We start from the raw sequence: 104,911 nt of genomic DNA on the forward strand, positions 1-104,911 counted from the left end.
CTTAATTATTTTTGAATACGAAGCCCTCGCTTTCATTTTGCATTAGACCAGTAAATGACGCAGTTGGTCCCGGTTAGTACGTATCTCAAAGGGCTCCTGTGAGTATTGACATTTAAGGAGCACTGTTGTTTGGCTCATCCTCCTCGGACTACATTTGCTTTGATTCCAGCTCCCGCAGTAGTGCTGAATTACCCAAGTGGCTGTGATTACTTGTGATTTTTAAAATTCCATCATAGGAGGAAGAGTTCAGGGGGAAATTATCTTGGTGGAAAGGTTGCTCTTCATGCCCCAGATTGATTTTTACAAGAGTTTCCTTGTCTCTGAAGTGCGTGCTTTCTTCCCATCTTCCTGTCCTTAGAGTTTATACGGTGCCCCAGGGTTGAGGTGTTTGTACGATATTTACAGAGAGGGAATGGGCATAGGCAGTAACTGGTTTCCATTTGGTTCGAGGCATAAAGGGACTTGGAAGTGTGGGGTCCAGAGAGGAAGATAAATGGAATTCTTTGATTTTCTTGCAAGATTCCAAAATTCTTCTTTCTAAAGTTTATTTATCTATTTTGAGAAGGGGGAGGGAAAGAGAGAGAGAGAGGGAGAGACAGCATCCCAAGCAGGCTCCACGGTGTCAGCACAGAGCCCGATGGAGGGCTCGAACCCACAAACTGTGAGGTCATGACCTGAGCTAAAATAAAGAGTTGGATACTTAACTGACGGAGCCACCCAGGCATCCAAGCTTCCAAAATCCTTAAAGAGATCAGATTAGGACTACAGTCTGGCTTAACAGCAAGCAGCTTAAGGGCAAAGCCAAGGGCAGCTGGAGTTTCTCTTCAGGGTCCCTCGTCCCGTGTCCCACAGCCGCCTGGTCATCCAGCACTATCCACCCCCTCCCAATGCCTTTCCAGTTTGGCCACTTGCCCCTTCTCTCTGCGCCCGAGAAGCCCCAGCCCAAAGCACAGCCATAGCCTCCTGGCGACACTTCCCCCTGGCCATCCCTCTCGGACCAACTCTGATGTTCTTGTTAGATTTGAAAACAACAACAACAACAGCCTTACGGAGATATAATTCACACACCATACAACTCACCCATTTAAAGCACACAGTTTTGATGGTTTTTGGAATACATTGTTAATTTTTTGAAGTTGGAAAAACCTATAGAATTTGCCATTTGAAGTGTACCATTCAGTGGCGTTAATTACATTCACAACGTTGTGCAACCATCACCACTATGTATTTCCAGAGCTCTTTTATCACGACAAACAACACCTCTGTACCCATGAAGCACTAACTCTCCATTCTGCCTTCTCCCAGTTCCTAGGAACCTCTACTTTGTCTCTGTGAATCTGCGTTTTCTAGATATTTCACGTAAGTGGAATCATACAATGTCTATCATCTTGCGTCTGGCTTAGTTCACCTGGCATAATGTTTTCAATGTTCATCCATGTTGTAGCAGGTGCCAGAGGTCATTCCACTTTATGGTTGAATACTATTCCACATTTTCTTTATCCATGCATCTGATGATGGACACCAGGGTTGCCTCCGCCTCTGGGCTATTGTGAATAATGCTGCAGTGAATGGTGGCTTACAAGTACCTGTCTGAGTCCCTGTTTTCACTTCTTTGGGGTATAAAAATCCACAGACCCACTTTTGACTCCTCCAGTCCAGGGGCACTCAGCAGCCAGCCCAATGTTTTCCCAACGCACACCTGGTCACCTCCCTCACCGGCTAACAACCTTTTGGTGGCTTACGATACCGATGGCAATGCTCACAAGGGCTTGGGGTAAAAATGGAAGTGCTCACCAAAGTCTCTGGATCCCTGAGCTCTGGCTGCCAACAACCTGTCCGCCTCACCGTGTCCGCCCTCTCATCTCTGCCCGGTTCCCTCTAAACTTTTCTCCATTCTTTTTTTTTTTTTTTTTTTTTTTAATTTTTTTTTTTTCAATGTTTATTTATTTTTGGGACAGAGAGAGACAGAGCATGAACGGGGGAGGGGCAGAGAGAGAGGGAGACACAGAATCGGAAACAGGCTCCAGGCTCTGAGCCATCAGCCCGGAGCCCGACGCGGGGCTCGAACTCACGGACTGCGAGATCGTGACCTGGCTGAAGTCGGACGCTTAACCGACTGCGCCACCCAGGCGCCCCAACTTTTCTCCATTCTTCTACGGAGCCATGCTCCTTTTGGATTTCACACATGCTGGCCCCTTTTTTTCTAAAATGTTCGCCCTCCCAGACACCCAGCTTTGGCTAGCTGTGGCTTGGCCAACTCTTCTCATGTTACTCACCTTACCTTAAAAACAAAACAAAGGAACAAAGAAAACACACTCATAAATACAGGGAACAGATCAGTGGTTGCCGGAAGGGAGAGGGCTGGGGGTATGAGTGAAGTAGGTAAAGCTCATTAAAGGGTACAAACTCCCAGTTATAACATAAATCAGTCATGGAGATGAAAAGTACAGCACCGGGAATATAGTCGATAACGCTGTAGCAACACAGGGGGACAGATGGTGACTATAGTTATGGCGGTGAGTGTTTTGTAACACACGTATTGTCAAATCACTATGTTGTGCACCTGAAACTAACAAAACATGCTATGTCAACTATACTTCAATAAAACATTTTTTTTTTTAATTTAAAAAGCCCCTAACACCTCTCTCCCTCCCACTCGGCTCCGCCTCTTTTGTTCCCTGGCCTCTTTTAGTTCCTGATTGTCCAATCACTGTCTTCCTGTCTGCAATAATGACTAATATGGCCTGAGCATTTACTGCTTCCAGGCCCTGTCTTACCCATGTCACCTGTACCAACTAATTAAAGCATCACAAGTCTGAGACTTTACAGAGAAGGAAACCTGGGGGTGCACAGTTAGTAAGAGAGCCCACACTGGCATCTGGAAAGCCAGTTTATGCCTACAAGACAGTGGGGGCAGCCCCCCAGCTCCGTGGGAGCCAGGTTCTCTTCCTGTGCCAGCTTCCCCAGCACACACCAGCTCATACCCAACCAGATGGGTGAACAGATGGGATGGAAACTACATGAGGGACCTGGGTATTGAGCAAACGTTACTTACAGGGTGGCTGCTAAGTGCTATGCATCCCTACCTACCTTCCCACCTCAGTTTCCCCAACCTAGAACGTGCACACTAATAGTTACGGCCAAAAGTTATTGAGAAGGTTGAGTCCTTTTTTGAAAATATTAAAAAAAAAAAAATTTTAAGTAGTCGCCACACCCATGGTGGGGCTCAAACTCACAACCGAGAGACCAGGAGTTACATGCTCTACCGACTGAGCCAGGCAGGCACCCCAAGAAGGCTGAGTATTTTAATACAGAATTTGAAACTCATCGTGCCTAGTAGAGTGGGTCCCCCAGAACGTATATGGAGGTTTAGCATTTGCCACCCCACCTCCGGGCAGGCAGGAAGGGGAGGGAAATACCAAGTCCTCTGACCTTGCTCCTGCTGGAGCACTGTGGGACTCCAGTCACCCAGCCCCGCCCCCGGATCCTTTCGCGTATCTCTACGAGGGTCCCACGGGTAGATCAGCGCGTCTTGGTTTTCTCTCTCCAGGCCTCCCCGCCGCCGTACCGTGCGGCCCTCACAGCGCATCTGGGAGCCCGCTGGGGCGGTGCGCCTGGTCCCGCCCTTGGGCCTCATTATCTACGTTTCCGCGTCAGGCCCGCCGAGAACTTGGCAGGGCCTCCCCGCGGTGTTCGGGAACACTTTGTGCCGAGCGCCCGCCCGCCCAGCCCTCCTCCCTGCCTCCCGCGTCTACTGGCCTGTCCGAGGGGGTTTGGGTCGCTGGAGCCCCAGGTACCCGTACCCCGCGCGAAGCCACGAGTCCACATGCCTTCCCACGCACTTGTCCTCTATGTACCCGAGTCCCGGCCACACAACCCGTTCCTCGCCCACGGGCTGGGCCTGGGTCACACTGCGCGTAATCGAGAGGTTCAGAAAGATGCGGTGGCCCATTTTAAAACAAAGCCCAATTATTAGCGCTCGGTGGCTATTTATGCCCGGCCAGTGTCAGATCCTCTGAGCGCTGCGGACAACCAGTACCCAAAGGAAGCGCACAGTCCCAACCAGAAGAAAGAAACCGGCTCTGGAGTCTTCTGACCCATTTTGAACCCCCCTCCCCCAACCCCGCGCTCGCCCACTCGTTCGCGTCCTGGCTGCGTTAGCTCCGGCGAAGCGCGGAGTCTCAGTCTCCTCTTCCAAGAAATGGGGAGAACTGTGCGTGCTTGGTGATTCTACTGCGAGGCGCGCAGCAGGTCGCAGGGACGTCGGTGCTGTAGTCACACACCTCCAAGACCCCACCTTCTCGCGGCTCCTGCCTCGGCCCCGCCCCGGGGGCTCCTGGGCTCAACCCGCGGCGCTGGCTCCGAAGTGCGTCACGGGCACCGGCCGCGCTCCTCCGGCAGCCAGGGCGAGGCTGGCACCGGGCCAGCGCGGGCCGGGCCAGGGGTGCCGGGCCGTCTCCGGGGCGGGGACCCAGGCGTGGAAGGCGCTCTAGTTGCGCGGCCCTCGGCGCGCTGTTGGGGGCGCCCTCCGCGGCGGGCAGCTCGCCAGGGACCGGCCTCCGCAGCCCGCCGGGCGCGCTAAGGCTGCACTTTCCCTTCGCCAACACCCCCCCACCCCCACCCACCCCCACCGGTTTCCTCCCGCGGGGCGGCAGCGGAGATTTCCTCTCGGGGAAACTACGCGGATCCTTCCCGGGGCTCCTCGCCCCGCCCCACTTCTCCGCCCCCTCCCCTTTGCTGGGGAGCCGGTACCGGCCTGCGCCGGGAAGAGGCTCTGGCAGCCTGAGCGGGAGGTGGCGGGGGGCCACGGAGCCGCTGGCCACTGACTCGCTTCGCCATGTGACGCTGCCCTCCGCCCAGGGACCCCCATCGAGCCCCCGGCCCGCGCCCGCGCTGGATCGCGCCGGGCACCATGCTTCTGCCGGGCCATGCGCGCCCGCCGCCCGCGCCGCAGCCCGCGCAGCATCCTGGACTCCGCAGGCAGGTAGAGCCTCCCGGGCAGCTCCTGCGCCTCTTCTACTGCACTGTCCTGGTCTGTTCCAAAGAGATCTCAGCGCTCACGGACTTCTCTGGTAAGAAGCGCCCTCCCTCGTCCTGCGCCCCCCGGCGCCGCGCTGCGGTGCGCTCAGGTGATACCTCGGCTGGGGGCAGCCTCCCGAGGGAGCACAGACGGGTTGGATTGAAGTTGAGGCACGCTCATAGCCAGATTTCTTGCCTGGTGTGAGCCCTTGGCAGAGGTGGCTCCGTGTGGAGCGATGGCAGAGGAGTCCCTCCCCTCCCCAAGGAAGGATGGGTAACATTTGGAGTTTCTCGCCCCGGTGTTTATCTCGTCAAATTCCCTGCATCGGGTCCCAGCATCAGGTTCCCGCCTCTGAAGGACGTGTGTCCCCTGGAGGCCCCTTAAGCTGTGCCCTGTGCCTCACCCAGCGCTGTAGAATACACGTGTTGTGATCGGAGGAGTTTCACTTGGTTTGCCGCTCACAAACCCGGGTAGCCCGGGTGCGCCCCAGCCAGCCTCCAGGGTGCCCATGTAAGGACACTAGTCCTGGGGACATCTGACGTGAAGTCTGCGCCGGCAGGCAGGGATGGGAAGCCAGCCGGGCGGGAGGTCTGTGTGCCGGACGAGGAGAAATGTACAGAACGGAGACTCTGGGTCTTTACTGCCAGATGGTACCTGCCCTCCACCCTCCAGTCCCAGGCTTCTTAACAAAAATGCTTTTCTCCTCCCAGTAAACGGTGAGGCTTTTCTTCGGGGAGACTCAGACCAAAGCTCCCACAGCTTATCTCAGTTCTGGGGCTGTAGGTGTGGCACCACAAAGTGAGAGAAGTTTCTGTGTTGATGATGGTTGTAGGAGCCACATTCTTATGTTACCGCTGCACTTGCTTAGAGTAACAAAGTCCTTACAGTTGTAACAGACCTGGGTCTCCCTCTGGTGAGGCTGGATGCCTTCACCCTTTCCCAGCCCCTGCCCACCCCAGGAGGCAGCTCTGAACCCCACTCCCCACCCCCACCCCCTTCTCCAGGGATCTTCTGCCAAGTTTAGGCTTTTGCCTGCAGGGACTTTTGCAATCCAATCGTGGTAAGCGGAGTCACTGCTCACCCTGTCCTGCAGTAGACTAATACACAGCAGAGAACACTGGCAAACCAGAAGCTGAGTTGGGTTTCTAGTTTACTTACAGAGAATGTCATTGTTAGCTGAGAGCCCTTGGGTCAGAGGTTCTTTGCTTTGAATATTTAATATCAAGGCAGTGTTTCTACCTAGCGAAGGAAGCCAAGATATGCCTATTTGGCAAGCAAACCGTGGTCCTTAAAATCGAGCACCACAGGGTCAGAATGCTGTGGTAAATGTGCGAGGGAAATGCTTTTCAAGTGCTATTGACTTTTTTTTTTTTTTTTTGGTGGTAATAGAACTTTCTTGGCTGCTAGAAAAGTTTTATATTTGCTGATTTCAGCTCTGGAGAGCAATTCTGATTCAGCCACCCTGTAGCTCTGACTAGTAAGGAAAGAATTGAAAGCTGACAAGCCCTTTTTGCGTGTGTGACATCATTGCAACTGAAAAAATAGCGCTTTAGGTAAATTGCGGTGTGACCATTATATTGTTTTCACAGATTATAGACACTCTGTCTTTAGTGAAGCAGTTGCAATACTCCCGGCAGCCTGCAGGTTATCACCCACATTAGGAATTGTCTGTATTCTGTATATTACATTGTACATTATAGTGCTTTGGCTGTCACAGAGGGACTATATCCCGAGGGAAATGGATATTTTGATACATGTTCTTCTAAATGATACAAATGATGGAAAATATTTCCTTCTGCTTTCGGTGTGAACTTGAATTCCAGGGTTGAAAACTCGTTGAGTCCGCAGTAGGTGGTGGTAATGCCAGGTCCATCCACAAGTAGCCCCCATTCTTTCCTCTAATCACCTTTGCTGAGGTGACCTGAGGACTAGGGAGACAGTGTCAAGGCGGGGGGGGGGTGGTGCCTGGGTGGCTCAGTTAGTTAAGCGTCCAACGTCAGCTCAGGTCATTCATGATCTCATGGTCCGGGAGTTCGAGCCCCACATCGGGCTCTGTGCTGACGTCTCAGAGCTTGGAGCCTGCTTCGGATTCTGTGTCTCCCTCTCTCTCTCTGCCCTTCCCCCCACTTTCTCTCAAAAGTAAATAGACATTAAAAAAATTTTTTTAAAGGGTCAAGGGAACCTTTTTGGGAGAAGAAAAGAAAAAACGCCGTCTTCTCAAAGCACAGACACATTCAGGTTTAAATCTAAACGCTGTATGTGCGGCACTGGGGAAACGTTAGAGAAGGCTCAGGGGTCTTTCAAAGTTGATCAATTTGACTTGAAACTTTTAGGGACCCCCTAACTGTGTGATACACAGCGTTGAGGACAATTCCCCAGCTCTAAAGATGGGTCTGAGGGTTCAGTTGAAGGCTTTCGTCAAAGCTGTGGAGACTGATCACTTAATTCCAAAACCCCTGGGCGGGGGGGGGGGGCAAACCGGATGCCTGCTTTCCTGGGGACAGGTGGTCTTGTTCTTTTTTGTGCACTTCGAGGGGTGTTTAGAAACCAGAGGCCTGTAAGGAGACAGTCCCCACCCCTGCCCCGTCCCCCACGGAGCCTTACAACAATAGCCCAGTGCTAGAGAGCAGCAATCCACAATGCAGATACTTGCTTGTTTTTCTAAACGAGGGGAACATCAAAAACTGAAGCTGAGGGAGGGTGGAGGGAGCTTGGGAGCCCTCCGCCCTGGGAAGAAGGGGATGGAGAAAGGATGGTGTTTCCACATGAAAGAAAGTACCAGAATATCAGGGGTCCCAGCCATTGTGTGTACAGTATAGGCCCTCCCAGGAGATTAACAGTGCAGAGTTTTGGAAAGTTACTTAAGCCTTTCTCTTCTTTGCAACTCTTCCTTCAGCCTTTTCCTGAGGCTGTCAGCTGGTGTAGTTTTCCTGGGTCATTGGGTTTTTTTTTTTGCCCTGAGGATTCCAGCATCGGATCTCACTCTTAATAAGCCAGGGGCTGTGTCCTGGCCGCCTCCTCCCCCTGCTTGCTCGTGACTTGTGCTAATCACCTCCAAGCCTGCTGGGAAACAGCCTCCCCACACAGCCCCTTCGCGCTCATCCCCGAAGATGTTGAGATGCTGCCAGTGGCCACTGGAAGGCTATCATCACTGCATTAAAAACATATCCCAGGAAGACAAGAGCAGTTCATGCAAAATTAGTGCCTGTGATCCTTAATCCCACACCTAGATGCACTCAGTTTTCCTTTTTCCTCCTTGGGATGGAGTTCTGTTTTTATTTATTTATTTATTTATTTATTTATTTATTTTGTTGGTTTGTTTGTTTTTTTCTTTGTTGTTGTGTTTTTGACTGCATTCCCAAATTGGGGGTTTAGCCTGAGAGGTCCAAACTGATCATTGATTTTTTTTTTTTTTTTCAAATAGAAGTATAATGCCAACATCATCTTTGTTCAGAGAACAAGGTAGGGGTGAGGGCTGAGAGGAGGGGGGGTGCCATTTTGGGTTCCAGCCATCAAAAGGAAAGGATCCTCTGTATATTGTCCTGCTTTAAAGAGTTCCAGAGTGTCTCTCAAACTTATTTTGCCCTCGGGTCCTGTTCATTTTTTTGGTGATTTTTCTCTCCATTCAAAGTGATTGATGGGCTTATTGAGAGGGAGGTGGAGGAAGGGGGGCAGGGAGGGAAGGGGTGGAAAATTGTTCTAGTTCCCACTTGGCGTCCTAGAAAAAGGTCGTGAGCATGTGTTCGCACATTTGGTTTTACCCCAGGGCATATAGTGATGACTGTGGGAAGCAGAAGGGGAGGAAGATGAAACCCAAGGGGAGTGGGGGCAGCCTTTAAAGACCTTCCTGGCACCAAATTGTCCCCAGGCTTCAAAGATGGAAGGGCTTCTCTGGGCAGATGTCCTGCTCCCTGCCCAAGCAAACAGGAAGTGATGCGCGTTAACCACATCATTTGCAGCTCAGCAAATAAACCCAACCCTAGCTCCTGGTTTCACTGGCCAGGAATTTCAGAATATTGAAAAATGGTCATTCGATCGATCTTGAAGTCTTGGGTCCTGATGGAGGGAACACAGGTGTCCATTTAGGGGAGGCCGAACCTTCCCGTTCTGCTCAGGTAAGCAGTGGGTCTCAACCCTGGCTGTGCATTAGAATCGCTGGACACGGAACAATGTGTGGGTGCTCAAGCAGCACTCCCCGACTTCTCGTGTAACTGGTGTGGGGAGAGCCAGGCCTGGGTCTCATTTTTGAAAGCCCCCCAGGCAATTCTAGTACAGCCAGAGTTGAGAACCACTGCTCGGGGTGATCAGAGGGCTGGACTACCTCCTGTGTGCATCAGCTCTTTCGGGGGCACACGGGCACGACTGGCTGCCCCTTCACCCCGCCCCCCACCCCCGGTCAGGGTCAGGGCTCCCCACCAGGGAGACCAGGACTGTATTTTCCCAGCTACCAGTTTGTCTCTGCATGCCAGCACACGCACACAAAGTTCTACATTTTCTATTCCCTTCTTTCCTAACGTTTATCCATTTATTTTGTGAGGGGGAGAGCACGCGAGGACGTGAGGGGCAGAGAGAGAGTGAGAATCCCAAGCGGGCTCCACGCTGTCAGCGCGGAGCCCGACCCGGGGCTCGAACTCACGAACGGTGAGCTCGTGACCTGAGCTGAGATCAAGAGTCGGAGGCCTCACCGACTGAGCCACCCGGGCGCCCCAGAGTTCTGCATTTTCTGACGCCCTAGTCACACCGCCCTTTTATTCGGGGGTTGTCTTCCCTTTCAGAAATTTTATGGGATGAAAAGCCAGCTCATAACCAAAGAAAAACAAACCAAACGTCTGCAGGATTGTGCAGCTGTCACAGAAGAGGAGAGATGAAGAGAAGCTCTGAGACTGCTAGTCTGTTTCCATGGAAAGTAACTACATTTGAAAAGTGTTCTGCTGGCTCTTTCTGCGGCAGAGAAGAGGAGTCGGGGCCAGCGAGTGACTCCATTATTAATGGCTTTGCTCTCCCAGGCACTTTATTGGAAAGGGCAGCCTAGCAGCGGTTTCGGGGAAGGGACAGAAAGACAGGGAGAAAGAGTTCATAGAGCGCTGTGTTATCTCATTTCCTCTTCCTGACAACCCTGTGAAGTAAGTACTCGTCCAGGCTCAGAGAGGTTAACTCACTTGTCCAAGACCACCCAGCTATGAGGCAGAGCGGACTCAGGCTCTGACCTGCGCAGGGCAGGGGTGGGGGCGGCTGGGGCACTTGGCCCGTGTGGGTGCTGGGGTGGGGGGGGGTGGGGGGGAGGCAAGAAGAAACGGGCCACCATCGGCCTAACCAGCTCACGGAGCCACCACCGCTATGCCGGTTGCCTGCTGAATACACCGCCCTTTCTCCGTTCCTTCCTTCAGCATCTTTCTGACCCCGGCCATCCAAACTGGGTGCGCACACAAGGCGATCCAACAGATGTAGGAGGAAAACGTTAGAACTTCTGTCTTTTCGTATCGGTTTCTTTAAGGTTTCAACCTTAAAAAGAACCTTAAAAAGAAAGGTTTCAACCTTAAAAGGTTTATTTATTTTGAGAGCGAGCGAGCGAGAGAGCAGGGGAGGGGCAGAGAGAGAGAGAGAGAGAGAGAGGGAGAGAGTGAATCCTGAGCAGGCTCTGTGCTGTCAGTGTGGAGCCCAGCGTGGGGCTCGAATTCACCAACCGCGTGACCCGAGCCGAAACCAAGAGTCGGACGCTTAACCGATGGAGCCACCCAGGTGCCCTGACGTTCGTGATTTTAAAGATTTGGAGGTCACCGGTCTCAGCCACCCGGTCAACATCTTTAAAATGCTTGCAAAGGCGCCACTTTGGGGGTGATGCATGCGGAATGAACACCTACTCCCCAGTTACCTGCCTCTGCCCCCAATCTCGCTGCCTACCTTGGCTCTGGTTAAGTGTAGAGACAGGATTTGAACCCAATAACCGTCTGGTTTCAAAAGTCCATACTCTTGTCATTCAAGCTAAGTAATGAACCGAGAACGTAGAGGTGAGGGCTCTCTGAAGTTTTATGATACTCAGTCACTATTTTAATGAGGCGCCCCAGACAGACACTCTTCTAAAAACTGTATGTTGATTTTTTAAAACTGGTCAGACACATTCTTTTTTTTTTTTTTTAGTTTATTTATATATTTTGAGGAAGAGAGAGAGAGAGCATGAGAGAGAGTGGGGGGAGGAGCAGAGAAAGAGACCCTAGCAAAATTGTCCAAAACTGATTGTGCCCCAAGATAGTTGGCAACACACACACACACACACACACACACACACACACAAATGCTCCCTACATAGAGACATCATCACAGACTCTATAAGACCCCTACTGATGAAATCCTGGTTATGAACACACAGTCCAAACTACATTATATCAGCAACAGCCAGTGGTAAAAACAACAGAGTTCTTAATAACAGGAAAACTAAAAACAGAAAAGCAAATAAAAGAGCAAAGCTAAAATGTGACTAAGGAATGAAAGGCGATAAAGATTTGAAAACGAGCAAAATATATCTGCTAACTATACTAATACTACTATACTAATGAAAAATATATTCATTGAAATTAAAGCTTAATAGATCAATCATGTACAGCCGAAGAGAATCAATGAACTGGAACATAAAGCTGGAGAAATTATCTAGAATGCAGCAAAAAAGGTAAAGGCATGGAAAATATGGAACAAAGTTTGTAAGATACGGAGGATGGAATGAAGGTTTAACATACATCGGATCTGTATTCCGAAAAGAGAGAATATGGAAAATGAGGGAGTGGTAATGCTCGAAGTGATACTATCTTGGAATCCATTTTCAAGAATTAATGAAAAATTCAGATTCATGTATCCCAAGGAAGATAAATAAAAATAAATTGATACCTATTGTATTTAAAGCATAAAATACTAAAGCCAAAGTGACGGTCTTTAAAAAAAGAGAGGAAAAAATGTCTTCTATAAAGTCTTTGCCACCACAACAGTGAAAGCCAGAAGCCAGTGAAATATTTTTCCAGGTTCTGGAAAGATGGAACAAAACAGAACAACCTGTCAGAGCAGAACTGTATACCCAGCTAAACTATCTTCTAGACAGCGTGTGAAATGAAGACATGCTCACCACCGATAAATGCTGACTGAAAGGACTACTAAAGGATATCCTTCATGGAGAAGGACACTGAGTCTAGAAGGAAGGACCGAGTTATAAAGAAAAGAAATGGTGAGCAAAGCAATGGTACAAAGAATGGCACTTCGCCTACATTTCTTGCTCTGTCCTCCTTCTTAGAGACTACCGTCTCCTTGCCTGCAGGAGGTTTCTTGAAGCTATCTTGTCCTTTTGGCAGCTGAAGTCAAGAGACAGATTTGTGACCGAATTGAGCTCTTCTACTGCCTTATGACTTCCAGCCTGAGGTACCCACGCCTGCTCCCCAGGTGGCCAGCAGTTCTACCGTGACTACACAATGGGTGTTCTGTATGAAAGAACGGGAAATGTTCAGTTCTTTCAGGTACCAGATGCTGTGTGTGGTATGATACAGAGCTGCCCTAAAGAGCCAGTCCTGTCCTGGAGAAACTTCCTTCTCAGTCGATTCATGGACACACAGACACAAAGAGACTTGAGGGGTCAGTACTCGATTGGGCAGGTCGCATTCTCCGAGTGGTACCACAGAGCGTGGAATTGAGGGTTTAGTAGCGTGCTCACAGACCTCCCAGACAACTCTGCCCGTGCAGAGATTTTACATTTTCATACCTGCATTCTGGACACCTGTGTCACTTGCTCACTCAGGCCCCTGAAATGAAATTTCTCTTGCATTAATAAGCTAGGGAATGAAGTGATGCTTGGGGTTCGTTTTGACCCGAGAGCCAAGTTTTCCACACACAGAGAACCAGGCAACATTAAAATTCGAAACTCAGGCCACTGAATCTGAAATGTATGTTTGCAAACTGTCTGATTTCATGTCTGCCTCAGATGTCTCGTGAATACAAATCGCCTCATTTGGGGTCGGAGGAACAGGGAGGAGGAAACCTAAGAATGATCTCCAAAACAAATCTTTAATTCGGATGAGTATAATAGAATGTAATCCCATTTCAAGTCTGTCAGCATTCTTTTGATGATTACAAATGAGTCCCTTTTCCCCTGCAATGTGGGGGAATAATCTGGATAAAATAACCCTTTTTGTCTGCAAGGGCCAGTGTGATGCGTACTCGTGACAGCTTTCAGAGTAGTGTTTCAGGATCTGAGAAGAGCACTGTGCTACGACGTTCTTCCTTTCTTCCTCTTGACTTAGGAGATTTTTTCACTCTTTTTATGTTCAGCAGCTTCTGAAGTTCTCAGGCTCAGAAATCATAAATCATCGTACTGTACTCTGGAACAAGAGAGACCTGGGTCACCAAGCCCTGTCTCTCTCTGCCCATTCGATGGGAGACAGGTGGAAATGAGAATACTTGACCTTATCCAGAAAAGGCCCAATTTGTACAGCTTTTGAGGGATACACTTCAAGGAATGCATACAATTTTATAGCCCCTTTTCTGCTGGAAAAAAATGTACTTGAACCCCAAATCAGACTTACACACCTGTCTGATTTTTTTTTGTCAATTTGGTTGTAAAATTAAGGGAAGGGCATTTTTTTAAATGTTTATTATTTTTGAGAGACAGAGAGCAGGGGAGGGGCAGACACACACACACACACACACACACACACACACACACAGAATCTGAAGCAGGCTCCAGGCTCAGAGCTGTCAGCACAGAGCTCGACGTGGGACTCGAACTCACAAGCCGTGAGATCATGACCTGAGCTGAAGTCTGACACTGAACTGGCTAAGCCACCCAGGTGCCCATGGATAGCCTTCTTTTTTTTAATGTTTATTTATTTTTGAGAGAGAGAGAGAGAGCACGAGCAGAGGAGGGGCAGAGAGAGAGGGAGACACAGAATCTGAAGCAGGTTCCAGGCTCTGAGCTATCAGCACAGAGCCCGATGTGGGGCTCGAACTCATGAACCTCAAGTTCATGACCTGAGCTGAAGTCGGACGCTTAATTGACTGAGCCACCCAGGTATCCAAGGAATAGCATTTTTATTTTTATTTTTTAAATTTTTTTTAACGTTTATTTTATTTTTGAGACAGAGAGAGACAGAGCATGAACGGGGGAGGGGCAGAGAGAGAGGGAGACACAGAATCAGAAGCAGGCTCCAGGCTCTGAGCCATCAGCCCAGAGCCCGACGCGGGGCTCGAACTCACGGACCGCGAGATCGTGACCTGGCTGAAGTCGGACGCTTAACCGACTGCGCCACCCAGGCGCCCCTGGATAGCATTTTTAAACTCCTTCCCCCATTCTCTGAGGCCTGAACCACTAAACGTGCCTTCCAAAATCAATGCCAAATGCTTTTTGCACAGGTTAGACAGAATGCAAAGATGGTCCCGTCCACAGCCTCAGGATGAAAAGGGATCTCGAAGACCCAGAGCTGTGGGACCCACTGTGTGGGAGTGGTCACAGCAGGCTGTGGAGAATTCCACTGAGCGGGTCTTGAGGTCTTGTCTGTTCTGCCTCTCTAATCCCTGGAGTTCAAGTGTAAAGGTTCCACTCTTCTAATTTACCTTTTGTTTTTTAAGTTAGATGCCCCAGGATTTTTTTTTTTTCTCCAGAATTCTTTTGAAATGGTGTTATGGCTCCCTAAAGCCATAAGCCAGTGCTTTGAAGCACTTTGTCTCAGACTTCTGTCCTCATCTCTGGTTGGTCCGGGCATGTTATTTGGGGTTGTCAACTTTCACCAAAAATGCCATATGGTCCTTCTACTGGATGACTTATCTTTACTGATGAAAACTTCGCTTGGCCTAATGGTTAGACTGAACCCGTGGTTCCCAATCCAGGGAGATACCATCCCCTCGCCCCCGGGGATATTTGGCAATGTCTGGAGGCAATTTTATTTGTCACAACTAGCCGCGCTCCTGGCACCTAGTGAGTGGGAGCCCGGGAAGCTGCTAAGCCACCCACAACACACAGACAGTCCCCTCTCCCCGCCCCCCGCCACAAGGAATGACCCCCAACCCTGGGCTTGAGGAACACTGGGCTAGACCAGTTGGCGTGTCCCTGTTTTATTTGCTACACGTTCAGCATCAGAGGAGGGTGGGGAAAATTTGTAATAACCAAAGGGGGGGGTCTGGAAGACCTAGACACGGCTCCTTGGCGCCCTTCTTCAAGGCCGGCTTGCCTTCTGCAGCCGCCAAGAGCAGTGTCTTTAAAGCCCAGGAAACGGAGATGCAGCCACTACCTCCCGCGTCTACACCCGCTCGTGGGCCCCGTGGCTCCCAGTCCCACCCCTTCCCTCCACGGAACTTGGCTCTGCCTCGGGCCCTTTTGCCCTCCTGATTTCAAGCGCGCACACTCGCCATCATTATCGTCAAGCTAAAATATCCCTCGGGAGACGTGTTCAGACTTGAAGTCGGTTGCTCACTCGCGCCGCGTGGATGCATTTGCAACACCTCTCAATTATTTCACAACTCGGCGAAGCAGTCCTGTGACGGGGAGGGGGGGTGCAATTTAGTTTGCATTTTAAAGAGAGAGAGTGTAAGTCACAAAAACTGTGCCTAGATCTGCTTTCCCTCGGCAGCATCTCTCCCCGCCTCCTCCTCCTTTCCTCCCGGTCCCTCTTGCACCTGCTCTCTACGACCCCCACCCCCACCCACCCCTGCACACCCGCATTCACACGGCTCCTGGCACATCATACCCACGGTTGTGTCTGTGAAGCGTTGCGTCCACCTCTCGGTGCTGCGTGTTATACACTCTGCAGAGAGACAAGTTCGAGATGTTTCTAAGAGGGCTAATTGCGGGAAGAGTGTTCTTTCAGAGCGACACTGTTCACCACGCCCGGTGCTGAATGTTACGCACTTACCAGGGCGTGCTTGAAGCCGATGTGGCCGTGGGGTTGAGCACCATTGCACGCCGCGTGGAAGGAAAACCAACAGGTCCCTCTAAGATGGTAACTTTGCCACCCCTGCTCGGAGGCCACCAGATCAAAGGACAGCCACCCACTTTCAGACCTGCCCTTCCCCAGTCACCCTCTTTCAAACAGCTTGCAAGTCCAATGAAAATATTTCTTTCCTTCGGCCAAACACAGAGAAAATAGAGTATCGTTTCCAAAGGAAGGGACGGGGCACCCGCAAGAACGGGTGCGCAGTATTTGTGAACCCTGGTGACTCAGTACATCTGAATCTCCAAGCATTTTAAGAGCTTTGTCCAAAAAAAAAAAAAAAGGTCTATTGTGTGGCTGTTGGCACTGAAGAAAATAGCAGGCCTGTCAGAACTCTGTTTCAGATTTAATTTTAAAGTGGGTGATGTAAGAATGCCGTCCAACAGGAGGGCTTTGCTCTTTTTCTCGTCCCTGCCTATTTGGTGTGCTAGAACCTGGGTTTTCAAGAATCAGTTCATATGAGAAGTCAAAGCACCTTCCCTTGATGCCCGTTTTACAAAAAGGCATCATGTTCTTAAGCAAAGACTAGTATGTTTTGGAAATGAACATGGCTTCCAGGGGCACCTGGGTGGCTCAGTAGGTTGAACGTCCAACTTCAGCTCAGGTCATGATCTCAGGGTTTGTGAGTTCGAGCCCCAGGTTGGGCTCTGTCCTGACAGAATGGAGCCTGGAACCTGCTTCAGATCCTCTGTCTCCCTCTGTCTCTTCCCCTCCCTTACTCACGCTCACTCTCTCAAAAATGTAAACAAAAAATAAAGTAAAATGAAATGGTTTCCTGCAATGAAAGTAAAAACCTATTTATGTTTATATATACATACACGTATGTATGTACATACCTATATATGCAAAAGATTTTGTGTATATATGTATTTTGTGCATATATGTATTTTTTTAGATGATCCTCTTGCAAGATCATACTTTTCTTTGTTGCAATGCAATTTTGAAAATGCAGGCCTAAAGACGTTATTGATTTTCCCAAATGCCTCATGCATTCGGTATTTACTTCTGAGTATTGATGCTATAAAAATAAGCAGGAAAAATTTATTATGAAAATTCTCTTTCCTAGTTGTTTCCTTTCCAGAACATTAAACAGTGAACAGTGATTTTTCTTTATCACGTATATGTATATGTTTATTTTAATGTATACCCATTTTGTCCTCTGTGTCTCTGCCTTCTCTTGGGCATAGAGATCAGGTACTACATGAAAGAAAGAAAGAAAGAAAGAAAGAAAGAAAGAAAGAAAGAAAGAGGAAGGAAGGAAGAAAGAAAAAGGAAGGAAGGAAGAAAAGAAAGAAAAAGAAAAAAGAGGAAGGAAGGAAGAAAGAGGAAGGAAGGAAGGAAGGAAGGAAGAGAAAGAAAGAAAGAAAGAAAGAAAGAAAGAAAGAAAGAAAGAATCGAAGCATCATATTCAACCCCTGGGTTCAACTGAACTATGAATAAGTTGTAGTAGGTGGTTGCCAAGCACTGATCCGTGTTATGGAAGTAGCTTTGTACCCAAACCAGTCACTTGGGTCCTACATCCGGAATCACCAGACCTCAGCAGAACAGCCTCTGTTTCTTTCTTGCTGGTTTCTGGAAAAGTCCCTTGAAGACCTAGACAGTCTCTGAATTTAAGTTTGTTTGTTTGTTTGTTTGTTTGTTTCCATAATGGGAAACTTAACGTGGAGACTCTACACACAGCATGGATTATACCAGGTTGGGTCCGAGATAAAATCAGACCATGGAGAAGATCAGTGTCTGGAAACAGAACACACATAAACCCGTCTCAGCTCTCTGTGGTCCCAGATCAGTTAATGTGAAGAAGGCCCGACCAGAGGGCACGTCTTAATTAATTACTCCTGTCTATGTAGCTAAAACACACACACGCACAAAAGCAAAGGGACTCTTCTCCTTAGAAGGCAGTCAGACAGTCACATGCAAACCAAACCCAAACCAAAGATTTCCGGAGAATCCTGTGGAACCTTCTGGAATGTAGACTTGAGTCTACTCTGCACCGTTTATTTGCATTACCCACGTCTTCTCTTTCTGTGGGAAGGTAAAGCATTAGGTGGCGTATGCAAGGCCCGGTATATTCATTGAAAGCTTTACTTTACGAAGGTCAGATGTGTGTGGTTCAGCAGCACAGATGGGGTTAAAATCACGGTGCTGAGGGTTAGGTTGTAAATTAACGTAATTACCGTTTTGTTATTCAAGAAAGCTGCGAGGAATGGACATTCCCTGACAGTGTCGGCCCCTCCGTGGGATGTGGGCAGGAGTGGATTTGCCGGGATCACAGAAGTCTGCGAACCACAGGGGGAAGTGGTAAGCACTTCTCACTGACGGGCTTTTAGGGGTCCAGGACTGATGCCGTTGCATACGAAACCCTTTCTCCATTGGACTGTAATACAATTCTACCAGGGCAGTATGGTGCACAGGACAATACGAACAGAGCCGTGCAGGACAAATGTGATGTAATGCCAGCTAGTCTGGTAGCCCCGTTGGCAAAAGTGAAAGCAAGAGGTGAAATGAATTTCCATAGTTAAATTTGTTTCACCCAAAGTGTCCTCATTTCGACATGAATACGTTAAAAATTACTAATGAGATGTTTAGGTTTCTTTTCGGCTCACAAAGACTTGGGAATCTGGTGTGTATTTACCACATCACATCTCAGGTCTGACCGGCCGCGTCTCAAGGGCTCGATAGCCATGCATGGCCGGGGCCACCAACCTGAGACAGTGCAGTTTTAATTTTGTTTTTTAATATTAATTTATTTTTGAGAGAGAGAGAGAAAATGTGAGAATGGGAGAGGGGTAGACAGAGAGAGAGACAGACAGAATCTGAAAACAGGCTCCAGGCTCTGAGCTGTCAGCCGAAGTCGGACACTCAACCAACTGAGCCACCCAGGCGCCCCCTGAGCAGTGCTGTTCTAGAAGGGGAGTCTAGAGCGGGGCAGAAGTGGAGTTCTGGGATCGGGACGGAGCACGTTTCTTAGCACCTTCTTCCCACAGAGCCTCTGTCAGGCCTGCCTCGTGAAAGGGCCAGTGGCAGGTGCCCAGCTGCCCCTCGGGAGCTTGGCCTCCCCAGCTTGCCCCTCTGTTGCTTGGAGAAGGACTCGTGTCCCCTTCCTCCTCCAGCACCTTTTCCAAGAACTTCCCCAGACTTCAGTCCTTGGGAAGGGAGGGGCCTCCAGGGAGTCACCCAGACTGTGACAGGACCTGCCAGCAATACCAGAAGTCGGCCAGCCCGACTCACCTGGTTCTTTTTCTGCCACCTGGATGTCACAAGGCTTTGAGGCTGTCATCGTGTGTCAACCCACCCTGGAGCCCTGGGGCCCCCAGAAGCAAGTGCTGGTGAATCATTGTGCCTTGAGGCTGCCCTCGTTTGGTCTCATCCACGGGGGAGAGAACCCAGGCTGGGCACAGGGAAGGGACCGACCAGGACGTTTCCCAGCTTAATGGTGGCGGGACCAAGACTGGACCCGGGACTCGGCACCTGGGCTGAGTCACTGTGTTGCTCCCAGGATCAGCTGTCACAAGAAGCGGAGCTGAGGGGCTCAGAAAGATCCCCAGCTCAGAGCTCCCCCCTCACCTCACAACACCCCAGGCTGTTTGTCATTCCTCTGGGTTTTATGCTAGAATCACCTCGGGGCAGAGGTGGGGGGCTGCTTTTCCAATGTAGTGATGTCTGAAGCTTCACCCCAGGCTGAGTGAATCTGTATCTCTGGGCTGGGGCCTGGGCATTGATGTTTTTAAATCCCCTGAGGTGACTCTGTGGTGCAGCCAAAGTTGGGACCCTACTGGAAAGCACTGCACGCTTGTAATCCATCTGTATGTTTATTTTTTATTTTTCTTTTCGTTTTAGCCTCATGTATTTTATTTGTGCATTAAAAACGTTGTTGTGAGAAGGGTTCGTAAACATCAACACAGTGCCAGATAGGTGTCCGTGGCCCCCAAAAGGTTTTAAAAAAAAACACTATACCATGAGGAAATGAGTTTTTCATTTCATTTCATTTCATTTCATTTCATTTCATTTCATTTCATTTCATTTATTTATTTACATCCAAATTAGTTAGCATACAGTGCAATAATGATTTCAGGAGTAGATTCCCGTGATTCATCCCTAGGTTATAACACCCAGTGCTCATCCCAGCACGTGTCTTTCTTAATGCTCCTTGCCCATTTATCCCATCCCTCCCCCACATATAACCCCCCCCCCAGCAACCCTCAGTTTGTTCTCTGCATTTAAGAGTCTCTTCTGTTTCGTTCCCCTCCTTGTTTTTATATTATTTTTGCTTCCCTTCCCTTACGTTCATCTGTTTGGTCTCTTAAAAGTCCTCATATGAGTGAAGTCATATGATATTTGTCTTTCTCTGACTGACTAATTTCACTTAGCATAATCCCCTCCAGTTCCATCCACGTAGTTGCAAATGGCAAGATTTCATCCTTTTGGATTGCCGAGTAATACTCCATTGTGTGTGTATATATATATATCACATCTTTTTTATCCATTCATCCATCCATGGACATTTGGGCACTTTCCTTGAGAGCTTGTTTGGAGGTTCTAGGAGGGGAGCGCAGCTACTCGTATACCCTTGACTGAAGAACGGTCCTCCTCTATCGGGGAAGGTCGTCCCCTTCGACCGAGCGCGCAGCTTCGGGAGGGACGCACATGGAGCGGTGAGGGAGGAAGGGGACACCCGCCTAGCCAGCCAGATCAGCCGAATCAACCCTGGCGATCAATGGGGTGACAGATGTCGCAGCCAGATCGTTGGGTGCTTTCCATACTTTGGCTATTGTCGATAGTGCTGCTATAAACACGGGGGTACATGTGTCCCTTCGAAACAGCACACTGGTATCCCATGGATAAATGCCTAGTGGTGCAATTGCTGGGTCGTAGGGTAGTTCTATTTTTAGTTTTTTGAGGAACCTCCCTACTGGTTTCCAGAGTGGCTGCACCAGCTTGCATTGCCACAAAGAGTGCAAAAGAGATCCTCTTTCTCTGCATCCTCGCCAACATGTGTTGTTGCCCGAGTTGTTCATGTAAGCCATTCTGACAGGCATGAGGTGGTATCTCAGTGTGGTTTTGATTTGTATTTCCCTGATGATGAGTGATGTTGAGCATTTTTTCATGTGTCTGTTAGCCAGCTGGATGTCTTCTTTGGAGAAGTGTCTATTCATGTCTTTTGCCCATTTCTTCACTGGATTATTTGTTTTTTGGGTGTTGACTTTGGTAAGTTCTTTATAGATTTTGGATACTAACCTTTTATCTGACATGTCATTTGCAAATATCTTCTCTCATTCCATCGGTTGCCTTTTAGTTTTGCTGATTGTTTCCTTTGCTGTGCAGAAGCTTTTTATTTTTTTTAATTTTATTAAAAAAAATTTTTTAACATTTATTTATTACTGAGAGACAGAGAGACACAGAGTGTGAGCAGGGGAGGGGCAGAGCGAGAGGGAGACACAGAATCTGAAGCAGGCTCCAGGCTCTGAGCTGTCAGCACAGAGCCTGACGCGGGGCTCAAACTTACAAACTGCGATATCATAACCTGAGCCGAAGTCGGTCGCTTAACCAACTGAGCCACCCAGGTGCCCCCAGAAGCTTTTTATTTTGATGAGGTCCCAATTGTTCATTTTTGCTTTTGCTTTCCTTGCCTCTGGAGACATGTTGAGTAAGAAGTTGCTGAGGCCAAGGTCCAAGAAGCTCTTGCCTGCTTTCTCCTTGAGGATTTTGATGGCTTCCTGTCTTACATTTAGGTCTTTCATCCATTTTGTGTTTATTTTTGTGTATGGGGTAGGCAAGTGGTCCAGGTTCATTCTTCTGCATGTCGCTATCCAGTTTTCCCAGCACCATTTGCTGAAGAGACTGTCTTTATTCCATTGGATATTCTTTCCTGCTTTGTCAAAGATTAGTTGGCCGTACGTTTGTGGGTCCATTTCTGGGTTCTCTACTCTGTTCCATTGATCCGAGTGTCTGTTTTTGTGCCATTCATCTGTATGTTTATTAAATGTTAAAAAATTACTATTATTTTTCCAGACTCAGAAAATTTGCAAGAGTAATACAGAGACTTCCTTTATACCTTTTGCTCAGATTTCCCAAGTGTTACCATTGTATCACATTTGCTTCATTCTTTTCCAAGTCACAGGCAAGATGTCTTTACTCCTAAATGCTTCTGCGTGTTCTCAAGAACGGGGACTCACAGAACCAAGAACAATGATCAGAATTAACCTGCCGTGGTACTGTTTTCTAATCTACAGCCCTCATTCAGATTTCACTAGTTGTCCCCATAATCTACTTTAGAGCAAAAGAAAACCCCTACTCACTGGGATTTTTCAGGTTTCACGTCTCTTTAGTGTCCTTGTGGCCTGGGACAGTCCCCCAGCCTTTATCTTTCATGACGCTGGCGTTTGTGAAGATTACAGGATGGTTATGTTAGAGGATGTCCCTGAGTTTGGATCTGTCTCGTGTGTCGTGATTATATCCCCATGCATTTGGGCAGGACCATCACAGCAGCGACCTTGCGTTCTCTGTGCGTCACATGGGGAGGAATGTGGTGTTCCGTCACTCGCGGTTCCGAAGTGAGCTTTGATGTTCGGTGAAGGTGGGTGCGGGCCTCTTAGATTGCAGGTGCCCTTGCCCACCATGCTCACATAGATGCATTGAGCCTTTTAGTTGGTAATGTGTCTAGCAAAGCTGTGAGGGTCTTCTACTCAGGATAAGCAGGACTTAGAGCGGGAGAGAGTGGGGAGGAAAAGGTTCTGGGACGTGGAGCTTTGGCAAGGGGAACTGCTCCAGAGAAGACACCATCAGTGTTAGTCCTGGTGTTGGGATGAAGAGAGGAGTGCATGAGCGCGGGAGGGGCTGTGGATTAAGGAGAGAGGTGCGGATAAGACCCCATCGGAGCGCCTCTCGCTGTCTAGGCTCTGACCCACCTCCCAGCTCCGTCTGTTTTTTTCCTTGGGGGTTGATGCCTTCCAAATTAGCCCCAGAAATACTTTCAGTTAAGGCGATGCCCGGTTTGACCCTTCCGGTAACTCACCCAGTTTCCCACCTGTTGCTTATCTCCGGATCAGGTGCGATTCTCACCACTTCAAAGAACATCAGAAGTTCAGTTCGTCGAAGGCCTCCACTTTGCCTCGGGCTCAGAAGGCCTTTCTGCTCCACAGGTGAAATCTGTCATCTTCACAGATCATCCTTCTGCACGCGTGTAGGGAACAGTGTGTTGGCTGAGGTCGAGAAGGGGTTGCCGTTGATTTCTGTCCGCCTGTATCCCAGTTCCCCCGTGGGCTCCGGGGCAGCCGCGGGGAGACGGGGCAGCGAGCCGCCTTCCCTCTCTGCCTCGCTGTCGGTATTTCTGCCCGTGGTTGGCTTTGGCTTCTTATCAGAACGTGCCATTCCCTTTTCTTTGTTCCCTCTGCTTCCTCCACGTATTTACCTTCACCTGGGCAGCTGAGCGCGGCTGGAGAAGCGTCACGTTGCCATGGAGATTGTGACCACAACACGTCTGGGTTCCCCAAACTCAAGCTCTTGCTGGCCTCTTCCTCATACCTTTGAAGAAAACAAGAATAAACGGAGGGAGTCAAGGTGAAGAAGAATGTTTATATAGCAGCTTGACTCTGGGCGGAGCAGTTATGGGTTGAATCGCGTCCCGCTGCCCCCGATGCCAGAACCACAGGTTGGAGTCCTAACCCCTGCTACCTCAGAATGGGACCTCCCTCGTAGAGAGTGTCTTTACGGCAGTAATCAAGTTAAGACGAGGTTATCTGGGTGGCCCCCGGCCCAAGATGACTGGTGTCTCCGAAAAGAGGAAATTTGGGCGCAGAGGCACGCACGGGGAGATTGCCATGTGAAGGTCACGGTGACGTTGCCCCAAGCCAAGGAGCTGCCGGAAGCTGGAGAGAGGCCTGGAACAGAGCCTTCCTAGAGACTTCGGAGGGAGCGTGGTCCTGTGGGCACCTTGGTCTGTGCCTTCCGGCCTTGAGAACTGTGGAAGGCCACAGCAACCCCTTGCGGCAAACGGTGTTATCAGTACCCTCATCTTACAGATAGATGACCGTCTGAGGCACGGGGAGACTGGGCACTTGGCTCAAGGCCACTCGAGCTAACCACACCTCACTTTGGTCAACACTCTCACATCCGCCTCTGCCCGCCATCTTATTTCCCGCCTCTCCTCCACAGCCACCCCACGCCCTTCCCTTGCTCCTGTGGCCCTCCCTCTAGGCTCCCTTCTGGGACCTTCTTTGTTGCCCCATCTCTGGACCGTCTACATCTCTGCAGACCTGCCCACAGTCCTGCCCCCAGCCACCCCCGACCTCAGCCACCACTTGCTGGTCCTCCTCCAGGGCCTCTCTTGGAGCTTCTGACCCAGGGCGCTCAGTGGGATGCCGGACTTCCCAAGTGGACGTGCCACCGGTTCAAAACCTGGAGTCATGACCGTATCTTCCCTTGTCCCTCCTGCCACGTTCTTCTCCCCGCCACCCCCCCCCCCGCCCCTGTCCCCTGTCCCTACTGATCCTGGGGACAAATCTCTGTAATTTGAGTCTGGACCAGCTGCATAATTTGCAGGGCCTGGTGCAAGGTGAAAATGGGAGCCCCTTGTTCAGAAATCAGGGGCAACGTGCTGTTAAAGGTAGTAAAATACAAAGATTTCCCTTTCCTCCTGTGGCCTCTCTCCCAACCTGGTATGGTGCTTGTATTTGCTCTCCGTGTCATTCTGAGCAAAGACGATGAGCAAATGAGCATTGTGAGTTACTAGCATGGATTTCACTGTTCCTCTTCACGTTGGGCGATGCCAGTTTTCAGTGCGACTATGAGGGCATCTAACACGTATAAGGAATTACAGAAGTGGCACAACGCCTATTTCCCGCGTGCACCACACACTCTGTCACCGCTCTCTGCCTTTGGCTTCCTGACGTGTGAGGAGGGACCAAAAGCTCCCCCTTCTTTCCTCTTCCTTCTGTGTCCTCGTTTTCCGACAAGTGGCAGCTCATCCCGAAGAGACACTGGTAAGGAAGGATGTGATGGGGCTCCTTGATCGTCCCTCTTTCTCACACTGCTATGGCCTCGCTTCTCCCCAAACCAATTCTGATTCTAACGGAAGCTGTGGCTGCCCGGGGCTCGCTGTCAGCATCTCTGTTTCCTCGGTCCTGGACAGAACCCGCCTTTCTCGTGCTCCCTTTGAGTTTTCCAGGACGCGTTGCCCTTGTGGGTCGGCCAGAATTCTATGCTCAGGGCATCTGGAATGCATCATGGGAATGGGGTGACAAGGAACAGCAGTGACTCATACTATGGGTGCCTCCTGTGCCCACGCACATGCCCCATCGTCCTGGCGGGCTTCACTTACAAAACAGGAGTTCAGGGTTTAAATTATGAGGAACTTCAAGATGGTGAGAGCAGAGCGTTAAACCAAGCGCGGGGGCCCTTCTGAGTGCGGGGCTGTGTGCAATGCTCAGGTCATACACTCGTGCTGTTGACTCTGGTCTCAGCCCCTCCTACCCCATCCCCTGCAGCCAGGCTCCCTGGCAAGATTGCAACCACCCTCATTTCATCACGGGTTTCTCCAGTCCATCCAACGCAGACCAGTAGAAGGATTTCTCTGAAATGTAAATCTGACCAGTATCGCCTGCCCCCAACAAACCTGCAGTAGCTCCCCTCTGCCTTTAGGAGGAAATCCAGACTCCTTAGCAAGGTACAGCTTACTTCAGCCTTTGCACCTGACCTCCTACCCTACATGCTGGCCAGGCTGACTGTCTCCACACACCCGCTGAGCCTTGGCACTTCTGTCCCTGATGCCCGAGGCTTATTTTCATTTGGTTGGCTCCTGCTCTTTCTTCAGGAGTTACCTCCCACTTGGAAGCCCTCCTGGCCTCTTGGGTGTGTCACATGCTTGTTTTATTGGCCTTTCCCTCCCCCCCCCCCCACCGTGTTTTGAACACTCCCTGTGCTTCCTCTACCATAGTATTCAAGGCCACCCCAATATTATATATAATATATATATAGCAATAACCTTGTAACAAAGTGTAGAAGGAGAAGTGGTGAGCAGTTCCTCCTCCATTCGGAGCCCTGGATTCAAGGTTCACGAGGAGCCCCTTGAACCTGGAGAAGAGACTCCAGACCAGAAGCCGGAGCGGGGCCTTGTCCTGTCCCCGTCACGAGCTGGCTGTGCCACCTTCCGTGCAACCCAGAGTGAAAGACTTCCTTGGCATCACTGTTAGCTGTTGTGAGCTTCATAATGAGCAGGGAGATGGCAAGGATTTTTTAAAGTATTTATTTATTTATTTGAGAGAGAGAAAGAGAGAACAAGTGGGGGAGGGACAGAGAGATTGGGCGACAGAGGATCTGAAGCCGGCTCTGTGCTGACAGTGGAGAGCCCGATGTGGGGCTCGAACTCACTAACCGTGAGATCATGACCTGAGCCGAAGTCGGACACCGAACTGCTGGACCACTCAGGCGCCCTGGCAAGGATTTTTTTTTAAAGGTTGAAGATTTTATAAAAACAGTAGGAATGAATAATTGTGTTTTTTTAAAAATCAAAGGCAAAGTTCTGCCACATTGAACCTTGTTCTGAAGGCAATCCCAGACAGCAGTTCTGACGTTTGAGTTATATAAGAAAGGTGTCCAATCGGAAGGCTAGCGATCACGTGGCTACATAAATCCTACTCTATCTCATATATAAATACACTTGATTTTTGTTATTTGAGGTACTTATAGCCTATAAGACCATTGCTTTACAACACTGAATTAGCAAATACTGAACACTCATCCGTAGGGGAATACGTGACCTCGTTTTATGCGTGTTTCTGTTTCATGACCCCTTGTCGTTAATATTGAACTCGTGGCCAACAGCAGTATAACTCATGCCTGGAGGAAACTTGTCTGGCACACGCATATTCCTCCTAAGGCCTCACCCAGCCTTCTTGCACTTAGGAATACCTGAGGGTCCTTCAGCACTGTGCTTGGACCCATTTTACACCACGAAGCCACCAACACTTCACAAGAGCGTGAAAAACACTGGCATTAAATAGACCGTGGAAAGGACGCTTGTTTTAGGTAGGAGAGCTGGATCAAGAAGGCAGAGCATCTGTCGCCCTGCTCCACCTCCTCTGGGGCCGTGCACGTTGCCGACGAGAATTTTTTGAGCTAAGCAAGCCCTGCAACTCTTGACCCGGGAGTTACGAATCAACGTTCGCGAGTAGGCGAATTTGCAAATACGGAATCTGTGAATAATGAGGGTGGGCTGTGTATACCAATGACCAGGGTCAGACTTTTCCCCAACTTAGCCATCCAGACGATGGCCGGGAGCCAGTCACTGGAAAACTCCGGGGTGGTGGAGAATAAAGTAGACCAAACAGGGCTCAAAAGTGAGAGGTGTAATCACTCAGCTGGACCTAAGCCGTTGAATGTAAAATAAGGTGATCGATCATGAAGAGTGAGGACAGTCAGAAAAAACCACTGTCCACAAAGGAAGGATACAGAAGAGTAACTAAGCAGCTTCTAGGAGAATTAAGGAAGTAGGGGCCCCCTCGGGACCTGCTCGGGAAGTTTTAAACCCAGCCCTGGGGGGAGCGTGCCAGGGACTCAATTAAGGATGAATATAAAGGGCGAGGCGGGGCCAGCCCAATTACTGTGTGGGCGCCCGTATTTCTTTACGTTTGTCCGGCTGCCCCTGTGTCTGTGAAATACAAAGGGAGAAATACTGTTACTTCCCCTAAGTCTAAGGCGAAACCAAAGAAGGGGGAAGCCAAAGGGCCTGTCTGAAATCCTCCACTGACCCAGTGAGGTGGCTGTAATAGATACAAGGGGTCACCCAGCCTGTTCCCAAACGCAGCCGTTTGGATAGGCTGTTTAGGTTGGTTTCAACTTTTAGAAACTTCCCCTGCTCTGATTTTGTTCACCGCTTGGAGGAACGAAACATGTTCCACTGAAAGTACAGCAAACCTGTCCTGCCCCTAAATCTAGTCGTTGTAACCTTCCAAATAGCCTTATGAGGTTTTAGTGCTACTCACCAAACAGCATCATTTCTAAAGTAAAAAAAAAAAAAAAAAAAAAAGTTTCATTATAACGAGCAGTGAAATCACTATATAATTTCCCAATTAACTGAATGTGTGCCCTGAAGTCTTCATTTGGACCTTGAACATATCCCACGTACCTTGATCATCCTACACATTTCGGCAGCAGGCAGACGTGAAATAAGCAATCTGAAGTTGAAAGGCTGTTTACAGGGCGGGCGGGGAAGGCGGCACCTGTCTGCCCCCACGTCCGTGCGCTGGGCTGCGTTGGGCCTTCTGGTTGGTCAGCTTCCCTGAGTATTTCTGAGAGCCTTTTGTTGTCCATGGGGATAGAGCTGCTAATTTGGCCAATTCCGAACAGAAAAAGATCAAGTGTAGATTTCATATGTGAGTTTCAAGTGCTGGTAAAAAGTTGCATTAAGTTATCAAATGCACTGCAGTCCCCCGCCTTCATCGCCAAGTGGCCCTGTAGTTTGGGGGTTACTCGGCATTCCAAAGAAAAGGAAAAGTGTTCCGTTTAGGTGCTTGAGGCAAATGGGGATTGATCCAGTTACTTTTACGCTAATCCAGTCCAGATGGTGTTCACTGAATAACTTTCTGGGTTTAGTACCTGGTTACTGAACAAGGTATTCATTTCTTTTTTTTAATTTTTTTTAACGTTTATTTATTTTTGAGAGAGAGAGAGCATGAGCAGGGGAGGAGCAGAGAGAGAGGGAGACACAGAATCTGAAACAGGTTCCAGGCTCTGAGCTGTCAGCACAGAGCCCGACACGGGGCTCGAACTCACAAACCGTGAGATCATGACCTGAGCTGAAGCCGGATGCTCAACCGACTGAGCCTCCCAGGCGCCCCGTGTTCATTTCGATAGGATTGGAAATCTTTGGTTGAAAAGCATGAAGGAGCTCCTACCAGATTTGTTCAAAATAAAACAGTGCGTGTAATCATAAGATTGTAATTCAAGGCCAACAGAGCATGCTTGGAGTAATTTTTAATCAGTTGATTGGTACCCTTCCTTCTGTGTATATTCGTATATAAATACAAGTATAATTGTATACATGTTATATATGGAAATATATATGGTATAGTATGTTATACTATAATATAGTTATAGTACAGTTATAGTATGTTACTATAAGTAGCATATTATTATAAATACATACATATATATGTAATATAGTATTTTACTGTGTTGCAAATTGGGGAGTAAGTTCTTGTAGAGTCTTTAAGGATCACTCCATCATGGCCATGGAAACTACACCTGCGGAGGCACATGAAATTAAAGATGTTATGAAACACACAGGTCCTAGAGGACAGAGGCACGGAGGCCATGCAGGGGGTCACGTGGGAGGAGTGCCCAGGGAGCAGCTGAACCAGGTGGGGAGCAGAGAGAGAGCGGACGGATAGGCAAATACGCCTTTGGGGAGGTTAGATGGAGTATACAAGCAAAGGCATGAGGGGTTTTATTGAATGTGACTAGCTCATGGTCAGGCAGGGGAACTGGTAACGGGGGCCAGCCTTATGACCCTGGTCACTGCGCACGGTTTGTGGGATGTCGAGGCACCAGAAAGATAGAAGTTTTAGTGATGGGTGACTTTGAAGCTGCACAGGGAGACGTGTAAGTACTGGGCCATGCCGGTTGCTGTAAGGGTTCATCAGAATCTGCTACTCTCTCAGGCTCCGCTGGCCTCCTCTTGCTCTGCTGGTCTCCCTCACTCTCTCACTCATTTAAAAACGCGATTCCTCGCCCTCCTGCTATATGTCAGATTCCTTCCGGGTGCTAGAGACAGAGCAATAAATGAAACAAAATCCCGACTTACGGGTTGAAAGGGGAGACACCACAACAGGTGTCTGTGCCGTGAAATAAGCAGAATCAGGGGTGATGATGGGGCAGGGGGTGTGCTGTTTTGCACAGCAGCCGGGGAAGGCCTATCTCCCAAGGTTACGTCTGAACAAAGGGCGGGATGGGCGGGGGGGCGGGGGGAGCATATGTTTGGAGGGAAGACGGTTTCAGGCAAAAAGAGCAACCAAAGCAAAATCCTGAGGTGGGAGCTTGGGTGGCGTTTTTTTTTTTTTTTTAATTTTTTTTTTCAACGTTTATTTATTTTTGGGACAGAGAGAGACAGAGCACGAACGGGCGAGGGGCAGAGAGAGAGGGAGACACAGAATCGGAAGCAGGCTCCAGGCTCTGAGCCATCAGCCCAGAGCCCGACGCGGGGCTCGAACTCACGGACCGCGAGATCGTGACCTGAGCTGAAGTCGGACGCTTAACCGACTGCGCCACCCAGGCGCCCCTTGGGTGGCGTTTTTAAGAAACAAGAGCACTGCGGCCAGAGCCTACGGGAGAACGGTAGGAGATGAGGTCACAACGGTAGAAGGGCGCCCAGTCACATAAGGACTTCAGATTTTTTTTTGTTTGGGTGAGTTGGAAAGTCATACAGTGGATTGACGTGTGTAGACAAGTGCTTAGCCAGGCCCGGGGATCTGAAATCCATACACGTGAATTTACACGTGGGCAGCCACACAGAAAAATCCACTTAAGAACATACATAATTCTATTCTAAAGGGGAAAGTGTGGGGCTTGATGAATCAGAAGGTGGGTGTGTAGGAAGAGAAAACAGGGAGGTGTTGGGAGAAAAAGTAACAAGGTAAAAGAGAACTGGGTAAGTGACTCTCAGAACCTAGCGTTGGCTACAAGGATTCAAAGTCCAGGGGCAATGGGAAAGTCTCTGTGTGACTGGAAAAGGGTGATGGGGTGCCGTGTGGCACTCTTGAAAGATACAGGATGTTCATTTCATTTTTTAGATGTTTTTATTTTATTTTTGAGAGAGGGAGAGAGAGAGAGAACATGAGTGGGGAAGGGGCAGAGAGAGAGGGAGACACAGAATCCCAAGCAGGCTCCAGGCTCTGAGCTGTCAGCACAGCGCCCAACGCCAGGCTCGAACCCACGAACCGTGAGATCGTGACCTGAGCCGAAGTCGGATGCTTAACCGGCTGAGCCACCCAGGCACCCCAGGATGTTTCTTTCTCAAGGCAGAAAAGTCACAGAGAGAGCCTGTGGTGGTGGGGCAGGGATCGGCTTGTCACTTTCCTCGAGAAAGGTCAGCAGTCAATTTCCAGGGTTGTTTACTCCATGTCTGATTAGAAATTGGAGAGTATTTTAATCAATCCACTTTGGGACTCCTTTAAATGCTCTTGGAAGCACAAGCAAACGTGGAAAGTTTGTAGGGTTTGTATGCCTTTGGAAGTAGTATTTTTACTTGGCTTTAAGAAAACCAAGCAGTTTTGTTCTCAAAGAGAATAGGTGACTCTTGAGAAAAAGTGGTCAGAAACTGGACTTCAGGAATTTGTAGGCTGAAAAGTGGCTTATCAGAGGCCAGCAAACTTACCCAAATTAGCACTTAGCTGGTTCTTTTTAGGGAACATTGTGTTCTTTCTATGAAAAATGCTTCTACAGCCCCTGAAACCTGAGGGTAAATGATTAATGGCATAATCCCCCCATCATGGAGATGAGCACCTGTTTGGGGACAAGTTCATAAAATATGAAAGCAAACATCATCTACGTTTTTACGGAAGTCTTTGTCCCACGACCAAACCAAGATTAAGCTGAGAAGATGTGGATTTGGCATGTTCTTCACCCTTACCTTCTTTGGGGCTCCCTCTTCCAGAGATTGGACTGCCAATCTAGTTTCCTTCTGGTACACTCATGCTCTCCTCAGGGAAGAAAAAATGATGTTCCAGCCACCCTATAAGGTGCCCTACTATTTCTTATCCCTTGCACATCAGCAGTATAAAGCAGGCATAGTCTTTGGTTTTACGGATGATGAAACAGAGGTCTAAAGAGGTTGTTCTCAGTATGCCCAAACACACATCTGATCTGAGAGGGCTCAGAGCATGAATTCTCCGTATTCATAGCCCATGGCCGCCACCTCTGTGCTGTGGCACTTCGGATGCAAGGGCATCGCCCAGCATGGTCATGGCCCCACGCCCTCTCTCACATCCATCTGTGTGTAGAAACAAGTACATGGCCATATCGCCTGCCTCGGGAGCATTCCATCGAAGCCCACTGGCCTCTGCTTTCCACTTTTGCTAATGCACTTTTTAAAAGTCAGTGTTAGGGGCGCCTGGGTGGCGCAGTCGGTTGAGCGTCCGACTTCAGCCAGGTCACGATCTCGCGGTCCGTGAGTTCGAGCCCCGCGTCGGGCTCTGGGCTGATGGCTCAGAGCCTGGAGCCTGTTTCCGATTCTGTGTCTCCCTCTCTCTCTGCCCCTCCCCCGTTCATGCTCTGTCTCTCTCTGTCTCAAAAATAAATAAACGTTTAAAAAAAAAAATAAAAAAAAAATAAAATAAAAGTCAGTGTTATTAGGAAGAGCAGTGACTGATTAATGAGGCTGCTAATCCCTTTGAACTCCTTAGTAATTTAACTCACTTCAACTGTAGATTTTCGGTTCCAAGGTCTTGACTCAAAGAAATGACTCCTCTGGTGAAATTGAAGGTCATGTGAAATGGTGTCAGCACCACCGTCACAAACCAACGGGGGGTGTGTTTGGCGAAAGTTTTCGGTACTACTCAAAGTCCTGCCAGCTTTCTACTTAACACAGGTACCAGTTGACAGAATGCTGGAGTACTAGACAGGGTAGGGCTAGCTGCTGAAACGCACAACTCCCAAACCCCAGGGGAATAACAGAATAAAGGATTAGTTCTTGCTCATGCTGTGGTCCAGTGTAATTAGAAAAGGGGGAGGTTGTGTTCATGCGGTCATTCAGGGACCCAGATTCCTTCCGTCTTGTGCCTCCCCCATCTTCTGGGTCCTCAGAGCTGTCCCTGTCCCTTCTGTCTTCCACACGTGACAGCAGATGGGGAGAGAGAGGGAGTGGAGGGTCGCGTGAAGTCTCAAGGGCCATATCTGCAAGTGGCCGACGTCCCTTCTGCCCTGTTTCCATTGGCCAGAGCTTTCCACTGGCCCACACAGCAGGACTGGGAAATGTGCTCCTCTCATGTGCTCAGAAGAAAATGTATGGTTGCTACCCCATGTAGACCCTCGGTTCCCCTTCTGTCCTCCCCTGGTCTGTTTTGGGACCAGGATCTGAGCTCACCGTTAGATCAGAGGGCCACCCTTGGTGGTCCCTCACCTTTGTGATTCCTCCTCAAACATCGAAGATATATACTGAAGGCCGTCGTTCTCTTCATCATAAACCTCCAGGTTCAACTTTCTCGTGCCAGACCCAGGCCTAGAGAAATCACTGAAACTGACTTTACTTTTTGATCATAATGCTCTGGGGTGTGTGGTGCCCAGTCGTGAGCCCTTTATCCGTTGTGGGGCCTTTCCTGCGCTCTTAGAAACACTGACTCATTGCCCTAAAGCCACGTGGACTGCCCCCTGCTCCTGCTTTTGCCAATTCTCCAAACACACTCACAAACACAAAAGAAAAAAAAAAAACCCTTTTCTGGAAAAGAACTTCAAACATGTAGAAACACCTTTGAGTATTTGTGAATAAAAGGGTGTAGTCGCTTATCTAAGGCATTAATGGATTGGAAGGTGCTGCTTTATTAAATAAGTGGGGAAGGGGGGGGTGTAGCAAGGGCAATATAATTGAATTCTACTCTCTTCCCAGAAGGAAGATTGGGAAATTGGCCCCTGGTGATTGGGGGACTTTAGCACACGGATGTGGGGCCAGCAACTAACATACTTATATCCTGTGCTTAGAGTGACTCAGGCAGCCATTAGCCCTTGGGAAACCTGGACTCTTGCGGAGGGCTCTGACTTCAGAAAAGAAAGGAGGAAGGATTTGCAGCTCGTTTGGCCTGTTCTAAATATTGTAATGCTGTAAACCTTAATTATTAAAAAAAAAAAAAAAAGGAAAGAGAGAGAGAGGAGAGAGAAAGAAGAAGAACAGAAGAAAGGGAGGGAGGGATGAAGGAAAGATGGAAAGGAAGGCAGGCAGGAAAGAAGGAAAATTTCCCTTTCCCTTTAAGCACAGCAGTGACATTTCTGGACCATGAGGGTGGCTACTGGGCCATGCGCTTGTCTGTGAGTTGACCGTCCTACCATCAGTGCTCAGAGCAGACGGGGCTTACGGAAGTGCGGTTTGATTTGCAAGCCGCCAAAGAGCTCTGTGTAAATTCGTGTTCTTCAAGGTTGACAATCCAATAGTGATACCCCGGACAGGTGACGTGGATTATGGCCGATAAAGATGCTATGCCCTTCACATCATCTGATCCTCACCGCAAAACACGAGGACACCGAGGCTGAGAGGTGATGGCCACAGTCACACAGCTTAATTCCGCTTTGAACCCTGCTCTCGGGCTTTTAACCCTCGGCTCCGGCTCCTCCTCCCCACCCACAGATGCCGCATGGAGGTTTCCGCAGGCGTATGGGATTCTGAACTACCTTCTGAAATCATCCAAGTTAGATGTAGCCGTCTGCACTGTGTTTTACGGAACTCTAACCGTTTCCTTAAGAGTGATGCGTTTAACAATAACCTTTAGATGCTTAATATAAAAAAAAAAAAAATGGAGGGCTGGTCAATTGTGTGCGAGGGATTCTATCTCCTCTTTCCGATGCTTGCCAGTTGCAGCGCACATGGGCCTGTCTGTGGCCCTGGGAAATGCTTCAGGGAAAGACCTGTGTTTGCCTTGTTTTAACCCGTACATCCCAGCCTCATTTTGCTATAACTTAACCTCCTTTCTCCCCCGCGTAATGTTTGTTCCTCTCACGGGACACTTTGGGGCACACCCACGATTCCTTGAAAATCGGTCATTTGCATTCTGGTCATTCTCTGGTCACTGGAGTTTTTCTGTAGAGATGGCTTTTCCTCGTAAAAGTGATGGGAATGAGAATCTTCAGGAGTGACTTCCCCTTGTCTTTCTGAAGACAGAGGAGAGCTCCTGGCACTCTTAGAGGGTTCCTTCCCTGTGAATTATCCATCTGCCTTTAAAATAAGGAACACATAAAAGCCTTTATCTAAACTACTCTAAGATTTGCCCAACCCAGCCAGGCCTTGCAAGATGATCCCTTAAGGAAAGTTCTAGCCATGGCCATGGCTGTGGAAGCTTCTGCTGGTGACACAGTGGAAAGATTCATCAGGAGAGGATCTTGGAGTTAAACGGAAGCTGTACCTTGGCCCCTGAACTATGTGAGATGAACAAGGAACAACAGAGTATTTCCAGGCCAGGCCAGGCTCCAAAGACTGATTTCCTAACAGTTTGCTCTACTGCTTTCTTTCAGGATAGTAAATAGTTGCCCACACACATAGAGCTAGACCAAGAGCTCTGGGTGAGCGTATTAAGAAATAAAGCATTTTTGATTGATCCGGAATGATGGGGCATTCAATCCAGAGAGAACTGCCAACAAAAAGTTGCGTTAGTAGTCATTCTTTTTTTGTTTTTTAATTTTTTAATTATTATTTTGGAGAGAGAGACAGAGTGTGAGCAGGGGGGGAGGCAGAGAGAGAGGGAGACACAGAATCTGAAGCAGGCTCCAGGCTCTGAGCTGTCAGCCCAGAGCCCGAAGCAGGGCTCGAACTCAGGAACTGTGAGATCATGACCTGAGCCGAAGTAGGACGCTTAACTGACTGAGCCACCCAGGTGCCCCAGTAGTCATTCTTTAAAAGGGATCTCATTTGAACCAGCCAAGAAACCAAGGTATAGAGAAGTGAAGTGCTATGGTCTGAATGTTTGTGTCTCTCCGAAACTCATATGTTGAAATCCTAACCCCCGAAGGTGATGGTATTAGGAGGTAGGGCCTTTGGAAGGTGATTAGGTCATTAGGGTAGAGTCTTTATGAATGAGATTCCCTAACCCCATTAATGTCTTATAAAAGAGATGCCGCAGAGTTCCATGGCCCCTTCCACCATGTGAAGGCACAGCAAGATGGGGCTCGCTCTGAACCAGGAAGAGGGACCTAACTAAAATGCAGTCATGCTGGTGCCTTGATTTGGGGCTTTCCAGCCTCCAGACCTGGGAGAAATGATTTTGTGTTGTTTATAAGCCACCCCATCTGTGGTGTTTTTTCATAGCAGGCCTGAATGGACCGAAACACTAAGCAATGTGTTGACTCTGCCCAACGCAATGGAAAGAGTGCACGTGCTCACTGGGGAAGCTGGACAGCACACTGGAAGGGGCATTGGACTGGGAGTGGGTCATCTGTCATCTGCCCTTTGTTTAAGAGCAACCTTGGCAGCAGGCTCTTGCTCCGTCACCAGTTCCTACTTGTATCCTGGGAGATGCCTGGTCCAGGGGGCATCCTCGTTTCTAGCAACCTTCCCCTCCACCCGCTTCTCACACCCTCTTCCACGGCCACTTCTTGGACATCGCCATGGTCTCCAAGTGCGCCGCCTCGAAATCACATGGGGCACAACCTCCTGCCTCTGCAGCCTGCTGGTGTGGTTGCACCCACCTTGAGCTTGCTGGATCTGAGCAGACCTCTATTCCCTCGGGCCTCTCCTGTGCTCATTTCCTGCCCTATATTTAGTTTGGAGCCCATGCTCCAACATTTCAAGCGCCCTCCTGCTAGGACCCACTTTCAAATGTGTTCCACCTCAACCCACAGCGAGAAATATAATTTGCACATGACCTAGGGCTCGTCTACATATGTATTTACACACACACACACACACACACACACACACACACACACACGTACGTGCAGAGGTCTCTCCCAGCTTTAACTCAATCACAGTTGTTTAAAAAATCTGTCCCCGGACATCAGTTCTTATAACTTTAGCCCTGTGTCTCTCCTCCCCTTTACCAAGTTGTTGCAAGAGTCATCCGTATAAACTGTGTTGTTCCCTATGGCTGCTATAACAAATCGTCACACACTTGGTGGCTGAAAACAGCACAGATGTATTTTCTTACAGTTCTGGAAATCGGAGGTCTAAAATCAAGGTGTGAACAGTGCTGCATTCTTCCGGAGGCTTCGGGGCACGGTCTGTTTTCTTGCCTTTTCCAGTTTCTAGAAACCACCTATATTCTTCGGCTCATGACTCCATCGCTTCAAAATCTGGTTCCATTGCCACATCTTTTATCCACTTTGGCCGTCTTATAAGGACCTTGGCGATTCTATTGGGCCTCTCAGGCCCAATGATCCTACAATGATCCTGTAGGATCACCTCCCTATCTCCAGATTTCTAAGTTAATCACAACCTCAAAGCCCCTTTTCCATTGTAAGGTAACATGTTCACAGGCTTCCAGGAGGGGGCCTGTGAACATCATTGGGAGGCCACTATGCTTCCTACCACATGAACCATCTTGGATTTCCTCAACTTTCCTCAACTTTCCACTCAGTGGCTTCTGTCCCCACTCACCATCCCAAATGCCTCTCAAGAAGGTCCGTGATGTCCTCTTTGTTGCTGAAAACACTAGATACTTGTAACTTGTCCTTCTTCCTGACCACTTCTGACACAGTGGGCCAGTCAGAAGGAGGTGTGGGATGCAAATGTGGAGGGATCCTGACCCCAGGGTTTGAGGGCCAGTGGTCTGTCCTCGGGGGCATCTCCTGCCGTCACTCTCGAGTAGCATCTGGTGTGGTTGTGGTCGGCTGTAGAACATGGTATCTCTCCACTGCCCTTGTCCTGTCGATCCTCCGGAGGCTCCATGGAGTCTAGATGTCCTTCATTTACTTAAAAGCATTGGTCAGAGAAAGGTTTTTTTAAGCAGTTTTATTTACCTACCTACAAAAAAAATGCACCTATCCCTAGTGCCTGGCTGGGTGACCTTTCACAAAGTAAAACATGTATCCACCTTTCAGATCCAGAAAAGAGCTTGGCCAGCTCACCCTCATGACCCCTCCCTGTTCCCAACCCCTCGTCTCCCAAAGGTAACACTATTCTGGGGAAGCCCAAGTGGTTTTAATTATTTTCTTTTAAGTAACTTTCTTCTTCTTTTTTAGTGTTTACTTATTTATTTTTGAGAGAGAGAAAGAGAGAGACAGACAGACAGGAGCACAAGTACAGAGGAGCAGAGATAGGGAGGGAGAGAGAGATTCTAAAGCAGACGCTGAACTGTTAGCACAGAGCCTGAAGCAGGGCTCAAACTCACGGTCCCGTGAGATCACGACCTGAGCTGATACCTAGAGTTGGATGCTTACTCTCCTGAGCTACCCAGGCGCCCCTAAATAGACATTTATTTGTAGAACAGTTTCGGGTTCAGGACAAAGTTGAGTGGAAGCTACAGAGAGTTCCCAGATACCTCTTGTGCCCACACAGACAACGCCCTGCGCGCCACCCCCCCCCCCCCCGCACTGTCCATGTTCCCCATCAGGGTGGCACATGGGTTATAATTGATGAACCCACATTGACACATCACAGTATGGACCACAGTCCATAGTTTACCTCTGGGTTCACTCTGGGTGTTGTGTGCTGTAGGTTTTGACTGTGTATAATGACAAGTGTTCTGGAGGTTTTGACAAGTGTCCATCACGCTCGTGTCCTGCAGGGTAGCTGTATCTCCCTGAAATCCTCTGAGCTCCCCCCGTTCAGCCCTCCCTCGCCCAAACCTCTGATAACCACTGATCTTTTTACCATCTCTGTAGTTGTACCTTTTCCAGAACGTCATGTCGTTGGCATCATAAAGCCTGTAGCTTCCTCAGCCTGGCTTCTCTCGCTACTCATGTGCATTTAAGTTCCCTCCGTGTCTGTTTGCAGTTTCCTCGCTCACTTCATTTTAGTGCTGAATCATGGGCGGACATAGGCATAGGTTTTTGAAGAAGGAACTGGACTGAGCATAGGGCAGATGTTACTGCTGAAGTGTCTTCTTTGTATCTCATGCTGTTAGGACTGACACATTCCTCTCCCCGCTCAAAGTGCAGAAGGGCCCGGAAGGCCTTGAGAGGCCATCCTCTGCCTTGAGCTCCTGCCTCCAGAGCACCGTCAGAATACAAATATGGCATGCGTGGGGGCTCTGGCCACCACACCCCACTCACGTCATGTTTTGATGTAAATGCTCCCACGGAGATCAAGTTCCGTTTACTGGGGACAGACTGCATGACAAATAGAAGAATGGTCCAAACAGTGGAAGTTTCTTTCCCACTCATGTAACAGTTTGTGGAGAAGCCTCCATGAATCTTCTCCATGAATCTGGGACCCAGGCCCCTTCTGGCCTGTGCCTCCAACACCCCCATGGCCCTGTTGTTTCCTTCATCTAGCTAGAGTCACACACGGACGGTTGGGACAAACCATTAAGGCGAAGTCTTGCTCCCAGGATTGATGAACATTTTAGTCAGCTGGTCACCCAGTGTGGTCCCGGGGAATGGCGTGGTGATGGGCGAGAAAGTTTTAATGATGAGTTTGAAGAGACACAAGGGAGGGCGTAACAGCCTGGGGAGCTTCGGGGTGGGTGCTAGCCTGGGGCAGCATGAGGGCGACTCTGAGTTCCCTGGTGTGGCTCATCATGGGGAGTTGAGATCCCACAAAGGGGCTGGAACTTTCCCAAGTCATGGCTTTACGACGGCCCGCCTGTGTCCCGCAGGAAGATGCCGACTTGTGGTCGTGGGACCACCGAGGGGGTCTCTGCCTCTCCTCTCTCCGTGCCTGGAGGGGAGCACAGTGAGAGTGATGACATTGTTCTAACCAGCAGGACCCTGACTCCACCCCCCCCTTCACCCCCTCCCCGTGCCTGATGTCAGTTTTGCGGCTCAAGCTAGGGTCTGCTTCTCCAAGTGGCCTTCTTGGCCTATTTATGGCCGCTTTCAAGGGTGGGAAGGAAAAAGGGGATGGCGGTGAGAGGCCTCAGGTCTGGGTTACATGTCGAACAGTCCCCCTCTTCACCTTCCGGTTGGTGAGTGTGACCATCCTGTGGCAGACGTCAGGGTCCCTTTCACTGTGACTTTCAGGGAAGGCCGGGGAGCTGGAGTGGGTGCCCTTTGCAGAGAATTGTGGCCTGAGAGGATTATGAAACTTAAACAGGAACAACTTAAGCACGGGCCATCTGCGTGGGAATTGGGGAGTTCTGAAACTGCCTTCCTCCACACCCCCTCCGCCCCCTCCGAGGCTGAGGCCTGCCAAAGCCGTCTCCCACACACCTCACCAGAAAGTCCCTGGCTTCCCTCCCAGCTGCCTCGCGACTGACCTCATGAGGTGTGAGAAGGAGGAAAGGAATCTACATTTCAGATGAAGCTTCCTTCCTCCTTTCTGAGAAGTGGTCCAGGCCGCCTGTGCCTGCCAGGTCACGCACACAGCTCCTCAGAGCCCGGGGCCCCGTGGCTCGTCCAGTCTGCTCGGAGAAGGAGCCAGGGAGGCTGGGACCCGGAGCCTGTATGAGTTTGTTGCGGCTGCTGTAACAAAGGACCGGAGGCTGAGGGGGCTGGAAATGGCAGAGATTCATTCCCTCTGGAGGCTGGAAGGCGGAGGTCAAGGTGTCATGGGGCCACTGGTGCCTCTGAAGGTTCTAAGGCAGAATCTTTTCCTTGCCTCTTCCAGCTCGTGGTGGTTGCAGGCAATCCTTGGGGGTTCCTTGATTTGTGGATGTATCACTCCAGTCTCTACAAGGCTGTCTTCCCTCTGTCTCTTCTTATAAGGACATCAGTCACACCAATCAAGGGCCAGCCTCCTCCAGTATGGCCTTATCTTAACTAATCACATCTTCGAGGAGCCTGTCTCCAATTAAGTGACATCTGAGGTTCCTGGTGAACATGAATTTGAGGTGGGACATTGTTCAACCTGCAACAGAGCCCCACCATCCCTCCCTTTCCCCTGGCCCCATAGCAGGCCCTTACCCCACATAGGCTGCCCTGCTTTCCTGTCCAGGGCCCAGGAGTGGTTACTCCGAAGTAAAATGGCATCCCCTCGCTCCAGGAAGGCCTGGCCTAGCAAGAGGGAGATCACGGAGCCCGAATCTCTCCAGGGACAGGCAACTACATGCCCAAGGGACCCCACTTGGAATTTTTTCCCGTTTTATGGAGATGCTTCAGGATTTCTTGGCCCTTGGCCAATCCCAAAGGGAAAGAGCCCTCCCAGCCTTCCCATGGGCCACTCCAGACCAAAGTTTACAACCCAGATGGGAAAACTGGCACCCGGCTCCATTAGTCTCAGCTACCAGCCTCGTTTGGGGTCTTCTCCACGGCAGCCGCTAGGGAAGCTCCACCCGGCGTCTTCCAGACCGACCAGCCCTTCCCCTGGGGAGCTGAGGTCCTCTTGCTTGGACATCTGTGAAGGAGTGGTGAGTTCCTGGGCCTCTTGTAACCCAGCTGAATATTTTCCAGGTTACCTAACCAAACTCCTGCAGAACCACACCGCCTATGCCTGCGATGGGGACCATTTGAATCTACAGTGCCCTCGGCATTCTACGATAAGTGTCCAGTCGGCCTTCTATGGGCAAGATTACCAAATGTGTAGCACCCAGCAGCCTGCCTCCCAGAGGGAAGACAGCTTAACCTGCGTGGCACCCACAACACTGCAGGTATTATCTTTCGTAGATGTTTTAGGATGATAAAATGGTCCTCTCTCTCTCTCCTTCTCTCTCTCTGTATATATGCTAGTGATTATATAGTTTGCTCAAAGGAAACCTGATCCACGAAAACCCCAACTTATACAAATCACCGGTTTCACAAGTGAGCTATTATTTGCTTCTGGAAAAGGTTCTTCACCAAACAAGACTAAATGGGATTCCTGCCTGCTGGGGAGCTCCCTTAATACGCTTGCCTTACGAATTTATTCAGAGACGTACCCCTCACTGCCGTAAAGCAAAGTACAGTCGTGCTGGCCTTCACCCTCCAGGACCACCTGTCCCGTCGATACCCCAGTAGAGAGGGAACGTGACTCCTTTAGTGGAAACCACGGGGGGCTGTGTGAGGCAGACAGTCGAGATCCTGACCAACTTCTCAGAGAATGCTCTCGAGGAAGGGAAATAGCAATCATGGTCTTTAAAAAAAAAAAAATGGTTTTCTTCTCCAGTTGTAGATAATGACATTATTCTTGTTTCGAGCTTCTTTGGGCGGCCTCTGCTGATTTGCTTTTCTGTCATATAGTACCAGGAATTTGGGGAGGGGAGCAGCTAAGACTTTCTTTTTGGGGGGGAGGGTTGGGATTAGCAAAAGATTTGGTATAGGAAGAGGTCAAGACTAGTATTTCAGTGGTGATTTTAGACTATTCATGGCTCTTCGACTATTTTTCAGCCGCAGGAAATGGGGGGAAAGATAAATTTGCTAGGAAGACTAAGGCCTGATGGAATTGGTGTTCATGCCATGTAGCTCTCTCTGAGGTCCAAAGAGGAGAAGCCAAACTCATGTGATAATATAAGGATTTTTCTATTTCTTACATCACTTACTGCTTCCATTCCAAGCGTCTTAGTATCTAGAATGGCCATGTGATGGGTAAAGATACCAGCCGAGTAGCCAAAAGGATGTGTTTGAGTGAAATCCCTGGACGTGGCTTCCACACCCCCCGAGGAGAGGCCACCTGTTGCTTCTGGAGACCAGCAGCTACTTCCTGTGGGTGCCCCACCCAGCCCCCAGTCCTGTCCCTGGGGGTGCCACTCCAGGAGCTGTATCCCAGTTGGCCTGCCCCCAGTCCTTACCCCAACTGCCCTGCCCACCCTTCCCCGCCCCCCAGGCCGGCTGCCGCTCTCCTAGGTGCATAAAAAGAACACCGGCCGGTGCCATAGGACGGGTGCCCTGCTTTGTGGAAATATGAACCCCTTGCACCTTGGAGCTGCAAAGAATGGGCACCACCCTCGCTCTCCAATATGGTGCCTGGCTCTGCCAGGCAGGCCTGAGGGAAGCGGGCGTTTCCAGAGCCAGGCAGACAAGTTAGCATTTGTGAACACGACTCCAATTGTTGTTCAGAAGGTTTGTTTGCCAGAAACATCCCCCGTGCACTGCTCTTTCATCCAGAGGGCAAGAGATCCTTTATTTTGTGTCTTTTGGGCAGCATTTGGGAACTGAGGCAAAGTGCTTCCCCCTCCGCAGAGTGAGGTCACCTAAGGCTGGAGAGAACAGGTGTTGATGTCCACCCAGGGGCACCTCAGCTGGTCTGGCCCGTGACTGAATGCCGACAGGAAATCCCCCCGCCCCACGCATCTCTCAGCTGTTAACCCCCTTTGGGAACAGCCCCGCCTAGGGTCCCACTCTGTGGTTGTATCACGTGGAGCCACACAAGGGCTGAGTCATTGCACGGTGACCCTCAGCCATGAGGATGTGTCCCGTCCTCTGGGGGGGAGGGGTCCCTCGGCGTTTTTCCAGATTTCATACCACCTCTGCCGGGCCCCTGAGGTGACAGGGGATGCCTGGTAAGGCCAGCAGCCTTCATGGAGATATTCCATAATCTACTATGAGAGCATGGAGATACGGACAGGCTCGTGAAGCTGAGGTAAATTGAGTCCAACAGTAGTGAGTAGCTTCTTGGGAAACGTATAGTGTGCTGGGTATCCTGTTAGCGGATAAGTGTAAGACCTGTGTGTTACAGGCAGCGCCTGTTGTGTTTGGAGACAGGAAGCACGGCAGTGAGGCCCCTTTGTGACCCTCCACAGGGCGATTCATGGGCTTTTGCACGGAACAGATTCATTCACAAAGGAGTGTGCACTGTCTGGGAAAAAAATGAGGGAAAGAGGATTTGAAGGAGAACTTTGGAGCCAAATGAGCAACAGAAGGCCTGAGTTTTCCAACGAGGAAAATTACCCCCTGGGGAACAAGTAGACCCTGTGCCCTCCAGGTTGGCAAGGTTGGGAAGAATCAGCTTTCTAATGTTTATTGTTTGGCCTGTTTTGGGTTGGGTCTCCCAAGGCCTCCCCCAAATGCTGAGTTCTCTGTGGTCTGTGCTCGGCCGTTTCTAAGGATGTAGAGCGACGGCCGTGATTCCTGGTCCTCACAGGGCTCTCTCAGCTCTGCAGCCAGGGGGACGCCTTCCGGAAGGGACCTCCGCGTCCCATCTGGCCCACACTCTGAGGTCCTCGGGTCTCGCTCGTGTTTCCCGAAGCCTCCATGATGCAGCACTTCGGTCAAAACCATCGGCAACACTTCCACTCAAGGAAGACTGAAGGCTGGGCTTCTGGTGGGGGCCTGGCGCCGTAGGGTCGGGTTTCTTGCTCTGGGACAGACAGGGAGACAGGGAGCCGACCTGGTCAATGCACAGGTGTGCGGTCTCAGACACAGCTCATAGCAGCTCGAAGGTTCTTTGTGTGGCCCCCAGGCCAAGCAGACAGGTGTCCTTTCCTTGTCAGAGCCCAGAGCAGCCCGGGTGTGGGGTCTCACAGACATCGTGTGTGGTTTTCAAGCCTATCCCTTTTCTACCCCCCTCATTTTAGAAGGTGCTGGATGAATGCCAGAACCAGCGTGCCTGCCATCTCCTGGTCAATAGCCGTGTTTTTGGACCTGACCTTTGTCCAGGAAGCAGTAAATACCTCCTGGTCTCCTTTAAATGCCAGCCTAGTAAGTAACTTCTGGGGCTGGGTGGGGGGGGGGACAGTGTGTTTGGGGTGTGGATTTCCTGTTTTATTCACACCCCTGATGGAAATTCTCTGCCAGTGGGTGTTTGTCCAACTCGGAAACTTGTTAATAGAGATGTCCTACCTATTCTTTTGTGGTGTGTGTGCGCACGTGTGTGTGCAGCCATAATATCCATGTGCATTCTTCAAATCCTTGAATTCAAAACATCCTTCGTAGGGGCGCCTGAGGGGCTCAGTCAGTTAAGCGTCCGACTTCAGCTCAGGTCATGATCTCGTGGTCCATGGGTTTGAGCCCCATGTGGGGCTCTGTGCTGACAGCTCAGAGCCTGGAGCCTGCTTCCGATTCTGTGTCTCCCTCTCTCTCTGCCCCTCCCCTGCTTGTGCTCTGTGCGTCTGTCTCTCAAAAATAAATAAACATTAAAAAAATTTTTTTTAAATCCTTCGTAATATGTAAAACCCAGTTGTACCCATGCTAAAGGTATCAGGGGTGGCAAGAGGCTGAAGTTGCCTTTCCCCAAAATGGGGAACTGGGTTTTCCTTACTCAAAGGAATCTCACCATCAGCCGCTGGCCTGTGGTTCTCTCGAGAGGGCCGGGGGGCACATTTGCTGCTGGAGCCCCTGGTTCTAGATCTTTCTGAACTTGCTTCTTCCGCTTTCACCTACAGCAGGGGCTCCGCACACAGTGTCTTTTCCTAAGGGGAAAGAAAGAGGAGGAGATTCTGGCTGGAGCAGCCTTTCTTATTCAGATTCTCGCACTTTTCTCAGTTGACTTGTGCCACGTGTAACGCACATCAGTTTTGTGATTAACCCGTTAAAGACCACAAGTAACTGCCTTTCAGCGAGGAGGTCACACGTACAGGTGTGGAGAGCCTGCTTGAGAGAAGCCATGGGTAACTGCAGCATTAGAGGCTTCTGGCGACCCTGAAGTAACCTGCTGAAAAGAAAGCAAAGTTATAGCAACAATATTTAACCAAACGATTATAAGAAGGCATGATCACTTTAAACATTCTGCACTGCCACCCCAACGCGTTGGTTTTATTTTCTGCACTTTGTTCTGTCTTGGTTTCTGCCTCTGGTTCCCAGCATCCCCCCCAAGACAGTGGCAGACTAGGTGCCGGAGGCGGGTGAAGCTTTAGCTCATACGTGTGTAGTAGTTTCAAGTGCACATTTGCAGAGAAAGCACTGGAACCTTCCAGCAAATACCCAGCCTTCTGTCTTAAACCTTTTCCTTGCTGGGGCCCAGATGCCTCAGAACGGCCCCTATGGCTCTTTCCCCCATGCTGTGTGTTCAAACACACATTCACACTCACATGCACACACTCATTTGCACGCATACCCACGATTGCACACTCACATTGCACATAGTCACTCATACATGCATACAATCCCCCCCCGTACGTCCTATCACACACACATGCACTGTCACACACATACTCACACGTGCACATGATCGCAAACACCCACACACAGTCCCGAACTTTGCAGACCAGCCAAACCCTCCCCAGGAATCCTCGTCACCTCCTGTCTCACTCAGGAAGATCCCGTCTACATCTCTGTGTTCTTAGTAGTGTCCTTCCCATGGCTAAATCTCAAAAGACGCTGTCCTCCTTCCATGGTGGAAAAGACAACCCTTTTTTTTTTTTAAGTTTATATATTTTGAGAGAGAGAGAGAGAGCATGAGTAGGGGAGGGGCGGAGAGAGAGGGAAATAGAGAATCCCAAGCAGGCTCTGAGCTGCCAGCATAAAGCCTGATGTAGGGCTCGATCTCACGACCCTGGGATCGTGACCTGAGCCGAAATCAAGAGTCAGACACTCAACTGACAGAGCCACCCAGGCGCCCCAAAGGCAACTCATTTTAAAGCGTGTTCGAAATGTTAACGGTTGAAGGATCTGTGCAGTGAGAATATGCCTGTCTCTTGTGATATTCTTGGAAATTTTTCATAATGCGAAGTTGCAAAAGACCAACCCGTAAAAGACGTAAAAAGGCCCCTGTGGAAGTGGCCGAACCTCGACTATGTCAGTGCCAGGCCACAGCCTTATTACTGTGGCCAGTGATGAGGTCTGATTGCTCATGTCATTTCAGCAAAACACTGCTGAACCACCTACCGGGCACAGGTGTGGGGCCAGGTGTTGGTGTATGAAGGCAACTCCTGTTTTGCAGAACTTTCTTGGATGGCGGCTCCAGCTGGGAGAGCTTCCACATTCTTTCATCCAGCGAGCATTCACCTCGCATAGCTGCTTCCTTCTTGCCTTTTAGGTTCTAGCAAATATCAGCTTTCTCCAGAAAGATCGTATCTGTCCAGAATACATCTCAGGAGAACCCTACTCTCTTGGTACTGTGCCAGGAGCTCAGGGGGAACTGAGCCCGGCAGGGGTGCAAGGAAGGCTTTCCTGGCTAGTGATGGGGCTGGGGACTGCAGACTAGGGGTCGGGCACAGAAGGAGCACTTCATATGGAAGGCTGTGGCCGGAGAGAGCAGGGGGCTCTGGGGAGCCAGCAGGAGCACCGGATGGGGAGTTGGAGCAGGATCCCCGGGACCTGGTGGGCAAGGAAGGGGGTGGACTCTTTCTGTGAGGGGCATTAAGCAGGGAGGACGCGTGGCTGGGGTTTTCACGTCCCCTCTGGTTGCCCCATGTGTAACAGACGCGGGGCACAGCCCTGTATCTTAGGCTGTTTGAGCTGCTCTAACAAAATGCCATCAACTGGGTGGCTTATAGTCAACAGGAGTTTATTTCTTGTAGTTCTGGAGGCTGGGAAGACCGAGATCAAGGGGATGGCAGCTTTGGCACCTGCCGAGGGCCCGCTGCTTCACAAATGGCTGTCTTTTTGCTGTAACCACACTTGGCAGAAGGGGCGAGGAATCTCTCTAGGGTCTCTTTCGTTCAGGGCCCTAATCCCATGCATGGGGACTCCACCCTCATGATCTAAGCCCCTCCCAAAGGCCCACCCCCTAGTACCATCAAGTTGGGCATCAGAATTTCAACTCGAATTTAACAGGGACATGATCCTTCAGACCAGAGCGCCTTGGGTAATGTAGACATTGGTGACCCGAGGCCCTGCAGGCTGGGAGGCGGTCCCTGTCACCACTGTGAGAGGAAGGCAGAAGAGAGGTCATTCCTACCCCCTCCAGCCTCTGTTTCTGCAGCCCTCTCACCCCGGCGGCTCTTCTCTGTTTCTGATGCCAGCCCAAGCATGACACTGACACTGATCCTCAGAAGGCACCCCCACTGCTGCAGCCAGGGGCCCGGGGAGCCAGCCCTCATCGTGAGAGCCGACTGTGGGCATTTCTTCCCAGCTCTGCCTGAGTGCAGTGAAATCTGCCACAACGGGAGTATTTACACCAGGGAGATGGGCAAACGCTATAAATCAGGGCTTGCCTGTGGATGGTGGGAGAGCTATTTTACCAGCAAACCTCAGTAGAAAGAGCCTTCTTTTCTCAAGCAGGCACCCCGCTTCACCTCCTTAAATCTCATCCTTGCAGAGAATCTTGGTTTCCGTGAGGCTTCGGATTTTGGCAGTTCTGGGTTCATAACCCTGTTTGCTGTGTGGCTGCTGCTTGACCTTGGATAGCATAGGGAAACTCCCAGGGTCGGCTCCGTGACCCAACGGTAGAGTGAAGACAGTGCGCCTTCCACGCTGTGGCAGAGTGTGTAAAAGTACGGTGCTGTGCACTTGTGCTCAGTAATTGGTAGCTGTTATTCCAGGAGGCAGATTAAGGTCATTCTTGCTGAAGATGTGACTGACCGAAAGGCAGTGATACCCAGATGTTGGGGGGCTGAGGGGAGTCTGCCCTGGGTGCAGGCATGAGCAGGGTATACCCTAGAGAATTTTAAAAACACAGTAAAAGTAAGTAAATATCTGTCTGCATGTCAATATCGCCCCGCGTGGCCGCTGTAACTAACATCAGTAGTAACACATTCTCATCCTGGCAGATCACCCTCTCTGCCCTTCTGTGGAAGGCCACTGCTGATATGCACATGTGTATCTGTGTTATTAAAGAGGACTCACAGAGGGGCACCTGGGCGGCTCAGTCAGTGAAGCGTCCGACTTTAGCTCAGGTCATGATCTCGCGGCTTGTGAGTTCAAGCCCTGCGTGGGGCTCTGTACTGACAGCTCAGAGCCTGGAGCCTGCTTCGGATTCTGTGTCTCCCTCTCTCTGTGCCCTTCCCCTGCTTGCAGTCTCTCTCTCTCTCAAAAATAAATAAACATTGAGGGCACACAGAGCCCCCTAGTTTGCAGAATCAGGAAGGGGACTTTGTTACTGTTGTCCTGGTTTTCCCACTTCCCCGGGCTCCTGTCACCCTCCCTGTCCAAACCCACTGGGAAGGCTGTGTATGCCTTTTCTAATCTGAGACCACTGAGCAGTCTCACCCAGCTCTAAAACAAATTCTCTCTCTCTAAGAAAAGTAGCGATTTTGTTAGTGGCCCCACTGTGTTTAGGGCCCAGAAATGTCACTCTTAGGCGACAGCAAATTAGTACATTCTTAAGGAACCAAGTGACACATCATCACACAGCAGTAACCCCACGTATGTAAGGTGACACTCACAGGCCTCTCCGTTCCAAGAGATGGTTTGCCCATAATCTGAGGACAGGATCACTGGAGGCCTTACATGGAGGTGTTGTTTTACTCTGCGTGAGTTTGGCCAGCATCGAGGCCTCCCTTAATGAATGGGCCTTAATACATCAGAGAGATGGTGGCTAATAAATGCACTTCTTGACAGGCCTTAAAAAGTCCTTTCTAATTTTTAAAAATTCTGATAAAGAAAGAAAGAAAAAGAGAGAAAGAAAGAAAAAAAGAAAGAAAGGAGAAAGAGAAAGAAAGAAAAAGAAGGAAGAAAGAAAAAAAGAGAAAGAAAAAAGAAAAGAAAGAAAAGAAAAGGAAAGAAAGAAAGAAAGAAAGGAAGGAGCCAGTCCTGTTAAAAAGAAAAGCTTCCAGTTCGCTGAGATCAGGCTTGGTTTTCATCCTTTCTGGCGAGCTCTGCCACTGGAAGGCATTCTTGACATTTTTCAGCCTTCTCCCCGTTGGAAGGGTGCTTGCTTGAGCTCTTTTTGGTGCGTCTACCCATATGCCCCCTGTTCTGCATCAAAGGCCATCGTTCATTCCGGGCCTTTGAAGTCAGGCAATATTTCGGTGTTGGTGGGATTTAGCGTTTACTCATAAAAAGCACTGAAAAACTCATACCAGTGCGGATGTGACTCACCAAAATCAAACCCTCGATGTCAGGGTCAGACTCAGTGTTCTTTTTGTTCAGAAAAAGAAAACAAAGCTTCTTGGCTTTAGGTTCAAACTTGTATTAAGATTCCAATGAGTGGGTGAAGGGCATTCTACATACTGCTTGGTCACCCCAGAACCTTCCCTCCTCTGATAGTGTCTTGTGTGTTACTAGGCCGTACGGGGATTTGGTGAGCATCTGTAACCTGGTTTCTGCTTCACGCCTTTCACTCATCTTGAGTGTTCCCCTCAGCACGGATTAAAGAACAGCATAAGGCCGGGGCGCCTGGGTGGCTCGGTCGATCAATGTCCAACTTCAGCTCAGGTCATGATCTCATGGTTTGTGGGTTCGAGCCCCACATCGGGCTCTGTGCTGACAGCTCAGAGCCTGGAACGTGTTTCTGATTCTGTCTCCCTCTCTGCCCCTCCCCGGCTCATGCTCTGTTTGTCTGTCTCTCTCTCAAAAATAAATAAACATTAAAAAAAAAAAAAAAAAAGACCAGTGTCAGGTTTAAGCAGCACCAGAGCTGACGGTATCTTGAGATCCTGAAGACGGTATCTGGTGTAGAAATTACGCCTTCCCGTAAGGCTTCAGTGGGGGCTTTCAGATTGGTTTGATTACAATGCAGGGTAAGGAAAACATTTTACATTTTGGCCCGGCATAACATACACACAACTGAAAGGATTTTTAAAAATTATAAAACAGTGTTTATCCTTTTTTGCAGTGAGGTGCTTTGATGTTTTCTAAACTCTTTGTTTTTTTTAAAATTGCTGGTCACGATTTGCTAAATTGATTTCATGAATAGAATAGGCCTTAAGTCACAGTTTGGAAAACTTTAACTTGAGATCTATGAGGGATCTGGGCATGGCCTGCACCTCCAATCCAAAAACATGACTGAGTCAGAGAAGTGAAAGTGGGAGCCGGGGGGGATGGTCATGGGGGGTGGTCATGGGGGTGGTTGTGGAAGGTGGTCATGGGGAATGGCCATGGAGGATGGTCATGGGGGGGCAATCATGGGGAATGGTTATGGGGAATGGTCACAGTGGTAGTGGTCACGGGCGGATGGCCATAGATGGTCTTGGGAGATGGTCATAGGAGGGGTGGTCATGGGGGGTCATCGTGGGGGGCTAGTTTTCCTTCTTCTCGGTATGTTCTTCCTCCCCGCCCCAAACAGCCTTCATTAGCTCCTGTAATTTAGCTCCTCTTGGCTTGTTTGGCTGAAAAATGTTCCTGTTTGCGCTGCAGTTGACGTTTCAAAGTAAAAACAAATCTAGAACGAGGGTAATAGAATGATTTTTTTCTTTAGGAAACATTGGGGAGGTGGGGAGAAGAGAACCACATGTGCAAACAAATGGCCGTAGTCCCCTTTGTGTTTTGCTTTGCTTTGCTTTTGCAAAGTTTAAGATAAGTGGCAGGCTAGGAAAAGATATTTATAACACGTAAAAGAGGAAGGTTAGCATCCAGGCTATATGAATCACTGCTACAGTGTCTAAAAATCCAAAACACAACATGCCAAGGATATGAAGAGGTGGTTCCCAGAAGGGCTATTTTGAGTATGAACTTGATTGATCCATTTAGGGACATCTGGGTGGCTCAGTCAGTTAAGCATCTAACTCTTGATCTCAGCTTAGGTCTTGATCTCATGACTGATCTCAGCTTAAGTCTTGATCTCAGGATCATTGAGTTCAAGCCCACATGGGGCTGTGCACTGGGCATGAAGCCTACTTAAAAAAAAAATTCACCGATACATTTAAAGATCTTAGAACAGGGCTTAATTCAAGGAAGTGCTCAATAAATTTGGCTATTATTATTTTTGAAATATCTTTATTGAAATATAATTTGCGTAGCATAAAGGTCACCCGTTTTAAGTGCAATTCAGTGATTTTCAGTAACTGTACTGAGTCATGTAACCGTCACCATAACCCAGCTCTAGAACATTTCCATCATCTCAAAAAATGTCCTGTGTCAGTGTATTGTCATTTCCCTTTGTCCCCAACCCTCAGCCTCAGGGAACCGCTAACCCACATTCTGTCTCTTCGCTTTGCCTTTTCTGGATATCTCAAAAAAATAGAATCATACACTATGTGGTTCTTTGTGTCTGGCGGGTTAACGGTTACTGCTTTTAAAAATCAAATCATGGGGCGCCTGGGTGGCGCAGTCGGTTAAGCGTCCGACTTCAGCCAGGTCACGATCTCGCGGTCCGTGAGTTTGAGCCCCGCGTCAGGCTCTGGGCTGATGGCTCAGAGCCTGGAGCCTGTTTCCGATTCTGTGTCTCCCTCTCTCTCTGCCCCTCCCCCGTTCATGCTCTGCCTCTCTCTGTCCCAAAAATAAATAAACGTTGAAAAAAAAAATTAAAAAAAAAAATCAAATCATTATGAAACTCTTTTTTTTTATTAATTGAATGCTTTTCCAGTACCTTCTTTTTTTTTTTAATGTGTATTCATTTTTGAGAGACAGAGACAGACAGAGCATGAGCAGGGGAGGGGCAGAGAGAGAGGGAGACACAGAATCTAAAGCAGGCTCCAGGCTCTGAGCTGTCAGCACAGACCCGGAGGCGGGGCTCGAACCCACGGACCGCGAGATCATGACCTGCGCTGAAGTCGGACGCTCAACCAACTGAGCCACCCAGGCACCCCTCCAGTACATTCTTTAAGAAAAAACAATAAACTATATTTTCATCAGCAATGCATTTACAGTGTCAACGCTGTGTGACATTGCAGAGGGAAATTTTACAGTGGCATGCGGATTAAACAAACACACAGACCTTTTCCTAAATTCTTTGGGAATTTGTGACCTGGTGCAGGGAGTCGGAAGGTAGCACGCAACCGCGGCCCGAGCCGCAGGTGCTCCTGGACCGAGATCTTCATACTGCCCTGAAGAGGGACTCTTCACATGCCCTGTTTTTTCCTGTATTCTACCCAAGGAAATAACTCGCTTTTGTATCATTTTTCTTTTTAAATATATAAATGGGGGTGTGTGCTAGAACATTAGGAGGTCCAGTGGTGAGGTGTCAGCGGGCTGTCTCCAGAGGTTTAATCCTCAATCAGGCGATCCCTGGTCTTTACCTGTGCAGCTCCAAGCCCGCATTTGAGGAAAGGCTCCCTTCAATTAAGGAATATGTGACCTCAGGTGGAGAGAGAGGGAGAGAAACATCCTTTCTGGCCAGGCCCCCATCCGTAAACCCAAGCCAGGAAGTCCTGCCTTCCCTGCCTGCCGACACTACCCCCGCCCCCCAATGTCCTCCTTGTGCACCTGTCATTCCCACTCTCTTCCTGCAGAGGGCGCTGTTTCTCAGGGTCATAGATGCCATGGGCTGGCGGGGCTGTTCCCACTGTCCTTCTCAGCGTACAGCCCCTGAGGGCTCGCGTAGGGCTCCCTGAGTCCTTCTGGGGGAAGCTGATGGTGTCGCTGATCTTTGTTTCTGCTTCAGATGAACTAAAAAACAAAACCGTGTGTGAAAACCAAGAGCTGAAGCTGCACTGTCACCCATCGAAGTTTCTCAACATCTACTCTGCGAGCTACGGCAGGAGGACCCAGGAGCCAGACATCTGCTTCTCAGAAGCAGAGCGGCTCCCCCCGTTTGGTACGTGTGTGTGGTTTTTTTAAGTTTATTTATTTATTTTGAGGTGGGGAGGGGCAGAGAGAGAGAGAGAGAGAGAATCCCAAGCAGGCTCACAGCTGCCAGCACAGAGCCCAGTGGAGGGCTCAAACCCATGAACCGTGAGATCATGACCTGAGCCCAAACCAAGAGTCTGACGCTTAACCGATGAGCCACCCAGGCACCCCTGGTATGTATTACTATGTGGCTATCGTTAGGGTGCTGAGTGGATTAGGGCCCTGACTCCCCAAGGAAGGAAGCCTGGCAGGGGCTGGTCCCTGGATTAGAGGGAAAGTCGAGGGCAGGGAGGAACCGCCCACGTGGTCCCACCTCCTTCTGACCCACATTCCCAAATCTGTCCGTTGTGTAGTTGCTTCACACCGAGTAGGTACTGAGCGCCGACTGTATGTAGGGCCCCGTTCTAGGTGTGGGGGAGTCATCGGTGACCAACACAGGGTTCACGTGGCACTGACCTTCCAGCAGTGGACCAAGAGGTAATGAGAGAACGAACGACGTGTGTTGTATTTCAGGTGCACACAAGTGCGGAGGGGAAGGGCACATTCGGCGGGCGGGGGTTGGGGGTGGACAGGGAAGGCTGGGGTGTACCACAGAGAGGCATGGTCTCACAGGGTCGTGCTGAGCAGAGACTTGAAGGAGGAGAGGGAGTGAACCTGGGGAGCCATCAGAGTCACCTGAGGTTATGATTAGTCCGTGCTCTCCAGAACTAACGGGACATATAGACCTGTATCTGGAAAGAGAGATTGATTTTAAGGAATCGGCTCGCACAGTGGTGGAATATGGTCAGTCTGACACCTGCAGGGCAGGTCGGCAGTCTGGGAACTCAGATAAGAGTTGGTGTTCAATCTTGAGTCTGAATTTTGCAGGACGGCAGGCTGGAAACGGGCAGATTTTCTATGCTGCAGCCCGGAGAAAAAGCAGGCCTTCAACTGATTGGTTGAGGCCCACCCACATGAGGAAGGGTAATCTGCTTTACACAAAATCCACTAAGTTCAATGTCAGTCCTATCTTAAAAGTGTCTTCACAGTAGTCTACCCCGGTGTTTGACCAAACAGCAGGGCACCATGGCCTAGTCAAGTTGAGACACAGAATTAACCCTCACGCATGCCAGTCTGTGGTGGGGAAGCGGCCTGATTTTTACCCGCCGTGTTACCAGAGAGAATGGGCCCCACTGGGAACTGGCGCACAGAGTTGCACTTTATTCATCAAAAGTAAAATGAGCTCTGAAATGTATTAAATCGCTACGATTTCTTCATGGATCACATGTGAAATGAAACGTTAATTTTTTTTTAATTTTTTTTTAACATTTATTTATTTTTGAGACAGAGAGAGACAGAGCATGAACAGGGGAGGGTCAGAGAGAGAGGGAGACACAGAATCCGAAACAGGCTCCAGGCTCTGAGCTGTCAGCATGGAGCCCGATGCAGGGCTCGAACTCACAGACTGTGAGATCATGACCTGAGCCGAAGTCGGCCGCTCAACCGACTGAGCCACCCAGGCGCCCCGAAATGTTAATTTTAAAAAGAAATTCATACCAAACCAATTATCTTGGATCTGAAAAGAGAGAGCGTGACGTGACTCCAGTGAGCAGGCAAGTTCTCGGACAAGACGAGAAGAGAGAGCAAAGAAGCCATTCAGGAGGGACACGGGCCACCAAAGCCCCCCAGCCCGGTGTTCTGGGAAGGAAGGCCCTTCTGTTGAGGACGGCAGAGGGTCTTTTGAAGGGGCAGAGCTGGCATCTAGCTGCTGTTGACCAGGTCTGGGGGAGGGGACTCCCGTTTAACAGGCTTGGCTGCCAAGTGGGGCAGAGAGGTCTTTGTGAGGGTGGCTTCCCCTCGTATGTCACTGCACGCCCCTCGGCCCACCCCACACCCCAGTGAGCGACCTGTGAGTTCCTGACACTCCAGCGTCCCTCTCGTATAACACCCGCATGCGTTCAGAACGTCTCCAGCCCCTCTGCCCTGGCCCCCGCTACTGTGTCAGGTCTGGGCGCTGGTCATTGTGCCATCTCCCTACTCCCAGCCTGCTTTTCTGCCCAGATGGCCAGAGGCATCCTTTCCAAAGGCCAGTCTGATGGCTGTTCTTCTGAACATCCTGAAATGATCCGGTCTCCTTGGCTGGATACGGGAGCCTTGGTGATCTGACCTACTTCTGCACCAAAGGGACCCTCATCCTTCTTCATCAAGTAATCAGCCAAAGAAAATGTTAGCAGACATCATGGCTAAAAGACAGGTTTCCATAGAGACGTCGAGGAATCCTCAGGTCAACCAGCTGTCCTAATGCCATGAATAACCCTTGTTGATACAGGAAAGGTCCGTGAATGCACGACCGGGCCCCTCGCTTAGCGGTTCAGTTTGAGAAGGTTTGAGCCCTGGCAAAGTCACACGTGCAAAAGCCACGGGCTCATCCTTCCCCTGTGCCCCCCCACCCCTCACGGGCAAGGGCTTCTGTCCCTTGCCGGTTGACTACACGTGAGGTTGAAGATCAAACTGTTCGCCGCATTCGTGAACCACTGCCAAGCCCCGGAGACTGTCTGGGCCTGTGCTCTGCGGTGGGAAGAGGCTCCCAGGGGACACGAAAGGCCCTATGAGGGCTCCCACGGAAACCTGGACTATTCCCTCCCGTCAGGTCAGCGCTAAAGGGCAGACCCTGGCTGCCCGTGCCGATGTGTTTTCTCCCTCTAGCTGAACGCTGAGAAGCTGTTTACTTCTTGGCCCAGGAAAGCCACACGGGAGGATTATAAACTGCACTCGGCATGATCCCCCCTCCACCAGACCATCCATTTATCCCTCTTGTGTAAACGCCTTGATATCACCCACTTTTTTTTTTTTTTAAGTTTATTTATTTACTTTGAGAGGGAGGAGGGGGAGCGCGCCCAAGTGGAGGAGGGGCGGAGAGAGGAAATCCCAAGCAGGCTCCGCACCGTCAGCACAGAGCCCGACTCGGGGCTCAAACTCACGAACCGTGAGATCATGACCCGAGCCGAAGTCAGACGCTTAATCAACCGAGCCGCCCAGGCCCGCCCGATATCACCCACTTTCAGAAGCACACCTTTTGACACCCTGCCTCCCACTGACTCCGTCCGCACGTCCTCGGCTCTCCTGCGCTGAGGGTCTCTCATCCGGCCACTTTGCTCCCTGCTTCTGGGCATCTCTCGCCTGGACCATCTGGACCACCTCCTGACTGGTGTCTCGGCCCCCTCTCCTCCCTGATTCCCTCCCCTCCCTTGGCCCTTTCTTCACTTAGCAGCCGGAGAGACAGCATTAAAATCAATCAGATCACCATACCCTCCCACCCCTTAAAGCCCAGCGCTTTGTCCACTGTAATTAGAATAAATCCATTCTCCCAGCTGTGGGGAGAATGGATGAATGAACGAATGAACTGTGGGCCATTCGGCACACTCATTCATAGGCTGGGGCCTGTGCACAAGCTCTTCCTTTGGCCTGGAACGTTCTCACCCCACATCTTTGTGTAGCTGGCCCCGTCTCATCCTTCAGGGATCAAGTCAAATGTCCTTCTGAGACAGGTCTCCTGGGGCTCCCCACCAGCATGGCCTCTTGTCTGCGCGGTCCCGTGTTTGTCTTCGTAATGTGGGAACCATCACATACAGGTCTGTGGCCTGTTTCCCTGGGGAAGGGAAGCACCGTAGAGATGGTGTCTGCTTCCTGCAGGATTCCCAGCAGCTAGAGCAGTGCCTGGCACGGAGCAGGTGCCCAGGTGACTCTTGGCGTGCATGAATGAATCCGAGCCTGTCCTAAGTGAGGCGCCCACCCGGAGCTCCCGCAGGTTCATGGTTGCCGGCCCAGAAGGCGGGTCTAGTGTCGTCATGGCTTCCAAACCCTCATGAGTTGCTGGAAATACGGCCTTTTTTTTTTTTTTTTTGTAATGTGAAATGTTCCAACTTTTCAAACAGTGATTGAGCCAAAGAAAACATGCCTACAGGCCACATCCGGTCCACAGGCTGCCAGCGGGATCTGTGTTCTAAGTTCCCAGTTAGTACTTGGAGCTCAGCAACATGGCTTTGAAGAAGGGGAAAGGGCCGTTTCTTCTCAACCCCGGGGCCTGGCGTGAGCTCTGCAGGACGACAGGTCTAGGCCCGGGTGGTCAGGCCTCCCTGCGGCCTCTGGAAGGTGATGTGCGCACCTTTCCTCTTGTGGAACCCCGTAAGCTCCGGCCTCGGGGCCTCCCCGGAAGCATGCGTGGTGGAGGCCAGCCGGACCTCAGTGACGTCAGGAAACGCAGCTGATGTGGCACTTAAATACCGAGGGAGGGCATTTCCAGGTCCTTCTGGAAGATGATTGCTACGGTCATTGTTACTGTCTTGCATTGTGCCATAAGTTACATTTAACAGAAATAAGAAAATGGTTCGGGGGCGCCTGGGTGGCTCAGTGGGTTGAACACCCGACTGTTGATTTCAGCTCAGGTCTTGAGCTCCCAGCTGTGAGATCGAGCCCTACGTGGGGCTCCACACTAGGTGTGTGGAGCCTGCTTAAGATTCTCTCTCTCCCTCGGTCCCTTTCCCCAGCTCACACACTCCCTCTCTCTCCCTCTCTCTCCCTCTCTCTCTCTCTGAGAGAGAGAGGGAGAGAGAAATAAGAAAACAGTTCAGCCACAGATGTTACCCATCAAATGAGCAGCTTTTTCCTTTGCAGGGTCTCTTCCAAGTCCTGGTGTGGGAGCACAGAACAGTTTTTACGTATTGGCGATTCTAGAACAGACGCATTTGATTCTGCTCTGAAATTTCACTTCACATCATGGGTGTTCTTCCATGCGGCCACCAAAATCCTAACAATGCCAGTCCTTTCCTCATATCTTCTAAAAGGGATACAGATCATTGATTAACCATTCCCTAGGGGCTGGCTTATTTTCCTGCTTCTGATTTTCAAATATTGTGAGTGATGTAGAACAACCTTGGGCTTGTAGCTTTCTCTTTCCTCTGGATTGTTTCCTTGGGATGAATTCCCAGAAGTTTTATACTAAAAGGGGGCGTGGGTATGTTGACAATGCTTTATATGTATACCAGAACTCTTTTCCAAAACCTTTTTGTATCAATTTAAATGCCTAAACAGCAATGTGTAACTCCGGGCTTCCTTATGACTCTGGCAGAGGTGTGTGTGATAGTTCTTCGTGGTTCCAATTTAATGGCTATAAAATGGTCCTTTGGGTCTGCCTTTCTTTGAATATTAACGACTTTGAAAGTTTCCCATGTTTTTGTGATTCTTGTATTTGCACTTTGCCCACTGTCTCTCTCGCCATTATTCTTTTCTTCTTTCTTTTTTTCTTTTTGGTGGTGGGACCGTTCATTTTTTTTCATAAACTTTTACGTAACAGAGTAGAGATGTGGATCCTTTACATGCTTTTCTGCTGTCCCACCCCACGGTATATTTTTTTCTGGACTTGAGTTTGGGTTTGTTATGCGCAGCTGGTTGCTTTTTCGATTCTGTGAACGTTACACGTCAGATACGTTCAGAAGGAAGGGGCTTCATGGCAGCAGGGAGGAGGACACCCCTGGTGGAAGTCAGGGCGTCTACACATGACCTCCGACCCCATGTCGTGACGCCATCACGCTCCCATGAGCATCTTCAGGGGATGCTCTAGTGGGACCTGAGCTCGTACTGGACGTTCCCAAGGACATAAAGATGCTCATGCCTGGGCTCAGCAAAGCCTCTGAGCCCATGCCTGGGGGAAGTCAAACAAAGCCTCCGTTATGTGTTCAGTGCCCTAAACTTGTCCCATCTGGAATGTATCAGGCAGGCCAGGCCATAAAGAGTCATTGGTCACACACCACACCCTGGCCTTGAACAGGTCTCCCCAGCCTTTTCTCCACAGTGACATAGAAAATTCTATTTGTATGGCACAGTAGGGTGAAGGGAGGCATACCCAATGCCAAAATCAATGGCTGGGGGGCAGCCCGGGGTCCCAAAGGAAATATCCAGCACACCTGTGCCCATTCACTTCTGAAGTTGGGAAATTCTACTCTGAGATGCACTTGGCCTCAGGGTGCAGAGGTTACAGATGCTGGAAGGCTCTTCAAGGCCTTAGACCTTCATCAACACTTTCCTCGATGTCTTCCCAATTTATGCCCAAAGTCCAGTTCCAAAGCCACGCCCACATTTTTAGGAATTTCTTATTACCCCAGCAACCCCCTTTGAAGTATCAAAACATGTGTTAGTTTTCTGTTTCAGTGTAGCAGAATACCCCCCAAATTTAATGGCTTGAAATAAAAACAAACACTTACTTTTGTTAAAGTTTCTGTGGGGCAGGAATTCTGGGGTAGTTAGCTTGGGTGGCTGTTGCTTAGGTTCTCCTGGGTTCTGGTGAGGTGGCAGATGGGTGGCCGGCTGGGGCTGTGGTCACCTGAAGGCTGGGCTTCCAACGTGGATCGCTTGTATGGCGGGCAGGTTGGTGCGGTTGTGGGTGGGAGGCCTTCATTCTCCTCCCGTGGGTCTCTTGAGTGTCCTGTGATGTGTCAGGTGGCTTCTCCCAGAGCAAGTGATACAGAGAAGCAAATGGAAGCCACACACTGTCGCCTCCGCCGTACCATATGGGCCCCACAAACCACCTCTGATTCATTGTGAGAGGAGAGAACACAAAAGGGTGTGAGTCCCAGGAGGTGAAGATGACTAGAGGCCATTGTGAAGGCTGTCGTGGGCTGAATTGTGTGCCCCTAAAATTCATATGCTGGAGTCCTAACCCTCAGTACCTCGGAATGCAACCAGATTTGAAGAGAAGGTCTTTTTTTTTTTTTTTTTTACTTTTATTTATTTATTTTTGAGAGAGAGAGAGAGAGACAGGGAGGCAAAGAGAGGGAGAGACACAATCCCCAAACAGGCTCCGCATTGTCGGCGCAGAACCTGACAAGGGGCTCCCAGGAACCATGAGACCATGACCGGATCCAAAATCAAGAATCAGAAGCTTAACCGACCGAGTCACCCCGAAGAGAGGGTTTTTAAAGAAATGTTGAAGTTAAATTAAGGTCATGTGGGTGCTAACCCAATATAACTTGTGTCCTTATAAGATGAGGAAGTTAGGACACAGACACACACCGAGGAAGACCGTGTGTGTGGACAAAAGGAGAAGACGGCCATCTGCAAGCCAACGAGAGCGGCCTTGGAAGGACTCGACCCTGCTGCCATCTTGGACTCTCAGCCTCCAGAACTGAGAGGAGATAGATTTCTGTTGTGCAAGCTCCCAGCTGTGGTACTTGTTATAGCAGTCCTAACAAAGTAATACTTTGAAATGAAAGTAAACTGAAATAAAAGGGAAGACACAGAAGGCTGGTGACTAAGCCAACTGTGAGACCGTCTTCCAAAAGTAAGATCCCGCTGCATACTGGTTCAACCAAGGCTAATCTGGTGTCTTATCTTGAGGGTGTTGACCCTTGGAAGTCACTTCTGAAAGGTCTTCGGGCAAGTCCGATCCATCAGGACCTGTAGGTCTTACTGAGGAGAAGGGAAGGGAAGGTGTGAAAGTGTTTGACCACCGCCGGCCCCAAGTGAACACCAGTGAAACTGCATCTCATCACAGAAGGGAGTGAGCCTTCCCACAGACCTGGGCATGAACTTCAGAAAGTTCCCTTGGCTGGGCGTCCACTGTGACATGTCATTTCCTGCTGCAGTTACATTTTCTGGGTGGGCTCCAGGGATCCTGCAGCTTCCTTAATAAGAGAACGAGAAAAACCACCCAGTGGGCCTCAGAGGCTGGGCTAAGGCCATCCCAAGGCCAAGTGTGGGTGGGCCTCGAACTTTCCAGCCAAAGATTAAGGTGCCAGGGGCCCCCACTGCCAAGACAGAGTCACTTGAGAGCGGCCTAATTATCAAAATAAACACACGTTGTGAGGATTAATTGCCTTCAGTTTCAGTGCTAAACAATCGCGAGAAAAAAATTGAATTAAACGGCTGAATATCGTGTTATCAGATGCATTGGGGGTGGAGGATGGTCTGCCAGGAAGAGAGGGCGCAAACAAAATCAGCCTGAGAGGGAGATAATCGCTGGGAAAAAAAATCCCGCAAACAGTTCAGAGCTCAGTGTCAACAAGGATATGGTCAGACCTGAGTCAGACCTGAATTACCTTGGGCCGCTTCCTGAAAACACACTGTGGGTTTCACTCCGACCGAGATAAATTCTTTTAGTCCCAGGGTAATTTAAGGGTGCAGACGCCTGCCTCTGTAAATCACGCTTGTCACAAGTCCTAAGAAAATATAAGGTTTCTAGGGTCCTCGTTCCATTCTGGCGGGAGCGTGGATGGGTAGAACTTTTCTGGATGACAGTTTGGCGGTGAGTATCAAAAGCCTTAATATTTTGAATAGCCTTTGACAAAACAATCTACTTCCAAGAATTCCCGCGGCAAGCGTCGTGCTCGTGTGCAAATATTTAGTTCAATGGATGTTCCACACAGGACTGCTGCTTTTTTTTTTTTAAGTTTATGTATTTTGAGGGAGGAGGAGGGGCAGAGAGAGGGAGAGAGAGAACCTCTCGGCGTGACCCTCCACGCTGTCAGTGCGGAGCCCAACTCAGAGCTCCACCCCACACCACGAGGTCACGACCTGAGCAGAAATCAAGAGTCAGACGCTCAGCTGACTGAGCCACCCAGGCGCCCCACACGCGACTGCTTCTAAAGTTCCACGCCAGAAACCATCGGAATGATGATTGTATTGAGTATTGAACATAGAGCCGGCGCATCCGTAAGATGAAAAACCGTGCGATTCTTCGCAGTGATGTTCGTGTTAAAATTTTCACAGACACATTAACAAACGAGGAAGAAGGAGCATGCAGAGTTATAGGTATATGCCACCATTGAGGGGGAAGGACAGTCACACATAGAAGAGACCAGAAGGAGGTTCCTTAAAGGTTACTAGTTCTTTTCCTCGATGGTTGGATTCGCTGGGAATTTCTGGTTTCCTAGTTTGGGCTTCTCTGGGCTCTTCTAGTTTTCGACTACAAACAGGCATTTCCTTTGTGACAGAAAAAACAACAACAGTTACATCAGACTTCTAGGAATTTCGTAATTGAGACAGCTAGCGACTTCCTCCCAAAGCAGAGACCGTACATCCCATCCTCAGACCTCTTGACTGCAAATCCTGCAGGGTTTGGGGACAGCAGATGGGACCTCTTGAGAGTAAATCCATGGCGTCTGAGGGTGTGAAATGTGCCAATGTAAAAGATGGCGACGTATGGTCCAGGAACGATCTACGCCCCCACGGGCCGTGCTCAGGAGTTTCCATGGATCCGTGTCTTGTTCAACCTTTGGGATTGTCAGTCTTCTCAATTTTTAGAGTTTGTCGTAATGTTAGCTGTTGTTATAAGTGGACCGAACTTTGTAAGGTCTCCAAAATTCTCGCCTCTGTTCTCTCCTCTTCAAGCTCTTAATTCCTCCCAGTGTGTGTTATTAAAATCGCTTCCGAACCGGTCTCCCCGAGCTTGGTTCTCTTTCTCTCCCGGGGGCTCCCGTACACTGTCGCTAAAGGACAATAGCATCAGGCCGTCCACTTCTTTAGGCTCCGTGTTGCTTGGAGAGTAACGTCTGTCTCTGGCCAGGCGTTCGAAGGCAACCTTTGTCCCTCTCCAGTTTCCTTTTCCTGATCATTCTGTATGGCCTCCCTGCCCGCGTCCACTCTTCCAGCTCCCAGTGAGCCCCCTAGCCTCCCCGAGTGACGCTAGCCCACTTGCCTTGGCGTTTATGCCTTTCTTTCTTACTTGCCTCTGCCTAATTCATGCTCTTTCTCCCGTGACCAAGCCCCTCTACTCCGCACAGCCTGTCATGACCACACTCTGGTTCACACTGATCTCTCCCATCTCTGACCCCGGCACCTCTTGTCCTGGTCACTCACTGCTGACGCTCACTCTCTGTTTTCCATTGTTAAGACATCAGGTCTCATGGGGTGGGCGAGGGGGTGGGTGGGTTGTCTCTCCAGCTGCAGCCCATCCTGTGAATGAAAAGTAGATGTCTTCCGACTTGTCTTCCTGATGGCACGTAGCGTCGCTGCACCTCATCCTGTGTGCATGTTAAATTAATATTTACTGATTGCGATGGCGTTGTGCCAGGTGCTGAGAAACATGGCCTCGCGTTTATTAGTACGTTTCGTTCATTCATCAGCGTGTTGGAGTTCAAGGACGAACAAGACAGGAAGAGTCCCTGTCCTCGTGGAGCTTATGTTCACGTAGGGGAGATGGATTCTCAAACTAGACAAATAAAATATATATTTTGGGGTTACACATTTCATTTTTATTTTTTTTAAATATAATTTATCGTCAAGTTGACTAACATGCAGCATATCCAGTGTGCTCTTGGTTTCGGGGGTAGATTCCCGTGGTTCGTCGCTTACATACAACACCCGGTGCTCATCCCAACAAGTGCCCTCCTCCGTGCCCATCCCTCATTTTCCCCATCCCCCAACCCCCCCATCAATCCTCGGTTTGGTCTCTGTATTTAAGAGTCTCTCACGGGTTTGCCCCCCTCTCTGGTTGCAACTATTTTTCCCCCTTCTCTTCCCCCGTGGTCTTCTGTTAAGTTTCTCATAGGCAAATAAAATGTTTTAAGGAGTGGCAAAGGGCATAAGAGAAATAAGGACCTTCGTTCAACTTTCTACATATTTTACCTGTTCTGTATGCAGGGCCCGTTACATAATTTGCGGGGCTTGACGCAAAAAGGAGGCTATGTGACCCCTTGTTCAAAAACCACGTAGGAATTTCAAGGTGGTGACTGCAGGGCGTTACAGTAAGCACCGGACCCTTCTAGCACATGTCAGGAGGCCAGCTCTGCCTATAAGGTACTTAGCCCGTACAATTATAGGGTAAAGCATCTTGGGTGCTTAGATGACACGGAAAATAATCATAGAGACCATCTCCGTGACATTTGAAAGTCAGCTCGTGTATTTCCTTACAGAAAATAACAAGAGCCACGTGGTGGCCAGATACGGAATGTACCATAACGTTCCCGTTGTTCCCTGCCTTTCAGACTGTCTGTCTTACTCAGCTTTGCAAGTGTTATCCAGGAGGTGCTACGGGAAGCAGAGATGCAAAATCATCGCCAACAATCACCATTTCGGGAGCCCGTGTCTGCCAGGAGTGCAAAAATACCTCTCCGTCACCTATGCCTGTGGTAAGAACGCACCCTCAACAAACTTCTCCACGGAAGACCCTGCCTCTTTGGGAGGAGGTGATCAGGGGAACGAAAGGCATTTTCCAGCAGCACGCCAAACTGAGGCTACGCCTGGAAGTGTGTTATCTTCCCCAATATTCAAGAGTCTCTTTTTCTATCCTTTATTCTTGTAAATGCTGTTCATGTTAGAAGAGCCGTCCAAATTCTTGGGTCAGAATTTGTTTTAAGAGTACTTTCAGGGTGAGCCTGGGTGGTTCAGTTGGTTAAGCGTCGGGCTTCGGCTCAGGTCACGATCTCGCGGTTCGTGAGTTCGAGCCCCGCATCGGGCTCTGTGCTGACAGCTCGGAGCCTGGAGCCTGCTTCAGATCCTGTGTCTCCTTCTCGCTCCCTGCGCCTCCCCCATTCATGCTCTCTCTCTCTCTCTCTCTCTCTCTCTCAAAGAAATAAACGTTAAAAAAAAAAACAATTTTAAAAGCCTTTTCAGCAATCAGATTGGCCGCAAATGGGGAGAATAGGAAAAGAACAAGTGAATGGGGTAAACCTGATGTCGTTGAGAATAGTGATTTTAATCTGAGTGCTTAGGAGGCTCTAAAATGTATGGATACGTCATGCAGGCTCCCGGAAGTATTGTTTGGGTCCTGGTTAACCTCCCCGTCTCGGTGCTTGGCTCTAACTCTCTCTGCTGCCATTCTATCTGCAAACCCACAGCGGTGAGTCAACAGAGCAAATCCTCACCCTAAAGCCATTAAAAATGTTACAAGGCAGCATGTCTCGGTTTTCCCGGTGTCTTCGAGCAAGAAAATGAAATGCTTGGTTCATTAGATTCCAACTTTGTAAAGCTACCTCAAAGTGAACCGGCACTAATTAACTCTCTGCGGGTGCGGCGGGTTTCTGGTTTGTAATCTTGACGTGTGGACTGTTTGTTCATCCCGAAATGATTCATAGGAGCAAAGGGAGAGCACAGAGTCCCCCATCTGAGGAGCCCAGTCCCTGTGCTCGTGGCAACCCCTTCTCCTGCTAGCCAGTCCTCCCTTTTTCTCTTTGTAGCATATTCAGGGGTGACTCACAGATCACCCAGGTCACCCGTTAAGGCACACGAAGCAGTTGGTTTTGGTCTAGGCACGGAATCGCGCAACCCTTAGCACAATTAACTTAAGAACCTTCTCGTCGTCCCCGAAGGAAACCCTGCACCTTTAGCCGCGACCTCCAATACACCCCCACCGCCCCGCCCCAGACAACCACCCATCTATTTTCTGTCTTTATGGACTTGCCTTTTCGACGGCCCGTATAAATGGAATCACGCAATGTGCGGTTCTTCCTTTGTGTCGGCTCCTTTGCGTAGCGTGTCGCCAAGGTTCATCCATGTTGTAGCACGTGAAAGTACGCCCTTCCTTTCTGTGGCCTCGTGCTATTCTGATGCATCCCCTGCCTCTTGTATCCTGAGCTCAAAACGTTGGCCTCTGCCGCGCCAAAGCCGTCATGGGTCCAACGAAGTGGCTGCATCAGCGCATTCCCGAAATAATAGCACCCACGCTTGCGCTGCGGAAAGCGTGGTTTTACTTCCCCCCTCAAGCTTTACTCCTGCTCCCATGCTGTAGCGTTGAACCCCCTCTGGCTGGGGTTCCCCAAGAAGCCACACAGATCACTCTGAGGTTCTAGTAACGTCGGACCTCTGCAGCTGAGTGTTGCGGGACGTTAGCCTGCGGATGTGGGGGATCTCCCGGTGTGCCTTCGAGAAGGAGGTGAGCGCAGGTCCTCGGCCTGGGCCTCTTAGCTGAGAGAAGGTGGGCTTTCAGGGCCTGGACATCATGCTTCAGCTCGAGCTTCTTGTCCCTTGTTCGTTCATTCAGCGCATCGTGGGCACGTTCCGTGGGTCAAGGTGGTTTTGGTGCCAGGATTCCATAGTTTAAAAAAAGAAAAAAGGCACGGTCCTTGTGCTGGGGATTATCGGTTGAGGGAGTGAGATGGGCACTTAACTAAGCAAACAAGCAGGTGAATCTGCCAGGCTCATGCGAAGCACCAAGTAGGAGGGAGGCAAGGAGCTACAGAGGTCAAGGTGGCATCAGGCAGCCCCAGGGAACGGGCTGGGGGCAGGCGACCAGCTAAAACAGGAGCCACTCGGGCTGAGCAGGCCTGGTGGCCATGGCAAAAATAAAAAATCAGGTGGATTGGAGAAGGGTTTGGTAAGTGCGAAGGCAAGACAGACGCTGAGGACGCCTGCCTGGTGGAAGGATTGGCGCCCGGAGAAGGCAGAGGGATGGGGTGTGGCCTTACACGGGCGTCAATGTCACAACGGGACAGGAGACTCGGGGAGCGGAGGGGGGGCTTGCTGTTCTGTCGCACGGCCTCTGTCTTCTCTGAGTATAAGGTCATCGGCTGTGAGGACAGGGGAGGAAAGACGGTTTGAAAAGATGGGGGAAGGTATAAAGTGAGGCTCGTGTCAGACTTCTTGGGGGAGGACACTGGTCTGCCCGGCGGCGTGGTTCCTTCCAGTGGGACCAGTTGCTTGAGACCAGACGTGAGACCAGGCTCACTGGTCAAAGACAAAGGAGGGAGAGAGTTGGGGTGATCCCAAGTGAGTGATCACAGCGGTGGGGAGTGGGATCCCAGCTGCAGACAGGAGGGGGCTTCGGGAAGAAGGGAAGGTAGGGTCAGTGGAGGGGTCTGGACGAGGTTGAGATCTACAGGGGGAGCCACTTGAGGGACGGAGGCTGAGGTCAGAGACGGGGTTTGCAGCTTGGTGTTAGATCTGGGGCAGTGGAGGTAATGGGATGTTGACCGTGTCCTTCCCGTCTCCCTAGGACATGCCCCCTTGTCCGCCAGTGCGGTCCCAGGACGTATTCCAAAGGGAAGGGGTGCCTCGCTGGGAGGCAAGCTAATGCCCATCCCCCACCAAGCAGACACTTCCTAAGACACCTTCTCATCACCTTCTAAGTGGCTGGCATTTAAAAAATATCCCCCTCTCCACCCTCGGCCAGATGGCTCTTCTCTGTGCAACCAGAATCATTAAAAAATGATTTGCAATGTCCGAATATTTTATAGGTCACCGAATGGGAATGAAAAGGTTTCCATTTTTAAAAATTTTCTCCCAATGGATGTGGACGTGGATACAAAGACCGAGGATTGTCAATCATTGATTTCTAATTGAATCTGTCTTAGTTAGGACCCTTCGGGTGTGAGTGAAGGAACGAACGTGAGCGGGTTTAAGCCTAAAAGAGGGTTGAGGCAGGTGGGCATCATGTGGCTAGAAGCCCATCTTCAGAAGACAGGTCTGGGAAGCAAGGCCTCAGGAGGGGCTGAAGCTCCAAGGTCATGGCAAACATCTCTGGCATCTCTCTTCTCTGCTTCTCATGGCACTCCTTATTCTTTCTCTCTCTCTCTCTCTCTCTCTCTCTCTCTTGCACACACACAGCCTGCCTGTGACCTGAGCTGGATCGTATATGGCCACCACCACCGCCTGAATCGTTTTCATGTCCCATTTCTAGCGATATGGAGTAATTCCAAATTTCTTTTTTTTTTTTTTAAGTTTATTTATTTATTTTGAGGGAGAGAGAGACACACAGGCAGGGCAGAGAGAGAGGGAGAGATAGAATCTCAAGGAGGCTCCACGCCATCAGCACAGAGCCGGATGCGGGGCTCAGACTCACGAGCCATGAGATCGTGACCTGAGCTGAAACCAAGAGTTGGACACTTAACCGACTGAGCCACCCAGGTGCCCCCCAAATTTCTAACAGAAAGATATGTAATTGGCTGGGCTGGGGTCAGGTAGCCTCCCTCCTTTGATCAGCCCTGACCAGAGGCCATGTGATGTGATTATAAACATGGCTGCCTGGAGAGAGGGGCCCAGCCAGACTCCACCCAAGTCAAGATGCTCCTGGGGCGCCTGGGTGGCTCAGTTGGTTGAGCGTCTGACTTCGGCTCGGGTCATGATCTCACAGTTCATGAGTTCGAGCCCCGCATCAGGCTCTGTGCCTGGAGCCTGCTTCGGATTCTGGGTCTCCTTCTCTCTCTGCCCCTCCCCCACTCGTGCTCTCTCAAAAATAAACATTAAAAAAAAAAGATGCTCTTACATAAGAGGATCAGAGAAGACCCACCAATACCCTGCTTCTAACTGCAGCGTCTGATCCAGATTTGGGATTCTACCCAGCAGTCTTGCTGTGTCCACACAGGGGACAGGGCACCCCACCCTGTGGGGGGGGTGCTTTAGGGACAAATACTGAATATCAAGCTGAGGGCCCTCATTTCTATAGAAATACATGCCGCTCATCACTGCTGTGACTCAGGCAGGGGGACGAGGTGCCTCACCCACAGCGACCACGATTGCACTTCATGGTTGGGGGTTGGGTAGGGAAATTGCAGTGAGCAGTTATTGTCTCTGCTCTGGGAGCTGAGGGTGCCCGGATATGGGGACAGGAGGGATGGTGGTACCAGGATTTGGGGGCGAGGGAAACAGGGGCCAGGATTTGGGGACAAGAGGGATACTGGTACCAGTATTTGGGGGCAAGAAGAATGAGTGCTAGGATTTAAGGGCAGCAGGAAGGGGGGTTACCAGGATTGGGGAACAGAGAGGATTCAGTGCAAGGATTTGTAGGTGCTCGTGTAGTCTAGGCTCCTACCTAGAAGGAGAAGTTAAGCAGAGATACCATTTTTTCTCCAACACGAAGAATCCTTTCGCACCCTAAGTTCAACCTGGAGAGACTTCTTTCCTTCTTTTTTTGGGGGGGGGGGGCGGGGGGAGAGACTTCTTTCTTAAGGTCTGCACGGACCGAAGCTTGACACAGAAGATTTATTCAGGGGGAAAAAGAACTCAAGGTGGTTGCCCTGCCCAAATTTAGCGAATCGTCTTCTCTGGTTTCACCTAGACAGACTCACAGGGACTATGGGAATCACCTTGCTGTCTTTATAATCCTTTAACCAGTTGCCAAAGGCTGAGCGTGCCACGGACAGCACAGCATCACGGAAGGATCGAGGGCATGTGTGCCCAAGACCAGGAGCGGAGGCGCTACCTCTCCCCAGGCGAACGGTGCATCTCTGAGCCTCAGTTGTCCCATCTGCGGGAAAGGGGATGAGACGCGTCTTCACTCCGTGAAGACTGCCCGAGATGCACCGTTGGATCGCTGAGCCCGGGGTCCAGCGCGTATCAGGAGCTCCACGAGTAACAGTTTGCTCGTGGTCTTACAAATGCTTCTAAAATGGAGAGAGTCAGGCCTGCGGGGTGGTAGTAAATCGCATCCCAGCTCCTGTTGTTATTTTCAGGTTCCTAACCCACTCGCGGGGCCATCGTCATGTAGCAAGTGGGCAAGTTTCCTGACATGAGCCTGTATCACGCACAGCAGTTTAATGTCTGGAGGGCCGGGTTATTCTGCAAAGCTCCTCTGGACTGTCCTTCCGCCCTGAGCTCTTCATGTGTCTCCAGCTGCAAAGCCTCTGGCATTTGCAGTGAGCCCAGCCCTGCTCAGGCCGTATCTTGAGAACAAGGTGAGAGACAGATGTGAAAGAAGTGTCATTCCTGGCAGGGAGGACTTAATCCTGCCAGGGAATCAGGGGCGTCCTTCTCAGGCTGCGGAGGCTATTTCGTCAGAAAGCATTTTGTGGCAACCCGGTTCGGTCCTCTGGGGCGCTGCCCTGGTCCCTGGGTCAGCGGTATGGCCGTGGTCAGCCGAAGGGCATTCCTGGGGGGCCCTGGACAGCTTCTGCCGCCTCCTGTCATCGTCACCTAGATGTGACCGTCCCTGCCGATGGGCGCGAAGGCACCAGGGTCTCCTGCGCACGGAAAATCCACAGTTTAGGAATGTTCTCTGGTTGTTGGTCCTGGGACATCCCTAAAAGAATTTAGTTAAGCACTTTGAGAAAGGAAATGAGCTTTTCTTGCTGCTGAAGATGTCTTCCCAGCTCTTTTATAAAAATCAGTGCAGTGGAACTTGGACGGTTTACGTTGGCTCACTCCTGTTTCCTGTTGCCACTTCTCCCAGATACCAGCTGGGCTAACGAACAAACAAAAATAAGCAATTTTCTGCAGGAAAAATATTTGGTTTCCTCTCCCTTCTCCTAGCTGGCTGTGGTGCACTTCGCCTTCAGAAGTCTTGTTCTGCCCTCTGCTTTCGCTCACGCTACAGTCCTGTCTGCTTTGCCCCAGGGCATCTTGAGATCGGATGGTTTATTCTTAGGGTCAGTTCTGCAGAATCTTTAATCCACTTCCAAAACAGTCTGTTTTGCTGCCCCCTCTCATTTGTCTATTGTCCTTATAGCACTTAGAGGATCATTCTAGCGTGCGGTCTTAGAATTCTCTTTCAGGCTTATTAAGGAAGCGAGTGAGGACTGAGAGCCGTGGATGAAAAGCAGAGGAGGAGCTGGGAGAGCTCCGTGGTGGATTCCGGGCTGATTACAGTCATCTTGTTTCACTGAATCTCCCAGAAGTTCGCGTTCAGAGTTAACAGCGTTGGTTATTGAGGTGTCATTTACATACCTTAAGATTCACCCGTTTTAAGTAAAAACAGTTCAGTGCGTTCTAGGAAATTGACAGAAATGCACAACCAGCACCAAACTGCAGTTTTTTAAAACTTTTTAAAAAAATCTTTCGTTTATTTTTGAGAGAGAGAGAGAGCACGAGCAGGGGAGAGGCAGAGAGAGAGGGAGACACAGAATCGGAAGCAGGCTCCAGGCTCTGAGCTGTCAGCACAGAGCCCGACGCGGGGCTCGAACTCATAAACTGTGAGATCATGACCCTAGCTGAAGTCGGATGCTTAGCCAACTGACGACCCAAGCATCCCTGAATTAAGATATTTCTTTTTGGTTTTTAGTTCCCAAGAACATACTCACAGCGATCGATCCAGCCGTTGCTAATCTGAAACCTTCTTTGAAGCAGAAAGACGGTGAATATGGTAATTTTTCTGGCTTATTACCAGCATTTTTCTTTAAGTGAAGGTAAACAGTCCCATGTGACTGCAGTCGGGTGACATTGGTTGGACAGGGGATGTCAGGAGGTCATTGCAGTTACCAGCTCTGGTGATGGCAGTGCTGTGGCGGTCGGTTGCAAACGGTGGCCGGCGTTTTGTTTTGTTTTTCAAATTATAAGTGGGATGAAACCTCTTTCCCTTCCCTGCTTATTTCCCAAAGTACCACCTGGCAAAAGAGATCTGCTCGGAAACAAATTTGGGGTTCCTGGATGATGGGCCTCCTGGAAAGAGGACCCATCGGGAATGCAGGTGGGCCAGACCGAGGCTGGGCCTGAGGACTTCCAGAAGCCCCCCCTCCTCCCTCCGGTTTTCACTGGGCTCTTGTAAATAGGAGGGTGGGGGTGAACATTTTAGTTTTCTTATCCGATCGAGAATGGAATTCAGCCCTTTGGGACTCCTGATGGGAACCACAAAGTTTCTGTAGAGCATCGAAGATGTTGCACGTTGTGTGTTGAAAGTTTTGTATTACTCTTATTACATTTATGAGGTCTTCTGTCCCTAAATCGAAAAGTGAAGTATGCTCGACGCGGAAAACGGGAAAGCACCAAGGACTAGAACTCGCCCCTACTCTCAAAGCTTAGAGAGAACTAATGTTAACGTTCCGTGTTCGAGTTCCACCCCCGCGCCAGCTCTCCGCCGGGCTTTGCATCTCCCAGCCCCACTGCTGCTTCTGACACGGTTCCTACCCTGAGCCCATGAATATCCCGATCCCCCCCGCCACCCCCCCCCGGAGGCTTCTGCCCTGTCTGTCATCCCCAGGGGTCCCCAGATCTCTCAGGCTGCCCATCGCGAGCTCACTGAGCTCTATCACAGAAGTGTACCCAGGCATTTGCAATCAGACCTGCCCTGCATTTGCTATCATTTCCAAAAAAGTGGCCCCGCACAATCTCCCTCCATAATCTCCCTCCCTTCTTCTCTGTGCAGACAGCAGCTCTGTGGTTAGGTACGTATGCCGTGAGTAAGCCTCCCAGAGGCACGATGAATGCCATTGCCTGTAGGACGGGAAAATGCGCTCGTTCCCTGCCGCAGTGGGGTGGGTGAGTGGCATCTAACGTTGGAACCCACCCATTTTAGGGTTTCTAAATCCCTCTTGTGGCTTAATATTTTCAGAGACTATTTACTCAGTGCTCTTGCTGGCTTGTAGTCTTCTGTAATTCAGTCAGAGGCCCATTTATTGGATTTCTGTGACTTTTTATTCATTATGGCAGTCCTGGGTTGGGAACAGAAGGCATCCCGTGAACGGCCGTGACTCATCGCCCTTGCATTTCTTTTTTATGAAACAGGTATAAACTTTGACCCAAGCGAAACGAGGGTTCTGAGGAAAGACGGAGTTATTGTTAGCAACTCTCTGGCTGCCTTTGCCTACATCAGAGGTAGGTCAATGAATCGAAGCTTCCCAGAATGCTTTACCGAACCCTTACTGCCAGCTGCGATGTTTAATTACAACACTCGGCTAACGAAAAACGACTGGAAGTATGACTCAGCACGTGCTGTCTCCTAAGATCTGGAAACACAGGGGCCTAAATTCAGGGGCCGCTCCAGCTGGGTTAACACCCACCAGAGAGCGACATGGGGAGGAGGCAAACAGATCAAGTCACACTGCTTAGGAGTTGGGTTCCGTGAGTAGTTTCCTCTGAGAGAAGTAGGAACCGAGGAGTACATTTCCCAGGTCTCAAATTTGGGAAGGGCACGGGTTCTTAAATCCCACCCTTGGCTGGGAGACAACGGAGCTAAAAGGTGCCCTTAGTGAACAGAACAGGCCATGCCCTGGGAAGGCTGAGTCTCTTCCTGACTCACCAGTGTTACCTCCCACGGTTGCCAAGGGTCCCCTTGATGATCTTCCCCTCAAGGATCCATCAGACTCAGCCCTCCCTACCCGGCGGAGCCAAAGCTGCTCGTCGGCATCAGTGAGGGGACGGTGCGTGCCTTGCCTTCGTGCGTCACCACCCTGTCCGCTCGCCTCAGGGTAGACCGTATTTTGTCGTGTGAGCTCCGCAGGTTTCGGCGACGTCTGCCTGACTCCGTTCAGGGAGGCCAAAGCCTCTGAGGCCTTCTGTACAATTCGTGTGACCGCAGGGCGTTGTGGCATTGCCGCTCAAGGCCGGCCGGGGCTGAGGCTCTTTGGGGGGAAGCCTTCCTCAGAGGAAAAGAAAAGTGTTAAGGAAACAGCTCCACACGGGAGGTGGAAAGGATGGTCTTGGGATCTTCTACTGTTCCATCGTCTTCCGGCGTCCGTATTCCTCCTGAGTGTGTGCTGTGCGGTTGTTGGTTTCTTCTGAGAATCTTCTGTCTTCAGACGACCCTCCGACTTCCATTTCTTGCTGTTTCTGATAACATTTATGAGGCCTTTGCTCCCCTTCTGCATAAAAGTAGAGGATGTTTGATGTGGCAAACACGGGAGCCCACCAAGAACTAGAACTCGCCCCTACTCTCAAAGCTTGGAGAGAACTAACTAGTATTAACGTTCTGTGTTCTTCTGGTTCCCACCCCCCCCCCCCCCAACGGCCAGCTCCCCGCCAGGCTTTGCATCTCCCAGCCCTGCTGTTCTTTCTAACAGGGCTCCCATGAATATCCCGATCCCCCAGCAGGGGAGGCCCCAGAGCCCTGTGTCACCCTTGTCAAAGTTAAGCGCCACAGGGATTTTTGTCAGAAATCTCCCCACGTTTTCAGAGTCCCTGGAGAGCCCCCTGGAGGAAAGGCGTCATGAAAAATCTCTCAGGGAATAACGAGCAACCAGGAGCCGCGATGACTCTGCTCACAGAGCTGTGGCCGTGCTGAGCCTTGTCAGTGCCTCTCGACAACTGTGTTGGTCGCCTTGGGCCACCGTGACAAGACACTGTAGGCTGGCGGCTTCCACGGCAGAAATTCACGTTCTGGAGGCTGGAAGTCCAAGATCAAGGCGCCCACAGAGTCCGTTTCGAGTGAGAGTTCCCTTCCTGGCTTGGAGATGCATGCCTTCTCACTGTGCTCTCACAGGAGATGGGGAGAGAGAAAGAGAGAGAGGAGGAGGAGGAAGGAAGAGAGAGAGAAGGAGGAAGGCAGAGAGAGACAGAAAGAGAGAGAGAGAATGCTCTCTGGCATCTCCTCTTATAAGGACCTTGATCCTCTTGGATTTGGGCCCCACCCTTAATGACTTCATTTAACCTTAATTACCTCCTTATAGGTCCTGTCTCCAAATACAGCCGCATTGGGGATTAACCCTTTGACACACCAATTGGAGAGGGGCACAATTTAGTCCATAGCAAAGACCCCGAGAGAGAGGATTCTGATCCCCCATTCTGCACACAGGGAAGCTCAGGGTCGGAGGAGTTGAGCCATTTGCCTGAGGCCACAGCAGGGACATCACCAGGGCCACGATTCAGACTCAGCAGGTAGAAAACCTGTGCTCTGGTTTCCTCTGAGCAACAAATGTGCCCTTCAGAAGTTTGAGGGGTGGATGTACCCGAATTACTCCCTCCCTCCGTGTCCGTCCTTTTACACACACGTGCCTCCCAGAAATCAAATGAGAGATTTTCTCATTAGCACCCATTTCACTGCTACACATTGCCTGACTTGAGGACCAGTGCTTGCTCTCTTAGTTGTTGTCACGGCCCAGGGACCAGGACAGGCTGGCATGGGACAGATGCTCGGTAAGTGGTTAACCAATGAGCGGATGATGAATCTTCCTCTGGCGTCATGAGCTGTCCTGCACCTTCTTGTCACCGTGTATTTGCTATTTATAGGTAGTCCGTTTTGAAGAAATGTAAGGACTTCATGCCCGGTGACTTGGTTTTGTTGAGGGTTGCTTGGGCGCCTCCGTCCCCGAGAGCCGTGGGGAGGAGGCCTGTCTGAGAGGGTGGGGGAACCGCCGGCAGGAGCAGCCGGAGCTGAGAGTGAGCCGGGTCAGCTTCTGGAAAAATCAGCTTCGCATGCTCCGGAGATTGGGTGGATCCCAAAGGACGTTTCCCCAGGTCAGGCTGCACGTGGTTTTGACACATTGGTGCAGTCACATACACACAGGGGACAAGTCGACTGGGAGCCAAAACTGAGGGGCATGTCCTGGGATACTGGAACACAGGGGTCGGCAGAACGGACGTGAGCATGTCCAGGGGTCCCCGATGAACAGTTTCTCTTTGGGCCATGTAAGTGACCTGGGAAGCTTTCCCCAACAGTGAGGCATCATTTTAGTACGTTTAGTACATTTAGTACGTTCGAACGTACCCTTAACTGTGCACACCTAATTCATTCTAGAACCAGATCATCAGTTTGAAGAAGCCTGTGGAAAAATTCTGAAATCAGAGGAATGGAGAGGTGTGTGTGTGTGTGTGTGTGTGGTTTTTGGAAAGCGGTTTATTTTCTGGCTCAGCCATCAGCCCCCAGCAGACTGTACCCAAGGAGCCTTATTTGGACAGTCTTGCTCAGAACCTGACTCTCCCCCTGCACTTATTTTTTGTTAATGTTTATTTTATTTTTGAGAGAGAGAAAGAGAGAGAGGGTGTGTGCGCGTGCATGTACGTCGGTGGGGGAGGGGCAGAGAGAGAGGGAGACAGGATCTGCATGCCAGCAGAGAGCCTGATGTGGGGCTTGAACTCGTGACCTGTGAGATCGTGACCTGAGTCAAAGTCGGACGTTTAACCAGCTGAGCCACCCAGACGCCCCACCCGCTCCACCTGTGTAAGTTTCGTGACAGCAGCTTGGTGTGTTTCCCCCACATACACCCGCAGGCATGCCTCTCGTGTCCTAATATTTCTGTCACTTGCCTCTGCTTGGGCCTCCAGCCCTCTGGCAGAGCATGCTGTGGACGGTCCGGCCGCCCGGGGTCCCTGGGGTAACTAGGGTAGCTGGGGGTCACGGTCAGAAAGCAGAGCTTGTCCTGAGATGCGGAGGCATCGTGTTTTATATGAAAGGAATTCTAGGCTACGAGACGGCCCCGCATTGAAATAGAAGTATGATAACACATTCCAAAGTCAGAGTTACATGAGAGGGAGGATGATCGGGGATCAGCGCCACCTTGCCACTGAGGTGTGGCTTCCGATGTGTTCCCACGGTCTCTAATCTTCGGTTCCGTGACAAGGTTATTATCGCGTCCGTAAGTGCTGTCAGACCAAGGGCTCAGGAAGCTCTGTGCTTTCACCCACCAGTAGCAGGGCCCAGGAGGCGGGACCCTGGCCCCGGCTTCTCGGCGTCTTACTGGGACACAATAGGTTGGAACTGGAGCTCGTGTTGGCTCCAGACCAGAGATCTAAGGGTCAGGGGCCTTAAAGGCCACAGGCCACCCTTGTGAGATTCCTGCGGGCTTACCGCAGCCGATGACATTAAAGCCCTTCACTTAAGCCTGTGATGAACTGAGGCTGAACTGAGAACAATAACACGATGTGAAGATTCTCTTTAACTGCAGGGAGGCTAATGCCTTTATCTTTCTGGAACCCATAATAGGAAACGGGTCGTAAAAGCTGCGAGTGGTCCAGTTGAAAACTGACGATGTGCCCTCAATGTAAAGTCCAGGGGGCGGTGGCTGTGGAGAGAGAGCCCGGCCGGAGCTCGGGGTCCCAGCCACGCGGTGGCTGTGGACAAAGGACGAGGCTGCCTCAGGAGGACTTGGGCCGGCCCACCTCCAGGTGCCCTCTAACTAACACCTGGTGATTCTGTGACCTCAAACCAGTCAGCGTAGATGATGAGGAAGCCTGGCTCCCATGAGGCTTTGCCGTGTTCACCAACTTTGATCACGGGATCTCAGCAGACTTGGTGTAGACATGGCCTAAAGAGCGACCACTGGGCAGGAGGCACGTAGGGCCTGATAAGTGGGAAGCTCTCCTTGCAGTTGACCGTCACCTCCCAGAAGCAGAGGGAGAGAGGAAGAGAGGCAGCTACATAATGGAGCCCCGCCCACAGGACACCCCTCTTCTCACGGACTCAGCAGGTGTTTGCGTAATCCCTGCTCCGCCCTGGGCGCTGGGGATTCGTGAAGAACAAGAGAGTTCGGCCCCTGCCCTCATGGAGCTTGCGTTCTCTGGGGTGAGACCGGATAAAACACCTTCAGCGATTTAGTGACATTCAAGATGCTATGGAACCTAACGACGGGGGAGGGGTGGGGGTGGGGGGGACCTGGCCCCGCCTGGGGGTGGGGGCAGAAAGGTCTAGATGAAGGAGGAAGAAAGAACATTCCGTGCAAAAGCACCAAGGTGTGAGGCCATCTGCCCCTCACCCCAGCCCCGTGGGGAATGGAAGGAGGCCAATGTGTCAGGAAAACAGAAACTGAGGCATGAATGAGTCCTTGGAGCTGAACTTGGGGAGGGTAGCTGGGGCCAAGGCCTAGCAAGCTTCGCAGGCTACGGTCAGGATTTGATTTCCAACTTAGTGAGAAGAGGGAAACTGTTTACCGGTGCTAAGTAGGGCAGTGATGTGATCCCGTGTGCAATTTTAAAAAGATTGCAGTGGCCACAGTGGGAAGGTGGGTGACAGGGCGAGAGAGGAGAGAGGAAGACGGAGAAGGGCGGTGGTGTTCCTGGTTTTCAGATAAATTCACTAGATCAAAAGATGCCTTAATGAAAGTGGAAGTCCCAGCCACTCACCAAGAGATAGTCACAACATATACTGTCAAATGGTTATTACCAAGAATATATAGAAACTGCATACATGTATCAGCTCCCTCGTAGGTCCGTCCCCAAGAGGAACACTTGCACGTGGACATCAGGGACATTTACAGGACTGTTTGAGGCTACGGCGCCCACGTGGCAAGAGCCTGACGGAGACAGCGACCAGCAGGAGAGAGCGTGAATAAGCCACCGTGTAGTCAAGATAACGGAGCAGTAGGAGGCAGCGTAATATTCAGTTAAAAACTCCCAGGGTGGCTCAGTCGGTTAGGCGTTTGACTCTTGATTTCTGCTCAGGTCATGATCTCGCGGTTCGTGAGTTTGAGCCCCACATCGGGCTCTGTGCTGACAGTGCGGAGCCTGCCTGGGATTCTCTCTCTCTCTCTCTCTGCTCCTCCCTTGCTCATGCTCTCTCTTTCTGTCTTTCTCAAATAAATAAACTTAAAAAAATAAAAGTAATGAAATGAATAAACATCAAGGAGGGCCGTGCCCTGACCAGCAAAGAGGATGTGTCCTAGCCTAATTTAATTCCTAATTTAATTCTGTCCACCTGGGCTCCTTAAAAAGGAAGGAAGGGAAGAAGGGAGGGGAGGAGGGAGAAAAGGGTATGGTAACTAGCCCAGAGTTAACCTGCCTGCCTGGGGCAGAGCCAGATCTCAAACTCTGTCCAGGGAGGGTGAGGCCCAGGTTTGCCCACCACACCACTGCTGGGAATGACTGACCTCTCAGAGGAGAGGAGAGAAACCGGTGATCGTGGTTTCCTGGAAGCTCGACCATCACGGGACTCTTTCTCCCTGGAAGTGGTCCTGTCCTGACCTGTGGGTGGCTGGAAAAGGAACAGGCGGGACTCCGTTGCCCCACCCACGGTCCTTACAGGTGCCACAGGGGTGATGGCGGCAGGCGTGGCCACCAGCGGGACTCACGGTTTATGCTGAGGGAAGGAGGAGATGGGTAGTGGCTGCATCCAAAGCCCACATCGGGGTGCCCCGAGAATGGGGGGTTGGAGGGGACATTGGCTAGGAGGTTTGGGGTGGGTGGGGTGGGGTGGGGGCAGCAGGGAGAGGAAAGGGACATTCAAAGGGACAGGAGGGGTGAGGAGTCGGCTCCCAGCGGAGGCTGTGATGTGTGGGAGGGAGAAAGAAACATCCGCCCTATTGCCTTAGAGTCTCTGGTCTTTCCATCATTCTGTGTGTTGTTGTTTAATGACTTTGTCCCAAATGGCAGCCCAATCCCCATTCTACCTCCACTCCCAGAAACGAAAATAGCCTTTTCTTTTCTCGCAAAGGATGCATGGCTGTGTTTGACCAAATCTTCAAAATGCCTTGACCCTCAGGAAAAATATATTACTATTAATAGCACTTAAGAACACACCCAGCTGTCCTTCCCTGAGCTGGATCGATTGGCGTTAAGACTTCCGTATCGTAAGGAGAGCGATCAGATTTTACTAGTAGGGGTGATGGCAACAAAGAACAACATATCTGGGTCCAGGAGCTGCACCCGCGACTTGAGCTGCAAGTGAAGGAAGCCGAACGGAGAGGTTTCGAGTTTCCAGGGGATGCGTCCTCCTTAGTTAGATCTCTTCCCATCAGACCAGTGGGCTAGATCCCTTGATGATATAGGAAACTTAACAACCCTGGAGTTTTGACACCAGTCTGGACCTCTGGGGAAGGACAGAGGCAGCAAAGGCAATAGTCATTCATGATACTTCCGCGTGGTAAATGGGGGGGGCGGCGGCGGGGGGGGGGGTGCTGTGCCTAGAGAAGGATCACTGAGATGCACTGAGCAAATGCCAGGGGTTCCAAGTGCCCACCCCACAAGGAGCTCACAGCCCGAGATCCCGAATCCAGGTCTGGCTAAGCCTACAGAGGCCAGTTGTCCACAGGCGGTGGCTTCCCTTTGCTGGCTCAGCTTGAGCCTTTGTTTCAGGGGTCAGCAAACTGTGGCCCTCGGGCTGGTTTTGTAAATCCAGTTTTAGTAGCCACCCCTGTAGGTCTGGGGCTGCCTTTGTGCACAAAGGCAGCACACACGGCCCACAAAGGCTGAGATCCTCACTATCTGCCCTTGAAGGAGAAAGTCTGCCAGCGCCTGATTTCTGTTTTGAGGGAGTTTGCTGCATCGTTATTTCCCAAAGCGGGAGTGCTAGGACCTCAAGGGATACATAACTACAAAATGGGGACAAAAACGGCCCTTTCCGCGCAGGGGTAAGGTAAGGATTCACCTTATGTCGGGACTTAGGCCAGAATACGTGGTGCAAATTAGCATTGTTTCTGTTATTCTTACGCAATCATTTGGATGTGGGAAGAACTACTAGAAACTTCTGCGTACATTTATTTTTTAATCTAAAAGACATCAAGCTTTGCTAGCATCTACTGTATTCGTAGTACATTCATGTACGTATACTTTATATATAAATTAATTTTTCAAAATTCGCTGCTACCACTAATACTAGTGAACAGTTTCTCGAGCGCTATGTGTCAGTGAATGTTCTGAGAGTGTTACAGGAATGCACTCTTTGGCAGGAAGGTGCTATTAGCCCTATTTTACATATGACGAAACTGAGGCACAGAGGGGTTATGTAACCAGCCAACAGTCACGCAGCTAATAAGTGGCAGATCGTAGTTTGCACTCGGAGGGGGGGGGGGTCCAGCTTCTGAGTCGCTCTGCTGTGTGTCCTCTCGTGTACCTATATGGATCGACCATGCAGGCTCAAAACCTTTTCTTGTTTTAAACCAACGGGAGTGTACGACCAGTTAGGTGAGGCTGGTTTCAAAGATGCTGTTCAAGGGGCACCTGGGTGGCTCAGTCGCTTAAGCCTCTGACTCCGGCTCAGGTCGTGACCTCGTGGTTCGGGAGTTCGAGCCCCGAGTCGGGCTCTTTGATGACAGCTCGGAGCCTGGAGCCTGCTTCGGATTCTGTGCCTGCCTCTCTCTCTCTGCCCTTACCCCGCTCGTGCTCTGTTTCTCCCCCTCTCAAACATCAATAAACATTAAAAAAAATATTTAAAGAAAAAGATGCTGCTCAGGATTGGCGTCCTGCGTGAGCTGTTGGTTTGGGCAGACGTCTGTTTCTGTGGATTGGTGAAGGCTGACAGTCCTGGCCAGCTCCTGACTTGTCCTTTCCCACCCCCCCCCCCACAGCCCACCCAGAGAGAGCAGCCCTGCTGTTCGTGTCCAGTGTCTGCATCGGTCTTGCACTCACATTGTGCGCCCTGGTCATCAGGGTGTCCTGCACCAAGGACTTCCGGGAGCTGCAGCTGGTGAAGGAGCACCTCGTGCCAGGAAGTGACAAGGCTGAGGAAGACAGTGAGGATGAAGAGGGGGAGGAGGACTCTTCAGACTCTGATTTTCCAGGGGAACCGTCTGGGTTTTGTAGGACTGCGTATCCTGTCTACAGTTCCATAGAAGCTGCAGAGCTGGCCGAAAGGATTGAGCGCAGGGAGCAAATCATCCAGGAAATATGGATGAACAGTGGTTTGGACACCTCACTCCCGAGAAACATGAGCCAGTTCTACTGAAAAAGAGACACATCTTATGCGATCACACTTTCTGAAGAGGGAAGGATCCAAAATGCCCCTCCGGTTCTATTTCACTCGTACCTTCCATGAAGGAGTATTTGTTATGTCATCCAATACCGGTGAAGCGAGAAGCTGTTAAAGGGACCTTTCCAACTGTTTACAGCACATTCAAAATAAACTAGGAGGGAAGTCTTTGTTCTCTTTATTTATTTAAATTCTTGGAAAAAAAAATTTTTTTAATGTTTATTTATTTTTGAGACACAGAGAGAGAGCATGAGCAGGGGAGGGGCAGAGAGAGAGGGAGACACAGAATCCGAAGCAGGCTCCAGGCTCCGAGCTGTCAGCACAGAGCCCGACGCGGGGCTCGAACTCACGAACCGTGAGATCGTGACCTGAGCCGAAGTGGGACGCTCACCGACTGAGCCACCCAGGCGCCCCTTAAATTCGTTTTTATACATTAACACAGAATGCACATTTATTGCGTGCTTATAATTCCAGGCTCTGTTGTAGCTGCTTTTCATACGTTAAGTCATTAATTCCTCACAACAACCTCATGAGGTAGGGCTATCATCCCTTTTACAAATGAGTAAACAGGAGATTCCTTGTATCAAAAAAAAAAAAAATTGTACTGATATACAGGACAGCAAGCTTGGATCCATCCACTATGGCGGATTTTAATCACTAAAATTATTTGTTTAGAACAGAAATCAGCAACATTTTTCTTTTCTTTTTTTTTTTTTAAATTTTAAATGTTTACTTATTTCTGAGAGTGCAAGCAGGGGAGGTGCGGGGGGGGGGGGAGGGGTGGGGGGGGAGACACAGAATCCGAAGCAGGTTCCAGGCTCTGAGCTGTCAGCACAGAACCCGGCATGGGGCTCGCACCCATGGACCGCGAGATCGTGACCTGAGCCGAAGTCAGACACTCAACCGACTGAGCCACCCAGGTGCCGCTCAGCAAAATTTTTCTTAAAGGGCAAGATAATATTTTAGGCATGTGGGTCATGCCATGACTGCTCAACTCTGCCATTGTAGCTCACAGGTAGCTATACATAGCTAGTACATAATGAGTGAATGTAGCTGTGTCCCAATAAAACTTTATTTACAGACGCTGAAATTTTGAATTTGATTTCATTTTCACATGTCACATATTCTTTTTTTTTTAAATCACTTTAAAATGTAAAAACCTTTCTTAGCTCACAGGTGTACAAAAACAGGTAGCAAACATTTACCTGATTTTGTAAATAATGTGTGGGCCACAAGACCTAAAATATTTACTCTCTTGCCCTTTATTTTGTTTTGATGTTTATTTATTTTTGAGAGACGCGGGGAGAGAGAGAGAGAGAGAGAGACTGAACGGTGGAGGGACAGAGAGAGAGGAAAACAACAGGATCCCAGGCAGGCTCCAGGCTCTGAGCTGTCAGCACAGAGTCCCCACGTGGGGCTCAGAACCCATGGACCGCCAGATCATGACCTGAGCCAAAGTCTGACGCGTAACCGACTGAGCCACCCAGGCGCCCCTGCTCTCCTGCCCTTTAGAGAAAAAGTTTGCCCACTCCTGATTCAGAATGGAAAAGTGCACAGCTTCTAGTGCTCAAACGGATCATCCAGATTACCCAACAGTCCTTTGGGCAACGATCAAGGCGGGGAGTTACCTTTCAAATCATTGCAGGGGAGCGGAAGAAAAAAAAAAAAAGGTAAGGAAACCGATTCCTAATGGGAGAACTGGTGAGAGGTTCCTTTAGACAGCTCCCCCTGCTGGACAGGAGGCTTATAGCTATGGAGTAGAATAAGATTTTATTATTTATTTATTTATTTATTTATTACTTATTTGAGAGAGAGAGTGTGTGTGTGTGAACAGGGGGAGAGGAGCAGAAGGAGAGAGAGCAAAGATCCCAAGCAGGCTCCACACCCAGCATGGAGCCCGAGGCAGGGTTCGATCCCACTTCCCCTAGGGTCATGACCCGAGCCAAAATCAAGAATAGGATGCTCAACTGACTCAACCACCCAGGCGCCCCCCATTTTTTTTTTCTTTTTTGTTCCAGTGGTACCTAGGGTACAAAAATGATGGTGTTATATCCATCTCGCATGTCTGCTGTGGATGGACAAGCTTTCTGCCACCAACCCGGCAAGCAGGCACATGTAGTTGAGGAAGCGGAAGGCTGACAGGTTAAGTATGGGGGCCCAGTTCACATGGCAGAACGGGATGGAGGGGACTTAGTTGTGAGGTGATCGGGAATAACTGGCTGTTCCCTCAGGGACTCAAACAATGCTGGATACGGAGAAGGCATTTTTCTCTCAGTCCCCCCACCCCACCCCCCACCCAGGACCTGAGAGTGAAGGGCCCATCCGAGGCGTGCAGGAAAGGGTGGGTGTGGAGTCTCTCATCAACCGGCCCAGCATCCTGCCTTGAGAAGGGGTCTGCAGTCCTGTTTGTTTGTTTTTGTGTCATTCAATTTGTCTTAGTTCATTTGAGCTGCTACGACAAAAATGCCACAGACTGAGTGGCTTAGGAACAGTCGAGATTTATTTCTCACAGCTTGGGACGGTTGGAGTCCAAGATCAAGGTGCCATCTGGACAGTTCCTATAAATGGAATCACACCGTGGGTAGTCTTTTCGTGCCTGGCTTCTTTCGTTTAGCGTAACGTCTTCTGGTTCCACCGTGTCGTAACACGTGTTAGGACTTCGTTCCTTTTTTGTGGACGAGTACTATCCCATTGCATGGGTAGAACACATTCTGCTCACTCATTCATCTGTTGGTGGACACCCGGGTTGTTTCCACCTTTGGCTACTGTGAGTTATGCTGCTGTAAACATTCGTGTATTTTTTTTTTATTTAAATTTTTTTTTTCAACGTTTCTTTATTTTTGGGACAGAGAGAGACAGAGCATGAACGGGGGAGGGGCAGAGAGAGAGGGAGACACAGAATCGGAAACAGCCTCCAGGCTCTGAGCCATCAGCCCAGAGCCTGACGCAGGGCTCGAACTCACGGACCGCGAGATCGTGACCTGGCTGAAGTCAGGCGCTTAACCGACTGCGCCACCCAGGCGCCCCAACATTCGTGTATTTTAACACGCGGTATTTTAACAACAGTGCCGTCGCCCAAAATGGCGACTGCAGGTTTGTTGAGAAATTCTATGTTTTCCACTCAACAGAGGGAAGGGGGGGGCGCTGAAGATGAGTCAGAGTGACATCCCCTCTTTCACCCCGTCCTCCTGCCAATTTCAGAATGAACTTCCCTTACTCTGACCCCTGAGAAGGTGGGAGGGTAGGGATCGGTTGAGAGAGGTGTCTATACGGACAAGTTTGGTTGGGGTGGTTTGGGCAGAGGCTGAAACGCCTCAGGACCTCCAGGTAACTGAGTCCTCCGTAATGCGGGGTCCCGGGAGAGGTTGGCGGGGCCGGAGATGCCATGTTTTAAACCTGTCATGAGAGAGAAATTTCTTCTGGGTCATGGCAGACAGTGACATGAACACACGGCTCCATTGTCTAACTTTTTCCTGAGGATTCCGTTCTAATCAAAGAGAAGGCTTGTCCTTTCATTTCTGGGAGCCCAGCAAGGAGCACTTGGGTATTGTCCCGGCTCCTGGAGCCGCCTGTCCCCATTGTCTCCATATCTAGCTCCCAAGCGGCACATCCATGAGCATAAATACTGTCCCTCTGCTGTCTTTCTGGGGCTGAAGGGAACATGGCAGCTGGAGGTCTTCCCTTTACCAGTTGGAGAAAGAGTCTGGCCCACATGGACCTCCGTCGTAAAGCTTTTGTGGAGTGTCCCACAGTGGTCTTCCCTTCTCTGAGCCATCCCCAACCCCCAAGCCCCACGCACTTGCACACCCCTCCCAGGACCCCGAGGAGGCCACACGGAGGACAGGCCCGCCACGGGCGAGGGCCCTTGTTTGGCCCCCGCGAACGTAGTGAGCTGTTTATTTGCATTTTCTGAGCCTCAAAGAAGAATGCCACGTTCTTCTCATGCACAGAGCCCGAGGGGTCCTGCTGAGAATGTGTTTGCACGGGCACGAAGCCCAGGAGGGAGAGGACCGAACCAGATTCGGATGAAGGGCTGCCGCTGGAGCGTGGCGGCCGGAGGAAGCTCCCGGGTGGAAGGCTCCCCGGGGAGCGCGGGGCCCACGCGGCTGCTCCTCCGCTTTGTGCGTCTCTGGGCAACAGACACCCCTCTGTTTACGAGCGGTGGGGTCCCGGAAGTCCTGCGAGAAGAAGCCAGCCCTCGGTGGGAGGTTTGCCCCGGTCAGCACCTCAGGACCCTGCTGCAAACACCGCCTCGCCAGACGCGAGCTGCCCGCTGGAAAAGTCGGCCCTTCTGCAGTCCCGGGGCTGGACGTTGGCGGGGGCCGCTGGGGCCTCGTAGACGCCGAGCATCCGCGGCCGCCTCGGGGAGGAGCGGCACACCCCCGGGGACCCAGAAGCTTCCACAGATGTGGAGCGGGTGATGCCCGGATCCCCGGACCGGGGGAGGGGAGGGGGTGCCCCCCGACGGCCCCCGGCTGCCCTTTTCTGCAGAGAACCGGCTCCCATCCTCTTTGTTTTGGTCCTCCCAGACTGCTACCACAACGGGCCCCAGACTGGGCAGCTTGTAAACAACACGAACCTATTTCTCGAAGTTCTAGAGGCTGCGGCCCAGGCTCTGGGAGTCAGCACAGTCGGGGGAGGGCCCTCGTCCCGGTTCCCTGCCCGCACCTTCTCATGTGGTAGAAGGGACGGGGCAGGGCTCTGTGCAGCCTCTTTCATAAGGGCGCTAGTCCCACTTACGGGCGCTCTGTCCTCATGGCCCGATCACCACCCAGACGCCTCACCTCCTAATACCAGGGTATCTGAGGGTTAGGATTTCCGCACGTGAATCTTGGCGGGGGGGGGGACACGATCATTCTGAACGGAGCCATTTTCTTACACGAATTCCTCCTGAGAGCACTCCTTCAGGAAATCACTCATGCAAGGGTCCCCATCTCAGGAAACTGACCTGCCCCCCGGGGTGAGGGGCTGTGGACCTGGGAGGGGGGGCGTGTGCCGGTCCCTGTCGGCCCACATTGCTGGCACAACGTCGCTCGAAACCTCAGTGGAGGCCAGACCCAAAGGATCATCAGGTACCCCTCCCACCGTCGAGTGGTGCCAGGAAAGAGTCAGCCTCGTGTCTGGTAAGTCTTGGGAGGGAGCCCTCCTTTCACCCTGCTCCCTGCCCCCACCCCAGACACTGAGACACGGAGGCCAACCACAGCGAACGTGGCTCTGTCCCCGACTCAGGCTCCCTTCACTGCCCCGTTGCCTCCCAGCTTCTACTCTGACTCGGTCCCAGTTTGATCTCGGGTTGATCTCCCTGCGTCTCCGTTTCCCCATCTGTAAAATGGGCATAATAACGATACGTCCCTCCTGGTGGTGTTGAGGGTCGTGGTGCTTCGCATCCAGTACGAACAACAGGGAAGGCAAGTTTTTATCATCGGTTATTCCTCCCCCCTGAGGGGCAGCATCCAGCGTGGCCAAGGCCAATGTCCCTTCTACAGGAGATCTGACAGAATTCAAGGGCAAAGCAAGAACAAGCTGAGGGAGGGGACGAGGCAGCCCCGCTTCTGCCCTGCTGCCCGGAAGACTTCGTAGAGGACGGGCAACTGTCTGCAGGGCTCAGGGGAAAGTGTCAAGGTCGGACTTTCCTTGGATTCTTCAGCCGAGTCCATTGTGGAGTCTCCCCCGCATGGACTTAAAAGGCTATGCCCAGTTCTGGGGGGGGTAGTTACGAACCCGGAACTGTGGTCTTTTTTTTTTTTTTTTTTTTTTAAGCAGCCCATTGTAAGCCTGACCAGAGCTGGCCAAAGTCCATCCCAAGACTGGACGGGAGCCCGGGAGATTAAATCCTAAACAAATACTCATTCCAAATGCCTTGTCAACTGGGAGCCATGCTGGCCTATAGTTGGAAATAAGGCAAGAAAGGGCCATGATAACACCAACCACATAAGGGAGAACTCAGGAAGCTGGCTAATAACCCGAGGTCACTACCTCCTTTTCAGGAATTTCAAATCCACGGGCACCCCCTCTGTGGGGCGCTGTGCGGGCTCTCCAGGGAATGAATGAGACGACGTCTAATCGCCGACATGGACAACCCAAGGCTGTGCTGTCCAGTGCCACACGTGGTTATCTAAACCTAAATTTAAATCAGTTGACGCAATTTCAACGTTAGATTTCAGTCACACCGGTCACATGGCAAGGGTTCACCAGCCACGTGGCCGGTGGCTACTCTCCTAGTGTGGACGGTTTTGCTGAGCGACGCTGGGCTAGTGGGTTAAATCAGACACGTAGGGGCACCTGCGTGGCTCCGTCGGTCGAGTGTCCGACTTCGGCTCAGGTCATGGTCTCACGGCTCATGAGGTACTGACCGCTCAGGGCCTGGAGCCTGCTTCGGATTCCGCGTCTCCCTTTCTCTCGGCTCCTCCCTGCTCGTGATCTGTCTCGCTCTCAAAATAAATACTAAATTTAAAAAATTTTAGACGCACAGGCGTGAGCCCAACTCACTACAGTGAATGGAGTGGGTATGCGCCCCGGGGCCTCGCCAACCAGGGGTGGGATCAGGTGAAATCCCAGGCACAGAAATGTGGGACCCAGGTGCATGTACCCCACCTCGGCTCTCCTTCAAGGGGATGCCCCCAAGTGTCCCTGCTCTCCAGTCTCTGTCTCCCTGGTGCACCTCAGTGAGTGCAAGGGCCCACAGCCACAGCTGCACCCCAACTTTAGTGGGCTCCGACCCACTGCAGAGCCATGGGAGGCCTATCCACCTGCCCTGCCCTGGCCACTTGTCCTTCCTCCTGATCCAGAGACAGTCGGCACCCCCGGGAACAGTCCAGAGAACCTCGGGCCAGGCCTTTCGCACCCCGGGAGCCTGTCCCCCGTCCCCAGGCCGCTCTGCTGGGTCACCACGACCGAGCCCCCTTCCCTCCCTCCTCCCCCTCTTCTCCTTCAGTATCTCACGTGGCCCCTGAACCCGGGCGCAGAGCCGGCCCTTCCTTTTTATCCTTTGGATGTTCTGGTTTCACAAGGCAGGCTGTGGGAATGACAGTATATGGTCAAACCAGGCGGCCCGGAGCACAGAAAGAATGGGGGAGGCGTTCAGCCTGGTCCTCAAGGAATGAGCAGAACTGTATTTATTCATTTATTTAATAAAATTTTATTTTAATTTTTAAAGTTTTGTTTTCAAAGTTTGTTTATTTTTGAGAGAGAGAGCAGGGGAGGAGAGAGAGAGAGAGAGGAGACAGAGAATGCGAAGCAGGCTCCAGGCTCCCAGCTGTCAGCACAGAGCCCGACGCGGGGCCCAAACCCACAAAGCTCGAGATCATGACCTGAGCTGAAAGTCGATGCTCAACCGACTGAGCCACCCAGGCGCCCCTGACAGTATTTTTTTTTTTAATGTTTATTTATTTTAGAGAGAGAGAGAGCAGGGGAGGGGCCGGCAGAGAGGGAGACAGAGGATCCGAAGCAGGCTTTGTGCTGACAGCAGCCAGCCCCACGTGGGACTCGAACTCATGAACGCTGAGATCCTGACCCGAGCTGAAGTCAGACACTCAACCGACTGAGCCACCCAGGCGCCCCAGAATGAGCAGAATTGTAAAAGGTGAATCAAGGTGTGGAAACCTGATGTGCAGAAATGAGTAGCAGTGATAGACCAGGAGGCGGGAGTGGGAAGGGCATGTTTAGGGATGGGGAAGAGCCAGAGGGGGGTGGGGTGCACCATGGGAAAACAGGACAATGGTGCAGGACATCAGGAGGCGGGTCAGTGCTCCGGGCCATGGGACTTGTCTGACCCCTGGCAGTAAGTATGGAATCACCCTCTCTGGGCAACATCCTTCCACCCCCCAGAGCAGGTAAGGGACTCACCTCTTCTACCCTCGGCCAGCAGGGCCTGGCCTCAAACCTTGGCCTTCCGACTCTTGGAATAGTAATCGCTCCCGATTTTACCGCTCACTATCCAATTACTTAGTATCTTGGAAAGTACCAGATTACAGCTTAAGTCTGTTGGAGAAATTAAAATCATCACGCTCAGGAAGCTATTCTAGCGACTCACTCACGTGGGTGCTTTAAGCTGTAATCAATCTCATCCAGGGCCCAACAAGTTAGTCTGGCAAAGCCTGTCTTTGAAAGGTTCCCAGCCTTTGCTTCGAGATTTGCTCACAGCCTGATTGCATTTCAGACTGGGCCAACAGAAAATCCAACTGGGAATTTATCTTGAGGTGAAAATGCCGCCTTCCTGCTTTTAAGCAAACTCTCTGGGATATCGTGAGCTGAGCCCGCGGCACCGGGCAGAACAAAGAGAGGAAAGCTGGTCACTTCCGATTGGGGGGTACATATTCATTCCCCCTACTTTCTCCGTTCCAACTCATGACTCCATGGATTGAGTCCTTTCAAGAAAAGAAAAATAGACCTTGTCATTTCCTATTGTTTCAAAGACAGACTCCAGCCTGGGAAAGATTAAGGCAAGAGGAAAGGGCCTCGTGTCCAGATGACTAAACAGCAATCTGACCTGGAAAATGCTCGATTAGTTTCTGAGGAAGGGAGGGAGCTGCAATTAAAGGCATGTGTAAAATCGTGACATTACCTCACTAAGGGAGCAAAAGGAAAGCGCTCCCAATTGGCTAACAATGAACTGGAGGAGAATGTGTTACTAATCTGTGAAGAATGTGCAGACCCAGTGAGCTGCCTCCCAGCTCTGAGCTCCCGAACTTCCTTCCTTAGAACCTGACCTCTGGCTGGAAAGCCTCCGGACCCTGGGAGAGCGAGGCATGTGCTGTCAGTGGAGGGGGGCGTCTCAGGAACAGGCCAGGCTTGTCTCCACGGAGGCTCCGGTGACATCCGTCTTGCCTACACCCCTCCGTTAGCGCACGAGGAAAACTTCTGTTCTTATCGAAGATGTCTTGGGAAGAATTCCAGCTCTTCTGGAAAAAATAATAGTAATAATAATAGAGACGCCTTGTATCGTGTTTTCAAGTGAAGTCGATAGATCTCCATGTACTGACCTGAAAAATTCTGGAAGTCCTGTTATTAAGGGAGAAGTGCAAATCGTAAAATAATACGTGCGTCGTGATTCCGTTCAGGTAAAGGAAAAAGACTCAAAATAAAACTTTTTCTTGGGGCGCCTGGGTGCCTCAGTCGGTTAAGCGGCCGACTTCGGCTCTGGTCATGATCTCATGGTCCATGAGTTCGAGCCCCGCGTCGGGCTCTGTGCTGACAGCTCAGAGCCTGGAGCCTGTTTCAGATTCTGTGTCTCCCTCTCTCTGACCTTCCCCCGTTCATGCTCTGTCTCTCTCTGTCTCAAAAATAAATAAACGTTAAAAAAAAAGATAAAAAAACCAACTTTTTCTGTGGGTACAGACATGTGGCTGCATAGTGTGGGGTGAGGTGGGGGGAGGGCACAGCCCCTGGCCCACCTTTCTCTTCAGACCCCGCGTCTGTCCTTCTCTGTGAGGGGCCTCACATACTTACAGTGGACGACACAGTTCATGTATCCGTGCTCCATCCCGTCGATCCCCCCAAAGAGCCACCACCTCCTTGACGTGGCATGGGACCAGGGATGCACGCACCAGCCTCAAGGACAGACCTTGTGACATAGCCGTGCCGGCCTTGGAAGCGGTGTTGTGTCCAGGAAAGGCGGTTCATCATCTTCCTTTTACACAATCAAACCAACATGTAATAATCTTAAATTGGCTCACACTTGGCTTATTCTTTCCCCAAAGAGGGGGAGTAAATAGAACCAGAAGGAAAATCCAGGGCAGAGGTCGGTTGTATCACCGCCGAAGCTCCTCAAAGTCTGCCAGTCGGGAAGCAGAACCCGGAGTTCAAATTCCACCACCGCCACTCAGCAGCTATGGACCTCGGGCAATTTATTGACCTCACCGGCCCTCAGTTTCCCCATCTGTAAAGTGGAGACACTGCCTACGCATGCCTCTTAGGGTGATCGGGAAGCAGCTGTCAGTGGGGAGCTGGTGAAATTCAGCAGAAGTCAGGGAAGGAAAGTGGGTCTTCAAAGAAGCAAAGGCCATGGTCAAAGACAAAAGGGATAGAAGGTGAATGGGAAGTTTTTAAATGGGGAGTTCTTGCCAACAGTAAGATGACGAAGCATTTACAGTGTTTCTCACACGGTGAGTCCTGAGGAGCCTAGCAAAGAGAGAGACGGAAAAGACCAAGAATACGGCTGCTTGCTCGGAAGGGAGTTGTCCGTGGATGATCTGGAACCATTTCCAGATAGTGTCATGGAAACCATGCATGGACCCACCATCCGGCCACAATGGTTAATGAAGATATCACGTGACTTGGCTTTGGGCGAGAAGTAGCTTCATCATCTCATATTGGTAAGAAAGGCGATCAAAGAGTTGCAGGTGTCTTCAATGAATAAAAAAAAGAAAATTGCAAATAAATAGATCATTCCTAACCCTGTTTGACAAACCAACACCTTCAAGACGTGGGGGTCGGCGGACAAGAGGGGAAAGTAATAGGAAGGGTCTCGGTGGTAAAGAAGTGGTGTGCCCCTGACTGGTGTGGATAAATCATCCCCCTGCACCCCACCTCTGTATCCCCTCCATGACCACCTCTCACCTCTCGGCCTTGGGATCGAAGGGCGCTTCGCGTCAGTTTATGCCAACAAGAGGTTTCGTCATGACCAACCTTGGATCAGGAAGCACCCGCCTTCCCAGATTCCGTGACCACCTCCCCGCTCCACAGCAGGTGTCGTTTGTTCCCTCTGCTCTCCCAGACCCGGGACAGGGGTGGCCTCTTTCTTTCCTTCTTCCTTTGTCTGAGGCTGTGTCCGTCCAGCCTTCTGTCAATTCATTCTACAGATCTCCAGGGAGTGGCACTTTGTGCGGGGCACTGTGGAAAGCCCTGGGCATTGGTTAAGGGAGCCTGGCCCACCACCCGCTCTGACCCTCCACCCTTCCGCAGGAGGGAAGGCCCGGCTCGCACAGAGGTCAGAGTCCTGAGGTTCTGGTCCCGGGGGGTGGATTTCCTCCCGAAGAAGGTGGCCGTCGTGTCACGGAGTCCACACTCTTGCTGCAGGTGCCCCTGGGGACAGCCCGCCCTTCTACAAGCCCAGCACGACAGCACTAATTACTCCCGATCCTGGCAGGACGGGGCCGGGGCCGGCAGTACAGTGGGATTAGAGCTGGAGATTCGCCCGCAGCCAGGGGAGGCGGCCTGGGGAGTGGAGGTGGGACCCCGGCTCTGCCAGCAGCCCAGCAAGCCGAGTGGCCCAGGGTCTTTTCACACTGGGGCCTCGGGATGTCATCCGGGGAGCTGGTCCCCTCACTCGCAGCGCTTGGCTTTTGTTTCGCGTCAGGTCAACTTAGGAAGGGTTGGCCGTCTGCCCCTGGTGCATTCGAGGGCAGCCCGGCACTTCCGTGGCCAGCCCTGAGTTGGGCTCCGGTGCGGGTTCAAGCCAGGAGTGGCTGAGACCTCAAAGCCATGCCCTTCTTCTGGAGGAGAGCTGGCCCAGGGTCAGCTGGTCCCGGACCCCGGTGGCCCATCTGGGGGCTCGCTCCCCATACGCTGTCCTGCAGAGACACACCCAGAAGGGAAGGAGTGGCCCCGGGTCCCCCACGGGCTGCAAAGGTCATAGCGAAGCCAGGGGATAGGACTGTGGAAGGCTGTCATGGGCCAGGCGGGCCAGCCCTGGGCAGTGGACCAGATGCCAGCCCGGGAATGGAGACAGGCAGGGTCCTTGTGTCCCCCAAATACTCCTGTGCACAGCCACTCGGAAGTGGCTCCCCAGTGTGGCCCTCCCCATCCGCGGCACCCTCCGCCCATACCCCACCTCAGCTTCTCCCCAGTCCGGTGTGCAGGCCCCGAGGCCACCCACTGTGGGTCACCTTGCATGCACAGCCCCTCGAGGGTGACAGAGAAGAGGGGAAGGAGATAAAGGCTTGGGGGAGGGTCTGGGGTCTCCGGAGGTGTGAGGCTGAGCCATCAGTATCTCTTTGGCTTCCCACCCCCTGCCTTTCCCAGGCCAAGGACCCCCAGAGCCCAGGGACCAGGCCTGGCCCTCGGCAGAGGCCATCTGTAGCCCCTGCTCAAGGCTCAACGATGCCGGTTCAAGGGGTCTAGCAGGACAGATGCCATCACTCCACGAGTCACTGAATCCGAATCAGGGTTCAGGGCCCAGGAATTCACATTCTTTAAAAAAAAAAAAAAATTTTTTTTTAATGTTTATTTACTTTTGAGAGAGAAAGAGAGAAAGCGTGAGCAGGGGAGGGGTAGAGAGAGAGGGAGACACAGAATCCGAAGCAGGCTCCAGGCTCCGAGCCGTCAGCACAGAGCCCGATGCGGGGCTCGAACTCATGAACGGTGAGATCGTGACCTGAGCTGAAGTCGGACGCTTAACCGACTGCGCCACCCAGGCGCCCCGAGGAATCTGCATTCTTTACAAGAGCTTCCTCTGGGAGGCGGCTGAGGGCCTGGGGCTCGCTCGGCCTGGGCTCCCTGGGCCCCATCAACTACCTGCTCATCTCTCAGAACCCAACTCCCACATCTGGTTTGGGTTTGCTGTGTACGGGATCGCTTCGTTTTGCCCCAACCCATTGTTCTCTGTTCTCCTCCAGGCTCCTCTACCCTGCCGTGTACCCAGGCCATCATCAGCCGTCTCCCCTGCCCTCTGACTTCCTGTTGGGCTCAGGGAGTGGGGGCCCCCAACAGGAGATGGGGGAGGGGAAGGAGAGGGAGGTCAGGTGTTAATTCTCCCCACCAGGTCACCTTGACTGACCGTGGCCCCCCACCACGGGCCCCTGCCCCCGTCAAGGCAGCCGCCTCTGAGCCTCACTTTCCTTCTGGGCCCGTCAGTCATGTTCATCTGTCAGGCCCGGTACCGGCTCCCGTTGGTAAAGCCCAGGCAGCGCGCTGTGCCCCGAGGTCCCCTCTCTGCTCTTCACTCCTTTGTAAATAAGCCCTTCTGAAGTGTCCCAAAGTGACTATGCCATCAGCTTCCCGTGGGGGCCCCACTGTCACAGTGCCTGGGGACTCATCCCTGCCCGGTGCCCACTTTGCACTACTAGGGTTTTGCTGGGATCCTCCTTCAAGGCCGGGAGGGGGGTTACCCTCAGAGGGAGTGAACAGCTCCTTAAATTCTGCACCCTGGGTCTTACCCTGGCCTTAGCCTTGTTTTCCCTCCCTGTCCTGCCTGCCCAGGGCCCTCCCCCCAGTTCCTGCAGACTGACAGGCTCCTCTATGTGATGCCTGGATCTCTTGAGGCCCCGTCCCGAGCATCTGTGTCTCCAGCCATCTGTGGCTGCGTGTTCGTGCCGCCAGCTTAATGGGATGTGTTCCTTTCCTGAACTTCTTATCCTGGGGTTTACGAACTCTTAGGAGACCAGTGATCCTCTTCCAGAAGTCCACAAACCACTGAAACTCCAAGCAAAAGTTAGTGGATATGAGAGCGTGCATCTTTCTGACTTTCTCGTCAGCTTGAAATAAGGACCGAAGGAGAGCATAGAAATGGCATCTTTTGGCACAGACCACGGCCGTGACATGTGCTAAGTGCTCCACAGCGATGAGATGTTGTGATCGCAGCAGGTTGGGAGAAGTTAACGTGTGTCTTTCCGTGTCCACGGTGTTTGTGGAACGCCTCTCAGAGCGAGCCCTGAGGCTGGTCCGGCACGTAAGTGAGCACTGGGCGGTGGCTGTAGTTGTTGGGATAAGGCTGAACTCTAGCTCCTGGGAGGCCACACGGAGCAGGCCATCCCTAGAAGGTGCGAGTGTGCTCAGAGAATGCTTACTGGGAGAGAGAGTGTACCTGGGTGGGGGTGGGAGAAAAGGCCCCCCGGAACCTCAGAACGTGACCTCATTTGGAAATGGGGCCTTGCGGATGCAATCAGTTGAGGTGCGGTCGTACTGGATGAGGGTGGGCTCTAAATCCAGGGATTGGTGTCCGTATAAGAAGAGGAGAAGGCACACAGAAGCACTCAGAGGGACAAAGGCCACAGGAAGACAGAGGCAGACATTGAACGCTGCAGTTACAAGCCAAGAAACAGCCAAGAGGCAAGGAAGGATCCACCCCGTCAGACTTCGGAGGGAGCATGGCCCTGCCGGCACCTGATTTCGGACTTCTGGCCCCTAGGTCAGTGGCAGAATGAATTTATGCTGTGTTAAGCCATCCAGTTTGTGTTCATTTGTTATAGCAGCACAGGAGGCTGATACAGATCGATTCCACAGCAGCTCCCGGGAACCGAAGTAGCCGAGGCATCGACCAGTCCCAAGAATCCCGGCAGGAAGCAGGCGGCATGTGCCACGTGGGATCATTCTAGGCAGTTTACTCACCACGGGTGGACAGTTGAGCCCTGTTCTGTGTCAGCCACCACGCTGGGCTGGTGGGGGGGGGGTGTGGTGGGGGGGCACGGTGGTGCTGGTAAATATGAACTACCAGTAATCGGGGGAGAAAAAGTCCTGATTTATAGTACTCATGGGGGCTCCTGGGTGGCTCCGTCGGGTGAGCGTCCGACTTCGGCTCAGGCCATGATCTCGTGGTTTGTGAGTTTGAGCCCCACGTCGGGCTCGGTGCTGACAGCTCAGAGCCTGGAGCCTGCTTCGCATTCTGTGACTCCCTCTCTCTCTGCCCCTCCCCTGCTCGCGCTCTTGTCTCTCTCTCAAAAATAAACATAGTATTTGTCGATTTCTGTGGTGTGAATACTCCTTCTATGGCCAACGCAAGCGGCCAGTGTGACATCAGTGTCTCGGAGCTGGGAAGAGACGCCCCATAACACCCCATTATAGTGTCCCGCCTCCCAGGCTCAGCAGGTGTAAATGACTTCATGGGTAATAGTAACAGGAAGTGAAATAATCAGGAAGTGATAAGTTTTGAGAAGTCACTACCTTTGTGTCTAAGCTAATCTATCTAATAGTTAGCTCCTATGATTTGATGTTTCGCAGCGGCCGTGTTTAACAACCGGCTTACAAAATCCCTGAATGTTTAAGCTGGCACGGAGCTGTCTGGAGGGAGTCCGGCAGCGGAGGAGACAGGCTCCGTGAACGCAGCCACCACCTCGTGGGCTTGTCACGTGGCGATTTGGCTCCAGTGGACTCTTGGGAAGATTTCCCGGGAGGACCTCCACCTCCGATGGCTGCGGAGCCGCCCGGAGGAAGCGAGGTCCACAGAGGGACCTCGGAATTCAGCTCTCAACTAGACCAGGGCAGCAGAGTCAGTGAAGAATGTTCTGGTAGCTACCCAGCCACATCAGCTTGTGTCTGTGAGCTCTCGGGACCCCCACTGATCCACGGGTCCCTGGAGCTGGCACGGGGGGTGGGGGAAGGTGGGGGCTGGGCGGTCTCCAAGGTAGCTGTCCCCTGGGGAAGGATTCCACAAAGGCGTTTGTTGTCATTGCAGACAGGGGTTGGGGGGGGGCGGGGAGTACAGTGAAGGCTGATTGTGTCGAGCCCGGGCCTCGCCTCCTGACATCTCTCTCTCTTTCTCCCCCCAGGCATGCACACGCACATGTGTCTTTGCACCTCCACCATGACAGTTGTCCCCAGTACAACTGTCCCCATGACAGTTGTCCCCAGTTAGGGGCTCGTTGTATCAGGAAGCAGGCCAGCACTAGGCATATTAACATGACGAAGGCAGAGTCCCTGCCTTCCAGCAGTTTACAGTCTAGTGAGAGGCCTGTGGCTGTCCACGGCCACCTGTGTCTAGCTCTGGGGTTGATCTAAACCTTTGTTGTCACGCAGCTCTGTCCCGGTCCCCACTCTCTGCTCTATCAGTCCTGAAGGTGACAGGTGATTCTCAGTTAGCTAGAACCAGACCGGGACATAAGGCGTTATTTCCGGAGCCTTCTAAAATCCCTGCGACCCGTGTTACGTACCGTCCTTGATGCCTATGCGCTGTGACATCAAATTGACAGGGACATCGGGTCACCTGGGCCGGGTTGTAGGAGCACCTCTCCTATCTCTTTACTGCAGATATGAGGGAGACCTACCACCCCACTTCCTTGCTAAGGACCGAGGCGTTTTCCGCCGGGCAGGACCCTCGGTGCTAGAATCGGGGTGCCGGCTGGCAACCGGGATGGGGGGGGTCACCTGAGTTTCCACCTCTTCTGACTGCGCAGCATTGAACACCGAGGCCGGCGAGGATAGAAATCCCACCAGGCTCTAAATCTCGCTCTCCCTAAATCCGTGTCCCCGAGACATATTATAGCATTTGCTCCTTTTCATTTTATAAGACATGTTGAAAAATAGCCATTCATTTCTAAATCCCTCTTTTCAGTCACTTTTAATATTCTTTTTAAAAGAAAGAAAGAGAAAAAAGCTCTGGAGCCTAGAACTTCACATACTTGGCTTACGCCCAAAGGTGACTATTTATTTCAGCAAAATTCATTCAGGGTCTTGAAAGTCAAGCGTGTGAGTATAAAATACACCTTTTGAGTCTCAGATAATGCCCTTTTCTCCTCTTGGATGGCTGAACCACCAAATGTCAGCTTGACGTATTCAGTGCTCCCAGGAATGTGACCCCAGAAAAAAGAAGAAGGTGGTGGTCCTAGAGCCAGGGGGCTCCTCGGGGTCTGTTGAGGACGTCACAGGCTGGGCAGCCAAACTGGGGTTCCATCTGATCCCTCGTGGCTCTTCTCGCTCAGCTGGGGGGGGAGCGCTGGCTTTGGGTGACCCCGGGGTGCAAATCCCGTCTCTGCCGCTTGGTAGCTGTATGAACGTTGGGTGTCACCTCTGGGCTTCCAGAAGGTGGCCATCACCGTGGGAGCACTGCAGAAGGGCCGTGGCAAGAAGTGAATGAGGTCGGGAAGGCAGAGGTGCTCATCTGAGCTCACGGGCCCAGATGTCATAGCGTTCAGCAAACAGTAGCCAGCCCCAGCGTTACCTGAGGGCCGTTTCAGCCCCGACAGGTGCACCCCTGCCCGCCCCCCTCCGTGCTTGTTGAAAAGTCTGGCTTCTTTGGTGGAAAAGATGGAATGTTTTCCTTTCTCTGCTCACTCTTTCTGTTCACCAGACAGGTGCTTCGTGCACACGGAGTTCAAAGGAAATTTGTCTGTCTTTTTTTTTTTAATTAAAAAAATTTTTAATTTATTTTTGAGAGAGAGAGGGACAGTGTATGAGCTGGGGAGGGGCAGAGAGAGAGGGAGACAGAATCCGAAGCAGGCGCCAGGCTCTGAGCTGTCAGCACAGAGCCCGACATGGGGCTTGAACTCATGAACCACGAGATCATGACCTGAGCCGAAGTTGGACGCCTGACGGAGCCTCCCCCCCAGGCTCCCTGAGAAATTTGTCTTCTTTGACGCAAAGGAAAACAGCGAGGGAGGCAGAAGATGGAAGGGAACCTTGACTTGCATCCTGGCCAGACCCTCGCTCACGTGCCTTCCCTGCCACCTGGGTGTTTCCCTGAACAAAACCCAGCTCATCTCACCTTGTGCCCCCAGAATGGTTCCCTCGTGGTCAGTGCCAGAGCCTGCCCACCATCCCCAAGGCCACACCCCATCACCCCCCCCCCTGCTCTGCATAGCCCCCCAGGGGCAAGGAAGAGAGACCTGACATGGAGGAGATCACAAATAATGTCTTTTTAAAATCCTGTATTCTGGGCACCTGGGCGGCTCAGTGGGTTAAGTGTCCGACTGTGGCTCAGGTCATGACCTCCTGGTTCACGAGTTCGAGCCCCACGTCGGGCTCTGTGCTGACAGCTCAGAGCCTGGAACCTGCTTCTGATTCTGTGTCTGCTCTCTGCCCCTCCCCTGCTTGTGCTCTGTCTCTCTCTCAAAAATAAATAAGCATTAAAAAATTAAAAATAAATAAAATCAAATCCTGTATTGTAAGGTCTAAAAAAACAGTGGAAGTAACATATTTGTGCATAGAGGAAAGCATCTAATAGGATGTGCTGGGATGTGTAATTCTTACATATAAAAATATAAATATTGACTTAGTAGCATGATTCACAACAGCCAAAGGCTGGCAGTAACCCAGGTGCCCGTCGACAGGCAAATGGATGAACAAAATGTGGTACACGCCATGATGGAATATGATTCGGCCCTAAAAAGGAAGGGAATCCTGACACGTGCTGCAACACGGATGACCCTTGAGGACATTCCGCTGAGTGAAATAGACCAGTCACAGAAGACAAGTGATTCCACTTGTCAATCTCAATACACTTAACAGGGCTGAAGTGTGTGCTTAGAAATGGCTAAGATCGGGGCACCTGGGTGGCTCAGTCGGTTAAGCATCCGACTTCAGCTCAGGTCACGATCTCGCGGTCCGTGAGTTCGAGCCCCGCGTCGGTCTCTGGGCTGACGGCTCGGAGCCTGGAGCCTGCCTCTGATTCTGTGTCTCACTCCCTCCCTGCTCATGCTCTGTCTCTCTCTGTCTCAAAAATAAGTAAAAACACTTTAAAAAAAAAAAACAATAAAAAAGAAATGGTTAAGACGGTAAGTTTTACGTTATGTGTATTTTACCGCAACTCAAAAACTACTTACAGAATTCATCCTTACACAATTCAGAAACCAAACACTTGGGCGAGTCTGTCAGCGGTTGACTCGGGGCCCCCCAGCTGCCCTCAGCCCCGCATTTCACTGCCTGAGTCTGTCCTGCTGGAATGGAGGCTGTGCCCCCTCCCACCCTGGGTGGAGACACGGTGGGAACGTGCCACGTGCATGAGCACCAGTGAGAAACAGACTAATCACATGGGCGCCGGGGTGCTGGTTGTGTAGGGACACGGGGAGGCATTGGGAGGGTGAACGTGGTGGGTAGGAATTGGCCCGGACGATCTTCCCACACGACCCAGCAATCGGGCTTCTTGGTATTTACCCAGACGGGTTGAAAACTCACCTCCCCAGGCGAACCTGCACACGGATGTGTGCAGCTTTCTGCATAATTCCCAAAACGTGGAAGCAAACAAGTCCTTCAGTAGCTAAGTGGATAAATGGACTGTGGTCCATCCAGACAATGGAATATTATTCGGGGTTAAAAGGAAATGAGCCGTCAAGTCATGAAAAAACACGGAGGCAACGCTAATACGCATTACTAAGTGGAAGAAGCTAATCTGAGAAGATTACAAATGTGCTTAGAGAGGCAGAGGGAGGTCCGACACATGTAGAAGAGAAGACGCACGTGGAGACCAGAATGTGAAGCTGAAGGCGGGGACGGGGGCGTCCCCGCAGCCGCCAGAGGCTGGAGGAGGCAAGGAAGGAATCTCTCCAGAGCCTTCAGAGGGAGCACGGCCCCACCGACACCTTGATTCGATCCCGGTGATACTGATTTTGGCCTTCTGGCCTCCAGAACTTCGAGATAATAAATTTCTGTTGTTGAAGTCAGCAAGTTTGCGGTCGTTTGAATCAGCGGCCACGGGACGTCATCGTGAGATGCATCCAGCCTTACCGTGTAAATCTACACGTTCGCGAACATAACTGCGGTGCAAGTTGCTACAAGTGAGTTTAGGAGGTCAAAGGATATGCCATGTTTTAAAATGTGGGAGATTTTTAGCAGGACGTCCCCCATCCCGGGGGTCCTAACATGCCCTCCTGCCACCACGAACAGGATTGCCCGTCTTCCTCCCCGGGGGGTCTCGCGCGAAATTCTGCGGACAAGTGACCTCCTGAGCCTAGCTCAGGCCTGCAGAGTGTGAACGGAAGCGAGGCGCGCCACAGAGTAATTGAGATGCTCTAGATCCTGTAGTCTGTCTTTTCCTGCACACCAGCTGGAAGCCAATTCCAAGGTCCTGGGCAATGCTAGAGCCCCCGTGATGGAAGAAGCCTGAGTCCCTGAATCGCCAGACGGAGAAATCCTGCCCACCTACTGGAAACATCCATGGAGGACTGTTACGTGAGGGAGAAACACATTCCTACTGTGATAAGCTTCTGAAACGTTGGGGTACGTTACATTACCCTAACTCCTACACCATGATATTACTTTCTGTATGAAGCACCAGATCCATTTTTCTGAGGACACGCTTTGGGGAGTGTTGTTCACATATACAGCGTTAAGCATGACATTAGCTGCTCTCTATTCTATACCGTGTTGAGAAGGTATCCCTCGTTTCATGGGTTACCAAGAGCTGTTTTTGTTTCTTTTATCGAGAATAGGCGTCAAGGGGGGGGACCGAGCCGGGGGGGGGGGGGCTCCGTCAGTTAAGCATCCGGCTCTTGGCTTCGGCTCAGCTCACAGTTCGTAGGATCCAGCCCTACGTGGGGCTTTGGACTGACGGTGCGGAGCCTGCTTGGGATTCTCTCTCTCTCTCTCTCTTTCTCTCTCTCTCTCTGCCCCTCCCCTGCTTGCACTCTCTCTCTTTCTCAAAATAAATAAACTTTAAAAAATTTAAAAAAGAAGAATGGGTATTGATTTGTAAAACACCATTGTAGTATTTGTGGAAATAATAAGCTTTTTTCCCTTTGAACTACCAAGGCGCTGACTGTGTCACGTTAATATCTCTCCTAAGGTTGAAAGAGCCGCGTGTTCCTAAAAACCATGTGTCCTTGGATACGGTATTGTTCATAGGCTGTCGGATGCAAAGGAATGATCAGAACAAAATCATAGATCGGCGAGTTCTTTAAACATGATTTGTCAATTTTAAACTTTCAATTTCAGTTGAGGAAGGGAAAATAAATAAGTAAATAAATCCTGACGAGAACCGGGTTGTTATGTGGATGGAGAGGATTTGTTTTAAGATGGGGACTACCGGGGCACATTGCGTGATTTAGTCGGTTAAGCGTCGGACTTCGTCTCAGGTCAAGGTCTCACGGTTCATCGGTTCGAGCCCCGCGTCGGGCTCTGTGCTGACAGCTCAGAGCCTGGAGCCTGTTTCGGATTCTGTGTCTCCCTCCCTCTCTCTGCTCCTCCCCTGCCTGCACTCTGTCTCTGTCTCTCTCTCTCTCAAAAATAAACATTAAAAAGTTTTAATAAAATAAATGTGAAACGACGGCGGCCACTACTGCATGTGTATTTATGAATGGGACGACACCGTAAGAAAAGTGACGCTGTGGAAGGGGAGGGCTGGAAATGCCAGAGCTGTGTCCTTGCAGGGGACAGAATCATGTGAACGGCCTTGGCTGGAGCCTGGGTGGCTTTTCCCTGAAACGGGGGGAGGGGGGAGGGATGGTGAAGGGATGGGGGGGCAGCACACGCAGCATCTCTGGGCCCAGAGGATCTTCTGCTTTCTCGGTGAACTCTGAGCTCGGAAGCGGGCAGCGTGGGGGGAGGGCTGGAGACCCGGCGAGAGGAGGCTTGACACTGGTGTTCGAGGGAAGAACTCAGGCACCAGGGGCGTCCAGCCCTCTCCCCGTGACCTTGAGGCTGGGGTTCTCCCCACTGTGCTAAGCCGGAATGTTGTTTTTATTTTATTTTTTATTAAAAAAAATTTTTTTAATGTGCATTTATTTTTGAGAGAGACAGAGACAGAGTGTGAGCAGGGGAGGGGCAGAGAGAGAGGGAGACACAGAATCCGAAGCGGGCTCCAGGCTCTGAGTTGTCAGCACAGAGCCCTGCCTGGGGCTCGAACTCGTGAACCATGAGATCATGACCTGAGCCGAAGTCGGACGCCCAACCGACTGAGCCACCCAGGCGCCCCTCGACAACTTTCTATTGAAATTTGACCTTGTGGCAAGTACGCTGAGACCCCAGCCAGACTCAGGACTTGAGACTGAGGCCATGATATGCCCAATCCAGGAAAACTCAGTTGTCACTTGGCCTCCAGAGGGTTTTACTATCCTCAAATCAGGTCTCCGGAAGCTGTGAATAATAACCAGAGCTTCTGGAACTCTTTCTCTGGGCCACGCTACCTAAGACGTATTTCGCTTCATCCACACAACAACGTTGTGAAATAAAGTACTATCATCATGCCCATTTTGCAGACGAGGAAACTGAGGCACACAAGGATAAATGAACTCCCTCGGATTTCACAGCTGCCAGGTGGTTGTGTCAGGATGGGAACACGAGCCCCTGGTCTTCACCCGCGCTCCCCTGCCTGCCACCATCACAAGAGACGACCGAAGACACCTAACCAGACCCAAGTGGGTCGCATAAGGGGCGCTGCTCAACGGCCCCACCTCCAGAGTTTAACAGACTTTACTTTTGATTCAGAAATTCCTTCCCCAACCTCCCCCGCAAAAGTAACTGGCCAGTGATCAGCCCCTCCTTGTTTGTCCCTCTCTCGGGGTCAGATGGTTGAACGTCGCTCGCAGTGGTAACTGATCATTTCAAAACTGCCAGCAGAACATACTCAGCAGAGGAAGACGTGAAGGCCACCAGATGAGATGTTGCTTCAGGAACAGGAAGTGATTCCCACATTTGTCAATGTGACGGTCCAGTGCCATAGCATCTCGCTCACTTCCTCTAAGAGTGGAACTCAGGAAGACGTTTGGGAGCATTCCCGTTTTCCTCTGCCAGGAGGGCTCTCTTCAGTCCGCCAACATCCTGGCGCAGTGTGTCGGCTCAGTCCGTCTTGATCGTCCGCAGCACGAGGCAACCTTATCACCGGTAATTTGGGTTTCGCTTCGTTACGTTGAGAAGCATTGCGGAAATGGGCATAAGGGCAGTGACAGGAGCGTGAGATGGGTTGTATTGCTACACCGGTTAGCCTGGGTTCACCTGCAAGTGACCGAGTCCTGAAAATAGTGACTGAGCCCAGAACAGAAGAACACACACAGACCGTCCCGAGTGGGACGGTGGCCCATGATGGCACAGACCCAGGCTCCTTCTATCTTGTGGCTCCGCCACATGTGGCTTTCTTTCCCAGGGTCATCTCATAGTCCAACGTGACTGCTGGAGTCCAGCCATTACGTCTGTGTTCCAGGTGTCAGAAAGGAGAAAGGAGAAGAGGAAGAAGTCACTTTATTTTTATGTTCATTTTTTATTTGAGGGGTGGGGGGGGGGGAGAACGAGTGGGGGAGGGGCAGAGAGAGAGGGAGACAGTGACTCAGAAACCAACTCTGCACTGTCAGCAGAGAGTCCGAAGAGGGGCTCAAATTCACAGACCTTGAGATCATGACCTGAGCTGGACACCGGCCGAGCCACCCAGGTGTCCGGAGGAAGAAGCCACTTTAAAAGACGTGTGTCCCCGTGTTACTCCCATCCTTTCTTTTTAATTTCTTTGTCCGGGGTTTGATCACGTGGCTACCCCCCAACTACAACGAAGGGTGGGGAATGTGGCGATTTAGTCTCCGCACGGAGTCCAGCTTCCGGAATTAACTACTGCTCTTTTACTGAAAGAAAGGAAAGAATCGCTGTTTGGAGACAAGTCACAGGCTTGGTCGTGGTCCTTCTGCTGACCTGTAAGAACGAAGGGCAAGGCCACGGGCCCAGGAGCAACTAGGAGACACGCGTGCGGCTGGTGCTGGCATCTGGACACTCTCTGCGGGGGAAACGTATACAAGCAAAGCGCCCAGAGGCGGTTTCTGCCTCCCTCAGAGAAGCCTGAGTTTGGAGCCATGAAGGGGGCTACTTAAAGGAAAACAAAAAATCAGACTGCATCTGTCTCCTGGCCAACTCCAGAGGCATCCACGGTGTTTCGTCACGTCAGGGATGAGGGCCTGGTACGATGGAGTCCCTCCCGGTCCCCGTTTCCCTGAAATCCAGCTAATCCTGCCAATCGCGGAGGAGCCTTGACAACATCAGAGTCCCGGCCCACCTCTCATCAGGTGAGACCAGTTA

General features: G+C 51.0%; 1 protein-coding gene across 4 annotated transcripts; it reads left to right on the forward strand.

Moving 5' to 3' along the window:
• Positions 1-4,912: 4,912 nt before the first annotated feature.
• On the forward strand, positions 4,913-81,310 carry EVA1C (eva-1 homolog C). Of its 4 annotated transcripts, XM_047100248.1 has the most exons (9): positions 4,913-5,072; positions 18,172-18,279; positions 41,158-41,354; positions 44,196-44,319; positions 52,982-53,134; positions 64,125-64,268; positions 71,069-71,149; positions 72,508-72,597; positions 80,934-81,310. In XM_047100248.1, the coding sequence occupies exons 1-9, from the start codon at positions 4,913-4,915 to the stop codon at positions 81,308-81,310; spliced, it is 1,434 nt and encodes a 477-aa protein (XP_046956204.1). The 4 variants fall into 4 exon arrangements, with proteins under 4 accessions (XP_046956204.1, XP_046956206.1, XP_046956207.1 ...); XM_047100250.1 differs by lacking the exon at positions 18,172-18,279; XM_047100251.1 differs by lacking the exon at positions 18,172-18,279 and having other exon boundaries at positions 71,069-71,140.
• The last annotated feature ends 23,601 nt before the right edge of the window (positions 81,311-104,911 follow it).

This window comes from Lynx rufus, unplaced genomic scaffold (assembly GCF_022079265.1).
Source record: "Lynx rufus isolate CCGP_SWC_20201006 ecotype Redwood Valley unplaced genomic scaffold, mLynRuf1.p SCAF_5, whole genome shotgun sequence".
NCBI lineage: Eukaryota > Metazoa > Chordata > Mammalia > Carnivora > Felidae > Lynx > Lynx rufus.

Bases quoted from the DNA above. Each gene is read 5' to 3' on its own strand.
- EVA1C (XM_047100248.1), top strand. From the start codon at position 4,913: ATGCTTCTGCCGGGCCATGCGCGCCCGCCGCCCGCGCCGCAGCCCGCG. The intron at 44,320-52,981 runs GTAAGTAACTTC...TTTCTGCTTCAG, and splicing joins CTCCTTTAAATGCCAGCCTA to ATGAACTAAAAAACAAAACC. The intron at 71,150-72,507 runs GTAATTTTTCTG...TTTATGAAACAG, and splicing joins GCAGAAAGACGGTGAATATG to GTATAAACTTTGACCCAAGC.